The sequence below is a fragment of the Pinus tabuliformis genome, chromosome 1_1, assembly GCF_031772625.1.
Source record: "Pinus tabuliformis cultivar Carrire ecotype Pingquan chromosome 1_1, CPIR1, whole genome shotgun sequence".
Lineage (NCBI taxonomy): Eukaryota > Viridiplantae > Streptophyta > Pinopsida > Pinales > Pinaceae > Pinus > Pinus tabuliformis.
The window spans coordinates 412,328,184-412,451,904 of NC_142297.1; the positions used below are offsets into that span (position 1 = coordinate 412,328,184).

General features: G+C 38.6%; 1 protein-coding gene across 2 annotated transcripts; it reads left to right on the forward strand.

Moving 5' to 3' along the window:
• The first annotated feature begins 72,715 nt into the window (after positions 1-72,715).
• On the forward strand, positions 72,716-114,872 carry LOC149213440 (uncharacterized). 2 transcript variants are annotated; one of them, XM_089392001.1, is made up of 4 exons: positions 72,716-73,277; positions 111,299-111,925; positions 112,262-112,440; positions 114,119-114,446. In XM_089392001.1, the coding sequence occupies exons 1-4, from the start codon at positions 73,116-73,118 to the stop codon at positions 114,168-114,170; spliced, it is 1,020 nt and encodes a 339-aa protein (XP_089248127.1). In that variant the 5' UTR covers positions 72,716-73,115; the 3' UTR covers positions 114,171-114,446. The 2 variants fall into 2 exon arrangements, with proteins under 2 accessions (XP_089248127.1, XP_089248128.1); XM_089392002.1 differs by lacking the exon at positions 114,119-114,446 and adding an exon at positions 114,850-114,872 and having other exon boundaries at positions 72,718-73,277.
• The last annotated feature ends 8,849 nt before the right edge of the window (positions 114,873-123,721 follow it).

Consider the following 123,721-nt stretch of genomic DNA (forward strand, 5'->3'; position numbering starts at 1 on the left):
AAATTTACTCAAATTTCAAGTATAAGTGCTGATTGGATGCATAATTAACTTTTGCATCCAATGAGTACCCACTCCACATAGTTTTGATACACCCATAATGGGATAAACTAGAAATACATGAAATACTCATTGGATGCAAAAACTAATCCTGCATCCAATGAACGCTTACACTTGAAATTTGAGTAAATTTATAAGGATATAACTCAGGAATATGATTAAAATGGTTCTTTTTAACTTTTAAAATTCACTATTCTTATTTTATTATTTTTCCTTAGTAGGCCCATTTTAAACCTTAAAATTTCTCTAATGTGAAGCACTTGTGTTCATAAGTTTGGTGAAAAATCAATGGTGGACTTGTTGGTGTTGATGCTCACTTATTGTGGAGCCTTTGGTGTAGATAAATAGTTTGGTGTAATACACTGCCAAGGCTTTATATTTTACTTAGTGTTTTCTAATGATGTTCGATATGGTAACTAGAGTTTGAAGAGCATTGAAGAGTCCAAGCTAGTAACTTCACTCTTCATATATATATATATATATAGACACACACACACACACACACATAGACATGACATGTACCTGATTCGAAAAAAAATGTGTACTTGGAGATGTGATTTTCAACTTATAATCTCATGGTTGTTGGTGAATGAATAGTACATTGATTTATCATGATCAACTAGTTGATTTTGTTGAATGATTTGACAATCACATATTTTAAGTCAAGTGGGTAGAATTTATGGTTGTAATAAATTTGTTGGATCTAGAGGCGCTCTACAGCCCAATATGGGGTAGATGTCAAGCGTAAATGTTTAACATTTAATAAATTTAATCTAATGTCAATGTCAGCCCAGTGTAAGGTTAGATGTGTAGGTGTAAATGTTTAACATTTAACATAAACACTTAAAATTTATATGCCGACTCAATTAAAAAAAAAAACATTAAAAGTAATAAACAAAAAGTTAAAAACAATAAATAAAAAGTTAAAAGTAATATAAAGCCATGTAAACATTTAAATGTTGGCTCAATTAATCATAAAAAGTTAAAGTCAATTTGTTATATCTTGTTATTAACTTGAATAGGTTTTGATACAATACCATGGCTTATTAATACCACATGCCCAAAAACAATAATTTATTTCACAATCAAAATATTTTATAACAATATGACACGATTCTTAGCCATAGATATTCAACCCCACTTTATTGTGGATATTATTAACATGTAAATAGGCGTTGTTACAATACCATGGCTTATCAATACCACATGCCAAAATAAAATAACTTATTTGACAAACAAAATAATTTAATTTAATTTAATTTTTAACATTTTTTTAATTTAATCTAAAATAAAAATATTATCATTACTTTTGAGGTATATCTAAACCCTCTATCTTCACATCTAATAAAATTTTTATCATAGAAATTAATTCAAAGTTTTAATAAAATTAAAAATGAGAATACTTTTATATATAAAGATGTGAAATTTATTGATATAAATAATATTGTTAAGAACCATCATAGATCCATTTTAACAATAAGAAAATTGACTAACAATAATAGAGTAAATATATTGCATGATTGTTTTAAGATTTTCATTGTTGTATTTTCTTTGACTTGATTGTTCCAAAATATAGGTTTAATATTTTACAACCAATTGAGTTTTTTTTTTTTTTTTTTTAACAGAATTTGTGGAATCAAATTTAAGTGAGAGAGAGAGAGAGAGGGAGAGAGAAAGGAAGAGAGAGAGAGAGAGAGGGAGAGAGAAAGGAAGAGAGAGAGAGAGCAAGGGAGAGAGAGAAAAAGAGAGGGAGAGAGAGAGAGCAAGGGAGAGAGAGAACAAGAGAGGGAGAGAGAGAGATGGAGTTGGAGGGGGAGAGAGAGGGAGGAAAGAATAAAGACATAAAGAGATAGAGGTGGAGAGAAAAAGGGAGTGGAAAGAGAGAGATGGGGAGAGAGTGAGGGAGAGAGGAGAGGAGGAAAGAGAGAGAAAAGGAGACAAGAGAGATAAGGAGAGAAGGTGAAGAGAGAGATAGTGACAGAGTTATATGGAAGAGAGAAGGAGAGAGTGACGGGAGGAAAGATAGAGGGAGGTGGGAGGGAATGAAAAAGAGATGAAGGAAGAGAGAGATAGGACTCAATAGAGAGGAGAGAGAGAGGGAGGGATAAAGAGATGGAGTTGGAGGGGGAAAGTGAGGGAGGGAAGAAGAAAGACATAGAGGGAGAAAGGTGGAGAGAGAGAGGCAGTGACAAGGTAGAGATGGAGAGAGAGGGAGAGAAAAGAGCAGGGGGGAAGAGAGAGAGAGATATGGAGAGAGAATGTGTATGTTTTGGGGGCGAGATAGAGAGAGGGAATAAGAAAGAGACACATATATAAAAATAAATATTATATAGTATTATATAACCAACCTAGATCCATCTTAACCCCAGATCTATCAAGCATCAATAAGGATCAAACATCTCGAGGTTCAAACATTTTCTCATGTTTTGCACTCAAAAAATAGGTTTGCACCTCGATATATTTGATCCCTCTTGATGCTTTGATAGATCCGGGGTTAATATGGATCTAGGTTGGTTTTAATTAAGTGATTTGAGGTCTTTTATATGTAGGGACTTGTGCCCCAAGGGCTAGAGATATATCTATCTTGAAGTATTATTGCTCAATATCAATTTTCTTGCATTGATTTCTATATTTGGTTGGAGAGAAGTGAAATATATGCTACTATAATTTATATTTTATATTTAGCATGAGATTGTAAGTTCACAAGATATAGATTAATGGAATCTCAAGTTTGAGGTGAAATTTCTAAATTTGCATTAAACAATGGTTCCTCGAAATTTCCACACAGGATAGAACTTATGGACCTATGAGTGTTAATTTCACCAAAGGCATTGAGAAGGGTCTCACTTCATAAACAAATGACCATATGATTGTTAGAGTCATTCTAAATCATTTCCAAAATTTAAGGAACATGGCTCATGTCACCTATTGCAATATTCGATATAAAAGTACCAATCCTTGGAATATGAAGAATATCTCCAAATAAGGTGGAATCAATAGTAATAATATCATCCGTTGAATTCGATAGAACCTAATTGAAAAGGATACCACCATGTGTGCAACAAAGTAGTCTAGTTGGTCCAAAAAAGACGTGTCTCCATGAAGACCTCAAGAGAACTCACTAAAGGGAGCCAAGAAGAGGTTTGAAACCTTATAATAACAATGATAAAAAAAATGTCATTGCTAAGTAATCCTTTGGATGCATAGAACCGACATTTCCTTTTAAAAAAGTCGTACATTTTTCATTGAAAATGAGCAAAAGATGAGTGCATTGAGCTATAAGAGGGCACACATATATAAGAAGTCTCCTTGAATCTGTTGAAAGGATTAAAGAATTGTGGAAGAAGGGCATTGGAGAAATAGAGGGTGAAAACCATACAAAACTATGCGCTATCCCCAAAAATGCTAAAAACCTTAATTTTTAGATATGGAATTACCCTAAAAACATGCTAAAAACTCGATATTTATACCTAAAATTAATTGTGGCCATTACATTTTTTAGGGGCCACAACTCCAAATTGACTTCAATTGAGTACATAAAATAAAATTTTAGTGAAAAAAACCAACATGCACAACCAAAAAGAGCCCTCGGATAAGTGCATCGTGCAAAGGAGAAATCAATGCCACTATTAATGTGCATAAGAGAGAGAACGACGACCACGAGGAGAAAACTACTAAGCATAAAAGAAGTTGAATAAAGAAGAGGAAGTGCACATCTACTTTGATACCATCTTGAGATTACAAGAGAGGGAAGGATCAAATGGAACCATCATTGAACCCTAAATCAACATAGACTATAAGAGGACTATAAAGAGAAGTTGAAATAAACACATGAACAAGAGAAACACAATATATGGTGCCCATAAGCTAAATAATTGATATCTATGAATCAATATGATTAAATGATATGCATTATGATTAAATGATATGCATTAGACCTTGAGTTGTGTATTATACAACTCAAGTGAGGTGTCCCTTAAAAATGGGTCCTTTGAGAAAAAATTATAGACCTAAAGAACAAAAACACACACCCGAGATGTATAATTATATTTTCCTATTCAAATATATAAAAATGAAAATAAATAATACGCTTAACCCTAAATCATCACATATCAAAATTATCATCATTCTAATAATCCTACTTAACCTTTTCAAAATACCTTATTTTTTCCAATAATATAATTCTTACCATTATTTTAGCCATTCAAATTTCAATGACTATAATCATTTATTAAAACATAAATAATATCATTGAGAACCTCACTTTTCTCATTTTTATATAATAATATACTCTATTTTAAATTTCATATAACCTCCATTTATTAATATAATAATTTATTTAATATATTTCAAATATATATATATATAAAAACCTCTATGCATTACATTTTCATTAAAAGATAATGAACTCCTTTCCATTTTGGGATAAACATAATACTGAACACTTCTCTTAATATAGCAACTAACTTTACTCCTTGACATATTATTTAGAACACTCTAGATAAAATAATTTAAATAAACGCTATTTAAAATTGATTTGGCTCCAAACTCTAAAAAGGTAATACACTTGGCTAGCAATACTTCTGATTCTAGGATCACATATTATGAATTGGTTGGACAAAGAGAAGTTTTATAATGGAATTTAAGAATATACATTTTATAACCCGTTTAAGTTTTATAAATGAAATTAAAATAATTTATAATTATTTTAAAAATAAATAATAAAAATCAGCTGAATTTGATTAATATTGTTGAAAAATGTTTTTTTATTTATTAATTTTTTATTAAAAATTAAATAATTATTAATATTATTAAGATTCTTAAATTTGTGAAAATCAATAATAATGAAAAAGAAATATATATATATATTTTTATTTTTTTTTCATTTATAAATAAATATAAATATATATTTCATTATATATATATATATATTTTTTTTCATTTTTTAAATATTTTATATGTTTTTTTTATTGGTTAGTATATCTATTAATATTTTTTTAATCATTTTATTATTATCTTGAAAGTATAATTAATGTGTAATGAAATATCAAAATGGAAAAATTTATTACATATAAGTTTAAATTTTATATTTGTTTATGATAAAATAAATATATTTAATGATAAGTAAATATTTACAAAATGTTGCTTGTCCATGCTCTATAGATGATAGGCAAAATATATAAATTGATGATATGTAAATATGCACAAAGTTTTTTCTTGTCCATGATCTAGAGGTTGAAAGTAAAATATATAAATTGAGAAAGTAAATATGTTATAGGTCTTTTTTTCATTAATTTTTTTTCCATCAGTAAACAAAAGTTAACAATGGTATCAAGATTGTCCCATTACACTTTTAGAAAAGTTTATAATTATTATTTTTTAACTTTTTTTTTTTAAGATTTTTTAATATTAATATTTTATATATACATTTTTGATCGATCATAAAATAAAATGTTTTATTTTTTCAAAAATTCAATTTAATAAATTGCTTTTAATTTTTTTAGAAAATTGATGAAAGCTTATTGCATGTTATATTAATTAAAGATAAAATGTTTTTAATTTGCAAATGAAAATATACTCCATACTATGGTAACTTGACTAAGCTGATTGTCATTTGGATCTTCTATTTAAATGGAAAGAGTAATTCTCCATCTTTGTTACCATAAAGATTCTTTTACCTAAGATTCTTTTGGCCATCAAAATTGCATCTTACAAATCATTGGACTCTTTATTTGCAGGTTTAATTTATAAAAGAGGATCTTCTATCTAAATGGAAAGATTAATTCTCCATCTTTGTTACCATAAAGATTTTTTTACCTAAGATTCTTTTGGCCATTATAATTGCATCTTACAAATCATTGGAATCTTTATTTGCACGATTAGTTTATAAAAGAGGTTTCTTTCCTCCTGCCAAAGTCTTGTTATCTTCCCCTCCCACATTTCCCACTAAAGTGAGCATTTGTTTTTCCACTTTCTTGGCTTCCTCAATTTTTTTTGTTACAATTGTCTTATTTGTTTGACAAACACGGCGATAGATGCATCTAAGAAAAAAGTGTAATATTCTATCATTATCCCCTTAGTAAGGTAGGCATTAGCAATGAATTTATTGAGAATGATGGTGAAACATTGATTGAAATATTTATTCTATTTTTTTTTTCTCTATTTTAATGGTTATTAGTTCTTTCAAAAGAGTAGTCATAGTTTGCTCTTCACTGAGTTTATTTAATAAATTATTTCTTAAATTCATCCCAACTTGTAATAGAACATATGGGCAACCTATAGTACCAAGTGGATGCCTTGTTCTCGAAAGTATATAGGAACATCCTATACTTCACATCTCCATGTTCTATGTTCATTAGTCTTACATCTAGGTAAAAGTACTTTATGTGGTCCTCAAGAGCACATGCTTTATTTGGGTGAAATTTGGGCAAAATATTATTTAGCATGTTTGGGAAAATAATTTATTTTCCCTCCTAGGTTGAGGGTGCCTTAGGACATCCAATCAAGTATGCAAGGTTTACTTTTGTCCACTTAGTGAGCTAATAGTTGCTATAATATCTCATAGGTTTGCTTATTTATCTTAGGTTCAAGGGATATAGAATGTGAGGTGAATATGGGGGTGATGGCTTAATTTGGTCTAGGGGTTTATGAATCTCTTGTAGATCGAGCTCCACTAAATCTTCCACAAAATAAACCAAACTTTCCTCTTCTATTTGGATATGATTCTTTCAAGTTGGTTTTCTTCTAGGGAGATGATGTTCTATAGGTAATTTTCCAATTCCTGATCACATGCTCAAGTAGGATGACCTCAACCATTTACTTCTAGACAAGGGACAATATATAAATGTTCTAGGGGTGATTCAAAATTTTCAAAAGGAGTTGAACTATATTCAAACATAGTTTCTAAATTATATACTATCACGTCTACTATGGAAATTACTGGGTAGAGGTCCACGACTGGAAGGTCTAGAGTGACAATTACTTGAGGAATGATTATTTCTACCCCCAATACAACTTAGGCCTTCCTTCAAGCACTAATTTTAGTTGTCAATGAAAAATTTCCCCATTCAACAAAAAGGGGTTGAACCCAATGATATGTCCCAATTAAACTTTACACCTTTTGGAATAGGGAACCCATCCATATTCTGGCCTAAAAACCATTACTTTTGAATGTGGAATTGGTTGTGAAATGCAAAATGTTGAATATTTCTAATTTGAAATCTTATATAGCCTATCCTAGCTAGGAGAAAGTTATATTTAATAAGCATGTAACCAATTATAAGTTCTTGTTAATATTTCTAGAATATAAAGCTATTCAAGAAACACAAAATACATAGGCATGAAAATAAATAAGAATATAGAAGCTTGTTATTAGAATACCATCCCAAAGAAAATATCTTAGAATGGAAAATAAGAAATATATCATTAATTTTAGAACAATCATTAAATAAAATAATGCATCTGTTGGGTCCCTATAATACTAGTGATTACCCCATTAGTATTGTAGTTGTATCCCCTATTAATATTGTTGTGCCCCTATTGTCCCCATATTGTTATTACTGTGCCCCATAGAATCCATCTATTGTTATTTTTGTGGCTTTATATTATTATTGTTAGGTCGGCTGGGTTATATTGTGACTCCTTAGACTCCTATATATAGAAAGGAGGTTTTGTCATTTGAAACATCCAAGAATTTCTCATTTATGTAATGTAAAGGAGGTTGACCCCTCAAAGAGGCTGAATTCTAAGGCGTGGATCTCTCTTTTCTATCTTTTTGTGAGCTGGTTTCATAACATTTGGTATCAGAGATTTGGATTCTAGGGTTTCGCTGCTCCAAACAGGTCATCGTGGCATTTTTGCTATAACTTTTTTTTCTGCAACGTTTCAGAAGCTAAAAAAAAACCATTTGAGAAGAAATCGCGCTGAATCTCGGGTCCAAATTTCAGAGCTTTTCGCGCTATATTTGTGGAGATATGATCTAAGGAAGTTGGTCTTTTTGTAGACTCCTAAATTACATCCCAAACAGGTGACCTAGGGAAAATCGTCATAACTTTCTCTCTGGGAATTGGATTGAAATTTAGTAAGAAGGTACAGAAAGAGGACGAACTGTAGTTTCTTGTATATATTTTTCAGATCCAAAGGTCGAAACAATGACTCGTGGCACGTCGTACAAGTTCGCTCTACTGAGGTCGAAACAATGACTCGTGGCACGTCGTACAAGTTCGCTCTATTGAACTAGTCTATAATCAGGTCATCTTGGGAGATTGTGCATAACTCTTCCTTGGAGAATCCAACTTGGATCAGACTGGTGGCATTGGAAAGAGGACATAGAGGGCTACTACAGGTCGCAATTTCAGAACTGGATGATCCGAAATTGCAGAGATACATCAGATTCAATATCAAGCTTCTACAAGGTGAAAAAAGGTGTGTAGTTTTTTAAATTTTTGCATAAGCTTGGTTTGAAAAATTAGTTTGAATCGGTAATTGATGCCCCGAGGAAAGAAAATGCAAACACCTAGTAAGCAACTTGAAAGCTCTAGCATGACTTATGAAGAAGAGGAAGAAATGCAACATGATATATCAAAATTACGAGACCAAGTGCAACAAGTGTCACTTGCACAAAAAACATCAGAATCTAATGTTTTAAGGAAAGAGGTAGAAGCTAAGATGGATGGTTTAAAGAAAGATGTAGAAGCTAAGATAGATTTTTTAAAGAAAAGCGTAGAAGGTAATATGGATCGCATGGAAGCTAATATGAATGGCATGGAAGCTAATATGAATGGCATGGACGCTAAAATTGATGGCATGGATGATAAGATGGAAGAATTGAAGATAAATATGAATAAGTTGCTACAAGAAATGATCACTAATGGTGAAAGGGTAGTAAAGGAAACTCATGATGAGAACAAAAGAAATGTTAATCATGATTCCATAGACTCTAATGTTGGATCGAAGACCAACCATATTCCAAAAATCGATATGAGGAAGTTTGATGGCAAGGATCCTGCAACATGGATATTACAGATGGAGCAATTTTTCGATCTCAATAATGTGAAAAACACACAAAAGGTACGTATTGCAACTTTATATTTGGAACCAAATCAATTTGTATGGTATCAATGGCTTTGCTCTCGTAAAAAAATTATCACTTGGGAAATTTTTACGGAAGAATTGACAACACATTATTCGGATACAAAAAGCAACACTTTTTTTAGCCAATTGATAAGTCTCAAACAAAAGGGTTCAATAATGGAGCACATTGAGGAGTTCCAAAAATTGAACATAAGGGTAAAAAATATTCCAAAGGAGCATAGGATTGATGTTTTCATAGGGACTTTAAAGGATAATATCCAACATGATGTTTGCCTTTGGGAACCTGATTCATTAGAGAAGGCATTCAGGTTAGCAAGAAAAATGGAAAGCAAAATTATGGCAACCAAGAAGCATACCACTCACAACTATAAAGATGGAAGTGTTTTTGCCCCTAGTCTTCCACAACCTATACCGTTGACACCACAACAATTGGAAGAAAAAAGAGCAAAAGGGCTTTGTTACAGTTGTGATAGCAAATACACTAAAGGTCATAAGTGTGCTGAGAAGAAATTATTCTACATAGATTGTGAAGAGGAAGAAGAAAAGGAGCAAGAAAGGTCAAAAGAAGAGGATATACTCCAGGAACAAAGCCTAAATAAAGAAGAAATGAATCTGACCATATCTTGTAATGCATTGGCAGGAATTACCACTCCTCAAATCATCAAGATAGAAGGACAAATCAGGAAGAAAAAGGTAATAGTGTTGATTGATTCAGGAAGTACCCACAATTTTATTCATTGTAAGGTAGCAAAAGAATTGAATTGCTTCTTATATCCAGCACCAGAGTGTCAAGTGATGGTTGCCAATGGAGGAACAATAAATTGCTCTGGAAAGTGCCATAATATCAAGCTATCCATGGGAGAATATGTATTGACTAGCCCAATGCTTTCCATTCCAATGGGAGGTGCTGATGTTGTACTAGGAGTCCAATGGCTACAATCCTTGGGTACAATAGCTTTTAATTTTCAAGAAATTTTCTGTGGACGGTAAGGAAGTTGAATTAAGGGGTATTGCAGGGAAACCGGGAAAGATAACCAGCTCTAACAGTATGAAAAAGCTTCTAAAAAAGGAACAAAGAGGTGTAATTGCACAATTATGTTCGCTAGATGATTCCACATTGGAATCATCTATTAAAGTCTTGGACATTCATTCCAAGGTATTTGAGACTCCCAAAGGTCTCCCACCTATTTGTGATCATGATCATGCTATTCATATGATTCCAGGAAGTGTTCCTCCAAACATCAGGCCATACAGATATCCCTATTCCCAAAAGAGTGAAATTGAATGTATGGTTGCAGAAATGCTAGAGGCTGGTATAATTCAACCCAGTCAAAGTTCTTTCTCTGCTCCAGTAGTATTGGTGCAAAAGAAGGATGGATCACGGCACATGTGTCCGGATTATAGGGAGCTAACAAGCTCACTATTAAAGATAAATTTCCCATTCCAGTCATTGATGAATTACTGGATGAATTGCATGGATCAATTTACTTCACCAAGTTGGATCTTCGTTCAGGATATCATCAAATCAGAATGAAGACTGAAGACATTCCGAAAACAACATTTAGAACTCATGAGGGTCATTATGAATTTTTGGTCATGCCATTTGGCCTTACCAATGCACCTTCAACATTTCAAGGTTTGATGAATTCCATTTTAAAACCATTCCTTAGAAAATTTTTGTTAGTATTTTTTGATGATATACTAATCTATAGCAAGTCTTGGAAGGATCATGTTGAACATGTTGACAGGGTGCTACAATTATTGGAGGAGAAACAATTATATGCAAAAAGATCCAAATGTTTCTTTGGAGTACAAGAGGTGGAATATTGGGTCATATTGTATCTCATGAAGGAGTTAAGGTAGACCCTAGCAAAATTAAAGCCATTAAGGAATGGAAAATCCCACGTCCATAAAGCATCTGCGAGGATTTCTCGGGTTGACAAGGTATTATCGCAAGTTTGTTAAGAATTATGGGAGAATAGCAGCACCTCTAAAAAAATTATTGAAGAAAGATGCATTTTCATGGACTCCAGGAGCAACAAAGGCCTTCGAGCATCTTAAAGAGGCAATGTGCCAAGCACTGGTCTTAGCTACACCAGACTTCACAAAAACATTTATTGTGGAATGTGATGCTTCAGGAAATGGAATTGGTGCTGTTTTAATGCAAGATGAAAGACCCATTGCTTTTGAAAGTCGTCCAATCAAGGGAAAGTTTTTACACAAAGCTATTTATGAGAAGGAAATGTTGGCAATACTCCATGCACTTAAGAAATGGCGACCCTACCTAATGGGAAGACACTTCAAGGTAAAAACGGATCATGATAGCCTTAAATACTTTTCAGAACAAAGACTGTCCTCTGAAGAGCAACAAAAGTGAGTCACAAAGATGTTGGGTTATGACTCTAAAATCATCTACAAAAAAGGGAAGCAAAATGTGGTGGCAGATGCACTCTAAAGAAAGGATGAGGAAGTGGAAGCATTGTTGTGCGCCATTTCTATTATCCAACTAGATTGGATAAACGAAGCAAGGGAGTAATGGAAGAATGATGAAGAAGCATGGGAACTTATTCGAAAGTTACAACAAGACTCTAGTACGTCTGATACATTTAGCTGGAAAAATGATTTGTTATGGTACAAAGATCACTTATTCCTCTGTAAGAATTCCCAGCTAAAACAAAATATTCTTATGGAATTGCACACTTCTCCCTTAGGAGGGCACTTAGGATTTTTAAAAACTTACCACAGGGTTAAGAAGGAATTTTTTTGGGAGGGCCTTAAATCAGATATTCAAAAGTTTGTGGCGGAATGTTTGGTTTGCCAACAAAATAAAGTTGAAACAATTAAGACACCGGGTCTATTACAACCTTTATCCATTCCAAGCCAATGTTGGGAGGAGGTTTCAATGGATTTTATCACAGGTCTACCCAAGTTTGAGGGAAAGAGTGTCATCATGGTGGTAGTTGACAAACTTACCAAGTATGCACACTTTTGTGCATTATCACATCCATTTAAAGCCAGTACAGTTTCTACTGCATTTATGGAAACAATTCAAAAGCTACATGGAAACCCAAAGATTATTGTAAGTGACAGAGATCCCATTTTCACTGGAAATTTTTGGACAAAATTATTTTCTTGTCTTGGTACTTAGTTAGCTCATAGCTCATCTTATCATCCTCAATCTGATGGGAAAACTGAGATAATAAACAAATGTTTGGAAGGATATCTTCGTTGCTTTGTATCTGATAAACAGACACAATGGGTCAAATGGTTGTCTCTGGCTGAATGGTGGTATAACACTTCCTTCCATACAACAACAAAAATGACCCCATTTATGGCACTTTATGGATATCAGCCACCATCCATCACATCATATTTAAGAGAAAATTCTAAGGTTCAAGTAGTGGAACATCACATCGAACATCAATAACATGTCCTCCAACTCTTAAAGGATAACCTCGTGTTGGCACGGAATAGAATGAAACAACAGGCAGATCAACATTGCAGCGAAAGAAGTTTTGATGTAGGTGATTGGGTATTCCTACGGCTACAACCATATAAGCAAACGTCCCTCAAGCAAGCTAAGAAGGATAATGAATTATCACCAAAGTATTATGGTCCGTACAAGGTGTTGCAAATGATTGGTACTATGGCATACAAATTGGAGCTTCCTGTAGCTTCTCGATTGCACCCAGTTTTCCATGTTTCATGTTTAAAGAAGGTTATAGGTGACAAGCTCCCAGTTCAAACAATATTGACAGAACTTGACGAGGAAGGAAAAATTATATTGGAACCAGAAGCAGTCACAGAAACAAGAATTCGACAGTTACGAAATCGATCAATTTCGGAGTATCTTATCAAGTGGAAGAACTTATCCGCTGAAGATTCCACATGGGAGGATGATAATTTTATACAGAAGCATTCAGAACTACTGAAGCGTTGAGGACAACACTTTTTTGAAGGAGAGGGGCATGTTGGGTCCCTATAATACTATTGATTACCCCATTACTATTGTAGTTGTATCCCTTATTAATATTGTTGTGCCCCTATTGTCCCCATATTGTTATTACTGTGCCCCATAGAATCCCTCTATTGTTATTTTTGTGGCTTTATATTATTATTGTTAGGTCGGCTGGGTTATATTGTGACTCCTTAGACTCCTATATATAGAAAGGAGGTTTTGTCATTTGAAACAAGCAAAAATTGCTCATTTATGTAATGTAAAGGAGGTTGCCCCCTCGAAGAGGCTGAATTCTAAAGCATGGATCTCTCTTTTCTATATTTTTGTGATATGGTTTCATAACAGCATCCTTCTAGCAATATCAATAGTAGAATAATAACATAAAGAGTTATAGACATATACAATATTTAACGCCAGTGCTCAAACTAGCCTCGAGGGTTTCTTCTCATTAAAAATCTTCAAAAATTTTACAAATTTTACAATAAGCCAAAATCCTCTTCTACAACTCACCAATAAGATTATGTACTTCAATCTATAATTGCTTCTTATGTCTTCTGTAATGTCCCTCCCTTAATAATAAATAATAAATAGTAATAATAATAATAATAATAATAATAATAAAAATGATAATAAATAATAAATAATAAATAATATAAATAATAAACAATGAATAAAACAAAATAATAATAAAAAAATAAAAAATAGTAATAAATAATAAATAACCATACTAAAGCTCTAAATAAAAAAAAATAGAAATAAAACAAGAAGATAGTAAAAAATCAGTAGAGCTATCAAAAAGAAATAAAACAATAAAGCAATAAAGTTGCATGTAGACACATGGAGTGTGTGCATGTGGTTCCCTTCCAATGTTTACTCTATTTATTAAATGGTGAGGAAGATGGGAGGCATTCCATCATTCCAAGATTCTATCATTCATTCTCTTGGGAGAATAGTGTTCTAAGGCATAGGAGTCACTGGTAGTAGTACGTTGATTGAGGCTCGGGGGTGGCCAGTTGTAGCAAGTCCTTGTGCAATTGAGCCTACGGTTGGGTGGAGAGTCGTCCCCAAAACCTTGTTGCCATCAGCGGACATCAACCAAGGTAACACAGGTGAATGCTACTCTGATTTGAATTTGATATTTTTTTTTACAGAAAGGATTATGGAGCTTTTATATTAATCTTGGGCTAAATGCCGAAAATCTGATTACATTATGAGCTTCTTTGTCCTGATGCATTTCTCTGCTAAGGATGCAGCTGAAGCTTGCAGATTTCTTCCTTGGATAGACACCCAATGAGTTGATTTCAGAGATTTTCCCCCACTTGAAGATACAAACAAATTTGTTTAATAACAGACAGTAGAACATGGCAGCAATCTATTTATGGAATGGGTTCCCATGATTCTTCTTCCTCTTTCAGCTTGACCCCGGCAGAGAGTAGGGCAGCTTTATTGGCTTCGATGTCCGCCTTTTTGTTGTGAGTTCTCAACACATGATAGTACTTCAAGTTCTGAAAATTGTTTTCCAAACCTTTGATCCTAGTAATCAGCCTTGCTAGATTGAGGTCCGATACTGGAGTATTGGAAACCATTGCGTTTATAATGACCTGAGAATCGCCTATAACAATTGCTTCATTTATGTCCAGATCTTTAAGGGTCTTGAGTCCTTGGAAGAGGGCCAAGGCCTCAGCTTGAATGCTGGTAGTATATCCAAGTCCCCAAGCGTAGGAGAGAATTTTTTCCCCAGTTTGATTTAGAACAACACCTCCTGCACCAGCTTTGCCCGGATTTCCCTTTGCTGCTCCATCAAAAAAGAGGAAGTGCCTTGCTTGCGATTTAAGCCAATCTTGAAAGTCATTCTCAGGTTTCCTTATTTGCCATTCTTTGATAGTGGGGGCTTTTCTGACTGCTGGATGAAATTGAAGTTCTAGAGTTGATCCCCATGCAATGTCCTGTTGACTGAGATTGGAGTCGTCTTTTATATCAGTCAAGCACTCCTTTATGTGACATTTAATCTTGGCTTCTAAGACTTTGTGGCTCTGTTTTGTATTTCTAAAAATTCTTCTGTTACGCTCTATCCATAACTGCCAACAGATAATCTTTGGGAGAACAACCCATGCTGCTTTAATAATCAGGTTTTTAGGAGGTGAACCTGGATATCTGTTTGTCCATTCAGAGAAAAGTTCAGAAGTGGAGCAAGGAATAGTGAAGTTAGGATCCAGATCATGAGTAAAGAAGGACCAGATCTGCCTGGAGAAGCTGCATTCTAGAATTAGGTGAACTGTTGTCTCAGCGTTTTCATTGCACAGTGAACAAATGGATGGGCCATGGAATCCTTTCTTCTGCAAGTTGTCATAAGTTAAGATTTTTCCATGACAGTAAACCCAGGCAAAGAAATCAACCTTGGGCCATGAAGACAGTCGCCAGACACCTTGCCAAGGAGCTGGATCAGGGGGAACGTATGGTCTCTCGTTCAATTTAGCATACCCCAAGGAGACTGCGTATCCTCTAGCTTTCGGCCCCCAGCCCATCGCATCTCTTTTCCTCGAGTGCGTGGGCGCCAATCCGTGAAGGGAGTCGAGCAGCGTGGTCCACTCGGAGTTCAGGTTATCCGACACCTTTAAACGTTTCCAGCCTGCCCATATCGAATCGTTCTAGCATGAGATATCCCACAGCGTTCGCAGTCCTTCTCTGTCCATCCAGTAGCGCAGCGAATTAATGGAGGCTTTGACTTCTATTGGCTCCTTGTTCATGATTCTGTCCGACCAGATATTGATTTTTTTCCCGTTGCCTGGTATCCAGTAAGAATGGGCGGTGATGAGAGATGCAGCTCTGTCATAAATTTTGAGGAATGACGAGTTTGGCAAATGGATCACATTTTCTAAGCATCTGGATCTTGGACCTCTGAAATATTTTTTCCAGAGCGCCTTTTGGGCCTAGCCAGGATTGGGTGCAATGATCCTCCAAATGATTTTTGCAGCCATTGCCACATTCTATTAACGAAGATTTTTGAAATTTAGGCCACCTTCCCACAGCGGCTTGGAGATGATATCCCAGCTGATAAGAGGGATCTTTTTTTCATTCTGTTTCCCTCCCTTCCAGAAGAACCTCCTTATGTATTCCTCCATTTTTTTTAGAATGGATGCCGGAGCGAGAAGCCCAACGAATTGAAATAGAGGCAAGCTGGTGAGAACTGATTTAATTAAGACTATTTTGCCAGCAGTATTCAGCCAGGAATATCCCCAGGCTTGAATCTTTGCCTTGAATTTTTCCAGCTGTGGGAGCCATTCTTTGCTTGTAGGTCTCTTGTGAGATATTGGGAGGCCCAGGTATTTAAAAGAAGACCAGGAGGTGGAAGCTTCAAAGCCCAAACATCTGGAGATGGCAGATAGCAGTCTAGGCGTAGTATTCCAACTGAAAATATGGCATTTGCTCTTGTTAACAACGCTGCCTGAAGCTTCACTGAAATCATCCAGAACCGCTTTGAATTTAGTGGCAGAGGAAATAGAGGCAGGACCCAACAACAAAGTGTCATCCGCAAACAAGGCATGGTTAATATTTTTGGTCCCTCTTGCAATACACAGTCCATTGATTTCTTGGTCATGCAACTTTTTGTCTAGCAGGAAGCTAAGGGCTGAGGCTTGGATGACAAAGAGCAGGGGGGATAGAGGACACCCCTGCCTAAGTCCTCTCGAGGCTTTAAAAAAGTCTGTGGCTCTTCCATTAACAAGAGGAGCAATCCATGGCTCCGAGATGCATGCCCGGATCCATTTAATGAAATTTGCTCCAAAACCAAACTTACACATAACATTTAAAAGAAAGCTATGATTTACTCGATCAAAAGCATTTGCTAAATCAAGTTTAATCACCATACCTTGCTCTTTTCGAAGGAGACTTGAGTGAATTGCCTCTTGTACCAGTAAAAAGTTGTCCACGATCTGCCTACCTTGGATGAAGCCTCCTTGATTCTCTGGAATTATTTTGGGGAGAATAAACTTCAATCTATTTGCAATTACTTTGGTGATTAATTTGTACCCTGTATTACATAGGGAAATCGGTCGGAATCTGCTGAAGTTATTGGCACCTTTTTCCTTGGGTATGAGTGCTAAAAACGCAGAATTAGTACTGCCTCCTATTTTCTGAGTATTTTGGGATTTTTGTACCATTTTGTGAAGGTCTTTTTCAACAATCGGCCAGCAAGCTTGAAGGAATCTAGCAGAGAAACCGTCCGGCCCAGGGGCCTTATCCGGGTCCATATCGAAGAGAGCCTTTTTCACTTCATCTTTAGTGACTTTGGCCTCAAGAGATTCATTAATTCGCTGAGAAATTACAGAGGGTATATTATCTAACAGATCTGGATAGTGGCTTGGATCCTTGTCTTCACTATATAAGTTTTGGAAATGAGCAAAAGCTGCTTTCTTTATGTGATCAAAATCCTTATGGATATCTCCCTCTTCTTTAATCTCTGAGATGGTGTTGAAACATTTCCTTGCCTGGGCTTGTTTGTGAAAATAAGCAGTGTTCCTATCCCCTGCTTTAAGCCAGAGGTTCCGGGATTTCAATCTCCAATACTCTTCTTCAGCTAAGCAGGCTTTGTGGTATCGCTGTTGCAACTGGGTTTCTTGATCTAATAAATCCTTTGTGGGCATTGCATTTTCCATACCATTTTGATGAGAAACAAGAGCAGCTTTAATGGTTTTCCTTACTGTGGCCGGATTGGACAGCGTTTTGGCCCATCTTTTTAGAGCTCCTTTCACCCTTCTGAGCTTTTCCTCCCAAATATAGAATGGCGATCCTTTAACTGGCTGGTTCCAACATTCCTTGACAGTTTGCATGAAATCGGGCTCCTTTACCCAAAGAGGGCTGAATCTAAATGGAATAGGGCCCAGATCATGATGAGCTAAGAGTTCTAGCTTTATGGGCTTATGATCAGAGATGCTGTTGGCAAGAATATGCATTCTGGGCTCTAATCCTAGCAGCAAATAGGAACTTTGAATGATAAATCTATCTAGCCTGGCAGCAATGTGTCCAGGTCCCACTCTTTTATTAGACCAAGAGTACTTACCTGAAGAGGGTTTGATGTCCAGCAAATCCCAGTCTTGCACTATGTCCTCCACCCATTCTCTAGCGGATCTCTAACTACGCTGCCTCCCCTTTTTTCTGATGGATGCAGGGTGAGGTTGAGGTCGCCAGCAATTATTATATTTTCCAGGTTTGTCAAATCTGCTTGGTGTCTTATAGAGTCCCAACAGTCTTTTTTTCCCCAACGTTGACTGGAGAGTAAACATTGAATAGACAAAATGTTTCCTTAGTGTCCAGGTTCTGCATTTTCAGCAACAACCAATGGATATTCCTAGCCTCGAATAGGACTGTAAATTTATTGGCATTCCAAAGAGTGCCTATCCCTCCTGAGGCACCCCGGGTAGAGATTGCTCTTGCTTCGCTTTTATTCCAAAGTTTCTTGCTTGCTTGAAGGAAGACTATGTCTTCCAGCTTTGTCTCCTGGACGAGAAGTAAATCTCGGGTTTCTGTCTTGATTAGACTTCTGATGGCTTCTTCTTTAGCTTTGCTCCCCATACCTCTGCAATTCCAGGAGATGACCTTCATTATTTATGCTTCTGGTGGGCTCCCTTGGAGCCTTGGGGAAAATTTTTCAATATCTTAGGCTTTGAGGCCAACATTTTCTCCAAGGTTGGTTGACTGCCCTGAAGTTTCTCTTTGTAAGTCTCCTACTCCCTTTTTTCCCTATTAGTTTTCCGACCTCTTGTTGATCTTCTTACCGAGGTATGGGACTCTCCTATTTCTCCTTCCTCTTCTGATTCTTCCGTTTCCTGCTCTTCTTCTTCATCTTCTATGATCATGCCTTTTGGATCTTCAGCACTTGTTCCTTTGTGGGAGGCTGAGGGAGTACCTTTGCTTGTGGGAGCTGTTTTTTGAGCCTCGGTCTCCTGTGTAGCTTCTGCCTCCTTTTGAACCTCGCCCTCTTGTGTGCTCTCTGGTTGCGAACTCAGGGGATCATACTTGTTTTCAGGAATGGATTTGATGGGGATCTGCTGAGCAGTGGCCTGCTGGGTTCCTTTGCCATTAGGGCCTCCCTGCTTCTGATTCTTGGGATAGTGTTTGGATCGCTTGACTTGATTCCATCCATCCTCTTTCCCCTGCACAACCTCATTGTTGGTCGGGCAGCCTTTGGCGAAATGTCCATAAACATGACATTTCCGGCATTTGAAGGGCAGTTGCTCATAGTCCAGTTTATGCATGTGCGTCCAGCTTCTGACCTTTATTATCATGGTCTCTGGTAGTCCCACCTCCAGATCTACTTCTACACATATCCTGGCACAGTCGTACTGATCCTTGTTGTTCGCATGATCTATGAAATTTCCCAGGGCATTTCCAATGTGTCTCAGTGAATCCCAGTTCCAGCAGTGCACTGGGAGATTTGGGAGCCTGACACACACCGGGATTGCTTTGGGCACATCTACTGCCGGATCGAAGTTCGGGGTCCATTTGTTCAAATATAGACCCTGAGGGCCCATGAAGTAGGGGCCATTTTGGAAGATCAGGTCTTTATCTTCTTTTGATGTGAATTCGAAGAGGAAATAACCTCTCCCCAGAAAGTAAGAGGTGACGCTTTCTTTGATCAGTGGTGCCCAATTTCTGTTAACCCAGCTTTCTGTGGTTTTTGGTGATGGCCATAGCCTAGTGAACTGACCGATGAGAGCCCTTTCAGCCAGTAACAGGGCAACTTGGATCGGGGTTTCTGGAGGGAGGGAGATCACCGGAATATCGTCCAATCTCTTGACAAACTTCGCAGCTTCAGTATTTTTCTTCTTTGGCAGTCTTGCCAAAAGCCTGTTAAAAGCCTCAGAAGGTGAGATCGACAGAGGAGGTGGAAGAGGCGCCTGAGGAGTGCCCAACCCCTCCATGGTCACAATCTCTGAGAGCGGATCTGTCAGTCTGTTGCACGATCCATGAAAGGCAGACCGCAGCAAGCAGTGAGCTCACAAGCGGACGGGTTCGCAGGAGCCGGGCCAGCAAAGGGCGGGGGCTCGCTGTCTGCAACTCGTGGAGGATGCAGATCTCGTTTTGTAGGGCCGAGGGTTTCAGAGCTCGCCAGCGTTTTTTTGCCGATGACTGTTACCTGATTTGAATTCGATATTAATTAGAAAATTAATTACATATTTATTTTGGGCTGTTACATATTCTTGGCTTCCTTTATGCACTTATAATTTTTCAACTTCCATTTTGATTCTTTACTCAAGAACATATTAAATTACACTTTATCTTACAATATGTTCATAATCAACCACGTGTCTTCTTATCTTAGATATAAGCGGTGCACACGTCATATTGTGATGAAATGCCTATGCATATAAAATGTAGTTGCTCAAAGGAAACTTCATAAGATATTAGTACCCTAGGCATTGGTCCCACTTCTCCTTTCAATGTACCAAGGAAAGAATGAACACAATTTATTTCCTTGGAAAGACCAATGATATATTCTTTTAGGATTTTTTTGGTGATATTTGGTATCATTTTGATTATGCTTCCTTTATTCTTTATCATGTCTCCCAATTCTCTCAAGATGTCTACCATGGGTCTTGGTGAACCCATGCTCCCTAGAGGTGGCATGTGGTACCTTTCAAAAATCTTTTTTTGCAGCAATATACAAGGACTTGCAATTATTTACTAAGATAATAATGCCCTTTTCTAACATTGCACTTATTGTTTGGTGTTTGATAGAGCAACATAATATAGTTGGTTATCTTTCTCTCTCATCCTTGGAAAATATTTTGGATCATATTTTTATTCAACTTCTGATTTCTTAATTTCATTCATATTGAGCTACATGCCATATAATATCACCTTCTTGCATTTGACATTTTTGAGGAATGTACGAAATAGGTGGCATGATCTTGGAACTCTTTTAGATTGGTGTACATATGGTTTTGCAAAGGCACAATCCTTGAACTCCACTAAGTTGATCGTATCACCTTTGTAGTGTGCTACCTCATGCTCCAACCTTTCTATCTTTAGCTTATATTCTTCGATATTCCTAGCCATGTTCTTGATACTAAACCTTTAAGATTGAGAGAAGACAACGTTTGCAAATGATGTGGTGATCGAATTAGTTCTTTTGTTATCCATCAAAGGTGTCCTAGTAGTAATTATAAGTTCGAGAACTCCCAATAACTTAAATTTCTTACATGATTGCTGGACCATTGTCCCTTTAGTTTTGTCAAAAATAAAAGAATCAAGGATCACTACTCTATCTAACTTAGAAAGGGTGAATTTTCCTAGTCCAAGATATCCTAAAGGGAGACTCCCCCCTATGATGGATTCTTCTAGTGAGTTGTATGAATTTTCAAAAATGATTCAGGTTTGAAGGGGCTGAGCTTCTGGTCTCCTCTTTTTTTTTATCCTCTTCTTCCTTTTTCTTTAATTCTTCTTTTTATTTTTGAAGCCTAAGTGCTTCAACTTCATTCTCGAATCTTTCTTTCTTTTCATTCGTTCTTATTATCGCTACTTCTCTTGCTTATATTTCACATCTATCCTTCTTAGTTTGTTCTCTCTCTACTTACTCCCTCTTTGATATTATTTTCTCTTATCATTCCTTGCTCAATTGCTTCTTCTCATTCTAAAGGCTATTTCATCCAAATATATGCCTCTTATATATATTACTTCTTATTGGAGCACCTCTTTTTTGGTAGGGCCATATTTATTTGTAGGCATGACAATGGTGATCAACTATGTCCAAGGGTTCATGCCTCCTTAACCTTTCCCTTTTAAAGTGGAAGGTTATCAAGACTTTTCAAACTTCATTAGCACTTCCTTGACCATAGGCTCTTACATGAAATGAAAATGGAGGCTAGAATGTTTATTATCATGGGCAAGGGATACCTCACCTTCATGTACACAGTTATAACAAGCCATTTCTTCTAGGACTAGTTTTTCAAGGATAATTTGGGTAGCAAATGGGGAGATTTTATGGCTTCAAAAACACTAATGTACATTCCTTTGTCAATGACATACTAGTCACCTAGCTCACCAATTTAATACATGGTTTTCTTTAACATACATTTTTTAAACTCATAAAATATTAACGTATAAATTGGAGCTGTGAAATAATCAATATTTATGTGTAATGGATTTTATAGCGATCCTCCCACAAGTTTTCACAACATACATGAATGGCTACTTCCCCTAGCTACCATTTCCAACCCATCCCCCAAAAATTTAATCGTGCATGTGATGTCAAGAAACAAGACATAAATAACGTAAGGTGCATGCTTGTGGTTATGTGTTTCACCCTATAGATATGCTAACCATGGATGCTAACACAATGGAAACTTAATTGAATATGGTGCTAGTTTGAGTGATAGCATACATCGTGGACATCCAAGAATTCTTGAATTTAGTGGCATCTTCTTCTCCATATAACCTACTAATGAGAATCATTGAGATTGTGGATGTTGTCCTCAAATACTTGGTAGATTAAGTCCCCATTATCCTTGCTGTAAAGTATTTAGGTTTGAACTACCATTTTTTCATGAGATCTTGATAGTTCAAAGGGAATTGTAGCATTTATTCCTCATTGAGATATATGATGAGTTGTGGAAATTTGTGATAGATCGTGAGAGTGAAGGGTTGAAATGAAGTAATAGTTTTGTTATTAGTGTATTTTACTAATTGATTTCTAATGCCTGCCTTTCTAATAAGCCAAGATATGACCTCAACACAAGGAAACATTGCAGGTTTGGCCATGACCCCATGTAGTTGCAACAATTTGATTTTCTAGTAAACACTATAATCTACATTTGTGTCACTAGCAAGAAGAGGTAATGCTTGAAATATCTCTTCCTTGAACATTTATTACTTGCCTCCCCACTCACAGTCATTCCAACATCCATACTACATTAAGTGTCTTCATGGATGGGTCTAGGGATGCTAACTTCCGTGTAAAATTATGATGTTTCTTCCCCATTAGGATTGAGTTCAATCACTTGTTATTTTTAATTTATTGGTCTTTTGGATGCCATATTAAATACTATAACATATCCAATTGAAAAGCATGTAATATTAGTGAATTTAGATAAAAAAGAATAGAAATAAATGATTGTTTTAGGAAAATATCTTTATAATGAAAAAAAGGGAGGCAAGATGGTTTCATATATCTGATGTTGGGAATTTTTTGGACTATTTCCATGATTAAATTTAGTCATTTCATTTTTTTTTTCTTAATATATATGGTGGGTCGAATGCCTCTAGTATTGGTTTGAGGGAAATGGTAACAAGGAGAGAAATCATATGGACGTGGTGGTGAACATCAATGTTCCTCCAAAAGTCCATATATAACAAGTCAAAGACATATATTTTTTCTATACTATTTTTAAGGCTTGTAATTTGGGTCAAAGTCAAAGTGATTCAAATTCATAATCAGTCAAGGTTGAGGAATCTTCTTTGGAGGGGGCTCAATTTACTCAAAATTGATATTTCTTGGATAAATCTACAGTAAGGGATTACATTAAATTTGGGATACCAATTTTAGAGGTCTACCTACAAACTTGTTATATTCCCATATGAATTGGGGTTCTGTTTGTTAGCAATTGAAATTTCACCTCAGGCCGAGAAAGGTAAACCTCAAGGCAACATCAAACCACTTAGCCTCGTAGCTAGCCCTACGGGGCAGGAGAGGGCTCTCTCCGGTCTATCTCGGTAAAGATCTTCAATTGGTGAGATGACTAATAGGGTAACACTGATTTTAGGCTAGTAAACTGATCAAAAGGGTTGATTTGGGGTTTTTAGGGTTTTTGGTGGCAAATTGAGGAGATGGCAATTTTGGGTGCGGGGATTGGACACAGTTTCTGCAGGGGGTTCTTTGGGGCGAGGTAGGAGACAGTATTGATGCCTTTGATTGAGGTGGATGATTTAGAATGACAGATGAGGAGTTAAGGAGAGCAAACAATAACTTTGAATTCTCCTTAAACAGTAGAAAACATTGAAATTAAGCAAACTTAAAAGCAGAGCATGACAGTCATGAGTTCTACTTTAACACTTCATTTACTTAATGTGCAGAAGGAAAAGAAAGGAAATGATTCACATAACACACTTACAAATACATGGAGAAACACACCATCAATACATGTAACCACAAGAATCCCAAAAAGGACTGCAAAACCCTGGTCTTCCTTTGCCAAAAATTGCAGAGATACAGTGAGTAATACAATAAGAGCTTCTCCCTCAAGAGTCCAACCATGAAAATGAGCAAGAAAGTACATAATATAGATCATCTAACATCTTTCCCTGCCTCTAGGGGTCGAGCTCACTATCCTAGGAGCTGTTTCAACCACTTCTAAACTAAGCACTAAAAACTAGGCAGTCAAAACAACCTGCCTCTATAAGCTAGGAAACCAATTCATTCATTTAATTTTCACCTATTTCATGAATGAATCTTCTAGAAGAGATACATAAGTGTTGAAGTGTCATAAAATTACATTATTTACATCAAGGAGGATGAAAATCCACTCCAAAAAGTCAAACATGGTTAAAACTGCGTTTTGCTGAGCTGTACACTGAAATTTTGAGAAATTTGCCTGATAGGTCGCGCGCCATTCCCTGACGGGTCGCGCGCCTTTGAGGGCACTTCCAGGTGTCCAAATGAGGCAAGAGTAGGCTTGTTGGAAATTTCTGTGAGTCTACTTTCCAACCCAACTGGAATTTCTGAATTTGGTTGTCATTTGCCCCTCCAAAATTGCAATCTCCCAAGACTGCTTTCTGTGTGTCAAAAATGTGGCAAAAAGTCATTTTTTGCTTGTTTTTTGACTTTCTGGAGGCCCAAAACTTCATAAAATCTCTTGGCAATGGATGAGCATGTGTAACTTTTCATGAAAAATCTGGAAATGCTGAGTTTTCTGAAAATAGAGTTGCCAAGTGAAAGGGTCGCGCGGGGGGTGAGACCCGTTGAGAGGGCAAAACCTGTAAATTGCCTGAAAAAACCAAAATTGACCCAAAATGTTCAAAATTTCTTGGTATTTGTGCTGTGGCTGAGCTATTTAGTGCCTTGCTCCTTCAAGGAAGCCTCGGCCAAGATGTGGAGGGGATAGGGCCTTTTTCTCCCTTTTTGTGCCTTGGCCAACCGCCTTTGGAGCACCTTCATTTTCGCCTTGCACACGTGCATCCGCGCCCAATAATGGTTCTTCATGTTTCTCAACAATTTCTTATCTTGGTTGGCCTTAGCCAACAGCCTCTCCAAGTGAGCATTGAGCCGGATAAGCATGGACTCTCGCTCAGCGGGCAATAGATCACCGGGTCTTCTTCTATTCAAGATGCGGTCTCCACGAATCCTCCACAACTCATCAAGAGCTTGCTCATCCTCCAACTGCTTGTTGCACTGCTCTAGATATGAGATTTTCCATTGTGCCCCCTCTAATCTCCTCTGCAATGCATCATTTTCAGCTCTAAGGTGCTGAATGATCTCCTTTGACTCTTGGCTAGGAGAACTGACATCAAGATCAACAAGCTCTATATCTGGAACACCTGATGGCCCCTCATCAATCCTGGGCTGTTTGCCCCTCTCTGATACCTGTGCTGCTGTCGGAGACGAGGCCCCTTCCACCTGGTGTGGAGATAACACTCGTGGTGCTGATGAAGAAGGCGAGACCCCTTCCACCTGCTGTGGAGAAAGTACTCGCCGAGCTGCTGCAAATAAGGCCCTTTGGCCTCTCTGATAAGTGACCAATGGTGAGGAGCTGACATGTCTAGTCACGGGGATGTCATGTTGCTGTGATGGTCCTCCTTCCTCATGAATAACCTCAGGATGTGGCGGTGGTGGTGCTGTGAAAAGCTCACGAGAGATAAACTCCTCCCACGAGATGCCCTGCTGAGCCAACTGATGTAAGACCACAAGTTGAATCAAACCATAATGGTAAAGGCTCCTATACTGCTGTGCCGGGCTCTTCCGCTGCATCACGGGCACCATCCTCTCAATATTTTGGCAGAAGAAAACAGGGATGTTCATCATCCGTACCCGTGTGAAATGCATCAATAGGCGAATATGGTACGAATATACCTGTGAAAATCTGCCCTCACAGGTAAAATAGAGCATGATAAGCCTCATCATGGGAGCATACTCACTCCTGAGAAATTTGAAGGGAAACAAACCTGTCAAGTGTCTCATGAATGTCGGTCTAACGAAAGGCTCAAACTGAACACTGTCCAACACCTTGAGCTTATACCAGACCTCTCCGACATTAGGTATCCCTGTGGCCTGTGCAATCACCTCGGGTGTCAATGTAAAGTCCACCCCGGCGAGGTTGACATGTCCATCATGCAAATGTAAAACAAATAGGTGAGCCAACTCTCTATGATGCTGAATCCGAGAGATCCTCTCGCAAAACTCATAACAAGACATATACCGGAAACATGAGACTGCCATAGGACAAGCCTGTAAATCTGTCAAAGAAGTGGGCTCCTCTCTTCTATGATGTCCACCCTTTCCACCCTTATGAGGCCTCCTCTGTACCTCAATCTCTGAAGCTGATGCCTGGTCATCACTTTGCTCATAATTGGTTTCGGTTTCTGACATTGTTTTAAGAGCAAAGTGGCTGAAATGTACTGCTGTTTCTGCTTGATAAAATGCTGATTAAAATGTTGTTTCAAGGGGACAAGGAGCACGAGGGGAATGTTAGGGGAGGGACACTTTAAAGGGAAAATGGGAATAAATATATATAAAACAGGGATTTTAGGGAAAAATCATTGCATATACACCATTATACAAACTTATTAACATGGATATTATTAGAGGTAGGGTTAGGGTTTGATTTTTACTTGTTAGGGAAGAGGGGTAGGGTTTAGGGCTTTTCACTAATTTTGCAAGGGAAATTTACATGGAATGTCAAGGAAAAAGAAATGGAAATGGGGAAAAATGATTATAAGGGAATACCTTAAAACAACATAAAACCCTAGCCACTTTTACAATTTCAAACTACAGCAACATGGAGCTTTTCTCTTGCACATGGATATCTTTGAAAATGTACTCATGATTTCTTTTAACCATAACAAGCAACAAATTTTTAAGCTTGAGGGCCTACCTCACACAATCCGGCGATTTTGTGGCTCCTTGGTGAAATTTGCAGGCGGTTTTATAAGGAGGGCGCTGACGGGTCACGCGCCTCACCCAACGGGTCGCGCCCGTTATAAATTTGCACTGTTGGAGGGCGCTCAACGGGTCGCGCGCCTCTGACGGGTCGCGCGCCTGTCCAGCTCAAAAACTTCGTCCAATCTCTCGCCCAATCTCTCTTGCAAGTGACTTAGATGCACAATGAGGCTCTATGGAGGGATATTAGGCTTTTATAACCTTGATTTGAATTAATTTCATGCCCAAACCCACTTTATAATGTTTTTCTTTGACACTTTATAAACTTGACTCTTTTTTTTGTTTTTTGGTTTCCTTTTGTCCTGAAATTGACTGATTTGATGCTTTTCTTTGATACTTTTTGCAGGGATAGCATCTGAGGGATCTTGGCAAGGGAGCCAGGGTTACATGCTGTCCTTTGAAGCCTTGTGAATTTTTACCATTTTTTACAAAATTTTGAAAAATGACCTTGGCTTTAAAAACAGGGTTTTTAAATCCAAGGTGAAAATTAACTGTACAAGATAGAAATTTTCGAAGAAACACTTTGAAAATCATCCCTCTGGCTTGCTGGGCACTTATTGACCTTCAGAGACATGACCTTGAAGACAATCTTGACCAAAACCCTAGACCTAGAATTTGACTTCAAGACAAGACAAGTAAGCTTGAAAGAGTCTAAGGACTGAAACAACCTTGATCCAGCAATGCCAAGAGGGGGACAAAGGCACCAGCTCCTCCATCAGGGTTATGGCATGCCTAATGGAATGCAAAAAATGACACTGATGAGACACCTACCTATGCAAATGCAAAGAGCTTTGATCGCTGATGGAGGGCTACTAGACCGACTCTAACATTGGCTCCAATGGGGATGGTAGCTCCTTGGAGGTACCAAGAACCTTAGACCTCTGGGAGAGCAGACCAGTGCTTTGTCATCATTGGGCAATGGAGTCAATATTTACACATGTGACCCAAAGTTGGACAACTTTATTGACTTTGACAATTGACTGAAATTTAAACTAACTTTGACACAAACCGACTCACTTTATGCAGAAAAAAGACTGACTAAAACAACCTGAAAAACTCACACCAACTAATCACCATCTTCAGAAATATAGCCTTCACCGCGGGCCCCAGACTAAATATGGAAGATTAGTTCACACTTGCTGCAGAATGAAAGTAAAATGGTAATTACAATGAGAGTGATTAGAGCAGAAAATGCTCAAGCATGATACCTTTTGAGCAACCGGCCATTTACCGACCCACTGAGACAATCATCACCGTTAATTTCTTTGAGAAGAAAGGCATTTGGACCACAGTATGTTGCAATTTTGTAGGGACCTTTCCACAAGTTGTCGAATTTTCCATGTTTCCCTTTGTCTTCATTTCGGGCATCCCATCTCAAAACAACATCATCTATCTGAAAATCATCTGGTTTGGCTTTTTTGTCATAGATTTTCTTTATGCGCTCCTGCAACTTAAGGGAATTTTGAAGAACCTCCTCTCGTGTCTGTTGTAAATGAATCATTTGACTAATCCGTCGTTGCATAGGATCCTCCTCGCCACCAACTTCTTGAAGCAACTTTGCTACCAGAATACTAAGAGAAGTAGGAAACACTGCATCTGTCCCGTAAACTAGTTCAAAGGGTGACATACCAATTGACTTCTTTTGACTTACCCGATCAGCCCATAATGCATTTACTAACTTTTTGTGCCAGCTCTTCTTATTGATTTCCAGCAATTTCTTTATGATGTTCACTAGAGATTTGTTCGAAGATTCGGCCAGCCCATTTCCTTGCGAATGGTAGGCGGTCGAATGCCCCAAGTTGATATGATATTTGTAGCAAAAATCAACCATTTTCTTCGACTTAAACGCTGCTGCATTATCTGTAATCAACTTGTGTGGACAGCCGAAACGTGACAATATGTTATTCTCAAGAAAAAAAATAATTACCGAGTCCGTGGCCTGCCGGGTGGGAATGGCTTCAATCCACTTCGTGAAGTAATTTGTGGCGGTCAAGATCCATCGATGTTGCCCGGAAGATGCTGGGTGGATTTCGCCAATAAAATCCAAGCCCCATTGCTGAAATGGTGCGCTGATTTCAATGGGCTTGAGAGGTAACGGCTGTAATTTCTGCTTTCCTTGAAAAATTTGACATTCATGACAGCTCTTAACTGCTTTATATACATCAGAAAATAAAGAAGGTCAATATAAACCAGCTCTTAAGATCTTATTAGCCATGGTCTTCCAAAACAAGTGACCCCCACAGTCACCTTTATGAAAATCCTCTACTGCTGTCTTAGCTTCTTCTTCGACTAAACAATTCAGCAATATGCCACCGAGGTCTTTCCAATAAAGTGTAGATTTAATGATGCAAAATTTGGCAGCCTTTAACTTCAATGTTCTAGCTTTGTTTCTAGGCATCCCAGGGGGTGAAGACAAATTTTGAAGCACATATACAATATCAGCATACCAAGGAGAGGAAACAAAGATATCTGATGCCTGTAGAGCTGAATTATCTTCGTCTTCATCGGATAAGGCAGCAATCAAATTGATGTCTAATACATGAAGATTTGTTTCAGCCATCAACTTAGCAAGACCTTGACCTTTAATCAACTTAGTAGGATTAATTTCCACATCATACTCTAATAGTGCAGCGATCCACTTACCCCTTCTTCCTTCCGGTTCCGCTTGTACCAAGATATCCTTGACAGCTGCATTGGGAACATATGCCAAAATATGAGAATTCAGTATGTATACCCGGAAATCTTTCAAAGCTTTTATCAGCGCCAATGCTTGCTTTTCAATGATATTATAATTCAGCGCTCCGTCCCTTATGATGCGGCTGAAAAAAGCTATGGGCTTCTCGACTCCATCTCTCTTTTGCATCAACACGGCTGCCAACGTATGCTCAGAAGCAAATGAAAATAAAATAAAATCTTGTGTATAATCCGGGCTGATCAAAGTTGGGGCTGAAGATAAGATTAACTTTACCAAGTTGAAAGACTTTACCGCCTCTTCGGTCCATTTGAGTTCGCTGTCCTTTTTGAGCATGTTGGTTATTTCTCTAAGATGTTCGGCAAGATTGGGAATAAAGCGACGCAGAAAATTCAATTTTCCATTGAAGGACTGAATCTCCTTCTTACTTCAGGGCTGCTCTAATTGCTGAATTGCTTCCACCCGTGTAGGATCTATACGAATGCCATCTTTAGAAATAATATGACCCAGCAACTTGCCTTCGCTCATAGCGAAAAGGCTCTTCTTTGGATTCAACGAGATACCATACTTTCTGCACTTTTGGAACACCTTAGTCAAATGAAACAAATGATCTTCATCAGATTTAGAAAACACAATCAAATCATCAAGATAAACAACCAAAAATACATCTTTCTCATTAGCAAAGGCCATGTCCATTGCCCGCTGAAATGTGGCACCAGCGTTCTTCAATCCAAACGGCATCTTGGCATAATGAAATGTCCCCCACAGAGTAGTGAATGTTGTCTTGTCTCGGTCTTCTTCATGTACCAAAATCTGATTATACCCGGAATAACCATCAAGTAATGATATCCTTGATGCCCCAACTACCCGCTGCAATATATGATCCATTTTGGGCAGCGGATAATTATCCTTTAGCGATACCTTATTCAGATTTCTGAAGTCTATACAAAAACGAATCTCGCCGATCTTCTTTCTCATGGGCACCAAGTTGGAAATCTAATCAGAAAATCAGATTGGCACTATGATTCCAGACTTATATAACCTGTTGACTTCCTTCTCGATCAATGGCAGCAATTTAGGATTAATTCTCCTCATTTTTTGTCGGAAAGGCTTTTGATTTGGCTTAATGGGAATGGTATGCTGAATGATACTTGTGTCATAATTTTTCAAATCTGAATAGTCCTATGCAAAAACATTAGAAAACGAAGCCAACAATCTGATATATTCTTTCTTTACCTTGGGCGACAATGCTTTCGAGAGCTTCACCATCTTTGGATTTTCGGCTCTCCCGAGATTCACTTCTTCGACACCTTCTTCCGTTGGCCTCAAAGTTGGCTTGCAGGCCACATCATCTTGATCGAACAATTCTTCCAAAGGAATTAATCCTTTAGGAGTGTAATTGTCTTTGAGCTGCAACACATCCATCTGATTTACTCCTTCAGCTTCCGTGTCTATTGAGATGTCTTCGAATTTACCCTCAATTTGCAAAAAATCTTTGATTTCTTCGTCATCTTGGAAAATTTGCCAACACCTTTGATTATCTGGAACCGTAGGACGATGCTTCACATATATCTCAAACTTATTGCTGGAATTCATGGATATTTTCAGATTACTCGCTGCCTTAGCCAATGCATCCGCAACACCGTTTTGAATCCGGGGCACACATGTCAAAGTATGTTCTGAAAACAATTTTAAGATATCTAGGACAACATTCCGATATGCTCGCATACGAGGATGTTTGGCCTGAAATTCACCTTTCACTTGCTTGATAACCAACTCGGAGTCGCCATATACCGCTATCTTCTTTGCCTTCAACTTCCAAAGGATTTTCAGACCAGCAATAAGAGCCTCGTATTCCGCCTCATTATTTGAACAATCAAATGCCAATTTATATGAACATACCCGTACCTTGCTAGGGACTTGGTTTTGGACTGAAAATGGGCTTCGAATCCACACACCTATACCAGCACCATCGCTGCCCACCGCGCCATCAAAATCCATGGTCCAAACTGACCATCTTCATCGTCTTCTAAGTGCTAAAAATGTGATGTCGATGCATTCTCTGTTTGCTGCCCATTTGTTTCAGCTGTTGGCTTTATGACAGCAGACCTTTCTTCACTTTCCTTTCTCAAAACTTCTCTAAAATTCTCTGTAATATCTGGTATATCTTCTGCTTGAACTAACTGACTATCTATCTCATTGAAATTATCCGCAAACAAAACAAAAGATTCTAAATCTGTTTGTACATAATTTACAGGATGATTGACGTGCTTTTCCTTACTAGTGATCATGTATTTCATCTTTTGTTCCCGATACAACTTCCTCATCTGACCAAAAACGGGAATTGTAGCATAGGAAAAATCGAGCTGAAGTGTACCTTTGAGCTTGGCTCCCCATGACCTCGAAAGCAACATGCCAAATCACGGAGGAATACCTGCCACCACCACGTCCATCAAAACATTCTTTGCTGGGATTTGATCTAGACTCACCACCAAGTCCTTGATCAAACCAATACATTTCACCCGGCTGGAATCAAACGAATACAAATCATGATACTTCCTTGTGATGTCAAGTCCCAGCTTCTCCATAATCGCTTTAGGCATCAAATTATGTGAAGCTCCCGAATCAAACATGGCATTGTGTAGCACATACTCATGTAATCGCAAACTGATATAAAACGGAGGGACATCACTCTCGGGAGACTCACCATCTAAAGCGGGCCCAAAAATCAGCTCAGGCTTATCATCTTCTACATTCGTCGTGTCTAGCATTGGATCGAAATTCAGCATCTTGGAAATTTGGCCTCGGTAAGTGCTGTTCTTCATGATTTCCGTCAAGGGAATAGACACTTTCAACCTTGCAATCTCGTTCTCCAAACTGAAAGTTGAAATCTTCTCACCTTCTTTGGCCGGATTGTCTCTTTTTTCACCTCTATCTCTTGGTGTGTTTGATGGCTGGTCTATTTTGCTTGCTGATAATGATTGGCCTGCTGGAGGATCGCTTATTTCTTTCCCTTTTTTCTGCGGGACAGCAGAACCATTCTTTGCCGAAGCCTCTGTTCTCTTTTGGATGGGATTTATGGGAACAACTCGGTTTCTCAATTGCCTTTGCTGACCTTGCTGAGCTGATAAAGCATGCAAATACCCTCTTTGATACTCTTCGGATTCTTCTTGAAGTGCTGCATCGTTTGACAAAATATAATGCTCATCTTGGGGAATGATGGAATTACTCACCAACTCTTCCTCTTCTGTAATATAAGTGGGCAGATCATCAGGAGTGAAGAAGTGATTTTCTTCTCCAACATTATCACCTTCATCCTCTGATTCTAGGCTAACAAAATTCTGCTGAAAAGGAGGTTTCATTTGCTGCTGAACTGCTGCCTCTTGTGCCTTTGTTTCACGCTGCTTGATTCTATATTGTTGCTGTTGTGCACCTCGGAAATCAGGATTACGGATCTGTGGTTACGGCTTGTCAAGACGAACATTTTCAAGTGCCCTCTTTATCTGTTCAACATCACGAAGAAGCTGATTTGAGGTGGATGCTTCCTCTTTGATTGTGACTCGCTTTTTGGCCTTCATTCTTGCCCTTTTATCATTTAAGTTTGCCTCAACACTAACAACAATTTTCTGCATATCCTCCAAGGTAGGAGGATCTCTGTCTCTCAATGAGTAGGCCATCTCAGATCAAAACCATCTGGGAACTTAAGAAGTGTTGATTTTCTAGATGGCCTCAAATCATCGGGAATAGCATTATAAACTATATTGAATCTGATTATGTAATCTTGAACGGACTCACCCGGATTACGCTTGAGGTTGTTGTATTCGGCATTAAATTGAAGCGGATCCTTTCTGATTTCCCATCGATCTAAAAACTGATTCTGAAGTGCTTCCAAGGTGGGAATTCTTCCGGCTGTCAACCCTCTGAACCACTTTCTAACTTCCCCTCCAAATGTTTGGATGAACAACCACATAGTAACATCTTCTTCATCTATCTCATATAGATCGAAGAAATTTGTCATTTTGTCAATATGTTGCTGAGTAGAAATACTTTGTGGAGTGCCATCAAACATAGGGATTTTACTTTGATAGTCAGCTGGCATATCATGGAGGTTTTGGGGAAGAGCAAGTGCGGCAAACCGGGCAGCCATTGCTTTAGGAGGAGGAGTAGGATGAGTATGAGGAGGAGGAGCTGTGATAGCAGGGATTGTAATAAGAGGAGCTGTAGTTTGTGGAGTTGGGGGAGTCGGAGGGGTAGGAGATGTAGGAGGGGTATGGGATGTAGAAGGAGAACCGACTGTGGATTCGGGATAGGTGATTATAGGTGAAACTGAAACATAAGGAGGATAATATTCTTTGTGAGCCGTGATAGTGGATCCAATATGATCAGATATATTCTCAACAAAATCAGCAAGGGTAGTAGCTTGAATATGTGTCTGGAGATGTCTCAAGATGAAATTTTCGACCAACTTGTTGTGTCTCTCAAATTCAATAGCAGCTGCAAAATCAGGGTCAAGGACTAGAGAATCGAGCGCACTTTCAGACTTGGCTTTAAATAGGGACAACTCAAAGCTTTCGTCAAAGTCTAGATCTTCGAAATACTTGATGATAGCTGGAGATGAATGAGATTTGAAAATGGGTCTAGGATTTGTAGCCAGCTTGTTTTTCTCAAAAAGACTAGGAAAGAAAAACCATTCAGCCTGTGAAAACTCTCAACCTATCATCCATGGCTCAGAGTTAACAATTATACTGGGATAAAGTGTCAATGAAGCGCTATGTTCACAAGCTCACGGAGATTGACTGAAGCAGCGTTTATCTACTAACGCTGATGTAAAACAAGAGCGTTTTCGAAGGATACCTGGCGTATCTTCAGGCTCCGTCTAAGACTTATGAAATAACACATCAATGAGCAAACGATTAGTTTGTTCTCCCCAGTATGGTCTCCAATATGTTAGCGCTTGAAATTTCACCTCAGGCTGAGAAAGGTAAACCTCAAGGCAACATCAAACCACTTAGCCTCGTAGCTAGCCCTACGGGGCAGGAGAGGGCTCTCTCCTGTCTATCTCGGTAAAGATCTTCAATTGGTGAGATGACTAATAGGGTAACACTGATTTTAGGCTATTAAACTGATCAAAAGGGTTGATTTGGGGTTTTTAGGGTTTTCGGTGGCAAATTGAGGAGATGGCAATTTTGGGTGGATTGGACACAATTTCTGCAGGGTGTTCTTTGGGGCGAGGTAGGAGACAGTATTGATGCCTTTGATTGAGGTGGATGATTTAGAATGACAAATGAGGAGTTAAGGAGAGAAAATAATAACTTTGAATTCTCCTTAAACAGTGGAAAACATTGAAATTAAGCAAACTTAAAAGCAGAGCATGACAGTCATGAGTTCTACTTTAAAACTTCATTTACTTAATGTGCAGAAGGAAAAGAAAGGAAATGATTCACATAACACACTTACAAACACATGGAGAAACACACCATCAATACATGTAACCACAAGAATCCAAAAAAGGACTGCAAAACCCTGGTCTTCCTTTGCCAAAAATTGCAGAGATACAGTGAGTAATACAATAAGAGCTTCTCCCTCAAGATTCCAACCATGAAAATGAGCAAGAAACTACATAATATAGATCATCTAACATCTTTCCCTGCCTCTAGGGGTCGAGCTCACTATCCTAGGAGTTGTTTCAACCACTTCTAAACTAAGCACTAAAAACTAGGCAGTCAAAACAACCTGCCTCTATAAGCTAGGAAACCAATTCATTCATTTAATTTTCACCTATTTCATGAATGAATCTTCTAGAAGAGATAGATAAGTTTAAAAGTGTCATAAAATTACATTATTTACATCAAGGAGGATGACAATCCACTCCAAAAATTCAAACATGGTTAAAACTGCGTTTTGTTGAGCTGTACACTGAAATTTTGAGAAATTTGCCTGATAGGTTGCGCGCCATTCTCTGACGGGTCGCGCGCCGCCTTTGAGGGCACTTTTGGGGCACTTCCAGGTGTCCAAATGAGGCAAGAGTAGGCTTGTTGGAAAGGTCTGTGAGTCTACTTTCCAACCCAACTGGAATTTCTGAATTTGGTTGTCATATGCCCCTCCAAAAATGCAGTCTCCCAAGACTACTTTTTGTGTGTCAAAAATGTGGCAGAAAGTCATTTTTTGCTTGTTTTTTGACTTTATGGAGGCCCAAAACTTCATAAAATCTCTTGGCAATGGATGAGCATGTGTAACGTTTCATGACAAATCTGGAAATGCTAAGTTTTCTGAAAATAGAGTTGCCAATTGAAAGGGTCGCGCGGGGGGTGAGACCCGTTGAGAGGGCAAAACCTGTAAATTGCCTGAAAGAACCAAAATTGACCCAAAATGTTCAAAATTTCTTGGTATTTGTGATGTGGTTGAGCTATTTAGTGCCTTGCTCCTTCAAGGAAGCCTCAGCCAAGATGTGGAGGGGATCGGGCCTTTTTCTCCCTTTTTGTGCCTTGGCCAACCGCCTTTGGAGCACCTTCATTTTCGCCTTGCACACGTGCATCCGCACCCAATAATGGTTCTTCATGTTTATCAACAATTTCTTATCTTGGTTTGCCTTAGCCAATAGCCTCTCCAAGTGAGCATTGAGTCGGATAAGCATGGACTCTCTCTCAGCGGGCAATAGATCACCGGGTCTTCTTCTATTCAGGATGCGGTCTCCACGAATCCTCCACAACTCATCAAGAGCTTGCTCATCCTCCAACTGCTTGTTGCGCTGCTCTAGATATGAGATTGTCCATTGTGCCCCCTCTAATCTCCTCTGCAATGCATCATTTTCAGCTCTAAGGTGCTGAATGATCTCCTTTGACTCTTGGCTAGGAGAACTGACATCAAGATCAACAAGCTCTATATCTGGAACACCTGATGGCCCCTCATCAATCCTGGGCTGTTTTCCCCTCTCTGATACCTGTGCTGCTGTCGAAGACGAGGCCCCTTCCACCTGGTGTGGAGATAACACTCGTGGTGCTGATGAAGAAGGCGAGACCCCTTCCACCTGCTGTGGAGAAAGTACTCGCCGAGCTGCTGCAAATAAGGCCCTTTGGCCTCTCTGATAAGTAACCAATGGTGAGGAGATGACATGTCTAGTCACGGGGATGTCATGCTATTGTGATGGTCCTCCTTCCTCATGAATAACCTCAGGATGTGGCGGTGGTGGTGCTGTGAAAAGCTCACGAGAGATAAACTCCTCGCACGAGATGCCCTGCTGAGCCAACTAATGTAAGACCACAAGCTGAATCAAACCATAATGGTAAAGGCTCCTATACTGCTGTGTCGGGCTCTTCCGCTGCTTCACGGGCACCATCCTCTCAATATTTTGGCAGAAGAAAACATGGATGTTCATCATCCGTACCCGTGTGAAATGCATCAATAGGCGAATATGGTACGAATATAACTGTGAAAATCTGCCCTCACAGGTAAAATAGAGCATGATAAGCCTCATCATGGGAGCATACTCACTCCTGAGAAATCTAAAGGGAAACACACCTGTCAAGTGTCTCATGAATGCCGGTCTAACGAAAGGCTCAAACTGAACACTGTCCAACACCTTGCGCTTATTCCAGACCTCTCCGACATTAGGTATCCCTGTGGCCTGTGCAATCACCTCAGGTGTCAATGTAAAGTCCACCCCAGCGAGGTTGACATGTCCATCATGCAAATGTAAAACAAATAGGCGAGCCAACTCTCTGTGATGCTGAATCCGAGAGATCCTCTCGCAAAACTCATAACAAGACATATACCGGAAACATGAGACTGCCATAGGACAAGCCTGTAAATCTGTCAAAGAAGTGGGCTCCTCTCTTCTATGATGTCCACCCTTTCCACCCTTATGAGGCCTCCTCTGTACCTCAATCTCTGAAGCTGATGCCTGGTCATCACTTTGCTCATAATTGATTTCGGTTTCTGACATTGTTTTAAGAGCAAAGTGGCTGAAATGTATTGTTGTTTCTGCTTGATAAAATGCTGATTAAAATGTTGTTTCAAGGGGACAAGGAGCACGAGGGGAATGTTAGGGGAGGGACACTTTAAAGGGAAAATGGGAATAAATATATATAAAACAGGGGTTTTAGGGAAAAATCATTGCATATACACCATTATACAAACTTATTAACATGGATATTTTTAGAGGTAGGGTTAGGGTTTGATTTTTACTTGTTAGGGAAGAGGGGTAGGGTTTAGGGCTTTTCACTAATTTTGCAAGGGAAATTTACATGGAATGTCAAGGAAAAAGAAATGGGATTGGGGAAAAATGATTACAAGGGAATACCTTAAAACAGCATAAAACCCTAGCCACTTTTACAATTTCAAACTACAACAACATGGAGCTTTTCTCTTGCACATGGAGATCTTTGAAAATGTACTCATGATTTCTTTTAACCATAACAAGCAACAAATTTTTAAGCTTGAGGGCCTACCTCACACAATCCGGCGATTTTGTGGCTCCTTGGTGAAATTTGCAGGCGGTTTTATAAGGAGGGCACTAACGGGTCGTGCACCTCACCCAACGGGTCGCGCCCGTTATAAATTTGCACTGTCGGAGGGCGCTCAACAGGTCGCGCGCCTCTGATGGGTCGCGGGCCTGGTCTGACGGGTCGCGTGCCTGTCCAGCTCAAAAACTTTGTCCAATCTCTCGCCCAATCTCTCTTGGAAGTGACTTAGATGCACAATGAGGCTCGATGGAGGGAGATTGGGCTTTTATAACCTTGATTTGAATTAATTTCATGCCCAAACCCACTTTATAATGTTTTTCTTTGACACTTTATAAACTTGACTCTTTTTTTTGTTTTTTGGTTTCCTTTTGTCCTGAAATTGACTGATTTGATGCTTTTCTTTGATACTTTTTGTAGGGATAGCATCTGAGGGATCTTGGCAAGGGAGCTAGGGTTACATGTTGTCCTTTGAAGCCTTGTGAATTTTTACCATTTTTTACAAAATTTTGAAAAATGACCTTGGCTTTAAAAACAGGGTTTTTAAATCCAAGGTGAAAATTAACTGTACAAGAGAGAAATTTTCGAAGAAACACTTTGAAAATCATCCCTCTGGCTTGCTGGGCACTTATTGACCTTCAGAGACATGACCTTGAAGACAATCTTGACCAAAACCCTAGACCTAGAATTTGACTTCAAGACAAGACAAGTAAGCTTGAAAGAGTCTAAGGACTGAAACAACCTTGATCCAGCAATGCCAAGAGGGGGACAAAGGCACCAGCTCCTCCATCAGGGTTATGGCATGCCTAATGGAATGCAAAAAATGACACTGATGAGACACCTACCTATGCAAATGCAAAGAGCTTTGATCGCTGATGGAGGGCTACTAGACCGACTCTAACACTGTTGATGCCTCTAAAATCGTAGCACCAACATTGGGGATAACCACCCGGTCTGGACCTTAGTGCAGCTCCTTCTCCATTTGGTATGGTGGCTCCGACTGGATATTATGGGACCAGTTTCCCAATAAAGTATGATTTGATGAATGGGTGTTTTAAATGTATAAAAAGATGATAGGTGGTTTAATATATAAGCTCTATAATATACAGATATATCTATATAACCCGGGTGATCTCATAATAATGCGATTTTTTTATGATTCCTAGCAGACAAATAATAATATAGATTCTTTAATTATCCACATAAAGATGCATTTAAATAATGATTACTTTGTTTAAGAAATTAAACAAAGTAATTGTGAAAACATATCGCATAACATACTAATACTTATCGCTGATATATACATATAATATAACAATTCTAAATCATTCAAAAGCGAAATATTACAGAGTTGTTTGAAACATGTGAATACATCAACAATAACAAATCAATGAAATGCTAATTACCTAAAAGCAAGACAAAAGAATAGTGATAGAAGTACCAAATGAATTTGAGTCTCGTTATGTAAGTAACACTCTAGTTCAACCTTCTTATTCTGGAAACTCCAACGAGATACAAAATTGCAAGTCTTTATGAAGCTCTTTCACAAAAAAGTTTGAAACCTTGATCCACGACTTATAAAAAATAAGTTAAGAAGTGCATAAGTGCAAACTTCTCAAGTCTAGTTTTATACAAATTGAGGACCCTTTTTAAAATAACATGAAAGGGTTTTTATAATAAAATTAAAAACAAATTGTCCACAAAAAAATGTTGAGAGTTGTTGGAACTGCCTTCATTAAAATCTGGGATTGGAATTTCAAAAATAGTATTGCGATAGCCTTTGAAGAGATTCATCGTATCTATTTCTTCTCTTGTACCCTCAACCAACAAATTGAGAGCATGCTTTGGATTTCTGGAGGATGACTCATCCTGGAGTGTAATTGTCCTGTGTATGTGGCATCTGAAAGTTCGGGCATCATGTGATCAATGACATCGACAAGGCACTTGATAGTCATTTATTGGCTGTGTGGCTTGACCAAAAAGGACCAATACACATCCAAATTAAGGCTTTGTACTCTGTTGAGCTGTTCATCTTTAGTGTCCAAATCTTGCTTTCATTGATTCTTTAACACTCTTGCCTTTGGAAGATTTCCCCGGGAACAATCAGAAATTAAATTGGCACCATATAAATTATCATTCACCAGCTCAATAACATTATTCATTATAGCCCTGGCCCTGGAGGTAGCTCTTTCTGCCTTTATCAACTGTGTTTCCCATTCTGAAAATAATATCTCTTTATGCAACTCTTGAATTTTAGGTAGTTTAGCAGCTCTTCCTTCTTCTGTGCTTTGCCAGGAGAGGTAATTTGTGACTTTATCATCCACATCTTCAAATTCTAACCTAGTATTAACTGCTTGGTCGATCAGTGATGTCGTTGTGATGCATAATGGATCAATAAGAGATATTTTATGGCAGAGTAGATTCAACTGTTGAGATAAAGCCTTATTTGCTTCTATGGCTTCCTTCTTAAACTCCTCAACCTTGGGATAATCTTTGAACTATTCTATAGAGAGTTGTAACTGTGTGATTTGCTCCTCTTTAGCTTTAATTTCTTGTTGATGTGTCAATCGAAGCTGTTCGAGCTCTTGAGACAATTGTTGTTGTTTTTGAATGGCCTACTGGTCAATTTTCTATTTTTCCAGGTTTAATTGTACTTCAAGCTGCTCATTCTTCTGTTTCTCTACTACCAGTTGTTCCTCAAGCCGATTAATCTTCTGCTGCTCTACTGTTGATTGTTCTTCAAGCTGATTAATCTTTTGATCCTTTTCTTTGATCAATTGGTTAACTTTAGTTGCCTTATCAATTATAGCAACTGTGTATGCCCCTGCAAATTGAGATAACTTAGTCAAATCTTTAGAAGGATTTGCCTTTGAATCATTCCATATAACATTCATAAATTTAGATTGAGGAGTTGTGGATGATGTATGGCCTATTTTCCTCTTTTTCCTCTGCCTCTTGACTACAACCCTGTGTTTTGGGCTGTAAAATACATCCAAGGGTGGAATTTCCTCAATATTCGATGTAATTTCTCCTGAAGGATTTTCAGGGATTATTTCTATCTCTTTTTGAGTTGTGTCTTTGTTGGGTGTCCCTTCAATCACAATATCAAGAATAATGGGCCTTTGTGTTCTAAGGGATGTTGATGTGATAATGTTTTGAGGATCATTCTGGCTTTTGATATGTTGATTAAATTTCTCTCATTCTTTAATCAATATGGGATCAATGTGAACATCAGTGCTTAGCGGCTCACTGGCCTTTTCACTTGTTTTAACCTGCTCTCCGTTGTGCTTTTCTTGCTGAACGAATGGTGTAGAATTTAATAAATCTAGATGTACTATCAGTAACCTCTGTGTCTTGTATTCCATGAATTTTTCCATTTTCTCAGCTCCCAATTTGAATCTTGCCAGATGACTTACTGTTGAGAATAACTTTGCTGAAGCAAATAAGTCATCAAACTCATCATTCTCATGTATGAATCTACTAACTTTCACCTAAGTGGTGAAATTGAAAGCAACCTTATTTGGATCATATTGTCTTTTAGGGATAACCGCTAGACTCAAATCCTTTGTTTTCTCTACTTCTTTCTCGACATGTTTAAAATCATGCAATGTGTAGGTGCTAGAATGGAGGGGAAAGGGAGGCCACAACTGTTTATTGGACTCTTTAAGGTTTCTAGACATCCCTTTTTCCACTATCTGGTAGGCTACTTCCCTGGCTAATAGCTTATCTGGAATGTAAAGCAGAAGGACATGAGGATTTGTAATACTGCCAAAAACCCTAATATAGGTGAACTTCTCCTCCCCGAACCAACTGCCGATTGAGGTTAAATAAATGCTAGCATCGTCAGACAGCCAAGGAGCAGGTTTATTAAAGATAGCTTGATGGACAAGTAAAATGAAACCATGACAAATCCTGTATAAATGATTCTTGTATTCAGACTTCCATAAGTACTTATGATAAATATGAATGGGGGTTGGATCTTGAACAATCCATTTCCAACCTAGGATGGGAAAGTCAGAATTAAAAAAAATTGTGTCCATTATGAAAGCACTCATATAGAATAGTTTCCCAATCCATAACAAAGGAGTTTATCGTTGTTTCTATCAATGGAACCATTTCAATAGAAAATCTAGCAGAATCGAGGCTTCCAAAGAGTCTACATACCATAGCAACAACATAATAATATGGAGATGCTAAGGAGTCCATAGAGTACATACCAAAAGATTCATGTTTATGCTTGTTAGGAAAGTGTCTCCATTGCTTGATAGGGTCTAACTCTATCTGATTCTCCTTGGCGAAAACTTCCAGGAATGATTTGTTGTAGTGTCACTGGGGATTCAGCAAGTGATACATTCTCTTGACATATTCAGGTTTGAATGATCCGAACATCCTTCCATCAGCTGTGAAGAAAGCTCTGTCCGTTATATTAACGCTCTTGATTACTCATCTCACTAGATCATTATATGGTAAGACTTTTGCACAGGTTGTTATTCTATGGAGGAAAGAGCTAGTCAAATCACTGAGCGTCTTTTCTATTTCATCAATTGCATTAGCTGTTGCTTCTTCTTCTATCTCCTTTGGATTTTCACCTTCAAGCAAAGCATATATGCCTTCCTATGAGATCTTACCGAGGCCTTGACAGGTAGTATTTGAGATTAACACCAATTTTCCTTGTCCTTCTTCCACTCTAATGGGAGCCTTTGTCTTTCGAGATTTCTTAGACATCTTGAATAACTGTGTGATTTCTGGATTAACACTGCAAAATGAGAAAGAGGAGCGTGATAGGTGAAAAACTTTGAGAGCAGATAATACAACAAATTACAGACTAAAAGTAGTTATGCGCATTAGATGCAAAAGATCTCACATTGTACATAGCCACCACGGATGAAATCCTTAAAGGACTGTAACCATAACTGCCCCTTAATGCTTTACCGTAACTTCATAACGTGAAACTTTAATGCTGAAGTAATATATGTCGCATCGCAAGTTTTCCAACGGTCCTTTTAGAACAGGTGTCGTAACTCTGCAATTTGCGATTAGCAATTGTATTATTTTAATATTTGTGGAACCATCGCATATCGCAAATCGGGAGTTACAAGCGCTATGCTCAAAAGAATTCTTTGTATTGTTGCGATTGTGATGAGTGATGAGCTGGCACATAGATATGGCGGGTTCTTTTTCAAACTTGGCAAATCATGTTTTTTATTTATAATTGATTTATCCCTATATCGCGTGTGTTCATATATTACTTGCTTTTATTGAGAGCGTGATATGCGATAGTTATATTGCATCGCAAAGTTTCAATGTTTTCCTATGGATCGACGATATGCGATTGCGATAGCCTTATCGCATCGCAAGGTTTCAACGAAATGCCGTAAGTTATTCCTTGGGATTAATGATATGCGAGATGCGATAGTTATATCACATCGTATTTTTATAAATGGATCATTTCGATTAAAACTTTACGATGACTCTGCTGGCATCGCAACTTTTCAAATGGATTTTCATTGGTCTTAAACAATTGTGATTTGCAATGAGTGGTTCCAGATACTCATAAAACAACTTTTATATGAAAAATATGGAAAATATATTTTATTCAAAAAGTTTTATTACTTTTTTATATCCTAAAGGGGACCTATTTCTAATTTAGCATCTTTAGACTAAGATTAAAAATTGAAATGGGGGGGGGGGGGGGGGGGGGGGTTGTTGTATAGCACAACAATTGGCGATTCACTGGCAGAACCAGTTATCTCTGAATAAAATAATGAAATTTCTAAAACTTTCTTAAGTAGAATCAATTGAGGAAAAGGAAACTATCTTGGAATTGGTTAGATAAAATTTTTACTCTGGATAAAACAAAAATATCAACTTTGCAGTTGCTTTTACATTATCATAAAATAAAAACATTTTTTGGTTTCTTCAAGCTTTGATTGGTTGTTAAAGATAAAGTAGGGGGCTCTTCCAACTTAGCTTTTAAATTTACTCTTTTGTCACAGGTAGTGCCACTGCTGCCAACAAACATCTATAGTCTCGACAGGGTTACCTTTTAACCATCAATTATTCATTGTCCCATCCATCTAAGAGTATAACCTTTTAAAGATAAATCCAGAAAGATATATCTACATTTTTTTTTGGTTAAAAGCCATTGTCCTGGTTTGGGAGCCAGAAGATGGCAGTGCCATTCACCAGTTGTAATTGAACTGAACAAGCTGGCTCGTAATGAGACCCCTTGTCTTATGATTATAAGCCATTACCCTGTTTTGGTATGCAGTGTTGGTAATGTCAGCTTAATTAGTTCCCTATGATCATGGTAAGTAGGCTCGTCATGAGACCTCTTATCTTTTAAATCGAATATATTTTAGAATTACACTTTGAAAAATCATAAACCTAGTGGATGGGGTGAATGATTTACTCCTTAAGAGTTTATGGATGACAATTATAGAGTTGTAGATGCTTAACTGGAGAAAGTCTTTACATATTTATAAATAACCCTTTTCAACTGATAAAACTCACAATGATTTACTGTATTTTCAAGGTTTGAAAGATTTCACAAATTTAAAGAGGATCTCAAACTTTCATGTTTTATCTAATTTACAAAACTGTAATCATTTCCTTGAAAGTTTCTAGTTTTTTAAAAGCAAGTATTCACAATATTCTTTCAAAGAGCTTTTCAATAGTAAAAAGCCAATGGTAGACTATTTACAACATTATTTTCTAAAACAAACTAGCTTGCATAAAGAATATGTACAGGTAAGAAGGGGTTACCTCAAGAAAAAAATTTCTTTAAGATAAGCCCATTCATAGGAAGAGAATCTCTCTTTCCTGATAAGTCTTGCAGTAGAAATTTTGATGATCCTATATTTTCAATGATCTGAAATGGTCCAAGCCACATGTCTTGAAATTCGGTATGCTTACCTTTGTCTTCATGTGATTTATCCCATTTCAAATCCAGATCACCAATTTGTAATGTTTTTGAGCTGGCAAAACTTGCATCAAAAGAAGATTTAGTGACTTGCTGATGTTTAGCATGAGTAATTTTATCCTTTTCTCTTTCCTCATCCAATTTAAGAATTTGATAAAACCTTAATTCAATAGAGGAAGAAGGAATTTCTTCAATGAATTGTACTAGGGCTAGAGATGGGAGTGCTATATTTGGTGGAATTACAACTTCTTTCCCATACACTAAGTTAAAAGGAGAAGTACCAATTAAGGCCTTCTAAGTGATATGATCTGCCCATAATGCAAATATTAAAGATTTATGCCAATTCTTTTGGTTTTGATCAACAATTCTTTTAATAATCTTGATGAGATTTTTGTTAGTTGACTCTGCTAAGCCATTTCATTGAGGATAGTAATTTGCAGAGTATTTTAACTTAAAACCTCTCTTAAGAGAAAATTCAACTATACTATTCCCAGAAAAATAAGATGCATGATAAAAACTAGGCGCGTTAGGTAAACCAAACCTTGTAATGATGAATTGATCAATAAATTCAATAATCGCATTAGAATTGACTACCTTTAGTGGAATTGCTTCTACCCACTTTGTGAAGTAGTCCGTAGCCGTGAGGATGTATTTGTGTTGCTTGGAAGAATGTGGAACGATTTCTCCTATAATATCAAGCCCCCACTGTTCAAATGGTTGCTCAATGTTAACTGGTTGTAAAGGAAAAGTTGGTTTCCTTTGTCTTCCGCTAGCAGTTTGGCATATTTTGCATTTCCTTACGTAGTCATGGGCATCTTTGAACAAAGTCGGCCAATAATATCCAGCATGTAGTATTTTGTGAACTGTAGTGTCTCCTCCAAAATTTCCACCTGCTGGGCCATCATGCAATTCCTGCAAAACCGTTTGTGCTTCAGTTTTTTCAAGGAATCTTAATAAAATTGAATCATAGTTTCTCCTCAATAACACATTATCAATGGTTTCAAAGTGTTTGGCTTTTAATCTTAAGGAACAATTTTTTTTGTAACTGAATTGAGGGGGAGCATATCCATTTTTTAAGTAAAAGATCAGATTAGCATATTGAGATTCAGAGTTAATGATACTTATCTCGTTTACTTGTGCAATACTATCTGAATCTTCATGATCTGGTATATTGGAAACTCCTGCCAATAACCTGCAAAAACCTTGCCCTCTAACAATTTTCGTTGGTTTAATATCAATGTCATACTCTTGTAAAGCTATTACCCAGTTAGCTCTTTTCTCTCCTACTTCTCTTTGAACTAGCAACTGTATCACTGCTGAAAATGGGACTATTACTTTGGTGTGTGTTTTTATTAGGAAGGGTCTAAAGTGTTTGATAGACTTAAATACAACGAAAGCTTTTTTTCAACTTCGGAATAGTTGAGCTCAGCACCCTGCAAATTGGAACTAAAGAAAGACATGGGTGCTTCTACTTGCTGGTCATTGATTTGTGTTAAAACAACAACATAAGATGTTTCACTGGCCAAAGTATACAAAATAAAATGACTAGAAAAATTCGGAGTATTCAATGTAGGAGCATCAATGATCGCTTGTTTGATCGAGTCAAAAGCCTCTTTTTCGTTATATCCCCATTTGAAGACTGAATTTTTCATAATCATGGATTGCAAGGGCAAAAATATATGAGAAAAATCAGGAACACATCTCTTCACAAAATTTATCTGTCACAAAAATGATTGCATAGATTTCTTATTATGTGGCAAAGGGATATTAGAAATTTCTTTTATCCTGTTAGGATCAATGTATATGCCATCTTTGGATACAATAAATCCTAAGAGTTTACCTTCATTAAGAGCAAAGAATGATTTCTCAGGATTTAAAGAAATCCCATATTTTTTGCAACGTTCAAAGATCTGTTTTAAATCATGCAGATGATTGCTCTTTTTCTTAGAATAAACAGTTATGTCATCTAAGTAGACATTGACTGTCCTATTGATCAAACCTTTAAAGGATATATCCATGGCTCGTTGGAAAGTAGCTACAACATTTATCAAACCAAAAGGCATTTTCTGATAAGCATATGTTCCCCATTTAGTTCTGAATGTAGTCTTTAATCTATCATTTGGATGTACCAGTATCTAATTGTATCCTGAAAAACCATCAAGAAAAGACATTAACTCTGAGCTAGCTACTGATTGAAGTATCTGCTCCATTGTTGGTAATGGGAAATTATCTTTCTGACATGCTTTGTTGAGATTCCTAAAATCTATGCAAATCCTAATATCACCATTCTTTTTCATCTCAGGTACTAAATTTGAAACCCATTTAGAATGTCTGACAGGAAAGATTATTTTGGCTTTAAGGAGTTTATTCAACTCTGCTTTGATTTGACTTTCAAGATTTGGGTGAATTTTCCTTAGTTTCTGTTGTACAGGTTTCTCATCAGAAATCATTGGAATTGTGTGTTGAATGATAGAGGTATCATAAGTTTTCAGATCTTCGTAATTCCAAGTGAAAATATTTTTTTATTTCTTTAATAATATGATGAAAGTAAATCTTTCATCTACTGAAACTCCAAGTCCTAGATTGACATTTTGTGGTTTGGCCTTAATGTCGAGATTTACTAATTCAAACCTTAAAGTAGAACTTTGAAGTTTTGCATTAGTGACCTTTTAAAATCTATCCTTAATATCGTAAAGATCTTCTAGGTTGACCACAGATTTAGGAATAGGATTTTCATTGAGTCTCTGCTTTAATTGAAGATCATGATTGCTTTCATCAATAATCTCATCGTCATAAGATCCTTCAGAAGTCAAGAAATTTAAGATATCCTCATCATGATTGAACACATGCCAATTGGTGACATTATCTGGGACAGATGGCCAAAAAATTAATTCAATATAAAATCTATCTGGACTATAATCCTCGGATGGAAGGAGTTTAGAAGCAACATTAGCTAAAAGATTTGTTGCTGCATTCTGTGATCTAGGAATAGGAAAAATGTCAAATGCCAGAAAATGAGTTATGAGATATTGAACAAGTGATTGATAATATTTCAGATGCCCCAAAAGACAATGAATAGTATTTCTCACTTGTTTAATGACAATTTCAGAATCACCAAATACTTTCAGATATTGGATATTCAGGCCTATTTCTTTATAGAGCCCTTGAATCAATGCCTCATATTCTACGATATTTTTGGTACACTCAAATTCTAATCTACATGATAACATCATTTTTTTTTTCCTTTTAGACTAACTAAAATACATCCTGCTCCTGCACCGTCATTATATTTTGATCCATCAAAATACAAAGACCAAAATAAAGGCTTAGTTACAGGTTTATTTACAAGTTCATCTGCAACACTAACACACTTTGAGGTATCAGTATGGGAGAAATTTTCAATTTGTGACATGACACTATTAATAGGAAAAGGAGATAGTTGAGCATCAAAAATCCCAAAAAATGATTCAGACGAATAGTTTCCAAGAATTTTATTATTGAAGGCTACAAGTGAATTTCTTCTTCAAACTCAGTTACTGTGTGAGTCAAATGTTTTTCGCGATCTATTCTAATTTGATTTGGTTTCCCATTATAGGGAAGCCACATGTGAGACCAATCAGTTGAAATATAACCATGAAGTTTTCCGGACCAATCTATGCTAAGGATCAAACCATAAAACTTAGGGATGTTAGCAATTAATATATCAATTCTTTGGGAAACCCCGGGATCAACAGATAATCTAATAGTAAATGAATTTATTTCTCCTAAAACTTGAACGTTAGTTCGATATAATTGAACAATATGAACTGTAGACTTCTGGGGCTCAATATTTAACTTGGAGCAAACTGAGGCTGGCATTATGTTTGATGAAGCCCCTGAATCTATCAAGCAGTTATGAAAATTTCTATTGTAGATCTCATAAGTCAAGAGAAAAGGAGGAGCATGAGAATTTGACCTATCCCCAATGAAAACAGCATCAGTAGCATCCACCTTATCAGATGGTATCTTATTTGATACTCTAGCAACTTTGGATAATACAATAGTTGGAAGAGGAGAAGAAGGCACTGCATTTAATTCTTTAAGCAACAACTTTTGTTGATGTTTGAGCTTGCTAAGTTCATGCAGAGAAACATTTTCTTGAGTCCTCTTCATATCTTCCACAATGTTATAATCCATGGAATCTGAAACTACTAGCATTTTAGATGATGAGGGAGGGTTGGAGGATGATGGTTGATTGTGGGGAGACACAACTAGAGCTTTCTTTGTGGGAGCTTTGTCTTTAGTAACAGGGTTTGAGTTTTTCTTCTTTGAATTTGCTTGATTAGGCTCTACTATACTTTTGCTTTTGGTATTTACTAGGAGAGCTTCCTATTCACTTTCATTATCAGAGTTGGGTAAGATAAAGTCCCACATTCCATGACATTCAACTATTTCATCTTCTTCCATTTCTTCAGCTAATAAAACTGTATCTTCATCTTCATCATCATCCAGATCAGATTCTGCATTAGATATAGCATTAGGTGGTTTAGGATCAGTTGGCTGATTTCTTTTAAAGTTCCTAAATGGTATTTTCATAGAAGTTTCAACTACCTGCTTTTTTATTTCAACCATTTCATTAGACATAGTTTTAAGAAATTTTTGTAAACCTTCCATGTCATATGGATCCTTGGTTGCTTTCTTCTTTGAATCATCTCTAAAAGTAACCTTTTTGGATTTCCTTTCTTCTAGAGCGTTTTTCTTTTCCAAAGCAAGGATATGTTTTTCAACAGCTATTGCTTCCTTCATATTTTCTGCTAATGTTGGTTTGGCATCCCTATCAATGAAGATGGCTATGTTTGAAGGCAAAGCAGAAATGTACCATTCATTTCAAACCTCCTCACTAGGCTTGGATGTCACAGGTATTTTATTCAACAACTTATTAAAGCGTGAGTTGAAGTCTTTGATGGGCTCTTTTGATTCGGCTTTCAGGTTGGAGAGATCATTAATCAAAGTTGTTGTAGACCTATCGTCTCCAAACTTGGTTAGAAATTTCTCCTGGAAAGCATCCCAGCTATTGATAGACCCTGGTGGTAATGAAAAGTACCACGATCCTGTTGCTCCTTGTAGAGTGCATGGAAATAGTCTAACAACAACATCTTCTTCCGTTACTCCATTCAATTTGATTGATAACATGAAATTGTTTATATGTTCTTCCACTAATAGGCCATTGTCAGGATTAAATTTAGGTAGCCATTTTTTAGGATGTGTTGGCAATTGGGTCAAAGGTGCAAGCATTCTGACAGCTCCTGGGTTGGTCCATGACCTTGGTTGAGGTTGATTATGTGCCATTTTTGAGCTAATAGTAGAAGAGGGTGACGAAGGAGTTGAAAGTGATTGGTTAGAGGATGATGAAGTTCCTGTACCTGTTTGGACTATGATCTGAAGTTGGGAAACAGATGGATGAGCTTGCAATGGTATGGATGGAATGGACGATGATGAGGACAAAATCTCACTGTTAGATTTTGATGGTGTCTTCCTAGCCCTTTTTCGACTTGGTAGAGGGGATTCAATTAGTGGAATACCAACTTTTCACCCTTTTCCCTAGTAAGTGACTACGATGGGATATAATGCGAAGTCACACTACCTTGGGATAACTCAAACTCTTCTTGGGATATTGAAAACCCCTAGAGTTTATGAGTCAAAGACTGTACTTTAGGGGGTTCAAGAGAAGAATTGTCTGGCATGTTTAGGGTTTCAGCAGTGGGTGTTGTATTTTTCTTTTCAACTTCTCACTTAGGAATAGGAGATTTAGAATGCGAAGGAGAAGTTGGAGGAGATGGTGAGGGAGTTTTACTCTTAGAATGGCCTATAGATTTAGATTTACTCACCATTCACAGCTAGGCCCTCCTTCTAGCGCCAAAAATGTTGATGCCTCTAAAATCGTAGCACCAACATTGGGGATAACCACTTGGTCCGGACCTTAGTGCAGCTCCTTCTCCGTTTGGTATGGTGGCTCCGACTGGATATTATGGGACCAGTTTCCCAATAAAGTATGATTTGATGAATGGGTGTTTTAAATGTATAAAAAGATGATAGGTGGTTTAATCTATAAGCTCTAAAATATACAAATATATCTATATAACTCGGGTGATCTCATAATAATGCGATTCTTGATGATTCCTAGCAGACAAATAATAATATAGATTATTTACTTATCCACAGAAAGATGCATTTAAATAATGATTACTTTGTTTAAGAAATTAAACAAAGTAATTGTGAAAACATATCACATAACATACTAATATTTATCGCTGATATATACATATAATATAACAATTCTAAATCATTTAGAAGTGAAATAATACAGAGTTGTTTGAAACATGTGAATACATCAACAATAACAAATCAATGAAATGCTAATTACATAAAAACAAGACAAAAGAACAGTGATAGAAGTACCAAATGCATTTGAGTCTCGTTATGTAAGTAACACTCTGGTTCAACCTTCTTATTCAGGAAACTCCAAGGAGATATAAAAATGAAAGTCTTTATGAAGCTCTTTCACAAAAAGTATGAAACCTTGATCCACGACTTATAAAAAATAAGTTAAGAAGTGCAGAAGTGCAAACTTCTCAAGTCTAGCTTTATACTAATTGAGGACCCTTTTTAAAATAACATGAAAGGGTTTTTATAATAAAATTAAAAACAAATTGTCCACAAAAAATTGCTGAGAGTTGTTGGAACTTCCTTCATTAAAATCTAGGATTTGAATTTCAAAAATAGTATTGTGATAGCCTTTGAAGAGATTCATCACATCTACTTCTTCTCTTGTACCCTCAACCGATAAATTGAGAGCATGCTTTGGATTTCTGGAGGATGACTCATCCTGGAGTGTAATTGTCCCGTGTATGTGGCATCTAAAATCTCAGGCATCATGTGATCAATGACATTGACAAGGTTCTTGATAGTCATCTGTTGGTTGTGTGGCTTGACGAAAAAGGACCAATACGCATCTCAATTAAGGCTTTGTACTCTGTTGAGCTATTCGTCTTTGGTGTTGAAATCTTGCTTCCATTGATTCTCTAACGCTTTCGGCTTTGGAAGATTTCTTGGGGAACAATCAAAAATTAAATTGGCACCATATAAATTATCATTCACTAGCTCAATAACATTATTCATTATAGCCATGGCCCTGGAGGTAGTACTTTCTGCCTTTATCAACTGTGTTTCCCATTCTAAAAACAATATCTCTTTATACGACTCTTTAATTTTAGGTAGTTTAGCAGCTCTTCCTTCTTCTGTGCTTTGCCAGGAGAGGTAATTTATGACTTTATCATCCACATATTCAAATTCTAACCTGGTATTAACTACTTAGTCGATCAATGATATCATTGTGATGCATAATGGATCAATAAGAGATATTTTATGGCAGAGTAGATTCAACTATTGAGATAAAGCCTTATTTGCTTCTAGGGCTTCCTTCTTAAACTCATCAACCTTGGGATAATCTTTGAACTGTTCTATAGAGAGTTGTAGCTGTGTGATTTTCTCCTCTTTTTCTTTAATTTCTCATTGATGTGTCAATCGAAGATGTTTGAGCTCTTGAGACAACTGTTGTTGTTTTTGAATGGCCTATTGGTCAATTTTCTATTTTTCCAGGTTTAATTGTACTTCAAGCTGCTCATTCTTCTGTTTCCCTACTGCCAGCTGTTCATCAAGCCGATTAATCTTCTGTTGCTCTACTGTTGAATGCTCTTCAAGCTGATTAATCTTTTGATCCTTTTCTTTGATCAATTGGTTAACTTCAGTTGCCTTATCAATTGTAGCAGCTATGTATGCCCCTGCAAATTGAGATAACTTAGTCAAATCTTCAGAAGGATTGACCTCTGAATCCTTCCATATAACATTCCTAAATTCAAATTGAGGAGTTGTGGATGAAGTCTGGTCTATTTTCCTCTTTTTCCTTTGCCTCTTGACTACAACCCTGTGTTTTAGGCTGTAAAATACATCCAAGGGTGGAATTTCCTCAATATTCAATGTAATTTCTCCTGAATGATTTTCAGGGATTATTTCTGTTAGCGCTCGAATTTGCCTCAGGGTAAAAAAGGCGAAACTCAAGGCAACATCAAACCACGCTCAGCCTCGTAGCTAGCCCTACGAGGACAGGAGAGGGCTCTCTCCGGATCAATATTGGCAGACAAGGTTTCAAAGGGGCTGAGATGACCGATAAAGAATGCTGATTTTAGGCTAGTAAATCGATAAAGATAGTTTTGATTTAAGATTTTTAGGGTTTTGTTGGAAAACAGGGAAAGGCAATTTTGGGTGCGGGGATGTGACACAGTTTTTGCAGAGGTCTTTTTGGGGCAAGGTAGGCAATCGTCCTGATGTCTTTAAAGGAATTGAATGCATAGATATGACTGGTGAGGAGCTAAGGAGAGCGAGAAACTTTCAGGAGTTCTCCTTAAACAAATGAAAACATAGATATTAAACAAACTTAAAGGCAGAGCATACAAGATTATGAATTCTACCTTAACACTTCATTTGTTTAATTTGCAGAAGAGAATAGTAGGAAAATGATACACATAACAAACTTACAAGTACATGAGAGAAACACACCATCAACAAAAATAACCACAGGAATGCCAAATAGTGCTGCAAAACCCTGGTCTTTCCCTTGCCAAAATTGCAGAGATACAATGTGTAATACAGTCTAAGCTTATCCCTCAAGAGTCCAACCATGAAAATGACTAAGAAGATACATAATATAGGCAAGCTAACACATTTCCTTGCCTTTAGGGGTCGAGCTCATCATCCTAGGAGCTGTTTCAACCAATTCTAAACAAAGCACTACAATCTAGGCAATCAAAACAACTTGCCTCTATAAGCTAGGAAACCAATTCATTCATTAATTTTTTGCTATTTTATGAATGAATCTTCTAGAATAGGTAAATAAGTGTCATGTCAACATGAAAATACATTAATTACATCAAAGAGGGTGAAAAATCCCATCAAAAGTCAAAACTGGTCAAATAGCTGCGTTTTCCTGTGCTGAAGATGAAAAACTTAGAAAATACCCTGATGCGTAGCGCGCCAAAACCCTACGCGTAGCGCGCCTTTCAGCTCACTTTTGGGGCACTTCCTGGCATCCAAATTGAGCTCAGGTGGGCTTGTTGGAAAGGTCTGGATGTCTAATTTCCAACCCAAGTAGAATTTTTCAATTTGGTGCCCATTTGCCCCTCCAAAAGTGCATTCTCCCAAGACTGCTTCCTGTGTGTCCAAAAAGGGGCAGTAAGGTCATTTTTTGCATGTTTTTTGACCTTTTGGGGGCCCAAAACTTGATGAAATGTCTTGGCAGTGGCTGAGCAGGTGTATTTCATCATGAAAAATCCAAAAATGCAGACCTTTTGTGAATTGGACCTCCCCATCTTCAGGGTAGCGCGCGGCGTGCTACGCGTTGAGGGCAAAAACCTGTTTTTAACACAAAAATTTCAAAATTGACCAAAAGTTCTCCAAATTTTCTGAATTTTGAGCTGGGGGTGTATCATCAAGTACCATGCTCCTTCAAGGAGGCTTCAGCCAAAATTTGGAGTGGATCGGGCCTTTTTCGCCGTTTTAATGCCTTGCTCAATCGCCCTTTAAGAACCTTCATTCTCGCTTTGCAAACATGCATGCGGGCCCAGTAATGATTCTTCATATGGCGGAGCATATCTTTGTCTCTGTTTTCCTTGGCTAACAATTTCTCTAAATGAGTGTTCACCCGGATAAGCATAGACTCTCGCTCAATAGGTGTCAAATCACAGGGTCTCTTGCGGGTCAAGTTTCGGTCTTCTCAGATTCGCCGCAACTCATAAAGAGTGTGTTCATATTCTAGCTGCTTGTTGCGCTGCTCCAAGTAGTTGATTATCCAATTGGCCATTTCCAACTTCTGTTGCAACAAGCGATTCTCAGCCTTTTGTTGCTGAATGATCTCCTTTAGCTCCGAGCTAGGAGAACTGATATCAAGATCAATAATATCCATGTTCGGATCTCCTGAAGGTCCCTCATCAAATATGGGTTGCTTGCCTTTGTCCTGTACATGTACCTGTACCTGTTCTGCAGAAGGCGAGACCCTTTCCACCTGATGTGGAGATAATACTCGCTATGTCGATGAAGAAGGCGAGACCCCTTCCACCCTAGGTGGAGATAATACTCGTCGTGCAGATGCAAATAAGGCCCTGTGGCCTCTCTGATATGTAACATATGAAGGAGCGCTGACATGCTCGGGCTCAGGAATGTCAAACTGATGTGAAGGCCCTCCCTCATCATGGACAATCTCGGGAGGTGGTTGTGGCACCGTGAAAAAGTCGCGAGAAATGAAATCCTCCCAAGCAATACCCTGTTGTGCCAATTGATGCATCACTATGATCTTAATCAGTGCATAATGATAGATGCTCTTATGTTGTTGTGCTGGGCTCTTCCTTTGTACTATAGGCACCATCCTCTGTATGTTGCGACACATGAAAAATGGAATGTTCGTCATTCGTACCCTTGTGAAATGCATCAAAAAACGGATATGGTACGAATATAGACGTGAAAATCTGCCCTCACAAGTGACTAACTCCCCTCATATTTTTCCCTAAATCAATCACTAACTCCCCCAAAGCTATTATGATCTGCTTAATATCACTCATCTCATTCCATCTCAAAAATGATTGCCTAAGTGAAAATCTGTTTTACTTAGGAGAATAGCCATATTTCTTATATAAACCCCTTTCCCCTTTCTAGCCTAAGTTTTAATGTGAAAGCTTCAAAAATTGGCTTAACGCTCATTTTTCAAATCATTTTCATATTAACTGTTAACCTTATTATGTAAATCCCTATAAAGTTACCCTATCCTGTATTATGTATATAACAAAGACCCCCATATTTTAATATTCCTGCCCCGGTTTATCATAACCATAAAACTGATAAAACGTTGTTTAAATATGGATTAGCAGGTTTATTTGAAACCTGTTAGGAACCATAGCCCCCCCGCATGCAAATAATGGAATTAATTAACCACCTGGGTTAATTAAATAACCTAACCTAACCCTGAGAACCAATAAAATCGCTCCCGATGCATTTAAAAACTTTAATTTATTGCATTAGGCCCGCAGTGTTAACCATCCGCCATCTCCTATAAGCGTCCGCTGTCCGATCTGCTCCTATGCATCCGACGGCCGATATTCATTTCGCGACCCCCCCGTCTGCCGTTGTTTAACTCCTGGGGAAACGGTGGTTTTGACCCCGTACTGTGGACACTCGTCGCCCGCTCGCTATGTTCGCTACCCCTCCGCTGGAAACCACCCGAGCCCAAAAGTGGTGCGAGCAAAACCATTTACCACCCTCCCCCCTGATGATGTCAGTTGTCCTTTGCTGACGTCACTTGCCACGTCACCGCCACATCACCGCCACGTTGTATTTCCTGTACTCCCGCTGACGTCATCCATCCTTGAAACCAAAATTTCCCTCCAAAAATTATTTTTGTCGAATAAAGGGGAAAAGTTTCATTTTTGTTATATTTTTTCTGCAAAGGTGTTCCGGGCACAACAAACGACTGACTCAGCTCCAGTTTTCCGACCGTCTCTTCATCAAAAAAGCTCCATCAACGAGCTCGCGGCCTCAACCAACCTGCACAATACATTTTCTTCCTCTTTTAACACAGTTGAACCAGCACCAAAGGATTTTTGAGCTCGCAGAAGAGGGAAACAGAGATAAACGGGGTTACTTGCTACCCTAAACAGTGGAAGCCTGCAGAGACATGAATTTTCCACAGGAAAGGCGGTGTGAAGGCACGTCAGCAGTTCTATTTTGCCAGACAATGGTGAGCAGGGTCGGTTCAACATTAAAGAGGATCAAAACAAGTCAAAGAGCATTCGAGGAGCATTAAAGTGTATTAGATCAGAATTGAAGACTGTCATATCAGTATTAAAGAGTATCAGGTCGGCATTGAAGAAAATCATATCAGAATTAAAGAGCAGTTAATACAAATAGTCGGCACAGAGCTACTACAGGACAACTGCAAGCCGAACCCTAAAGGCTTGCCTCCAGCACAACATAAGTTAGTTGTTTCTACTTTGCTTGTAAATTACTTTAGGTTAAAATCTAGATATTATCTCACAGTTGTGATGAGATATTTTGTTGTACATATTCTGTTGTATAAATACCCGCTTCATCAGAGTTTTGAAGAGGTTGTTTGTGTGTAGATTTCCTTAGACTTCGCTGTAATATTGAAACTTTTGGAATAAGAGCTGTTGGAAACAAACTGTTGTTTGGCCTACTGGATGAAATATTGATGCAGAGGACTTATCACAGAATTCTTGAATCAAACTCTCGATCAATAAGTCCCCTATATCTTATGTTTTACAATTTTCTTGTCTATTATGTCATCTATGTTTCATGATCTGAATGATAAAGAGAAAGATTATTTCAGAATTTGCTTAACTGCACTCTGTTTCAGTCTTTATTATTCTCTGTGTTTTCTTCAAAATGAGAATAAACAATGAATTCTTAATTGCTCATGTTTCCTGATTCTCTCATATTTATTATTTGATAAAGAATTCTTAACTGCTCTTTGTCAGTAAGCATCCATTTTCCCTCTTTCAATATGTTGAAGGATTCCTAATTGCCCTTCACCCATTTGAGCCCATTCCATCTATTTTCAGCTCTTTTATTTGTTCCATGTTTGACTACCTTGCTCTGTGATGCCATTCTCTGTAAGAAACCTAATCTAGAAAACCACCTTCTTTGACTCCATCATGCCCAATGGACTGAACTACTCTGTTTTACCTCACTGTTTTGTTGAATCTCATCACCCAAACTCAAAACAAAACCCTTGAACTTCATAACTAGCCTAACACCTTTAAAAACAAAGATAAATCATAAAGAGAGAACCCTCTCTGGATGCAGATTGGCTAGAATCTATATCTAAAAGATTGGTCTGTGGTTACCTCGGCCGTATTTGTTCGAAATAATACTGAGGGGGGGGGGGGGGGGGGGGGGGTGAATCAGTATTATCAGATCAGTAAAACCTTTTCAATTTCATGCTCAGAAACATATACGCGACTTCAGTTAAGTGAACCCGCGTGTACACGCGACTGTGTCTAAAGCAACTAGCGTATATGCAGAGATCTTATGATTCAGTTAATCTTATCTTCAGTAAATGCATCAGAATATTATTAAGCATATTAACAGTAAACAGGTGCAGTGTAACAGAACAGATCATCACACAAAAGCCACACACATGAACACCATGATATAAGGTGGAAACCCAATGTGGGTGAAAACCACCTGCTGCAATTTGTCTCTTTCTTCTTTAATGAGAAACTTCTTTTACAATGTACTGGTGCAGTCCTTTACCAGCACGCAGGCTACAACCTGCAGAGGGCTACAACCCTCTTAGCTTTTGTACTAGCCGATCCATTTACTAGTACGTAGGTGCCTACCTACAAAATGCTTCTTTACTCGTTTTCCAGCTGCTAGTGGAAGGGAGCTACAACCCCCTGGCTCTTGTACTGGCTGATATGTTTACCAGTACGTAGGTGCCGGCCTACGATCTACCTGGGACCACGTTTCATACATTTTCATACTGGATCCATAAGACAATCATCATTGTAGTACAACCTGCATCATCAATCACTGAAACACCCAATTCTGAATCACTGTAACCCTGTCAACAACAACCAGACAACATAGCAATAACCAGATCCAGCTCCATATTCAAATATCATACTTCACATTGTATACGCTACTTGGATGATCCCAACCTGCGTGTATACGCTCTTTTACCAAAACCAACCCGCGTACAGATCTGTAAATTCAACCTTAAAACTCTGTAGCTATATCAAACATCAAAGCATACCCAGATCATAATAATAAACATGCGTCAGTAGATCTAGTCTAAACAGAGTCAAACCATATGAAGATAATCATTCCAACCCTTGAGATCTCGTTCCATCATTCATCATCCTCCACATGAGTGAAACCTTGGTTCAGATCACCAACCCATAACCAGCACTTGGATCTCACACTTCCTCAGATCTTCATCACTCATACTCACCCTCTTTTGGCCTAATGATCTTCTCCTTATATAGCCTTAGGCCTTGTTCAATACCAAGAGCCAAAACCATAGTAACACAATACCATCAACTTCAAAACTAGGGATCGACACGCCCGTCGAGACACAATGGTCCGAAACCATAGGCACAACTTCCAAGGACTAACCGCCATGGACCAAAGGTACTTTTCCACATACACGCGCTTTTGCTGAATCCAACCTGCGTGTACACGCGACTTGGGCTTAACGAACCTGCGTGTATGAACTTTCTTGCCAAGATGTACTAAGATCTGTCCTCTGATTAAGTTGCCATCACCTGTACCAACCTCTGAGCACCTGTACCAACCTCTGAGTGAGTTGCCATCAAGGACAACACTTGAATCATAATGCCAACAATCTCCCCCTTTGGACTTGATGGCAACCACCACACCAAGTCACTCTCCCCCTTTGACATCAAGGGCAAAGGGCGTACCAAGATATTCCCTTCTTTGGTATACCTTCTACTGTCCATACTGTTGTCCATACTCCCCCTGAGTACATGCTGAAATCTCCAAATATGCTCCCCCTTTGTATATGCCAAAGTGTACCGATCTGTCCATGCTTCCCCTGAGTACATGCTGAAATTTCTGATTTGGCTCCTAGTTGTATCAATCCATCCATGCTCCCCCTGAGTAGATGCAAGTTCTAAGACCAACAATTCATTCAAGACCATGACTATCATTGTACCATCAACCTGCAATACCATTCCTTTGATCAAACAACAAGATGTATCATTTAGCTTCATGGACTTTATCAACAACTTCTAACCATAATGCCAACAATGCATTATTTGAAGTATATGCTCCCCCTGAGCGTGTGCCATCTGTAGTTAGATCTGATCATGCATACATCAGAAATAAGCATCAAGATCTCATCATCATCAAGTTAGGATTAAACCCTTTTAACAAGTATCAAAACATTTCCAAACATCCTCAGCAGACTGTAACTGTTAACCAATAGAGCATATACTGGACTGGATTATATCAGACCCCTTTTTTTTTGAGTCTGTCTCCACTGCTTTTTCACAAACTGACATATACGCGACTTTGCAGTGTGAAACTCGCGTATATACGCACCTTTCCTTCATGAAACTTGCGTATGAGAATTAGAATACTGAAGTTTTACACCTTCAGCTCCCCCTGAGTCTGTTATGTCTGTGCTGTGCTGAGTACCCTGTGTTGTGCCATATTTTTCTGACTGAACTTCCTTCTTCTTCCATATCTTCAAGCATGTTGATGATTTCTTCTTATCATGAGCTTTGTTCCTGCAATCTCTTGCTTTATGTCCAAACTTGTTACATGCATAGCATCTTACATGTTTCATATTCCTCCTGTAGCAATCAGCAGCTTTGTGGCCAAACATATTGCAAGAAAAGCAATATCCATTAAAGTACCTTGAATGTGATTATCTTTCTGCATGATGGTCTTGAAACCTTCTTCTTCTACATATGGCTGCAACATGTCCAAGATTATGACATACATAACATTCAACATTATTCAGTGGAGGAAATAATCGTCTATCACGTCCATAGTTAAGAGTAGAGAATCTTCCTTGAGGAATTTCTTTCCTTGGTTGTTCCTTGTTGGGCATTTCAGATTTCTCATTAGAGTTTCTTGCCTCACTTTGTGAACTAGATTCACCTTTAACATATTCATGAAAACCAAGACCAGTCTTGATAGCAGGAGATCTTTGACTACTAAGAATATTATCCAAGACTTTAGAGCTATCTTGAAATCGTAAAAGCTTATCCTTTTCTTCTAATTTGCTTTTCAAGATATTTACCTCAACTTGATGTTGTTCTTCTTTTTCAAGACATTGCTTCTTCAAGGTCTCTTCAGCTTTCCTTCCTTCATCCAACTGATGCCTTAGTTTGAGGATCTCGTTTTCTTGCTCTTTATTCAGTGCTAGCAACATTTCTCGAATTCTGGAGGCACATTCCAACTGATCTTCTAATCTGATGATTTCTTCTTTGAGGGCATTCTCCCTTTTGCTAGGTAGATCTTGTTGATCTATGATTTGATCTGATGCTTCATTTGCTTGTCCATCTTCAATCTGAGGTGCTTCAGGATCTGAATACTTGCTTCCACTCAACGACAGGTTGTCATTGTTCCTTTGAGCTGTCTTCTTCTTCTGACGTGCTTTCTTCCCCATTGTTCTACGAATCTCCTTCAAGCGATCAAGCTTCTCTGAAGGACCTGCTCTGATACCAATTGTTGGAAATAATACTGAGAGGGGGGGGGTGAATCAGTATTATCAGATCAGTAAAACCTTTTCAATTTCATGCTCAGAAACATATACGCGACTTCAGTTAAGTGAACCCGCGTGTACACGCGACTGTGTCTAAAGCAACTAGCGTATATGCAGAGATCTTATGATTCAGTTAATCTTATCTTCAGTAAATGCATCAGAATATTATTAAGCATATTAACAGTAAACAGGTGCAGTATAACAGAACAGATCATCACACAAAAGCCACACACATGAACACCATGATATAAGGTGGAAACCCAATGTGGGTGAAAACCACCTGCTGCAATTTGTCTCTTTCTTCTTTAATGAGAAACTTCTTTTACAATGTACTGGTGCAGTCCTTTACCAGTACGCAGGCTACAACCTGCAGAGGGCTACAACCCTCTTAGCTTTTGTACTAGCCGATCCATTTACTAGTACGTAGGTGCCTACCTACAAAATGCTTCTTTACTCGTTTTCCAGCTGCTAGTGGAAGGGAGCTACAACCCCCTGGCTCTTGTACTGGCTGATATGTTTACCAGTACGTAGGTGCCGGCCTACGATCTACCCGGGACCACGTTTCATACATTTTCATACTGGATCCATAAGACAATCATCATTGTAGTACAACTTGCATCATCAATCACTGAAACACCCAATTCTGAATCACTGTAACCCTGTCAACAACAACCAGACAACATAGCAATAACCAGATCCAGCTCCATATTCAAATATCATACTTCACATTGTATACGCTACTTGGATGATCCCAACCTGCGTGTATACGCTCTTTTACCAAAACCAACCCGCGTACAGATCTGTAAATTCAACCTTAAAACTCTGTAGCTATATCAGACATCAAAGCATACCCAGATCATAATAATAAACATGCGTCAGTAGATCTAGTCTATCCAGAGTCAAACCATATGAAGATAATCATTCCAACCCTTGAGATCTCGTTCCATCATTCATCATCCTCCACATGAGTGAAACCTTGGTTCAGATCACCAACCCATAACCAGCACTTGGATCTCACACTTCCTCAGATCTTCATCACTCATACTCACCCTCTTTTGGCCTAATGATCTTCTCCTTATATAGCCTTAGGCCTTGTTCAATACCAAGAGCCAAAACCATAGTAACACAATACCATCAACTTCAAAACTAGGGATCGACACGCCCGTCGAGACACAATGGTCCGAAACCATAGGCACAACTTCCAAGGACTAACCGCCATGGACCAAAGGTACTTTTCCACATACACGCGCTTTTGCTGAAGCCAACCTGCGTGTACACGCGTCTTGGGCTTAACGAACCTGCGTGTATGAACTTTCTTGCCAAGCTGTACTAAGATCTGTCCTCTGATTAAGTTGCCATCACCTGTACCAACCTCTGAGTGAGTTGCCATCAAGGACAACACTTGAATCATAATGCCAACAATATTCCCTTTCTTACAACTTTTGGGAACAACCTGAGTGATAACAGTTGCAATTAAGAGACAATTCTACCCTCTAGCTTATATGTAGAAAGGCATTATGAATTGACAGAACTTTAAACAACTTAAAGGTCAAAATGTGCAAGATTACACCCAAGAATTCAGAAAAATGTCTCTGATATTATCTGTATATTTGCAGTCACAAGACACTTTATTGAAGTACATAGGGGGTTTACACAATTACCTTAGGCATACTATCTTAATGTTTAATCCCAATAATCTAGACAATGTGTGTGTGCAAGCCACTCATCTTGAGGCAAGAGGGAAAAACACCCCAAAAGAAGGTAGTAAAAATCCATTTAAGAGTAAGGGAAAAGAAAATGCTTTCAAAGGAAAGGAAAAGAAAAATGAGTCTATCAAAAAATAAGGAGAGAAAACAATTTGTAAAAATTGTTCCAGAGAGGGTCATGATGAAGCTCACTATTGGAATCTTCATCCCAAAATGAAACCAAAGAAATACAACAACAAGGGAAAACAAAAGACAACTTCAACCACTCAACAGGATTTGGGATTCGATTCAAGTGATGAAACTAAAATCAAAACCATGGGGTTAAAAGGAAAAGAATCCATTGCTAGCACTATTTCTTCAGGCTCGCAAAATGAAACTCCAAATTAAAAGAGGAGAATAGAATTGTTTCAGATAAAGGTGATCTCAAAACATAACAAGATTGATACATTGTTCGATAACGGCTCTCAAGCTAATATGTTAGGTCCCTATACAACTAGTGTAGCCCCCTATTGTTATTAGTACAACCCCCTTATTATATTGTTGTGCCCGTGTAGTCCCCATATTATTATTATTGTGCCCCATAGAAGCCCACTATTGTTATTATTGTGCCCTTACATTATTATTGTTGTGTCAGCTCTGATTATATTATGACCCCTTAGACTCCTATATACAGAAAGGAGGTCTTGTCATTTGTATCATCCAAGAATTGTTCATTTGTGTAATGTAAAGGAGGTTGCCCCCTCAAAGAGCTGATTTATAAGGCGTTCATCTATCTTTTCTATCTTTTTGTGAGCCTGTTTCAAAACATAATCTTATCTCTGAAAACATTGCCAAGAGTTTAAACCTGGAAAATATTCCACATCATACACCGTATCCACTTGGATGGGTATGTGACAATGCACAATTGTAGGTTACGAGAAAGTATAAATTGAAATTTGCTATCACTGCAAAATTCATAGATGAAGTGGAGCTTGACGTTGTGCCATTAGATATTTGTGGCATCGTTTTGGGCAGCCCGTACCTTTATGACATAAAAGCTATCTTCCATCGACATGAAAATAAATATCATTTATTCAAAAATGGAGTAGAATATATTGTGAGAGCTCACAACAAGAAAACAAATATTTCGCTTGTTAATGCAGGGCAAGTGAAAAGACTAGTGAATTCGAGCAATAATTTTGTGCTTCTCATGATCAAACCCAAAAATGATGTTGATAATGAAGCTTTTAAAGGTTGTGATTTGAATTTGAAATCTGAATTGGTTGACGTAGTTAACCAATATGATGAAATGTTTCAGGAACCAAAGGGATTACCTCCCAAGAGAGGAATCCAACACTAGATACAACAATATTGTCCTCTTCCTAACATTGGCATGTACATGATGTCAGTGATGGAAAGCACAAAAATTAAGATGAAAATCCAAGATTTGTTGAATAAATGGATCATTGGACCATCTTCCTTGCCTTGTGGTTCACCTATTGTCTTGGTGCCAAAAAAGGATGGAACATGGCGCATGTGTGTGGACTTCCGTGCATTGAACAAAATTACGGTAAAGAACAATTACCCACTGCCCAGAATAGATGATCTACTTGATCAATTGAAAGATGCAAAGTATTTTACTATGCTGGACTTAATAAGTGGCTACCATCAAATTAGAATAGTTGAAGGATACATTTGGAAGACAATGTTCAAAACAAAATAGGGTTTGTTTAAATGGCTAGTTATGTCGTTTGGTTTATGTAATGCTCCTGCTACATTCATTTGTGTGATGAATGATGGCTTGAGTCCATTTCTTGATGAATTTTTCATAGTCTACTTAGATGACATCTTAATTTTTAGCAAATCCCATGATGAACATGTCATGCATGTAAGAAAAGTACTTGATGTCTTGAAAAAAGAACAATTGTATATGAAGATGTCAAAGTTCGAGTTTGGAAAGACTTCTTTAGTTTACTTGGGTCATATTGTTGGAGGAGGTGAGTTGAAAAATAGATCCCTCCAAGGTTGATGTCATTGTAAATTGGCTAAGGCCCAAGACAGTTACATAGGTAAGAAGTTTCTAGGAGCATCCCAATATTGGAGGAAATTCATTGCTAATTTCTCTCTTATAGCAGCCCCTTTTCATGTGTTGACTAAAGTGAAAAAGGGTTTTCAGTGGGGAGGCAAACAACAAAATTCCTTTGATGCGTTAAAGGAAAAGATCAATACAACTCCCGTACTCGCACTTCCAGACTTGAGACCGTCATTTGAGATTTAAATAGATGCTAGTGACTATGTTATGGGTGCAGTCCTCATGCAATATGGTAAGCCTATCTGTTTTCATCCATAAACTTGTAATGGTGCAGTGATTAATTATCCTGCATATGACAAGGAATTGTATGCATTGGTGCAAAGTGTCAAAAAATGGAAACACTACCTGATGGGTAGGGAAAAAGTCATTCACACTGATCATCAACCATTGTAATATTTGCAATCTCAATCAAAGTTGCAGCAATCAAGGCACTTCCAATGGATGGGTTTCACTCAAAAATTCCATTTGGTAATTAGGTATAAGAAAGGTATCTACAATAAATTTGTTGATATGCTTTCTAGGCCGATTGTTAGTGCAACTACTTTACTCAAGCATAATTTTGTTTTACATGAAAGTTATATTGAGCAATATGCATTAGATAATGAATTTCAAGATGTTTATGCAAGTTTGAGTCAAGGTAACCAAGTACAGGAATTGGATTATCATTTGCATGATAACTTATTGTACCATCTTAGCAAGCTTTGTATTCCGCAGGGAGAAAGAGTTAACATCATAAGAGAGGCACATACTTCTCTTATTGTTGGTCATTTCAGTGTAAGTAAAACAATGGCACATCTACAGAGGTATTGTTATTGGCCTCGTATGCTTGAAATTGTGTCTCATTTTATTAAGGGATTTTCATTATGTGCAATCAGTAAGCCTAGTAATAGGAAGTTAGGATTGTACACACCACTTCCGGTTCCTTCACGACCATGGGAGAGTGTTTCTATGGATTTTGTAGGAGGTATTCCATTATCAAAAAGAGGTCATGATTATTTGTATGTAGTTGTGGATAGGTTCAACAAAATGTGTATTTTGATGCCATGTAAAAAGCAAGTTACAGCTGAACAAACTACTCAGTTATTCTTTCAGAATGTTTGGGTGCATTTTGGATTACCTACATCCATTGTTAGTGATCGAGATTCTTGCTTTGTGGGGAATTTTTGGTCAAACTTGTGGGGATTCATGGACACGAAATTGAAAAAGAGTATAAACTTTCATCCACAAAAAAATGGTCAAACAAAGGTAGTGAAAAAAACAATGATATATCTTCTTTGTGGATATTGTAGCAAGCATCCTAAGTTATGGATGAACAATTGCACTATATTCAACATGCTTGCAATCGAGCCAAGCACTCTTCCACTCAAACTTCGCCATTTGAGGCATGCATGGGATACTTGCCTAAATCTCATTTGGATTTTATTTTTTGAAAAGATGTTGTTATTGAAGGTCATAGCGATATAGACAAAGCAAGAAAGTTCATTGAACAAATACAATTAGTACACCAAAAGGTTCAAGAACAACTTGAGAAAACCAAGGCAAGTACAAATGAAGGCACGAAAAGCATTGTCAAGATCACAAATTCCAAGTTGATGATGAAGTTTGGCTTCAAATTAGCAAAGAGATGCTCCAAGGAGAAGGTAAAAAGCTAAAACCAATTAAGTATGGTCCATTCAGAATTTTGGAAAAGATTGGTAACAATGCCTTCAGGTTGGATGTGCCTTCATATATGAAAATTTATGTTGTTGTTAATGTTGAGAATTTAAGGTTGTATGAGCCTCCTTAGATTGAAGATCAAGGAGAGAATATTCAAATTCCATTTATTGAAGACTTTTCTCTGGAATTACTTGATGTGCTTCAGCAAGACATTATACTTGATAGAAGAACAAGGACAACAAAAAGGGGAAGTATCGACTCTCTTTGAGTGGGGCTCAAGGGTACAATTCATTCAAAAGCCAAATGGATAGCGGTTGGAAAGGTGAGGGAACTATACCCTCACCTGCTGAACAATTGAAAGTGATCCTTTTGAGGTCCAAAAGGCTTCAAGTGGGGAGGAGTGATCAGGTGCTCAAAATTAGGCTAAAAAATCAAAGTGTTAGAATCTTGTTAAACTTAGCTTCAGATTGAAGAGCTCGTCATTCTTATTCCAACAACACTCTAATCCGAGCTCATATGCAGAAGTTAGAGCAAGGAAAAGTTCATGTTTGACTTGGACACATGGCATGATTGGATGATGTGGCAAGGTCCTTCAGCGAATGAAGAGATGCCAAGTGGAAAGCTGCCATTGGCCCTCTCATGTCGCAAATCACAATCATAGGTAGGTCAGCGTTAAAAGTCAGCCCCTGAGCAGGGAAGGGTTGTGATGCGATAAAGTAGGCGGGAAGGCCTTCAAGAATCAACCGGAGGCGCAATGCAATGGATCGCAATCGTAGATCGATGAAGGGTCGGTGTTACAAAATTGGCCCCCGGCAGGTACCAGGCTATGATGTGATCTCGCAACCACAAATCGCAGCACAATGTAAAGTGCCAAATAACCAAGATCCCAGTACTTCACCGATTATGAAATGTGATAGGTTCCCTGGATGCGATGCGACTATAGGCTGCAATTTAATGGTCCGTTGGATCCATCGAATTGCAATCGCAAATTTCCCACCATATTCACAGACCATAAGCTCGCAGGACTCCGCCGATTGCAAATTGCGATGGACAATCGGTGCCGATGGGTTATGGCTCGCTGCGTGGCAAAATTCTCACTTGGTTAGCGGATTTTTGGGTGGGTTCTTGTCGAATGTGGAGCAATTTGCAGAACAAATAGTGGGAGAACTAGGAGAAGTCATAACTTCTTTAGTTTTCCACCAAATTGGATGCAAAAAGAGGCTAGATAACCATTTTTTAACATCTTGGACTGATTGGAGCAGGTTTCAGAAGCATTTGAGCATTGCAAACATAACTTTTTACACTTTTGAGCATAATATAGAGGCCCAAGCCACTGGAAGTTGTACCAAGGAGATGTAGCCTAGGAGGGTGAACTCCTTTATCATGTGCTTGTTGTAATGTGTTTTTGATGATGTTCTGTACATGTTTATGTTACTATTCATTTTCTGGTTTATGTTAAATTGCTCATAAAATTAACATAAAAACTCTTCATTTCACTTGTAAAAATTAATGATCCTTAAGCATAACGAAAGCATTTTGTTTATAATATGAGAAAGATCTTAGCACTACAAACCAATATTCTAAATTAGATTAGCAAAAATGCTTAAAACTTTGGAAATTAGTTTGAAACATGTCCTCATGATAAGAAGAATTCATTCTCACGAACATTGCCCCTTGAAATAAGCCAAAACTCCACTTTACGCGATAATTGGCAATTCCCACACCAAAAGACGATCCTTGTGATATGACAAGAAAAGTGCAAACAACACTTGTGATATGTGAATGATGGTGAAAACAACACATGCTAGGATGAATATAATTAAATTGAATGCAAGCAAAATCGATAGTCATAAGTGTGAAAATGACACTTGCGAAGATGAAAGTGCGTAAAAGGGCCAATTGAATAAAATCATTGACATAGAAGTATGATCGCAAACAAAGTGACAGACTGTTAACGATAGTGTGTACTGACTGCGAACATAGGTTGAACATTGAACAAGCATTTTCTTAGTGGATTGTAGCACACCTATTAAAGCTTGCATGAAGGAATGATTTCATGAATGCATTATAGACTAAGCATGTGTGAGTAGGTGACTTCGACACTTATGATCTAGAAGCAAGCTAAAAAACATAACAAAGCATTGATCAGCCAAGAAGTGACTATGGAATGACCGATCACAAGATCCATAGAATGCTCCAGAATTCAAGGGTAAGCAAATTTTTTGGAGGGTGTTTGTCGAAGCGACAACATATCCCAAGCCTCATTCTTGTCCAAGGCCTCGGTTTCTTCAACCATGGAATTTTTTAAAGTTTTCCATCTTCTAAATCCATTGCTTCCCTATCATTTCTCATATCATTATCATTAATAAGCAAAGAAAAATTCGAATGGAAATTAGTTAGAGTATACCTTTATGGCTAACTTCTTTGCCGAAACGATCTCCTCAAAATATGAGTATGTGGTTCATCTTATTTCGATTCATGTTCTTCCACAGAGTCTGAATCATCATCCTCTAATTCAAACTCTATCTCTTATGTTTTTTTTCTCCCTTGGTAGGACTTCCTATTTGATAATATCTTTCACTTCTCTAAATACCCCTTCTTGTTTGTACACAACCTTTTTTGTTTATGAGTTCCAAAGCTTGTAACCTTTTAAACCATGTTTATAACTAATAATGATCCACCTTTTAGCTTTGTTATCCAACTTAGTTTTGTTTTTCTTTGGAACATGTACATATGTATCACAGTTGAATAACACTACGATGTGTGAGAGATAGTCTCTTACGAGTCCTTACCTCATGTGTAGTCTTACCATCCAACACTAATGAGGGTGATTTATTTACTAAGTAACTTGCAATATCCATTTCCTTTTCCCATAATTCTTTTCCTAACCCAAAACCATTGAGCATGCTCCTTACTCTTTCCCATCAACACCTTGTTCATCCTTTATACAAATCCATTATTTTGAAGTGTGTATGGGGTATTCTTTTGTTGTGTTATACCACACTTTTTTCAAAACTATTTAAATTTATTCCCATGGAACTCTCCACCATTATCCATCCTCAACACCTTTATTTTCTTCTCTATCTGATTCTCCATCAAAGCCTTAAATTCTTTAAATTTGTAAAAGACTTCATATTTCTTCCTGAGGAAATATATCCATGTATTACTTAAGAAGTCATCTAAAAATGAGATGTAGTACACATATTTACCTGATGATGGAATTGGGACTGGTCCAAACACATCAACGTGAAATCACGCTAGTATTCCCTTTGCCCTCTTAACACCATATGAGAAACTCACTCGATTATGATTCTCATATCAACAAGGTTCATAAAAATCAAAATCTAGATGGTAATTAGACATACCTTCTACCATACCATTACCATGCAGTAATTGAAGGCCCTTGTCTCTAATATATCCCAGTCTTCGATCGCACAACATAGTCTTTTGTCCTGAAATTGCAAGAATTTTTCCTTCGTTTACTCACCCTCAGGAACAATAAAATTGTTGCACCCAACACTAGCAATGCTTCCAAATAGATTATACAGAGTTCTAATCCAAACTCCCCTCACAATATCATTTCTCCTTAAACCATTTTTCATGTATCCTTTTCAAACATTATTTTTACACCTACATCGCTCATCTTGCTTACATAAATATTTTTTTAGCTAATAATAGGATGTGCAAAACACTAGGGAGTGTCCTAATCCTTACATCAATGAGTTTCAACTTGATTTTTCCTTATCTTATTATTTTGGTTCTCGAGTTTTCTCCTAACAAAACATCACCACCATTGAACCTTTCATACTCATAAAATTACTCTTTGTGAGGAATCATATGAAAAGATGTTTCTGATTCAACCAACCATGCCTCACGATCTACCTGTGTACTTGAAGAAGCCAAGTAAACATCCCCTCCTTCATCCGAAGAGGTTTTTATTCTATAGATGGAACATATTTAAATCCCTTTCCTTTCTATGCAATTTTGGCTTTATAACCTTTCTTGTAATGCCCTTCTTTTCCACATTTCCAAGATATATTTATGAAATTTCTTAGAGATTTTGATCTCCCACTTGAGGACTTATTTATATTTATGTTTGGGAGAGTCCTCTTACATACAATTCATCTTTGTTTTAGCGCTCCATATATTTTTGTCTCATATTCTATGATAATAAGGATGAGACTATTTCATCGAATTTTAAGATAGTTGCATTAGTGCCTATGGAAAAAACCAAGAGGAGCTTTTCAAAATTATGCAATATTTTTTGTAGAGATTTTTATTAAGAATGATTAATAATGGCATTGCCTCATATGAAAATATTTTTCGCATCTAGAAGATAGAAGCATTTGAACATGCATACTGATGCCATTTACCTCCAACTACCTCCTACTCTTCTTCCTTGTAACAAATTCCCAAAATGTATACATGACTTTCTTTTTATTACACTTGTATGGTGCTTCCCATTCCCTTCTTGTCAATTTTAATTTTCTCGAGATATAATCGCCCCCCTCTCAACCCCATCTTTATTGCCATATTTGATCCACCAACAAGGAAAATAATGCAAATCCCCCTACAATTTTGTATTTGTTTTAGTTTATGATGGTAGTGACAGATATCAAAATAATGGAAGGGGTAGTGTTAATCTTCACTATGTTAAAGTGTGAATGTTGATGGAGATAATAGTCTTTCCCATCACACTCTGTAAATAATCTGCGAATTCCCTCTCATATCAAAACATAGTTTTGGCATATAATTACCCTCCTTCAATTGTCTGCCTTTTAGAATCCTCCAATGTAAATTGATTATGTGTTTAACCCATAAGGTAGATAAGTGGCAAAGTCCACCATTGACTTTACTACTTGTTCATGTGATGGCTTGAACACAAAATTGGGTTAAGGATCCCTAATTTTGTCTAGGTGGAAAATGAGTCGATGAAAGAAAAATGCCCATGAATAACATTCTCACCCAAACTATCATGCCACAACCATATTAATTGGTCACTTCCATCGCTAGACCTCTCCCACCTACTCACCAAAGGGACACCCCCTCCTCATTAATGCAAATGCAAGAACCATTGTGAAAAACAATGCTCATCACTTTTATTCAACAAATGCTTAGCAACCAAACCGATATATAAACTTCTCCATTTCACATATACCGTTTCTTCACAAAATTTAAAAGTAAACATTTCAATTTCTCTACCATTTCTTTTCTTTGAAAGGTTCAACCTCCATAATTACTTTGGTCTAAATCCATTAAATAATAAATAATCACTTTGGTCTAAATCTATTAGATAATAAATAATCACTCACTTGCTAAATTCATGAATTGTATCTTAAATTTCAAAAAAATGTAAAATGCATTGAGATATAATTATTTTGCCAAATATCCATTAACTAACACAAAAAAATTTCATTTACAAACACTTGAACTTGAACCCAAAATTTCTCAAAACCCCTCTATGTAATATAATTAAAAAAAGAAAAATACCAATCCACCCACCAACTGAAATTCTCCCTCAAACTTATAAATAAGAACATAATTTTTGTATATTTAAACCTTTAAAACAATTGTTAATCCATTTCCGTCCTGCACAATTGGACAACTTGAATGTTTCTCTAAGTGCAGGTGTTTGTGAATTTAGATATATAAAAACCCTCAAAAGGATGACATCTACGGCAGTCGTTAGGTGAGGTGTTTTAAACCGGAATGGAATTCGCACTTACAACCATACGAGGGGCAGTGTTGCTGAAATCTGTTCACACTGCCTCCTTAGGGTAAATTTCTCTACGCCACGTTGCAGGACAACCCAATTTGCTATTGTGACACGTTGCAAGGTCCCGTGACACGTACTAAGTGCCTTTCTGCGTATTTTCACAAAGGCCGGGAGGAGACTAAATGCAGTAGAAGATAGTGAAGATTAGAGGAATTTGTCTTTAATTCCGAAGGATCCGCCAGATACATTCGCTTGTAACGTGGTCGAATCTAGTGTTAAGCACCAGGCAGCAAAAAGATGGGGATTTCTCCATCTATCCAGCGTATGTCTCCTGAAGAGCAGGAGGTAAAGGATTTAGAGCTACGGGTGGCAAACTTTGGGACTCTGCCCATGCTACAAAAGGCCTTCAATAACTTGGCTGGTTCCGAAAAAAATTGCCTTCTTGCATCTACATTGGAGGTGAGATTTTGCTTTGTTTTGTTATTGAATAAATTTAATGGCAAATTTGCATTAGGTTTTCAGGCCATAGATATTAGTACTAATTGTCCATGTCAAAATTACCAGGACACTCATTTGGCCTCCACAGGTAGTAGTATTGATATAGGTGAAAAATACGCAGGGCTTGTATTTAGGCTGGACTGCATATTTGTGTCTTTCTGCATCAGTTAATTAGCTTTATTAGTGAGACAATATGGTTGATTATGTATTATGAAATATTTTTTACACTTTTTCACCATATTAGGGTGTCCTTAGGACCAAAAATTTGCAATCTCGACCCTGCACCCTAAAACTGTTATCATCCATATTTGAATAGGAAAATACCATCAATATTTTTGATCTCATTGCTATCATATTTTCAATCAAAATAAAGAGATTAACCAAATCCAAGGGTTTCTTTACAAGCTCTTCATTTTCCAAATCATCAACTGTTGCATCACAAAACTCAAAAAATTGAAAAGGAATGCAACTCATGAAATCCTTCCCTTCTTTTTGTGTAGAAGAGAGACAGAACTTTGGATGCTCTCACCATCTAGGTCTTCATTAATGTCGTCCTCTTCAATGGACAAAAAATTGAAAAGGAATGCAACTCATCAAACCCTTCCCTTCTTTTTGTGTAGAAGAGAGACGGAAGTTTGGATGTTCTCACCATCTACGTCTTCATTAATGTCGTCCTCTTCAATGGACTCATGAAGTGACTCTTGCTCTTCTTCATCTCTGTGTTCTTCATGTGTTTGGTATTCAATGGAGTCTCGAGGTACTTTGCCTTCAAAATCGTCATCAAAATTCCATATATTGGTGGCTCTTGCCCTAACATGTGGACACGAGGAACCTATTGATCAATATTCTCTTCATTTCTTTCAACCTCCATGGGATCGTGAAGTGCCTTCTCATTTCCATGTAGGGTTGTCAATTTTCTTTTTAAAAATCCTTTCATATTCCTCCTTATTATAATGAGAACCTCAACATTTGAGAAAAATTTTGATCAAACTTGCAAAAGAACGTAGTTTTTTTTTGGGTTACAACGATATTTGATTAAACTACATATTTTTTTTTTGGGTTACAACAATACTTGATTCAACTATTTGGATCTCCTTCTAAGGAATATACAAATAGCTTTATCAAAACAGTCTTATGTATTAGATTGAGCTTTGAGACAAATTTCAAGAATGATGTGATATGTTGAGTAGCAAAAGGAGCATCACTATCAAAATTTCAAATTTTACTCTAAAAAAGGGAGCTTATTTGAGTACCCAAAAATTCTCTTAGTATCAATAGGAGGATACAATTCTTGAAATTCCCATGGTGCCATTTTTCAGTTAAACACACAACTTGATATAAACTCTAAAAATACAATATGATACCTTACACCAAGAAAGTGGAGTCACCAAGGTGAATCTTCAATGCCTTCACAACATTGTTTACTTCATCCTATAAGTACAAAGTCTTCAAAAATATATGAAGAAGAAAGACCTAATTTTTCTGATGGAGTCACCAAGATGAGAATATGATTTTAACAAATACACCTTCATCAAAGAATATAGCCGAGCTACAATTGTTTTCTAAGAAGTGGACTTTATTCCTGACGACAGTGCCAAAATGTTATCACACAATCCCTAACTTCTTAATATAAAGTACTAAAGCTCAGGGCGAGGCCATTGTCACTTTACCAACTCTCTTTTACACTTTAGGTTGGCTCTCTTTCAACTCAGGGAGGGGTTCCCTAAGATAAGCTTGTTGGGGATTTAGGCCATGAGCTCAAAAGTGATATGAAATGCAAACTCCAACAAAACAATTTTGAATGAATTGGGAAAATAAAGGGGATGAAAGGAGTATATGATAGTGTCTTTCCATTGGGCAATATCTAATGATGGAAATAGGACAATATGGCTAAGACACAAACTACATTTGCATTTTCCCTGTTGTCTCAAATTATAGAAATAAAATTAAGGACATTACTCACACAAACAACATCCAACTCTTACGAAGATTTTGTTTTACCGAAATGAAATATATGTGCATTTAACCAAACCTTGATAAATAATGTAGCATAAACAACATTCCCAGGATAACACAATAGAGCATGGAGAGATTCTACAACAAGAGGAAAGCAATATAGATCTAAGAGATTCCTCACCCACAAGATAATTTCATGGATCCTCCAAAAGTCTCCAATAGATATTCATTTAGGCTCCAAGGGATTTCTACACAAATCTAATCATGAGAAATAATGAAGAGAGCAAACCCTTATACAGGTTGGAGCTCCATCTTTGTTTACAATAAAATATGAATTGTTTTTATAAATCCACTAATTTCTCCAAGAAATACAATACAATAACCTCACTACTTCATTACTAAAAGTAGCAATGATTTATTGAGATCCACTTTCTTCGACAAGAATAACCAATAAAATATGTTAGGAAAACAATACAATAATGGTCTCAAGTAACCAACACCATGAGACAAGTTAAACAATAGTAAAATAATGGATTGGTTAGTTACATCCTCCAAAAAATAACACTACAATAGTGGGATGAGTTAGAACTTTTTCATTGTCAAGGCTTCAACCACGAGTTGTGTCCTCCTAGTATCCTTTTAAAAATGCAACCTTCTTAGTGCTTTCCAAAAAGAAAAAAATCCTAACGGAATGTGCAACAAACCTCCATAAGTGAGCAGTCATATCAATGATGTGTGAAAAAGGAACCTCAACAATGCAGATACCTAGGGTTTTGATCAAGTAAAATCCATGAAATAATAAATATCACTCTCCAAGTGTCATGTACCTCCATAATGTGTGCAATAAAGTCTTCAAGGAATACTAACCTCTATAAAGTTGTCTCTACATGTGCCCTTCCAAACTAAAAGGCTAAATTGATCTCTTTCACCAATTCCAACAAAATGAATAAAGAGAAATACCTTGTTGTGCTTACAATTTTTTTTCTATGTGGTTCATGGACTCGGGAGATCGGTGACTACTATGTCCATGAAATATTTGTACTAGGCAAATCCACCCAAAGGGATAACTTCCTGCCAGCTCAACCACGGAGCCTGACCTTCAGAGTGTCGAGAGAATTGAACCCGTGACCTCTCGATAACAAAGGTGCTTTAATGATGGGGACATGACCAATTGAGCTAACCCTCGAAGCTGTGCTCACAAACTTTTATTATCAATATTTTTCATCATTTGGAACAACCTCCTCAGTTAGGTTATACCACTGGCCACTAGAAGTGTGCCTAAGTCTATTGTTGATAGATATACAAGATAGTTAAAATACTTAGATATCTACCCAAACATTCAAATTCTCTTGTCCCTCTTCCAATTACAGTATAACATTAATTTCATAGAGCATAGATCAACATATGAGTATGGAAGCCTAGATCAACACCTTACGCACCATACAATCAATGTAACGATCTAGTTGCATGTCTTTTTGTACTACTATTCATTATCCATTTTGAACATTCCCACTTGCAGAATTTCTATCCAAAATACTAGTTGAGTTTTATGCACATAGGCAAATGCCTAAGCAACACCAATTGTCATTCAAAATGCCACGTGTGAAAGGATCTTAAACTATCCATAAATATGGGCTCAAGGCTTTTTGCAAGGTAAGTTCTATCTATGATGCCTCCACGAAACTTTTACAACTCTAGATTAGCGTTTTTAGAGATGTTGATGAAACAAGAATACTGTAATCATCCCAGAACGACCATGGGTCATATATCTTCTACTACTATAGAAAAACTACTTATTACAACTCATATTGTATTAACTTCGTGCCATTAGTGTTGGGCATGTGTTATATTTTTTGCATGACTACCTCCATGCATTGTACATTGCACTGGGCATAGCACCCCCGAAATTTTTTTTGGGTCAATTTTTTGTGTTCATTTTTGGTGGTTTTTGACACAGTTTTCACTTTTATTGGTTTTGTGGCACGTGGTGGTTCAACCTATGTTTTTGTAATTCCGGTTAAGGAATTGTTACCCACCACCAGTGGGTGACCACATAAGAGAAATTTTGCTCCTAGATTTTTCTTCAGCCGACAGCCAACAACCCCTAATAGCCACCAACGTAGCTGATGTTGTGCCAGATGATCGTTCCCTGAGCCAGTCATACGTCCCCTTGCCCATTTGTCGAGAGCGTATGTTTGAAGGTGGGTCATCCAATCCTAAAGGTATGTCTTTCATTGTGCAATTGGGTGTTTATGCTTGTTTTTCCTTGGGCACACTTGGGTATGGATTATTAGGTGACTTGGAAGAAAGAAGGGTTTTGACTGTAGTCTTGTTCTCTCACCTTAAATGGGGGGGTAATCCTCAACCTTAGTCGCGTAGGATCTCCCCTATTGGCTTATAGCTTCAAGAGCACTAGTTGGGAAACCCCGATTTTGGTAGCACAGTCTCATTTTCCCGTTTCACATTTTTCACTTCGCACATTACATTCCCTATTTCATCATCTTACCCCTCTGAGTCCACATGACCACTAGGTCCACAAGGCTTTGGTACAACTCCTTTGTTGAAAAATCTAGGGCATCTAGGTATGATGAGATTGTTATGACGATGATAACTATTTGTGAGGTACTTTTTACTTTTTCTTATTAGCACAATCTTCTCTTATTATTATTAGTGTGTTCTCTTCATCAAACAATTACCAAAACAAAAGAGACAAGAACACAAGAGTTTGGATCTCAGCCAGGGAAAAACCTCTCTCTCCTAGAGAGGAAAACCCTTCTGCAAATTTCTCTTATTGAAGCTTCAATTGACTAATGGCAAACCCTAGACCTTGACCAGTAGATCCTCCAAGCACAAGATAGTCTCCCTTTTGTACCTTTCCTTATGTTCCTCAATTAAAGCCTTCTTCTGCACTGCACCTTGATCTCTTCCTTCACACTTCTTCTGGAAATTGATGGCACTTTCCTTCGCTCTTTTTCTGACAACTGCAGAAACCCTAGTCTCCTTAGAGACCTCTTCTTTGGTGCCTTATTTTCCTTTGCTTGGCAATCTTCCTTCTTCTTGATACTTAGACTAGAGAAGGCTCTTCTTCTAGTATATTACTGAGTTAGAGGCTGACCCTCTTAACCCTACTGCTAACCTGATTTCTTCGCATGTGTGGCTATTCTAGGGCTTGAGATAGACCCTTTTTCTTTCTCCCTTCCTTCGCTAGATGTGGGACCTCCTTTGCTTGGGATGGAGGCGTATTTGGAGTCTCTTCTTAGCCCAAACGAATTCTATTAAGTTGCTACCCTTGTGGATTTGATGTGACTGCAGAACAACCCTCCTTTCTTCCCACGTGTGACAAAATTAGGCCCTAAAAATAGTCCTCCCAAACTTGGTTTTTCCTTTTCCTTCTTCATTGCCCTAGAAGCACCCTTTTGCTCCCTTTTTGCACCTTCTTCTTGTATCTCTTCTTCGCTGATTTGAGAGATCACTTGATGGTCTAATTGTGAGGTCGAATGGCCTTATATATAGGAGCTTGTCCCTTCTTTTGGGCCGACTTGAGCTAGTGAGGCCGACTTGACTTTAAGTGCACCAAAATTCATTCTTTGAGCCGACTTGAAGAGGAGACTTGTCTTTGCTTTGGAGGATCACTCTTAACATATTTCTTTGACTCTAATACATATGTTTACATAGTGTAACATGCCCACATGGGTCTTCAATAATTACATTGACTCTTTGACTTTCCTAGAAGCACTTAAACATGTGCTTGACCTATCAAATGGGCAAGAAACCCATTCTTGATAATGACAAAAATAATAATTCTTTTCTTTTACAAGTACAAAGATCAAAATTACATTTATGAAGACCAAACCTAGTTACACTTTCTTCAACACTCCCTCTTAACTAGGGAGGTATTCATAAATCATTACAAGGTGTTTGGCCATTTTCAATCTGAAGAATTCACATAAGAGAAATCAAATTGGCAATCCATCTGTTATAGCATCATAGTAACCAACATTGTTTCCACAGCAAGGCCTTGAATGACAACTCTATCTCTCAATAGATCAGAGCACAATGTTGGCGAGACCAATGACTATAGACACCTTCATCATTGTCTCTCTGAGTATGACCTTCCAGGACTATTTTTATCTTGGGTTCTCGGCCCTCAAAGAATATCGGTCCTCTTGCCTGCGCTTCTCTTGGATGCCTTACACATCCTCAAAGAGCAACGGATGCCAGATGATTACCAATCCTCCATTCTTTCTTCCCAAGTGAAGACAAGAATGTTGTGTCTATCTCTCCCTCTCAACTAGGGAAGATATATCCATTCCTATGAAGGAATGTACCCAAGCTCCCTCTGACCAGGGACTTGTTAGAGCTCCCTTTGAACCAGGGACTCTCCTTGTCATCAACAACCTTCTTTGTGGGTCCTTCAGTTGCTTGATCACTTTCTTTCCTTGATGTCATGAAATTCAGTCGAGCTTCTTCTTTGTAGGGCATCAACCATCAATCACTTTCCTTCTTGGTTTGTCATGTCATTCCTTTCTTCATGGAAAGTGGCCTTCCAGATACATATTTGGAACCTTCGTTATATGGCGACTTCTTCATCATGTTTCTCTCAGGAATTTCCATCAACCACATGAATGCTAGTTGTACTTGTACTTACAACCCTTGTTCCAGTAGCCTTGCATAAAATCTTCCAAATATTATTCAAGAAATCAAAACATAATATTAAATCAAATAGTACCTTTTGAGATGGCTCTTCATCATGACATCTTTTGCTGGCTTTGAATCATCAACATCCTGCATGTTCCACATCTCCAAGGCCTTTTCAAGTGTCAAGGGTCCTTTGATCTTTTCCTTCCTTTGTCAGAATTCTCATGCCTTCTTCTAGGAGATGCCTTCAACAAATCTGTCGGATGTTGATTCCTAGTGTTCATGGTGTCCCTTCATCCCAAATCTCTTAGATGCCTTCAACAAATCTGTCGGATGTTGATTCCTAGTGTTCATGGTGTCCCTTCATCCCAAATCTCTTTATCTTATATGCTTCTTTATAGGTTTCTTAGTCAACCACCTCATACTCTATATGAGGTCATTTCTCATGTTGACTTTTACCAGTTTGTTGACCATGCCTTCATGCATTTCCTTCAATGAAAGAGATCTACCCTGTCCTTGACCATGCTACCAGAGCAATTCCCCAATGCTTATTAATACAAATGATGACATGACTTGGAAAACATAGATGCATACATACCTCATCTTAGTTTTTTCTTTGATCATCTCAGCGTCCTTTCACAACTTCCTAGATTGAGATTACCTCAATCTCCTTTGCTTTGCTACATCTTTCCTTGCCTACATATCATCCTTTCTTGAATCCCCATAAGTGGATTTCTTATCGAGACATCTCCTTTTCCTCGAAGTCATGAACCTTTTATTGAAGATTTCACTGGAGGATCCTAATAGTCCTAATCCTGCAAATGCTCCTTTCTGCTGATGATAGTGGCCTTCTAAGACGATTCTTCTTGATCATGATCATTCCTTTATGCATTGATGAGGTTATCTAATGGCTTCACCCTTCCTACATGAATATCTTTATCTGAGCTGTCTCTACATGATGCTCCCATATTCCTGAAGATGTCATTCCCATAAACCATGCATTCTATTCTACTGCTACATGTTCCTATGATACCCAAAACTTTAAAGAAGACTAATGTGAAGAAGTTGATCTCAATCATAGTAAAGATTCGGAGGGTCCTCCTTCTTCTGCTTCTTATCATCTTCTTTCACTTCTTGGGTAATGTGGGCTTCTTCTTATTTCCTCTTATTGTTGTCCTTCTTGAACTTAGGACAATCCCTCTTATAGTGTCCATATTCTTGACAACCAAAGCATTGGACTTTGGACATATCTCTATTACCCTTTCTCTGTGGACCAAACTGGGCAAATTTCCCCTTTCTCTTGGCCATAGCAACAAATGTGTGCTCCTTTGATTCCACATCATCTTTGGCTTTGAGTCTAGTCTCCTCAATTTTGCAAAGAGACCAAAGTTCATTCAACAGGGTAGCTTCCTTCTTGGCATATATACTTGATGTGAAGTTGCCCCATTCCTCAGATAATGCATTGAGCACCACAATTGTCATTTCTATACGCGACATAACTTCTCCTAGTTCTTGCAGTTGGTCTCTCATCTCAAAGACCTTCATAAAGTAGGGAGATATTCCTTCTTCCTCGGAGATCTTCATTTTATATAGTTCATTACGCAACGGTATCACTTCTTCTGTTGTACTAATTGAGAATAGATCCACTAACTTATCATAGATTTCTTTAGATGTTTGAAGTTTGGAAACATAAGGAATGAGAGGGTCCTTGATGGATTCTATTAGAATCCTTTGTGCCCTTGTTTCATCCTTATTATACTTTGCTAGGGCTTGAGTTTGTTCCTGCTACACTCCCTTTGATGTAGTCCAGAAGTTCATTTTCTTTTAGAAGTAGATCAGTCCTCTTTTTCCATGCAAGGAAATTAGCAGTCCCAACCAATTTATTGCTTTCCTTGCAAAATGACATTTTGATATTTTTAGAAGAGGACATAAAAATACTTGAGAGTGTTGGTGATGAAGAGATCTTGTTGCTCCCTTGAAGATTTGATGACTTGATTTCTTGGATCTTGGAGTTCTTTAAGATGCTTCCTTCAAGGTGCTTTGTGAGAGACTTGCTTGTTGATGAAAATTTCTCAATGTGTAGATCTGGAGATCTTCAATGATTGGCTTGGATTTACGTATCTTCCTTTAAAGATGATGAGCCTTTGATGTAAACCCTTCTTGGATGAACCTTCTTGTAGATGCCTCTGGATGGAAGGCTTTACTTCTTTCCTTGTTCCCAAGATGGTAGTCCTTCTTGATGGGTCTAGGAGAGGAGATGTAATCCTCGTCTTTGATGGATCTGGAATCCTTGCTTGTAGATTTGATGCTTCAACCTTTGTGTGTTCTTGAGATGCCCTTCCTTGATGTGTCACCTTTGCTCTGATACCATGTTGAAGAATCTAGGGCATCTAGGTATGATGAGATTCTTCTGACGATGATAACTATTTGTGAGGTACTTTTTACTCTTTTTTTTTTTTAACAGAAACGGTTGAGTTTTATTTATAAGAAGAGGTTGGGCATGGCCAAACAACCTTGATTATAGTCAATTGAGAGATTTCTGGCTTAATAGAGTCCTCATATTCTGGCTTTTGTATCAGAAATTAGTTGCTGCTTTTGACGCTTTTGGCATGGCTGAGTGTTCCTTGCTTTGTTTTTGGCATATGAGTGTCCTGTCTTACATTTCTGCTTTTCTTTGTTGCTTTGAAACTTTCCCGACTTAAGTTAATTCCTGCATATACTTTAATCCATGGTCCAATTAATACAAATCCCGCATATATTAAATTGTATTAATATATAACTTGTCCCCCCCTCCGTTACCAAGCTTATCATCTGTACCCGTCCCCACTTCAATGTTAATACCCCTCCATAATCAACGTGCGATAACCGCCACATCTTACCTCATCCAGATCGACGCTTATCGTGTCCCTCGTTGTCTGACCCTTAACACCTCAGGAGCGCGCGATATGGGTGATTTTGTCCTGCCACGCGTCAGCCCCTAAGATGCATCGCGTTTGTTTCATAAAATACTGCCCAGCAGCCAGGAGCGGTGCGATGAAAACCGCTTACCACTCTTAGCGTAATCAACACCTCTCCATTTACAAAGTGCGATAATTGTCAGATCAATCCCCGCTCAAATCCGACGCTTATTGCGTCCCTCACTGTCCGTCCCTTAACCTGTCCCCACCTCCGATATATCAAGCTTCTCATCCGTACTTGACCCCACAACAAGGTTAAGACCCCTCCATATACAACGTGCGATAATCGTCAGATCTTCCCCGCCCAGATTCGATGCTTATCGCGTCCCTCATTGTTCGACCCTTAACACCTTAGGAGCGCGCAATATGGGTGGTTTTGTCTTGCCACGCATCAAGCCCTGGGGTACATCGCGTCCGATTCATGAAATACTGCCCAACAGCCAGAAGCGGTGCAATGTAAACCGCTTACCACTCCCCACGTCATTAACACCCCACCTTTTCCAACGCGCGGCGATGATCATCCCCTACCCAGATCCTATGCATCGCGTCCTTCAAAACTGTCCTCTGATTGAAATCAATTCTGCGCCTTGTTAAGACACCCAACACTGCTAGCCCATGTGAAAAACTGATTGCTTGTCGACTTCGCACAATGTTAGACCATCGAGGAGTTACCCATTCTTTCTTGTCAGTGAAAGTCAGTTTGTGCCAGCCTTTGTTTTGCGAAATTCTGTCCATGATTAGCTTTCCTTATCTGTTAACGAATTGGGTGCCTTTCAGCGTCTTCATCATTCTTTACCAGCATACCTTGAGCTAGAAGACATCCTTTGTTAGCCATTATGTCAGCTTCCTTGTTCAGAGTTCGCAAGACATGGTAGAATGAGCAGGATGTGAAGTTTTGAGTCACCTTTCTTATTCTTTCAAGGGTCTTGTTTAGAGTAGAGCTATTGAGTTGGTCGCTCGTGTTCAGGATTTTAATCAGGATTTCAGAGTCCCCGAAGATTTGAAGGTTTTCCCCCCTGATCCTCTGAGCTAGTTGACATGCTTTGAGCAGTCCGAGGATCTCGGCCTGGTTGTTGGTGCTCTGACCTAGGCCCCAACTGAAGCTGTCCTCAATTTGTCCATTTGTGGAGTAAATTGATCCTCCTACCCCTGATATCCCTGGGTTTCCTTTGGAGGCTCCGTCGAAGAAAATCGTGACTTTGCCCTGATTTTTCCACCATTTTTTAAAGTTCGCCTCAGAGATCTGAAGATGCCACTTTGGATTGTGGCTAAGCAAGGAGATATTCTTTTTGATGCTGGCCCATCTCAGGGATTCACCTAGCCAGCTTAGCTCTTCAGGGAGTAGGGGTTTGTCTGACTTATGTGGTCTATTTTCAAAAGTTTCCAGCAGCAGAGCTTTGGCCTTGCCAGTCATTGTGTTGGTGGATTGAAGTCTATTGTTGAAGATGGCTTCATTCCTAGCGAACCAGATTCCCCAAGAGATATATTTTGGGATTGCATTCCAGATTTTAGTCCATGTTGAGTTGTTATTCAAAGAGTGAGGATAGCGTTCTTTCCAAGTTGCGAAAAGACTAACAACTGAAGACTGCTGAGGGATTTGGGCGTTGAGCCCCATAATTGCTTGCAACTAGACCTCTTGAGAAAAGGGGCAGTCTATGAATAGGTGATCGATCGTTTCCTGGTCCTTGCAACAGAGAGGGCATTTGTGTGGATCAATGATTCCTCTTTTCTCTAAGTTGTCCCCAGTGAGGGTCCTTCTGTGCATGAGAGTCCAACAGAAGAAGTTGATTTTTGGGAGCCCAAATGGGTCCCAAACATGCTTCCAAAGCTTTGTAGTATGGATGTGCTGTTGTTGTTCTTGTAGATCTGCAAAACCCAACCGAGCTGAGCAAGCTTCGGTCTTCCCCCAGCCCCACTTGTCCCTCGAGTGGAGATGCACAGGAGCCAGACTAGTGAGTTTAGCTAATAATTGATGGAGTTGAGGGAGCATCCATTCAGGGGGGCGATGGAGGGCCCAGTTGCTCCAGTTCCTTGCTGAATCCCATGTGCATATGTCAGTAAGTTTGTAGATACCTTTTTGGATGAGCCAGTTACACAAGTCTGCTATTTTCGGTGCAAGATTTAGGGGATGGAGACCCATGATCTTGTCATCCCACAGTCTAATTCTTTTCCCATTTCCTGGAATTCTGTAGAGCTGATCTTTGAAGAATTTCCAGCCTTGGCTGCACAACTTCTACAGCGTGCTTCCTTTGTGGGAAGCTCCTCCTTCCATATTCTTTATTGGGAGTCTGTGCAGATATTTTTTAGTTAGAACTTGACTTACAAGGTGTCTTTGTTTGAGAAGATTTTCCAGAGGATCTTCCCTCCCATTGTCAAATTGGCCAGCACAGGATCTCTTACTTGAAGTCCACCTTCAGATATTGGCCTTTTCACTATGTCCTAGCTTACTATATGATTTTTTTTTGGTTCCCCTTTCCTCCTTGCCATAGAAAATTCTGAATCAACTTTGCTAATTGTTCGGTGATCATTTTTGGAGCTAAAAGGAATGAAGCCTGGTAGATAGGAAGGGATGAGAGAACTGACTTGACCAGAGTGAGCTTCCCATCTATGGTAAGCTGCTGTCCGCCCCAAGCAGTCATTTTTGCCTTGATTTTGTTGATAATTTCCATCCAATGAGGGGCCTTAGTGGTACCCAAGGTTAAAGGCAGGCCAAGATACTTGAATTTTTCCCAAGAGACATATCCGGTGAAGCCTAGGGCTTGGGCAATCCTGAGTATAGATTGCTGGTCTACCGCCCAGCCGTACACTGCACTTTTTATCTTGTTGACCATAGCTCCGGAGACTCTGCAGAAGCTTTGGATTACTCCACTGAAGGCTCTTGCTATTTTAATGGAGGCTCCTCCCATAAGGATAGAGTCATCGACGAACAAGGCATGATTGATTGGGGTTGTTCTGGGAATCACCCTAATGCCAGGAAGTGTCCCGTTGAGCTTCTCATCTGTGAGCTTTCAACTTAGGGAGTCTGCCATCAGAATATACAGGAAGGGGGACAGAGGGCAGCCTTGCTTGATTCCCCTCGAAGCTTTGAAGTAGTTTATTGGCCTACCATTTACTAGAGGGGCTACCCAAGGTTCTCCAATGCATGCTTTTATCAATTTTACAAATTCAGAGCTAAAACCAAATGTAGAAAGAACTTGGAGCAGGAAGGAGTGTCTTAATCTATCGAAGGCGTTCACCATATCTAGTTTGATGAGCATACCTTGCTCTTTGCTTTGATGGCTGGAATGGATGATTTCCTGCACTAGTATCACATTGTCCAGGATATGCCTGCCTTGACAAACCCTCCTTGATTGGGAGAGATGATTTTGTCTAGTAGAGGCTCTATTCTATTAACAAGTAACTTGGTGAGTATTTTGTAGGACACATTGCACAACGAGATTGGTCTGAATCTGTTGAATGTCTCCGGGTTGGCCTCTTTGGGAATTAAGGCTAGGAAGGTGGAGTTTATGCTTCCTCCCACTTTGGCTTTTCGTAGGAATCCTTTGATCATTCGATACAAATCAACCTTGATGATGTCCCAGCAGAGTCTATAGAAGTGTATTGAGAATCCATCAGGTCTTGGGGCTTTGTCTGGTTCCATCTTCCATATGACATTGCTAATTTCTTCTTCAGTGAATGGCTTCAAGAGAGTTGCATTGTCCTCCTCGTTAACCATCCTTGGAACATGCTTGAGGAAGTCGTGAGCTTCCTCATCATCCTACGCACCTTCTTCTTTGAACAACTGCTGAAAATGAGAGGTTGCCGCCTCTTTTATCAGAGTTGTGCCTTTAAGAATAGTCCCCTCTTGCTAGGTGATTTCAACAATGTGGTTTCTAGAAAGGTGGGTTCGAATTTGCTTGTGGAAGAAGGCTGTATTTTTGTCTCCAGACACAAGCTAGTGATTGTGTGACTTGAGCCTCAAATATTCTTCCTCTTCTCTAAATGTTCGGAGGGTGCTGATTTGGTGTTCTTGCTCACTATGAATTTATGCTCTGGTTATGTCTTGAATCTCCAAGCCCATTTGGAGATCCACCAGGTGCTTAGTGCTCTGTTTTCGTTGGGTAGTGGGAGAGACTATAGGCTTTTTTATCCATTGTTCCAGGGCTGTTTTGGTGGCTTTTATCTTTTGCTCCCAAACATAGCTAGGTGATCCAAGAACATGGATGGACCATGCCTTATTCACTGTATCCAAAAACCCTTCTCTGTTTGCCCATAGTGGGCTGAACCGGAAGGGGATTGGTCCCAGGTTTTCTTCTTCTTCCAGCAGAAGGAGGATGGGTTTATGGTTTGAGTTCCACTTTGGCAGAATTTTTGTGGAGATGATCATCTTCTCGGAGAGAAAGGAACTCTGAAGAAGGAAGCTATCCAGCCTGGCTGAAATATGCTCCTCCCCTATTTTGTTATTTGTCCAAGTGTATAGCCCTTTTTTTGGCTTGAAATCCATTAAATCCCATAGTTGAATCAAGTTTTTCACTAAGGGAAGGAAGCGGTCCCTGCTGCTGGTTCCTCCTCTTTTTTCCTTTGGGTCTAGGATTAGATTGAAGTCTTCGGCAATAATTATATTGTTGAGGGAGTGTGCTTCCAAAAATCAGTCAAAGTTTGCCAACATTGTTCCTTTTCTGCATAAGGGACAGGTACATAGAGATTAAAGAGTGCAATGTTTATCTTACTTGACGGGCGTTGGAGTTCGGTGTAAATCCAGTGTTGTGTCTAAAGGGAGCTCTCGAGCTAGAATTTGTCAGCCTCCCAGAGAGTGGCTAACCCGCCACATGTACCTCTAGCACTTACCGCTTTTCCAACTTTTGTTTTCCATTTTACTTTACTGAGTTCTAGAAGGGCTTCGCCTTCTATTTTAGTCTCTTGGAGCATGAGGATCTCAGGAATTTTAATAGGCTCTTGACTGCTTTAGCTTTTGATGGGTTCACCAGTCCTCTGCAACTCCAAGAGAATAATTGCATTATTACTGGTAGGGGTTGGGGCAGCACCTCCCTTGGGAGGCCTGGTTCTAGTATTTCTGCTAATAGACATCTCTATAGTGGCCTGGCTGCCTTGCATTTTTTGTCTTTCTGCTACTTCTTCTCTGGCCTCTCTGTGAGATTTCCTCCCCACTCTTTTCAAGGGCCTCTCAGATGTTTCATCTTCCGAGGATCCCAATATCTCAGGGGACTTCTTTCTTGTCATATCTGCATAGGTTGGGGAGCTAGAGGCACCTTTTGGGGATGCGATTTTGAGAGGGACTGATTCCTCTTGCCTTTTGTTTTCTTCCATGTTGTTAGCCTGCTGTTCAACCTCTTTATCTGTTGGATCTTGGAGTTTTTCTAGTGTGCTGAGTATTTCAAAGGGATTTGTTGATATGTCTGCTATTGGTGGGACTGAGCTTCCTTCTGCTTGGGCTTCAGGAGGAGCAACCCTCCCAGTGGAGACGACCTTCCCTTTGTTCCTGTTGCTCTGCTTAGTTGGTCCTGATTTTTGAACCTGAGTCCATTGATCTCCTTTCTCCTTCTCAGCTCCATCCTCTGATTTCTTTTTACAATGCTTGGCAAAATGCCCATAGCCATGGCAGTGCCGACATTTAAATGGGAGTTGCTCGTAGTCTAGCACTTGTATGTGTGTCCAGTTAGCCACCGTGAGTTTAATGGCTTTAGGGAGACCTTCCTCCAGGTCTACTTCTACACAAATTCTCGCATAGGAGTACTGGTCTCTTGTTTTTGCTCGGTCGATGTATTTGCCTAGCTTGTTGCCTATGGTTTCTAAGGATTTAGGGTTCCAATAGTGCAGAGGTAGATGGGGCAATCGCACCCAAACCGGAACAACCGAGGGCACATCCTGAGTCGGATCGAAGTCTGGTGTCCATTGATTTAGATAGAGACCCTGAGGCCCCATGGAATAGGGGCCGTTTATGAATATGAGGTTCCTGTCTTCTATTACTTCAAATACGAATACAAAGAAGCCTTTGTTGACGAAATGGCCATTTAAATGGGAGTTGCTCGTAGTCTAGCACTTGTATGTGTGTCCAGTTAGCCACCATGAGTTTAATGGCTTTAGGGAGACCTTCCTCTAGGCCTACTTCTACACAAATTCTCGCATAGGAGTACTGGTCTCTTGTTTTTGCTCAGTCGATGTATTTGCCTAGCTTGTTGCCTATGGTTTCTAAGGATTTAGGGTTCCAAGAGTGTAGAGGTAGATGGGGCAATCACACCCAGACCGGAACAACCGAGGGCACATCCTAAGTCGGATCGAAGTCTGGTGTCCATTGATTTAGATAGAGACCTTGAGGCCTCATGGAATAGGGGCCGTTTATGAATATGAGGTTCCTGTCTTCTACTACTTCAAATACGAATACAAAGAAGCCTTTGTTGACGAAATGGCTTTTTATTCCTTCTTTGACCAGTGATCGCGAGTTCCTTTGCACCCAGGCTTCTATCGCTTTAGGCGAGGGCCATAAACCTGTGAACTGGCCAATAAGCCCTCATTCTACTAGGTTTAATGCCGCTTTGCAGGTTTCTTCAGTCGGCAGAGCAACTGTGGGGATGGATTCCATTTTTCTACAAATGTTTGCTGGTTTTCGGTTGCTCGCCGTTTGTTGCATGCTGTAACCAAATCCTGGAATGTAGCTAGCTCAGGTGGCAAGGGTGTTTCCTTTTCACGGCCACCCTCATGGGGCCATGGCTTTGGAGCTACTCATAGTCTCGTGGTTGGCTGTGGCTCTTTATGCGCTCCCCGGGTTCCTCCTACCAGTGTCGGAGGTTGCACCAGGCTCCCGCTATCTGGTTCCTCTCGCTCAGGCTGCACCATGCTCTTGCTCCCCAATCCTTGCTCTTCCTTTTTTCCTCTTTTTTCTTATTAGCACAATCTTCGCTTTTATTATTAGAGCGTGTTCTCTTACTTCATCAAACAGTTACCAAAACAAAAGAGACAAGAACAAGATGTTGGCTCTCAGTTAGGGCAGAACCTCTCTCTTCTAGAGAGGAAAACCCTTCTTCAAATTTTTCTAATTGAAGCTTCAATTGACAAATGCCAAACCCTAGACCCTTGACCAGTAGATCCTCCAAGCACAAGACAATCTCTCTTTTGTACCTTCCATTATGTTCTTCAATTAAAACCTTCTTCTGCATTGTGCCTTGATCTCTTCCTTCGCACTTCTTCCGGCAATTGATGGCACTTTCCTTCGCCATCTTTCTAACAACTACATAAACCCTAGGTCTCCTAAGAGACTTCTTCTTTGGTGCCTTATTTTCCTTCTCTTGGCAATCTTCCTTCTTCTTGATACTTGGACTAGAGAATTGAGGTTCTTCTGGTATATTACTGAGGTAGAGGCTAACTCTCTTAACGCTATTGCTGACTTGATTTCTTCGCACGTGTGGCTGATCTAGGGCTTGAGATAGATACTTTTTCTTTCTCCCTTCCTTCTCTAGATGTGGGACCTCCTTTGCTTAGGATGGAGGCCTATTTGGAGTCTCTTCTTAGCCCAAACAAGCTCTATTAAGTTGCTGCTCTTGTGGATCTGATGTGACTGCAGAACAACACTCCTTTCTTCGTACGTGTGACATAATTAGGCCCTAAAAAAATATCCTCCCAAACTTGGTTTCTCCTTTTCCTTCTTTGTTGCCCTAGAAGCACCCTTTTGCTCCCTTTTCGCACCTTTTTCTTGTCTCTCTTCTTCGCTGATTTCAAAGATCACTTGGTCTAATTGTGAAGTCGAATGGCCTTATATATAGGAGCATGTTCCTTCTTTTGGGCCGACTTGAGCTAGTGAGGCCGACTTGACTTTAAGTGCATCAAAATTCATTCTTTGAGCCGACTTGAAGAGGACGCTTGTCTTTGCTTTGGAGGATCACTCATAACATATTTCTTTTACTCTAATACATATGATTACATATTGTAACACGCCCACATGGGTCTTCAATAATTACATTGACTCTTTGACTTTGCTAGAAGCACTTAAACACGTGCTTGACCTATCAAATGGGCAAGAACCCATTCTTGATAATGACAAAAATAATAATTCTTTTCTTTTACAAGTACAAAGATCAAAATTACATTTATGAAAGACCGAACCTAGTTACACTTTCTTCAACATCCTCCCCTTGTCCACATGTTTGGGTCGAGCCTGGAACATTGCTTTGGAGGTTGATGCACCTAAAAAAAGAAGATAAAAGCATATCATGGCCACATACAAAAGGAAATAATACCACAAAATGCAAAATATGGCCGGGACAATAAAATTATCGTGTGGGAAAAAACCAAACATGAGCTCTATCCCTTATCATTATGGCCATCACTCTGGTTCCTAGGGGCCCTATTAGTGACCTCCTGCATCATTAAGGAACCCATGCATGTCCCAACCTCTAGTGGGTGATGAACTGCCCCACCTTAAAGGAGTAATCACTGTTTATATCATACACAGCATGCTCTCATCCCCTGGAGCCCCGAGTAGTTTAATAAAATAAAAATCAAGGAAAGGCAAAAGGAAAATGAAGAAGGGTGGAAAAATAAAGGTTGGGGTAACTCATGTACCACGATTGCTTCCTCCTACATTCATACACTTAAATATGTGGACTTCTCTCATCATTACCACCCTTGAGCCCATGGCATTTGGCCTTGAGATCCCTGTGTCCCTATCCACCTCTTCATTATTCACATGACCCCTATCATTTGGAGGATGTACCTTGTACATGTCTTTCCCTTTAGGGGTTGTTTATTAGCCATCCTACCTAGGGAGGTAATACATGTTCAAAGCCCAAATTTGGAATGGAAGCCCATTTTGAAGTATCATTTGTGCCCTTGATTAACAAACTTGGTCCACTTAGATGCACTAATGAATTATCGTACTTGAAGGTGAGGAGACATATTGGATCCTATATAGGATTGGCAGGTGGTTTCAGCATGGGCTGAGCAACTAAACTGGGGCCTAAGCCCACCGGATGATCATATGTACTCTTGTAGGGGGTGCGATGAGAGCCATGAGTTTCCATCATGTGGGAGAGTATTATCTCATACCATGAGCAACGTCAACACCTTTAGCAACTTGTTCATTGCCCCACATATATGTGAGATGATGGGCTTGGACCAGTAGTGCCCCCAACTGAATTAGCAGTGTATACAAGGTTTGGCAGCTAATCTGAGGCCCATAGGAGGTTTGTCGTATTGTTGAGACATGGAATGACAAGCACCATCTTCAGAGCCCTCATTTGGAGTAGTCTACAGTCTTATCTTTCATCAGGAGACCCATGAGACCACTACTTGTGCCCCAAAGCCACTTTGGAGCACCACATGATGTTTTACATAGAGACTTAGGGGCCATCCCCTGTCCATCATTTATGGAGCGCTCTTGCGTCATGGCACCTTGAGGATTCAATGAGGCCCTCCAATGACCTTTCTACACCATGATTTCATCATTTCGGCTCACTTTGGATGGCTTCTTCATCATTTTATGAGCTACTTGGTGGGCTTGTCACCAAGGACTTGTTATTTGCACATTATTTCAACGATTGTAGGGGCTATTAGGCTAATTCAAATTAGGTAGAGGATTATATAAATAGAGATCTCTCCCATGAGAGAGATCATCATCATCATTAACCCTTGGAACTTCTCTCTTAGAAGAATTTCACACTTTTCCTTGGATGCTACTTAGAGATTCTATTGATGCATTTCAATATCTTTGGAGGTTGAAATTTCGATCTTTCTTGGAGCTACTTGTTTATGTATTGTTGGATATATCTCTTGTCATCTTGTAAGTTCTATTTTGTTCAAGATTTTCATTGGAATAATGTCTAATGTGTGGAATTATTGCAGTTAGCTAAATCTTGTGTGCCCCAATTTATTGAATATCATTGTGAAGGATTGTTTTATTGCAAATCGCACATGTTACTCATTACATGATATTAGATGAATGTTCTTAGTGGATGGGATTTAGTTTTTTCCATGAAAAGTCATAGATGTTGAGTAGGTACTTGTTGAAGATTGGTTGCTATGGCATCGTTGTTTGACCTCCTTGAAGATGAATTTGGCCAAATCTGTAATCATCATAGATTCCATAGCCCAAGAACAAGGCACTGGTCCAAGTAAAATTGGTGGTCATTGTTCTTTCCTTCTCTTTTCCCTCCAAAATTTTCGGCCCCTTTTCCTAGACAACCTAGCTAGGGCACCCTTTGAAATTCATTAGAGGAGGTATTTTTCGAATTCATTTGGACAAGAATCTACGTTGGTGTCTCCTCTAGTGAATCTGAAGGTATTTTTCAAATCTGTTTGGATAGGAATCTACATTGGTGTCTCCTCTAGTGAATCTCAAAGTTTGGTGTAATCATCATAGATTCCATAGCCCAAGAACAAGGCACTGGTCCAAGTAAAATTGGTGGTCATTGTTCTTTCCTTCTCTTTTCTCTCCAAAATTTTCGGCCCCTTTTCCTAGACAACCTAGCTAGGGCACCCTGTGAAATTCATTAGAGGAGGTATTTTTCAAATCCATTTAGATAGGAATATACATTGGTGTCTCCTCTAATGAATCTCAAGGTATTTTTCAAATCCGTTTAGATAGGAATCTACGTTGGTGTCTCCTCTAGTGAATCTCAAAGTTTGGTGTAATTCCCACAGTTAGTTTTCAAGAAAACTTGTGTCGTAGTTATGTCTTTGGAAGCCTATCTTGAGCGTCTTGGATGAGGTGGTCTTCTTTAAGGGTCATTTGCGCATAGCATTCGAAGGAATAAATCATTTTAGACCCTTTTACGATCTAGAACTAGTAAGCATTAAGAAGAAACTCCTCCCACGATAATTTTTGAATCCTAGGTCTTGTGTGGGCCCTCTCTAGGTCTTTCAAGTATAGTGAAAACTTATTTTGAAGCAATAGATCATCTTGCAAAGCTTCTTGATAGGTCCTATCTCATTTTGGGAATCCTGATTCTAGGCATACCTAATCTTATTGCATATTCCAAGCCCTAGAACTGGATCTCCTTCCTAGGTCTTTCTTGGAGAGCCTATTACTAAGCCTTAATTGAGTATCTCCTTGAATGGGCTTAGTGGAATCACTTAAAATAGATCATTGACCCTTCCTTTTAGAATGATTCTTATCTGCCCGGACTACTCCCATCGGTGAAAATTCGTAAAGAGTAGGGGACGTTGACTAAGGTGATAGTGGGTCTTTGTCCATTTGTTGTCATTTGGTCTAGTAGGTGTCTCTTAGGTTCCCCTTCTAGGGCCCCTGCTAGATTGTGTGGCAACAGGGACTACAAATGTATTCTAATCCAGGGAAAATGGATTGTCGACTTTTGGATACCATGGAATATACATATTGTATTGTAATATTATAAATATACTGATTGTTTTTTTTAGGTTTTTCTTGTTTAGGTTTTTAGGGAAAATTTTGTGTTAATGTGTATGTGCCATTGCATGTTTCCTATTTTATTAAGAATTTGTTTGCAACAATTAGCTATACATTGTTAACCTTGACATTTGGTATCAGAGTAGTTCTGACTTCAAGGGGATGTTTTTGTGGCTAAGCGGTTTGGTTCGGGCCTATGGTAGACCTTGTTACAGTGGGAGATTTAGGGAATCGATTCTTGTGGTGAAAGGATATGGTGAACAATTCAAAGATAGAGATCAAGAAATCCAATGGATCACTATGGATTTGAGTATTGCACCAACAAGGATGTTGATAGGAGATTGGACCAAGTTAGATCGAAAGGAAAAGAGCACAATAGGATTGTGTTTCTAAGATTCAATATTACTGAATATTCTAAGAGAAGCTACAACAAAGGTTTTGTGGAACAAGTTAGGGGCTTTGTACCAGTCTAAGTTCTTGGTGAACAAATTGTTCCTACGGAAAAAGTTCTCTAGCCTGAGGATGGAAGATGGAGACTTAATGACAGGGCATTTGAACCCCATCAATATTGTGGTAAGTTAGCTATCATCTGTTGATGTTAAGATTTAAATGAAGATAAGAGTATTAGTTGTTTTCTTTACCAAACTTGTGGGACAGTTTAGTTGTTGGCATAGGTAGTAATGCAACTGCTTTAAGTTTCGATGAAATAGTCTCATTCTTATTATCAAATATGAGATGGAAAAGATAGAGTTAGAACATAGATGCCTTGTCTGTAAGAAGATGCTCCCGTAATAGAAATAAAATAAGTCCTCAAGTGGGAGATCTAAATCCAAAGGAAGATCTAATCTCTGGGAAAATTTGTAAAAGTATGTTGGAAATGTGGAAAAAAAGGGCATTACAAGAAAGACTATAGATCTTAAAATTTTGAGAAAGGGAAGGGATCTAATGATGCTCCTTCTACATAAGTAGAAAGCTCCTAAGACGAAAGAGGGGAAGTTTACTTAGCTTTTTCAAGTACACATGTAGATCACGAGGCATGGTTGGTTGACTCAGACACATCATTTAACATGACTCCTCACAAGGGGTTTTGTGGGTATGGAAGATATGATGGTGTTGATGTTTTCCTAGGAGATGACTCAACATACAAAATCATTGAACAAGGAAAAGTGAAGTGAAAGTCCATGGGTGGAAGGATTAGAACACTCCCTGGTTTTATGCACATCTCAAGATTGGTAAAAAAATTGATTTCTAAAAGCAAGATGAGCAATGTAGGTGTAAAAACGATGTTTGAAAAGGATACCTGCAGGATGGTTCGACGAGCAATGATATCACTAATAGAACTTTAGATTGGAACATTGTGTAAGTTGTTGAGAAACATTGTTAGTGATGGGTGCAATAGTTTTGTTGTTCGTAAGACTGAAGTTGAAGAGAGGAAAAATTATGTTCTAATATGCAAGATTGGGACATATTGAAGAGAAGGGCCTTTGAGTGATACATGGTAATGGTATGGTAGAAGGTATGACCAATTGCTCTCTAAATTTTGGTTTTTGTGAACATTGTTTATATGGGAAGCAAAATCAGGTAAGATTCTCCTTTGGTGTCATGAGGATAGACGAAATATTACAATTGGTGTAAGATTCTCCTTTGGTGTCATGAGGATAGAGGGAATATTACAATTGGTGTAAGATTCTCCTTTGGTGTTGGTTCCATCCCTAGTAAATTTGTGTACTGTCTCATTCATGGATGACTTATTGAGGAATGCATGGATTTATTTCCTCGAGAAGAAATATGAAGTCTTTGACAAATTCAAAGAGTTTAAGGCTCTTGTGGAAAATTAGATAGAGGAAGGTGTTGTTGACAGATAATGATGGAGAATTCTACAAGAATGACAGATAATGATGGGGAATTCTACAAGAATGAATTCAAAGAATTATGTAATAAGTGTAATATAGCAAGGTAGAAGACTACTCCATACACATCTCAATAGAATGGAGTTGCAGAAAGGATGAATAGGATGCTGGAGGAAAAAGTAAGGGGCATGCTAAGTGGTGTTGGGTTAGGACAATTTTTGGGCAGAGGCAGTGTACGTTGTGTGTTACCTGGTAAATAGATCATCTTCATTAACGTTGGATAACAAGAATACACATAAGGTATGGATTGTTAAGAAACTCTCTCTTAAACATCATAAGGTATTTGGCTGCGATGCTTATGTACATATTCCAAAGGAGAATAGTAGTAAGCTAGATAACAAAGATTAAAAATGTATCTTTATTGGATATAAGGATGGTTCAAAAAAATCATATGTTTTCAAACCCATAAACTAAGAAAGTTGTGTATAATCGAAATTGATATTTAGAGAATCAAAGATGTTGTCAAATAAGAAGACGTACCAAGGGAGAAAGAATCAAAGAAGATAGAGTTTTAACTAAAGGATGATGAATTAGACTCTACAAAAGAACAAGAATCAAAAGAAGAACCACATATTTCGGTATTGAGGAGATCAGTTTTGGGAAAGAAGGTAGCTAGAGAGGTATACTTCCCCTGATTTTTGTTCAAATTTTGTGTTGTTTATGACTAATGATGATCATAGAATTGTTAGGAGGCATTAGATTGAGAAGATGGCAAACTATGGAAGAAGGCCATGGTTGAAGAAATGGTAGCCTTGGACAAGAATTAGGCTTGGGATCTAGTGGGGTTGTCAACTAGAATAAATATCATTGGTAGCAAATGGATGTTTAATATGAGGTTGAATGTAGAAGGCAAAGTGGAGAAATACAAAACTTGGTTAGTAGTAAAAGGTTGGTCTCTAGTAGAGGGAATTGACTTTGGTGAGATCTTTTCTCTTAATGCCAAGTTAATTTCTATTAGATTTATGTTATTTGTTGTTGTTGCTTTTGTTTTTGAAGTAGAAATTATGGATGTGAAGACAACATTCCAACATGGGGATGTGGAAGAAGAAATCTACATGAAGTAGCCAAAAGACTTATTAATGAAGAGAAGGAAAGAGCTTGTATTTAGGCTGAAAAAGTCCTTATATGGGTTAAAGCAATCACCAAAGATGTAGTATCAAAAAATTGATACTTATATATTGGAAGTTAGCTTCACAAGGAGCAAAGCATATCACTGTGTATTTCAAATTAGTTGGTGATCATCTTATTTATTTGGACTTGCTTGTGGATGATATGTTGTTGATTGGAAATTACAATGAAATCATCTAGGAAGTGAAAACTCAACTGCCCTCTAAATTTGATATGGAGGATCTTGGTGTTGCAATTTCATTTTGGGAATGGAAATTAAAAGAGATCACGAAAACATAAAACTTTAGTTAAATCAAAGGAAGTATGTCGAGACAATGTTGTTGAGGTTTAATATGCAGTAGTGCAAACTAGTAAAGGTCCCTATTCCAGTAGGTGTAAAGTTATCAGCAACACAGTGTCCTAAGACACAGGAAAAGGAGGAGGACATGTCCTATGTTCCATAGGTTAGTGTGGTTGGAAGTTTGATATATGCAATGGTGTGTACTAGACTGAACATTGCACATGCATAGGGATAAAGGCCCCTATTCTTGTAGGTGTAAAGTTATCAGCAACTTGTTGTCCTAAGACAAAGGAAAAGGAGGAGGACATGTCCCATGTTCCATAGGTTAGTGTGGTTGGGAGTTTGATATATGCAATGGTTTGTACTAGATCAAGCATTGCACAGGCAGAGGGAGTATTGAGCAGATATATGTCAAAACCAGGGAAGGAGCATCGAACAATGTTAAAGAGAGTTTTCAGGTATTTGTGTGTGTTGAAGCTAGTAGTAGCTTTGGAAGGTCTTCTGCATAGGCTTGGTGTCTCAGCATGTGGGAGATGATTTATTGCCTCTCTAGGTAGTAGGTACTTGCTTGGTGGAGTAAGTGATTTATGCCTTCTTTCCTAAGTCTATCTTATGAAAGGTACAATAATTAAAGTCAATTAATTATTGTGGACTATTAGGCCATTTTCTAAGGATAAATAATTTAATTATTTAAGTGACTTAGAAATAATCTCAACCATTGATCGCCAAGACGTTATAGAAGGGAGATTAGGGTTAGGGATTTAGACTTAATAATGATTATAAAGGAGGCCTTGAAAAAAGGTGAAAACACAAGTGAGTCGACAACAAGAACTCAAGAAAGCAAGTCATCACAGAGAGAGGAATTTTCTCTACTGCAAGTGGCTTAGTAGACTGGAGTGCAAAGGAGGAGAAGTATGGGTGAATTGAAGGCGAATCCAAGAGGTCGAGTTGAGGAGATTGCACGGTTGAGTTGCAGGAGGAAGGTTGATTTGATTTGGAGAAAGCTAAATTGCTGGGGGGCCGAGTTTTCCTGAGGGCGCAGTGATAGCTTGCAGGGAGGGTGCAGGTCAATTTGCTAGCTGATTTATTAGGTTGAATTTCGCTAGGCCAATTTCCAGGTGGCTAAATTCCTTGGGTCGAATTCATCCTGTGGGGGATGAGTTACAAGTTCTAGTTATTGTATTTTTCCTTGTTTCTCTATGGGTTGAAAACCTAGATTTTCTAGATTAATAAATGACAAAAAATTGTTGTAGGTGAATTATTTTTTGCAATGTGTGATTGATCTCTCTGATTTAAATTTCGCTACATATATTAATTTCTAGAAGTTAAAAATACCAATGATTTTACTTTTTAGTAATTCAATATTTATTTGGCTACATAAATAAATTGTTGGCAATAAAATAAATTGTCGTGAGAAAATAAATTTGGCTGGTATTTTGAAATTCAATAGTGTGGCACTATTGGTTTTAGATTGTGCTATCAAGGAAGACCAGGACTGGATAGAGTATTGGACATATATGGATTTGTTGATGTAGATTGGGCTAGAGATCTTAGATCGCAAAAGATATACAAGTGGGTATGTGTTTAACCTATTTGGAGGAGCAATCAATTGGATGAGCAAGAGACAATTGGTTACGACACTTTCAATTACAAAAGTTGATTACATGGCTACCACTCATGCAAGTAAGGAAGTAGTATGGTTACAAAGATTGTGTTAAGTTATTGGGTTGGTACAACAAGCTGTAAGGATGGATTGCAATAGTCAGAGTGCAAAATTCCTAGCAGATGACCCAATTTGTCATTATACAAAACAAAGCATATTGATGTTTAATATCACTTTGTGAGAGATATGATTAAAGACAAAACGGTGCTACTGGTAAAGGTGGACACTTTAAAAAATGTTACAAATTTATTAACAAAATCTATGAGCACCAAGAAGTTCTTTTGGTGTAGAGAAACAATGGGAGAATGTTGGGTTTATCTTATATTCTTTGCACAATTACCTCCAAGCGTTGTACCGTGCGCTGAGTGTAATGCCCCCAAATTTTTATTGGGCGGTTTTTGCGTCCTTTTTTGGTGTTTTTTGGCACGACTTTCACTTTTAGCATTTTTGTAACACAAAGTTGTTTATCCCATGATTTTGTAATTACGGTTAAGGAACTAAGATTGTATTCTAGCCCAAGGAGAATGGCATTGGCAACTTTTGGATGCCGTAGGATATATATATTGTATTGTAATATTGTAAAGATGAAAATATTGAAAACTATTTCTAGATTTCTCAGTTTGGGTTTCCAAAGTAAACTCTGTGTTAATGTGTGTGCGCCATTGCATCTTTTCTGTTTTATGAAGAATCTGTTTGCAACGATCAATTGTATAGGGTTAAAACCACAAATTTAGAATATGTGGTGAAGTGTTGTCTTGCTACCATAAGTTAAAGCCTCCAAAAATTTGCTATGGGAAATCTATTTTAATTTATTTCTTGACATATTAATGAATTGTAGTAGAATGATCCCTCAATATATCCTAGTATATGAGACAAAACAAAAGCAAATCACTATTGTGGTGCACTATTGTGTTGAAGAAGTCACAAATAAGCATGAAAATGCACCTTAAACAAGTGTATAAATACTTTTCATTCTTCAAATGAAGATGGGTTGACCCTAACTTAGGACTTGGAATAAGTCGGCCTTATAAATGAGTGGTACAGGGCGACCCCTATTTAATTCCCTTTGACCTTGTCAAAAAATTCTACAGATTCCATTTGCTTTTATTAGATTGAATATCCTCTAAAGATGTCTATCCAATTATGGCCATAAAATACCCTAGTTAAGGGATCGTCCTTCTTGCCTCGTTAATGAATCTTTTGAATATGCAGTCAACAATTTCAACTAATATTTAAAATGAGAGGCATTATTTATCTCTAGCATACCTACACTCCTGAGTCATACATAAGAACCTGTTGTTTGATAATGTAAATGAGTCCAACAAACCACTGAAAAGACAAAAATCTACCATAGATTTTGAATCTCTAATCTCATGGCACTTGATTATCGTCCCTAATTTTGATGCCGTAATTTGCCACTGAAATTGATCCATATAAGCTAGATTTTGCCTTGGCTTCATAGATACATTGCCCCTTTTATCAAATGCTAATGTGGCATCTCTAAATGAAATATGATGAAGTGCATGAGTTGATTGCCCCCAACCTAGCTATGATTAATGTGTACAACAAACACTGAAGATATTGAAAGTCTTTGTATGGAATCAAATGAATATTGATAAAAAAAGCCATCTAGCCAACACAAAGCTCTTTGAAATTTCAGTAGAAAGGTCCTTCTATTGTGACTCAATGATACCATGAAGATAAACCCCCAATGGGTTTCATATGATCTAGTCTAGGAGTTATGAGAAGACCTCATAGGATTGCATGCCATTCTAAGCGTACAATGGGATCAACTTAGAGACAATTATCAAATATAGGCCCATGAGCTGTATCATAGAAAAACTACAGCCAACCATGTCCATACTATGGTCACGATGCAACCAAAAACCCCTACATGTGAAAATTTAAACTATTGCAACAACTGGAAATTATTCTCCCAACAATAAATCTAATTATGCAGTTTATTTGCTACGACAAACAATGAATAAAATCACAACTACAATTTTCACCATAAAAACGTTGCGGAAGATAAAACGCTGGAAACTGAGAAATTCTAGTGTGCGCACAAAATTTTGACACTGTTATTTTTGGATAATTGTCCCCGGAAAAACCCAATGTGGGAAAACTAGTGCAGCAGATGAGGGTTTTATTATTATTATACTTCAGTAAATTTGAGTAGAATAATTTGGATGCCAAACTGGCAATCCAATCTGAGAGAATCACTAGCAAAATTCTTGTGATGAATTTTCCTCACTCCATGACTGAAATTAGCTCTGGAAACTGGCTCTACAAGTCATCCTCTCAGCCCATGCGTCAGCCTCTATGCAAGCCTTGCATAGGACCTTCTGCTTTGCCTCCGGAAACTGCTGATTGTTGTTGTTGTTGTTGTCTTTGCCTTTGGAGATGATTCGCTAGACCTTCTGGACTGATTCCCGACCTTCTGCACCTGAATCAAACCCTCCTCTGACTAGATCAAACTGCCTTTGCGTGCTGCCTACATAGCCCTTGCACAGTCTCTTCGTGGGAAAATTCGCTCTCCCTCAAACTGACTCTTCTAGCACTGGAAACCTCCATCGGAATACTGCCTCACTCCTTTGCCACTGCTACTCGATCTCTCCTACCGAATCACCTGCACTGGAAAATTGAACTGTCTAGATCATTGAGTATCTACACTAGTGTGTTCTCCATCTACCCATCGACCTCTTCTTATAATCTCCAATTGGGACTCCAACGACCATGATTAAAACTTAATCGATGGTTGAGATCATTTCTGGATCGATTCGTTTGAGTTTCTAGATGATTCACACCTTTCTCAATTAATATTGATTAATTAACCCATTTCCCTAAGTTTAGACTTAGGAAATATTTAAAAATAAGCTAATAATATAATTGGGACACTTCTAGGTGGAATTTTCATAAACAATTTCTGGGTTTTGGAGAACTCATGTGTTTTAGCCTCTCCACAAAGTTTCGAGACTAGAGTACCTTCGATGCTACAAAAACTAACACTCTCTCTTAGCGAGGAAGGTGTTCTAGTGCTGAACTACTCCAACACCTTGTCTTTGGCCACTGTGACCACTTGCCACTACCCACCAACTACTGCACAACTCTGATGTTGCATCTGTGCTGCTGCTGACACTGCTATATTGATGCCAACTCTACATATTCACTGCAACTCCCTCCCACTGTTGCTGCTTCTACTGCAACTGAGAAACATCCGAAATATTTTGTCCCTGCTGCTGAAACGGGTTCTCCAATATACCCATATGTTCTCTGAAATAGAAGAACTTAGCTCTCCTTAAAGCTTTCGTAAGCATATTTGCAACCTACTCATCTGTGGGAACATACTCTAGTTGGACTGTTCCACGCTGCACACAATATTTGATGAAATGACACCGAATATCTATGTGTTTCGACCTGTCATGAAACATTGGATTCTCAGAGAGCTTGATGCAACTTTGATTATCACAATAGACATTGGTCACCTCCATCCTCTGCCTGAACAAGCTCACCAATAGCTTTCAAAGCCATATAGCTTCGCACGTAGTTGTGCTGGCTGCCATATACTTTGCTTATACAGAGCTCAGTGCTACTGACTTCTACTTCTTGTTGCACCAAGAAACTATCTTTGATCCAACGCTAAAGTAGTATCCAAAGATACTTTTCTTGTCTACTGAACTGCCTGCCCAGTCTGCTTCTGTGAACCCACATAGTCTGACGTCATCCCCTATGGTATATTTCAACCCATACTCTATTTCGTTGCGCACATACCTCAAAATGTGCCTCACTGCTGTCCAATGTACTATCATTGGTTCCACCATAAACTGAGTGAGAGTACTGATTGTGAACCAAATATCTGGCCTAATGTTGACCAGATACATGAGAGAATTGATGAGCTATCTATACAAGGTGGGCTCAACATCCTTGTCATCTGACACATCTATTTTCTTCTAGTTGGTGATCATGGGCGTAGACATGGGTCTACAATCTAGCATTCTGAACCTCTTCATAATATCTAAAACATATCTCCCTTGACCAAGGAAGATCTCCCCGTACTTCTGCCACACTTCCGGTCTTAGAAAATAGTGCATCAACCCCAAGTCCTTCATATCGAACTCCGCTGCCAGGTTGCTATTGCAGTCTTCTATAAGCCCTGATGATCCTGTTAAGAAGAGATCATCCACATATAAAACTAGGATGAATGGCTCATCCTCTACCATTAATTAGTAAAGTTTGGGATCTGCGTCACTCTTGATGAATCCCATCTGCTGCAAGTAGCTGTCAATCTGACCATACCATGCACTAGGAGCCTGCGTGAGCTTGTATAGAGCTTTCTTTAGCGGCCAGCCTACACACATGTGTGCACCTCTCATGAGTCTCAAGGCCCTTTGAATGTTCTATTTACACCTCCCCTATCACCCCGTTCAAGAATGTTGGCTTGACGTCCATTTGGTGAATCTTCAACTCCATTTGAGCTATTAGGGATATAACTGACCAAATAAAAGTGTTTTTGGCAACTGGGGCGAAGGTCTCCTCATAATCTATCATTTCTTTCTGTGCATACCCCTTTGCCACGAATCTATCCTTGTACTTCTCCACGTTGTCGTCTGCTGCGTAATTGATCTTGTAGATCCATCGAGAACCTACAACTGACCTGTCCTCAAGCCTCAACACCACCTCCCAAAACATCATTTGTCATGATAGAGTTGTACTCTTCTACCTGGCATCTATCCACACTGATGTTGTGTGGCTTCCTAAAAGCTGGAAGGTTCTGCAGCCTGAACCACTAATGCTTGGCACCTGTCAGGCTCTCTGCGCTCTCTCTTGTTTGTTCTAGGAGCTCCATTGAACTCCTCTGCATCTCTCAATGTCTGACGAACTTCTCTGCTAATTCGACCACTAGTGGTGGGAGGTTCAACCAAATCCTCCTCATCTTGCTTCTGCTGCTCTGTCTCCTGTGACCTCACTATATCCCCTGCACCTAAGGAAGTGCTAGTACTGGTCACTATATTGGATCCTTGTGACTGTGCCACTGGTGGTCCCATTGGCTGCCCTTGTGGTTGCGCCTGTTGTGGACCAATGGCGCTTCAGCTGGCTGATTCTGATCACCTACAAGCATTTCACGAGATCTCTTGAAAGCTCAATCTTCCATGAACTTTACGTCCCTTCTCACTACAATCTTCCTATTGCTAGTAATGTAAATCCTGTATGCCTTTGAGGTTTCGCTATACCCAATGAGGAACCCCTTCTCTGCAGTTTGGCCCAAATTGGTGCGCTTCTCATCTGGCACATGGCAATAAGCAATGAAGATCCCGAAGTGACTAACTTCTGGCTTCTTCCATGTGAAGACTCCTTCTGGCGTTTTCTTCCCCAATGCTTTATGAGGAGTCCTGTTTTGAATATACACTGTTGTGTTACATGCCTCTACCCATAGAAACTTGGGCAAATCTTGGTCATATAACATTGCTTTTGTAGCCCCAACTATAGTTTTGTTTTTCCTCTCTAACCCATTCTGCTGTGGATTGTATGGAGTTGTCCACTCTCTTCTGATGCCTTCCTTTGCACAAAAATCTGTGAAGTCTTTATCAATATACTCTCCACCATTATTTGAGCGAAGCACCTTGATCTTCTTCCTTGTTGCATTCTCCACGAGAGCCTTAAACTCCCTGAAACGATTGAAGATCTCATCTTTGGTCTTCAAGAAGTAGATCCAGGTTCCTCTGGAATGGTCATCAATAAAGGTTTCAAAGTATTCGGCCCCACTGAGAGCTCTAGTGGACATTGAGTCACAAATGCCTGAGTGTATAAGTCCTAACACGTAATTTGCTTTGTTGTCACTTCTTGGGAATGTTGCCTCAGTATATTTCCCAAGCACACACCCTTTGCACACATTCCCAAGAAGTGACAACAAAGCAAATTATGTGTTGTTGTCACTTCTTGGGAATGTTGCCCGTCGTGTTTCGTGCCAAGTTCTGAAACCCCTGTTACATGCCTCTACCCATAGAAACCTAGGCAAATCTTGGTCATATAACATTGCTTTTGTAGCCCCAACTATAGTTTTGTTTTTCCTCTCTAACCCATTCTGCTGTGGATTGTATGGAGTTGTCCACTCTCTTCTGATGCCTTCCTTTGCACAAAAATCTGTGAAGTCTACCAATATACTCTCCACCATTATTTGAGCAAAGCACCTTGATCTTCTTCCCTATTGCATTCTCCACGAGAGCCTTAAACTCCCTGAAACGATTGAAGATCTCATCTTTGGTCTTCAAGAAGTAGATCTAGGTTCTTCTGGAATGGTCATCAATTAAGGTTTCAAAGTATTCGGCCCCACTGAGAGCTCTAGTGGACATTGAGTCACAAATACCTGAGTGTATAATACTATAAGTCCTAACACATCATTTGCTTTGTTGTCACTTCTTGGGAATGCTGCCTTAGCATATTTCCCAAGCACACACACTTTGCACAAATCATTGTGTTTTGTGCCAAGTTCTGGAACCCCTGTTACTGTCTCCGTGAGCATCTTGAGTGCTCCATGGTGTAAATATCCATTCTCTTATGCGATAGCTCATTTAGTTCCTTCCCACCGCTACGGTCACTGCCTTTTAGTGCCATTGGAGAGTTGAGCTGCAACTTGTACAACCTGTTGCTTTGAACTCCAATCTGTCTCACCCTCTTCCAGCTCGAGTGTTTGACAAAAACCTTCTTCCTTACGAAGTGGATATCATAACCCTTATCCTCTGAAATCAGGTTCATACCCAATCCTGGCACATGCAATACCTCTGTAGCATTAATACTTGCTCCTGACTCCCTCTGAAAATCAATGCTACCTCTTCCCATTGGAGTACACTTCGACTTGTTTCCCATCGTAATCTGGAAGTCCATCTACTCCTTGTAGCTAGAGAAATATTCTCTAACCCCTGTCATGTGAGCTGACGCTACATTAGCTGAGCCTGTTAGGCAAGCAAATTCGTCCTCCAACCTGGAAGACAAATATGAAGCCCCCTGAATATCAAATGTGTCCATGGTCATACTGGAGAATTTACTAAGTGTTCATGTGTGCTATTTCTCTTCCACTTGACACTGATTTTGCTCAAACTTCTGCAAAACCCTCTGTGCCCAGATAAGAAAATCTACTAAGCAAAAACAATGATTTGCTTCATCGAAATTGCTTCCCGGCTTCGCTACTGCCTACTGGAACTGCTACTGGGCTCTGAATTTTCCCAGCCACCTGTACCAAAAGAATCGAACCCTCTGCCCAACAGGTTCGAATTCCCTGGCCAACTTCAACACAAATCTGGAAATCGTGCTGCCATACTCCCTTTGAATTTGAACGATTTCTCCCTTCCACTTCCGAGCTTCCTATCTGATCAAATTAGCTCTGATACCATGTGAAAATTTCAACTATTGCAGCCACTGGAAAATTTTCTCCTAACGGTAAATTTAATTATGCAGTTTATTTGCTACAACAAACAATGAATAAAATCACAACTGCAATTTTCACCATAAAAATGCCGCGTGCTGGAAATTGAGAAATGCTAGCGCACAAAATTTTCACACTATTATTTTTGGACAATTTTCCCCAAAAAAACCCAATGTCGGAAAACCAGTGCAACAAATGAGGGTTTTATTATTATTATACATCATTAAATTTGAGTACAATAATTTGGATGGAAAACTGGCAATCCAATTTGAGAGAATCACTGGCAAAATTCTTGTGAGGAATTTTCCTCACCCCATGACTGAAATCAGCTCCAAACACTGGCTCTATAGGCTGTCCTCTTAGCCCCTGCGTCAGCCTCTGCGCAGACCCTTCTGCTCTGCCTCCGAAAACTGTTGATTGCTGCTGCTGGCATTGTCTTTGCCTCTGGAGATGATTCGCTAGACCTTCTGGACTGATTCCCAGCCTTCTACACCTGAATTGAACCCTCTGGCTAGATCGAACCGCCTCTACGTGCTGCCTACACAGCCCTTGCACAGTCTCTTCGAGGGAAAATTCGCACTCCCTCAAACTGACTCTTCCGGCACTAGAAACCTCCATCGGAAAACTGCCTCACTCCTCTGCCACTTGCTACTCGATCTCTAACTCGATTTGTCCTGCCAAATCAGTTGCACTGGAAAATTGAATTGTCTAGATCAAAGAGTATCTGCACTAATGTGTTCTCCTTCTGCCCATTGACCTCTTCTTATAATCTCCAGTGGGAAATCCAACGACCACGTTTAAAACTTAATCAATGGTTGAGATCATTTCTGGATCGATCTATGTGAGTTTCTAGATGATTCACATCTTTTTCAATTAATACTGATTAATTAACCCCTTTTCCTAAGTCTAGACTTAGGAAATATTTAAAAATAGGCTAATAATCTAATTGAGACACTTCTAAGTGGAATTTTTAAAAACATTTTTTGGATTTTGGAGACCTCCTGTGTTTTAGCCTCTCCACAAAGTTTCGAGACTAGAACACGTCCAATGCTACAAAAACTAACACTACGTCCAGACTTGATATATGAATTGTAGGCCAGCAATATGGAGATAAATGGATGTACTTCTGTATCAAGAGAAGTTCTTATAACAGTTGAAGCAGCATATGGCAATGTTCCAGAAGTATCTTGCACTGAAATTACCTGCTAATCTGGAGATATATGAATTGTATACTAGCAATCTGGAGATATATGGATGTGCTTCTGTATCAAGGGGAGTTCTTATAACAAGTGAAGCAGCACATGCCAATGTTCCATCAGTATCTTGCACTGAAATTACCTGCTACAGTCATGCTATCAATGTTGTCTCTGTAACCCTGAGTTTTCCAAATTAAATGTTTGCAGAGCTATAAGTTCTCATGATACAGTTGATTTTGAAACACAAGTGATCACAGAGTTGCCAATGTCTCTTCCCGGGAAAGACTTGAACCATTGACTTCTGACAAACCATATTAAGAGGCACAAATTAACCCTTGGAAATCGAGTATGAGATGAACCTTTCAGCACTATTTTATTGTTGGAACTGCATGAAGGATCCAAACTAGGCCAACCTATGACTTACACATGAGAAAAGCTCTCAAACAGTATTGACTGTTGTTTCAATGTTATGCTATCTGCTGTCCTAAGTGGTGACCGGTCTGAAGTTGTATGACACTGATCCAACTATGAACATATGTGAACATCAGCATCCAATGATAAACCATGCTGCAAATTAATCCACTGCGACAAAAATCAAGTTGGGAACTTATGTCATATGAAGTGATAACAAGTCCATAATATGGTCATGTGGTTCATCACCTCTCAGTGTCATAAGTTTGACCCTTGCCTTAAGGTACCTCCATGGCTATGTTAAAGGTGCCAAGTAAATCTTGGTCTTAAGGAGAACATTGGGGTGGACTTGGGTCCATAGTATGTGCATGCAGGTTCTTATCTATTAGTGCCGTAAGTTTGACCCCTACATCCAAATGCCCTTATAGCTATGTTATGATGCTGGATGGAGCTTGTGGGAATGGAACCTCGGTCAATGTGTGAAACTCCTTATACCCCATTGCTAGTCATAAGCTTCATGGTCAAAGATTAAGAATACATTGTTCCTTCAGTTTCTTTGATCAGACATCAGGCAAGCCATAGTTTAAAAGTGAGTTCTTTAGAGTAAGTCATCCAATAATAAAAGATGGATTTTCTAATCAAGAATTAATGGATTAGGTGTGATTCTTGGTTAACTGCCAAGCACAACATTAAAAAAAGTATTTTTAATTGGTATTATCATGGAAATGGGAGGGACTATTTGTAGGGGTCCTTAGCAGGAATCCCAAGGTTACTTGGGAGCGGGAGTGGGGAGCGACATTTTCAAAAGCTCCCAGTTTGGGAGCGAATCGGGAGCGAATTTTATATAATATATATTTTTATATATTTTGATGCATATATGTCAACAAAAGCATGTAGAATGATGAATTAGATATAAAAAACATAAAAACATGGATTGAACCATATAACATCAATCATCTAGAAGTTATAATCCTCATCAACCACGTCCACAAGTTAGTAACATACAACATATCGAGTCTCATGATTCATCAATCTTAAAGTTTCAAGCTTTCAAAATTCGATATATAACATTTATCATCATTGATCACTAAAGTTGTAACTTGTACTTGTAACCATTACCATTACCAAGTAACCAAACGATAACAAAGAATATCTAACATGAAATGAAATGTTTCAACTTTCACGAAGCATCATATTCATAATTCATTACCAATGAGTTATAATTGCCAACTTCAAACTTCAAACTTAAATTGTCATATATTGTTTACAAAAAATATCATAATAAATATGAAAGAGTCAACAGTTATAAAAACTACTAGAAACTAGAAAAGACAAGTAAATCTATTATCTATTGCTAATGCTTGGGCCTCTTGCTGCCACGAGAAATGTCTAATTTCTGAGAAAGCATGTAGAATGATGAATTAGTTATAAAAAACATAAAAACATGGATTAAACCATATAGCATAAATCATCTAGTAGCTACAATTTTTGTCAACCGCAGGTCCACAAGTTACAAGTTTTGATTTATATAGCATGTAAGGGTGCACATAACCAAAATAGCATAGAGTGCAATCCATCTATGAATCGAAAATACATCAACAAACAGACTCTAGATGGGCTCTATCATCCAAAAAAATCATGCTACAACAAATTCCTACATATTATCAAAATCATTGCCTATCTTGGGATCTTTGTCATTAATATCACCCTCTAAGCATTAACATAAGATAGAAAAAATGTAGCATGTCAAGTCAAGATTTTGTTTGAGTGATTGGTACATTTTTAGTAGGGTCATGATAGAGGATTTCGACAACCAATGTCACTAACATAAGGTACATAGAGCGATTGGTGCTCTTGACGAGTTCCATATCCTAGTACATGACAAAATCCAATGGAAACATTGCAATCACCCCAATCCAGAAATTCTGAAAAACAGATATGTCTGCTGGATTTTGAGTGAGATCTAAAATTCTATTTTCTCCATATGAAATCCAATGAGGCAAATAGAAAAAATGTAGCATGTCCATTGTCAAGTCAAGATTTTGTTTGAGTGATTGTACATTTTTAGTAGGGTCATGATAGAGGATTTGACAACCAATGTCACTAACATAAGGTACATAGAGGGATTGGTGCTCTTGACGAGTTCCATATCCTAGTACATGACAAAATCCAATGGAAACATTGCAATCACCCCAATCCAGAAATTCTGAAAAACAGATATGTCTGCTGGATTTTGAGTGAGATCTAAAATTCTACTTTCTCCATATGAAATCCAATGAGGCCGGAACCACTCTCAAACATCCTGAGTCATTCCATGGTAATGTCAAAAATTTAAGTAAAAGGATGAGCTTGATCATTAGGCTGCCCCACTAAAAAAATCTTGTTTATTTGAAAAAAATTGCATTTGGAATGTGTTGCATAAAAAAATTTGCAAAAAAAGCAAGGGAGCGAAATATTTTTGGGGAGCGCTGGGGAGTGCGCTCCCAGGGTCGCTCCCGAGAGCGTGCTTCGGAAGCGGGTTCGAGAGGGGGGGCACTCCCCTGCAACCATGAGCAGGACTCCCAGATCAATATATTATGTGTAATATTGATAAGATAATTGTCATTTTTATGTTATAATTCATCATCAATTTTTAACTGTTTCTGGTTCTTTTTGTTCTGAATCTGGGTCCATGTACAGTAGTTCTCTAAGATCTTTGTTTATGCAATGTTATTAAATACAGTCGCAGTGTTAATGTTAAGTGTTTTCCTTGATGTGAATATTCTTTGTTGCAATTGAGTGTTATATTTGCCATGTCAACGTCATTGAGAATTAGTCATTAATCAGATGCCTGCTACATGGGTTCTGTTAATCTATCAATGTTTGACTGGTGGAGAATTGTCTAATCGGTGGATCATAAAAGTTTAGCTATTCAATTTTCTCTTTCTTGGATCTGTTTTAACATGAACATCTTAATCTTTATTTCCTAGAAACATTTTATTTCTGTAGATATCCAGTTAGAAGATTCTGTTTTATTTCTTAGTTTGTAACTAATTGGTGGCTGTTTACATGGTTTCGTGTCTTTCAGGAATGTCTTCGTTGTAGGTTCTTCAAATTAGATAGTGAAGAGTATGCAGTACCTGCTGAATTGCCTAAGTTGCTGACAAATTTAGGTCCAACAATTATTTCAGTCTATTTTACACCACAAGATGGGCAAATACTTTGGCCAGCATTCTTGAGTGGTTATGATAAGTGTTGCACGCAAACATCTGCATCTCAATCTGTTAAGCTGCTGTTTATGCTCTTTCATGAAGTAAGGAAAAGGGCTCAACTTCCTTCAAAGCTGAAATTTACAGATAATGAGATTGACAAAATTGATGGGCACTTCAGCGAAAATGACATCTGTGTATTTTTGTGGTTCTGTTGGCTTATGGAACATCATGCATGGTTTTCAGATCTACATGGAGAAAAAAATGATGCAAGTAGCATACAGCTCCCAGAAATAAATCATCTTGTAAGATCAGCAATGGTGATTTGTTCTGGATCTGACAGAGAAGAATTGCACCGAGAGAATTCAAGTAAAACATCATATGCAAATGTTGAAATAACAGCACCAAGTTTTTATTCATGGCTTTTTGCAACAATTCCAGGCCTTTCTCATTGCTTTCCACAGTATGTTCAGGGTGTCATTCAAAGGGCCAGTATAAGTCCCAATGTAAATATATATAAAACCATACTTGTTAATCATTATTGTTACTCTGTCTGACTTTAGACATAAGAAATCCACAGGCTCTATACTAAACAACTATTTGTTATTGCTCTATTAAACCAAAGAATGTCTGTTACCCATTTATCTCGTGAATTTCTATTATATTTCATCAATACTGGTCATTCTATCTCCTTATTATTTGTCAAAGTTTCTACTCTCAAGTTTCATGGATTGTGAAAGACATCAACTTGGAGCCTGGGTATAATTACCCATTGGTTAGTAACAGGCAGTATCATTACAGTGTTCTTTCTAAGCTGAGTTTTGTCCTCGTTTGATGAACAGGTTGCAGTCCAAACTCCACCACAAAAAGAAGTGCATTCTTCAGACGCAGCAGGGTTATTGACTTCTGGAACGGCATGGGCTATTGCTCTCACTATTAAAGCTCCATTAGGAGGAGAATGCCTGATGGAATCCTTTATGTCTGTGAGCCATTCTAGCATCCTTCCAGATCTCATATATAGGTTTGTATTATCCTTGTATCATTTTGGCTTATTGAACTTCTGCTCATGTCTAACTGTAGGCATCTTTATTCTACAAGTCTAGTTTGGGACTTGTCACAGAAGGGATTGCTTGTATTTATTATGCTAATTTGTACCATGCCCTGTGGATTTGCTATAAAATTTGACTTTTACTTAAAATTGTTTTATTGTGACTGATTTACTCTCTGAGGATGCAAACTTAAAAAATGAATAAATCCTCAAACAAGGAAATTATTGTTTTTCTCATGTTTATGTAGATCACTTAAAAGTAACAAAGATCTGTGTCACTGAGATCCATTATCATATACAATTTGGCGATTTGTTTGAAACGACACAAAAATGATTTTATATGAAAGCAACTCTGAATGAAAGGTGGACTTTAACAACTAAAGCATAGTGCTGAAATATTGTTCCTAACAGCGTATTTTTGTCAGAGATGAGGAAATATTGGTTGATTGAAGAGAGATAAAATGACCATAGAGTGACAATTAGTTACTATGTAACCAGTGTTGATTTTTTAGGGTACCTGCTAGAATTAGGTTTTTCTTGATCTGATAACTACTTCAATGGTCAATTGAACATTAGTTGCACATAACATTAAATTTAATATCATTTAGGAAGTTATACAGAAGAAAAACGTCAACTAATAAACATGAAAGAGAAGTAAAGTAACCATGAAATGGAGAGACAAAAGACACAAAAATTAGGCACACAGCCAGGGAAAAACCCAGTAAAATTTTTCCTTTCGAGAGGGAGAGAGTTTTCCAGATTCATTTATACATCATAAATAACAATAGCAGAATAATCACCAAACCAGGGCAAAACCCACAAGGGGAAAACACGGTAAAATTCTTCCTTATGAGAGAGAGAGAGTTTCCAAATTCATCTATACATCATAAATAACAATAGCAGAATAATGACCAAACCAATAACCAGAATCATGATGAAGTGCCATGTCAAAATGCAAATACCTGAAATTTCAGCCTCCCCTAGAATTTTGGCCTCCTAAAATTTCTGCTCTCCTGTAATTTTGCTGGATCAGAGATGCAAGAGACCAAATTGATGTCTCCAAATGACGAGAAATAATCTCCTTAATATAACCTTCAAGTGGGGGTCGAATGGGCCTCTTAGGGGCCCAGCTGACCTAATAATTTTGAAGGAAATTCTTAAAAAATTCAAATTTCATTTTTTTTAAAGATGAAAATACCGACCATGGCTACCATATTTTCCAACAATCAGTAATCACCATGTTAGGAAATCCATCGAAGGACCTTCTAAAAGGGGGTTTAAGTTACATTTGTCATGTCAGGTTATGATGGTAGACAAGCAAAGTTATTTTGGTAACTTGAAGCTAAAAAGTTAGCAGTGTTGGCTTCCATCTGGGGAAGATCACCTCACCTGAATATAGGCGTTCGATCTTTTGAAGGAAAACTTGCTTTATTTGAACACATCAATCTCTAGAATTATTTTCCAATCTGCTAAAGGGTAGAAATTAAGATTTTGCAACAGAAGCTGTTCAATGGTAGAATTTTGAAGCTTGGACTCATTAACAAGTTTATAGACCTGTTTTTCCTTTGACGTCTTATATTTTTTATTGGTATTGGTTAATGCTGTTTGGTCCTTATTAGCAGTTAATCATTGATTTCTGAATGTGCATTAGATATACAATCTGCTACAAATTAGCAGTGTTGGCTTCTAGCTGCGGAAGTTAGCAGTGTCTACAAGTTAGCGGTGTTGGCTTCCAGCTGGCGAAGATCACCTCACCTGAATATAGGCATTCGAGCTTTTCAAGGAAAACTTGCTTTATTTGAACACATCAGTCTCTAGAATTATTTTCCAATCGGCTAAAGGGTAGAAATTAATATTTTGCAACAGAAGTTGTTAAATGTTAGAATTTTGAATCTTGGACTTATTAACAAGTTGTACATACCTGTTTTTTCTTCGATGTTTTATATTTTTACTGGTATTGGTTAATGATGTTTGGTCCCTATTAGCTGGTTAATCATTGATTTCTGAATGTGCATTAGATATACAATCTGCTACAAATTATATGAGCATGATATGAAGGGTTGTGAAAGCTTTAAGTCTGAAGCAAATATAGGTTGTAGCATATGAATGTTTGCCAAGTCTGAAGCAAATCTAGGTTGTGGCATGTGAATGTTTGCTGATGTTAGATACCTACATATATATTGGACACATAACTAGTACACAAATTGAATGGAATAATAGTGAAACCTGCATGAAGGGTGTTTGAAAGGGAACAATTCTTTCTTTTCTGTATTGAATGAAACATCTGTACGTGTAGTTTTTAAAGTTGAAAACAGGATGCTTTCACTCTAAACATGGTATGAATTCTTTTTAATGCATCTCCTTTTTTGTGATGGATAACAGTTAGAAGTTGTTTCAATTGCAACAGCGTAGCAGAGCCCAGGATGCGTATCCACAACCATTAAATTTTGTACTCAGAAGTAGACATTCATTCATGGGAATGGAAATATATTCACTTACTGGATTTGCCTTAGGGCCCCCTCAGAAATGGACATGTATTCACTTACCGGATTTGCCTTAGGGCACCCCAAACCCGCATCTGATTCTGCTCAGAATCTCAGATCTCTACCAGATTCTTGTTTTTTTGTATTTTGGATTGGATCTCTTTCCTAAAATAGGATCCCCTTCTGGTATAAGTGGATCCATCCTGGGAAGATTTACAACCAGCTACATGTTTTGAACAATTTTTACCATTCTTATCTCTCAGAACAGTGATCACACACTTTACATGATAATTATTTATTAATTTGGTCAAAATTTGAATGATTTGCTTTTGTTAACCCCCAGTAGCACTTCTTGCTATTGAAGGGTTCAGATCCAACGAGACTCCATCACACTGGTTTCATTTCAGATACTTCTAGGGATCACCATGATGAAAGTTCTTAGATTCCATTTGATTAGATTCCAGGGAACTGCTATTTTTGGCAACTGCGTTTTAACTTGTTTCTGATATTTAGAGATCGCAGGCCTGCATGATAGAGATGAATACATTTTCTTGATCCTAGTGAACAAGCAAGTCCAATGGGAGTGTTTCCACTTATGTGATTACATTTTGACTCCTTTTTTTGGTTCTAATTTTTTGTAATAGGTTAATGCTGCATTTAGCCAAAATTTGTACTTTTCCTTTTTTTTTTTGGGAAACAATGTTTTTTTAAACGTGTGTATAATTAGTACTTTCTGTGTATTTTGCAAGTATAGATGGTAGTCATAGTTCCAAATGAAAAATGGAGGTGTGGTCTGAAGTTCCTCTGTTTGGAAGAATAAGAGTTTAAAGAATATTCTTGTATGGTTAAATTGTTCCTGGATATGACACTTAGTGGCCTTGTCTGTCATGTGAATTGTAACGTAGTCAAACCCAAAATTTGATTTCTTGGATAAATAAGGGAAGTCTGAAGTTTTGAAACCAAGTATGAACGGGTTGAACTGTCGTGAAGGAAGTTGGCTGCCTTGCTAAAAGAGTTTCCAGAAAAGCAAGGTATGGCACTTCTCAAAAGCCAACCTTTTCAAATAAAGCTTGTAAAGCAAGGAAATGCTCGAAACTCTACTGTTACCAAAATGTGGAAACTAGAATAGCGTATTTGACCTCATTAACATAAAGACATTATAATTACTTTTTTGGTAAAAGAGTTTCCTAGTAGTAAGGAGAAACTGTTAATTTTAGATTTTTAATTTTCCTAAAGATGGAATTAGATGGGAAAAGAGGAGAATAGTCATAAATGAATAGTGATAAAAAGGTGTATGGATTAACATAGGTGGTATGAAGTTGTGGGTCAATTTTCTCGTGGATCAAGCGACAACAGAGCTATTATTCTTTTATCTATTGGCAATGATCTTACATCATCCAAGCCTGTGATTTGACCTCATATTGAGGGTATTCTTTTATCTATTGGCAATGATCTTACATCATCCAAGCCTGTGATTTGACCTCATATTGAGGGCTGCATTATGCACACAACGATGATTGAAACATATTGGCATTAATAAAATTTTATTCCTAACTTTAAGTCCTTACCTTATTTTATCTCAAGTCATATTAACTTTGGGATGTGTATCGTGTGTTGCAAGGGAGATACATGGCCTTTTGATCCGAATTGGATCCATAAAAGACCGTCAAAGAACCATGACTGTATCTGTTCGGGACAAATCTCTAAGAATTCAGAATTGTGATAAAAAAACACCCCTGAACTAGTGGCAATCGCAGCCAGTGTGGAACGACGAGGACCTCGGTCAAAGCGCGCTGACCGAGGCCCATGGAGACTGCGCGGGAGGTCAAAGTAGCCCCTGGGAGCCCCGGATTGGGAAAAGGAGGTGGATTTTGATGCTAATCGCGCATCGCTGGGCGAATAGGGCCGAAATGGGGGAAGCCCGAGCACACGGACGCATGCGAACTAGAGAACCAAGGGCAGAAAAGGCAAAAAGCGCTAAACATGCAAAGGCAGGACCCGCACTCTGGAAACCAACGGTATTGATCGGGGCGCCTTCAAACGATAAGCGGATCTGGAGAAATTGCAGCGATTCCATACATCGATCGATGCGTGGCAAGCGGAGGTGAGAGAAAACTGCCTTTGATCGCGTGTTATCGGTCGAGTAAGTCAACCGCGCGGGACGTGTGTATGGCGTCGGATCTGGAGGCCCCAGATCGGACGGCTAAGATTGCGTCTGATGGAGGAAGTGGAATCGACGAAGGAAAACGCCGCGTTTTAGAAGGATCTGGAATCCGTTTGACTGCCACGGTGGAGGAAAGACTTCATCCATGACGTAATTGAAGAAATGAACCGACGAAGTAGGTTGGCGCTGTTTAGAGGAGGACAAATGGCCACTCCCTGAGCGTTCATGCTGACACCGAACAGGGAACTCCAAGCACAGCTGCAGAAGGTGAATCGACAGAGGCGGAAGAGGAACTGAATAGGCATGATTACGAATGACTAAAAGCCATGAATAGAGACAGAATGCACGAGTCAAGTTGGAGAACAGTCCGAGAGACGAGCAAAGAAGACAGAGAGGCCAGAATCCTGAGAGGAGGACGAAATACACAGAGAAAAAAAAGACAGTGAAGCAAAAGCAGAAAGAGGACAGAGGGTCGAGTTGACCAGAGGCAGCATTGAGCACCAGAGAGCTTGAGAGATTCGAGCCATCCCATAGAGGAATCTGTTCGAGCTGACCACCACATTGGGCTCTTGCCACTGTAGAAGAAGAAGAGTCTGTGTACTCAAGTGGCTTGGGGAAGCCAAGAACCACCTTGCCAAGCAAACCTACTTCAGGAGAACTCACATTGAGTCCCTGCATTGTAATTCTCTGCTTAAAGACACAATAAAACAAGGCCACCACTGAAAGCTGGACTGGAGACGTATCCCTGGAGATTAGGGTGAACTCCTTATTAAAATTGTTTGTCTTTGTGTTTGCTTACTGCATTTCTCTGCCGTCTTTCTATTTTATTGTCTGTGTATTGGCAATCTGATCGATCTGTTGCTTAAATAACACAGAACACACACCAACACATGAGTCTGTAATACCTTTGTTTTAATAAATCTTTAACTGATGTCACTCATAGGGTGAATATCAGATCAAGTGGTATCGGAGCTTTAGGTTGTAAGGTTAGACAAGCTTGTGTTGGTTTAGCTGTTGAATGCTCACTAGATTAAAGCTCAAATTAGGAGAAGGAGAGTTGGTCGAAACTAATCCTGAAATTGGGAGAGTCTATCTTTGGAAGACAATGTCAGAGGAAGGTTCGATGGGGCTAGACCCTCAATTCATGGAGAGTTTCCTAGCTATAAAGTCTATGGTAGAAGAAATGTATAGGGACTTTAGAAAGCATAAGGATGAAGATTCATCAGGTTCTAAACAAGATAAAGAAGAAGATGAGTCTCATTCCCATGACCACTCAAAAGGAAAAGGGAAAGAGGAAAGCTTTCTCATACCTCCTAATAGCCCTGTGCATAACAAGAAAGCATCTTTCATTAAGCTAGATGTTAAATTTGATATGCCTATATATGATGGAGAGCTAAATGCTGAAAAGTTGGACAATTGGATTAGACAAATTGATGTGTATTGTAGAGTGCAGAACATCAACTCAGACAAGAGTAGAATTCAGCTGGCAAGCCTATGCCTAGGAGGCACTGCCTTGGTTTGGTGGGAAGGCAGAACCAAAGCTGACATCAAAAGACATGGGAAGACCATCTCTGTCTGGGGTGAATTTGTTGCTGCAATCAAAAAGCAGTTCTATCCATTGGCCTACATGCAACAAGCCATGATGAGTTGGCAAGCTCTTCGGCAGTTGAAAGGGCAAAGTGTGCAAGGGTATACTCAAGAGTTCAGAAAGAGAGCATTGATGTTGGGTATTTCATTAGGCTCACTAGAGACTCTTTTGAAGTACATTGGTGGTCAACACAGCTACATGAGGCATACCATCCTCATGTTTAATCCCACTTGTATAGATGAGGTATCTGTACAAGCTACTCATCTAGAAGTTAGAGGAAAGAATGGAAATCTAGAAGTTGGGGGACCATCCCAACCCACTGTAAGCAAGAGCAAGGAGAAAAGAAAGCAAAAGTGGAAAGCAAGGAAGGATAACACTGCACAGAAAGGCAAAGCTTCATGCACTCACTGTAAAAAGGAAGGGCATGATGATGAGGACTGTTGGATTCTGCATCCAGAGCTGAGACCTAAGAAGTCTGAGGGCAAGAAGAAAAAGACTGTTGCAGCTATTCAGAAAGATTTGGGGTCAGACTCGAGAGATGAAACAATCATTGCAGCCACAGGTATAAAAGGTAAGAATTCTGAAGCATCTACTAGTAATTTTGCTCAAACTATTTTTGATAAAGAACATGAGAGAAAAAGACATGAGCTTTTTCATATTCGAGTTATTTCCAAACATCAAAAGATTGATACTTTGTTTGATAGTGGCTCACAAGTAAATTTGATTTCTGAAGCAATTGTAAAGAAATTGGGACTAGCAACAACACCTCACAAGAAACCATACCCATTAGGATGGTTGAATGATAAAGCACAACTACAAGTGACTAGACAGTGCAAACTCAAGTTTTTTTTTGGGTCAGCATTTGTAGATGAGGTTGAGTTAGACATAATTCCTTTGGATATATGTGGAATTGTTTTAGGAAGTCCTTACTTGTATGATAGAAAGGCTATTTTCTATAGAGCTGAGAACAAGTATCTACTTGTTAAAGATGGAATCGAATACTTTGTAAGAGCTCACAAGCTCAAGAATAATTATACTCTCATAAATTTTGGGCAGATGAAAAGAATGATAAATTCATACAAACAATTTTTACTAACGGTTGTAAAGGAAAAGAAACCTGATAAAACCAATGTATTTGAGGGCTGTAATGCTCAGCAGCAAGCTGATATAGAAAACATTGTTTCAGAGTATGATGTCTTGTTTCAGGAACCTAAAGTTCTGCCACCCAAAAAGGAAACAGTACATAATATTATTTTGGAGCAAGATGTTCCATTGCCTAACATTGGGATGTACAGGTTGTCTGCTTTAGAGAATGCTGAAATCAAGAAGCAGGTGCAGGAGTTGCTCGAGAAGGGGTTTATTAGGCCTAGCACATCAGCATGTGGGTCACCAATCGTTTTGGTGAGAAAGAAAGATGGCTCGTGGAGAATGTGCATTGACTATTGAGCACTGAATAAGATAACAATAAAAAATCGTTATCCCCTTCCTCTCATAGATGATCTTTTAAATCAATTGAGGGAAACTGTTTATTTCACCAAGCTGGATTTGCATAGTGGATACCATCAGGGTCAGAGTTGCAGAGCAAGATGCATGGAAGACTGCTTTCAAAACAAAGCAGGGATTGTATGAGTGGCTGGTTATGCCTTTTGGCTTAACCAATGCTCCTGCTACTTTCATGAGATTAATGAATGATGTACTCAGGCCTTTTCTTGATGATTTTGTTATTGTGTATCTGGATGACATTCTGATTTTTAGTAAAACGTGGGAAGAACACTTAAAGCATGTTAAGCAGACATTAGATGTTTTGAAAAGAGAAAAACTTTATGTTAAACTCTCAAAATGTGAATTTGGCAAAACATCTCTAAATTATTTGTGTCATATAGTAGGGGGTGGTGAATTGGAAATAGATCTTTTTAAAGTGGTAGTCATTGTAAACTGGCCTAAACCCAAGTCTGCTACAGAAATGAGAAGCTTCTTAGGAGCAACACAATATTGGAGGAAGTTCATTTCTAATTTTTTTCAATTGTAGCTCCCTTACATGCTTTGACAGGATTGAACAAGGTGTTTCAGTGGGGAGGCAAACATCAGAAAGCCTTCGACACCTTGAAAGAAAAGATTAGTACAACACTTGTACTAGCACTGCTTGATCTACAAAGACCATTTGAAATCCAAACAGATGCCAGTGACTATGCCATGGGAGCAGTGTTGACACAGCACGGTAAACCCATATGTTATCATTCTGAGACTTTTAATCCTGCAGTAGTTAACTATCCTACATATGATAAAGAATTGTATGCATTAGTACAGAGTGTGAAAAAGTGGAAACATTACTTAATGGGCAAAGAGACAGTAATACATACTGATCATCAACCACTTCAATATCTACACTCCCAAACTAAGTTGCAACAATCAAGGCATTACAGATGGATGGGTTTTCTACAACAGTTTCATCTAGTCATCAGATATAAAAAGGGCATACACAACAAAGTTGCAAACATGTTATCTAAACCTGCATCTACTATACTTAAGCATAATTCTGTACTACATGAAAGTTACACTGAACAATATGCTCAAGATATAGACTTTAAAGATGTATATGCAACTTTGAGTTAAGGAAAAAAGGTAGAAGAATTTGACTATCATGTGAAGGACCGACTCTTATATCATTGTGGGAAACTCTGCATTCCACAAACCGAGAGAGTAAAGATAATTAGAGAGGCACACACTTCTCTGATATCAGGTCACTTTGGGGTAAGTAAAACAGTTGCACAAATGCAAAGATTTTGTTATTGGTCGAAAATGAATGAGACAATTTCTAGATATGTAAGAGGGTGTACTATGTGTGTTAATAGCAAGCCCAGCAATAGAAAATTAGGCTTGTACACTCCTTTACCAGTTCCTTCTCACCCTTGGGAAAGTGTTTCCATGGATTTTGTTGGAGGACTGCCTAAATCTAGGAAAGGTCATGATTATCTATATGTGGTTGTGGATAGGTTCAACAAAATGTGTATTTTGATACCTTGTAATAAACAGATTACAGTTGAACAAACTGCAAAATTATTTTTTGAACATGTATGAGTTCATTTTGGATTACCCACTTCTATTGTATCTGATCGAGACACCCGATTTGTGAGGAAGTTTTGGTCAAGTCTGTGGGAACTAATGGACACCCAACTGAAGAAAAGCACAACTTTTCATCCACAAACCTATGGCCAGACATAAGTAGTTAACAGGATAGTGATCCAGTTACTCCGGGATATTGCAACAAACATCCTAAGCTTTGGATGAACACTTGTGTTATGTGCAGCATGCTTACAATAGAGCCAAACACTCTTCTACACAAAGATCTCCATTTGAGACCTGTTTTGGTTTCATACCAAGGTCCCCTTTGGATTTTTTCTTTGGTAAAGATACCATGGTTGATGGACAGTGATGTGGACAAGGCAACTAGGTTCAATGAACAGATCCAGGAGATCCACAGGTAGTACAAGAACAGTTGGAAAAGAGCCAGGCCAAATACAAGGCTAGGCATGACAAGCATCAGATGGAGCATAGTTTTCAAGTTGGAGACCAGGTCAGGCTATATATCAGCAAGGAAAAGATGCAAGGTGAAGGTAAAAAGCTAAAGCCTATCCGGTATGAACCTTTTAGGATACTTGAGCAGATTGTTGAAAATGCTTTTCGCTTTGATCTACCAGCTTACATGCACATCTTACTCAATCGTAAATGCAGATTGCTTGAGATTGTTTGAACCTTCAATGATTGAGGATCCTGAAGAGCAAAGTCAATTGCCTTCTATTGATGACCTGCTACCAGAATATCTTAATGAATTGCAGGAAGACACAATCTTGGACAGGAAGGTGAGGATAACGCGCAGAGGAGACGTTGAGTACCTCAGAATTGGACTCAAAGGTTCGAAGTCGAGCAGTGCAAAGTGGATTGAGATTGGACAAGTGAGACAACAATATCCTCACTTAGTTGATGCTTTGAAAGAAAACCAATTTTTGGTGGTCCAAAATCTTTTTCAGTGGGAAGGCCGTGATCCGAATTGGATCCATAAAAGACCGTCAAAGAACTATGGTTGTATCTGGTCGGGACAAATCTCTAAGAATTCAGAACCATGATAAAAAAACACCCCTGAACCAGTGGCAATGGCAGCCAGTGTGGAACGACGAGGACCTCGGTCAAAGCGCATTGACCGAGGCCCATGGAGACTGCGCAGGAGGTCAAAGTAGCCCCTGGGAGCCCTGGATCGGGAAAAGGAGGTGGATTTTGATATAGGGCCGAAATGGGGGAAGCCCGAGCACATGGACGCATGGCGAACCGAAGAACCGCAGGTGGAAAAGGCAAAGAGTGCTAAACGTGCAAAGGTGGGACCCGCACTCTGAAAACCAGCGATATTGATTGGGGCGCCCTCAAACGATAAGTGGTTCAGGAGAAATTGGAGCAATTCAATACATCGAGCGACGCATGGCAAGCAGAGGTGAGAGAAAACCGCCGTTGATCGCACGTTATCAGTTGAGCAAGTCAACCGCGCGGGACGTGCGTATGGCGTCAGATCTGGAGGCCCCAAATCAGATGGCTGAGATTGTGCCCGATGGAGGAAGCGGAATCGACGAAGGAATACGCCGCGTTTTAGAAGGATTTGGAATCCGTTTGATCGCCACGGTGGAGGAAAGACTTCATCCACGACGTAACTGAAGAAACGAACTGACGAAGTAGGCTGGCGCTGTTTAGAGGAGGACAAATGGCCACTCCCTAAGCGTTCATGCTGATGCCGAACAGGGAACTCCAAGCGCAACTGCAGAAGGTGAATCGACAAAGGCGGAAGAGGAACCGAATAGGCATGATTACGAGTGACTAAAAGCCATGAACAGAGACAGAATGCACGAGTCAAGTTAGAGAATAGTCTGAGAGACGAGAAAAGAAGACAGAGAGGCCAAAATCCCGAGAGGAGGACGGAATACATAGAGAAAAAAAAGACAGTGAAGCAAAAGTAGAAAGAGGACAGAGGGCCGA

Excerpts from the sequence above, each read along its gene's own strand:
- LOC149213440 (XM_089392001.1), top strand. The coding sequence starts at position 73,116 with ATGGGGATTTCTCCATCTATCCAGCGTATGTCTCCTGAAGAGCAGGAG. Across the intron at positions 73,278-111,298 it reads TTCTTGCATCTACATTGGAG|GAATGTCTTCGTTGTAGGTT; the intron begins GTGAGATTTTGC and ends CGTGTCTTTCAG. Across the intron at positions 112,441-114,118 it reads CTTCCAGATCTCATATATAG|ATATACAATCTGCTACAAAT; the intron begins GTTTGTATTATC and ends AATGTGCATTAG.